General features: G+C 42.4%; 5 protein-coding genes across 16 annotated transcripts in view; all 5 read left to right on the forward strand.

Moving 5' to 3' along the window:
* The first annotated feature begins 6,082 nt into the window (after positions 1-6,082).
* Positions 6,083-35,466, forward strand: LOC110507377 (out at first protein homolog). Its single transcript, XM_021587328.2, has 4 exons — positions 6,083-6,883; positions 19,331-19,465; positions 19,934-20,114; positions 32,716-35,466. The coding sequence occupies exons 1-4, from the start codon at positions 6,653-6,655 to the stop codon at positions 32,991-32,993; spliced, it is 825 nt and encodes a 274-aa protein (XP_021443003.1). The 5' UTR covers positions 6,083-6,652; the 3' UTR covers positions 32,994-35,466.
* Positions 35,467-35,702: 236 nt separating this feature from the next.
* On the forward strand, positions 35,703-51,421 carry LOC110507378 (TLC domain-containing protein 5). 4 transcript variants are annotated; one of them, XM_021587331.2, is made up of 3 exons: positions 35,703-35,761; positions 43,337-43,539; positions 49,624-51,421. In XM_021587331.2, exons 2-3 carry the CDS (start codon positions 43,344-43,346, stop codon positions 50,178-50,180), a joined length of 753 nt encoding a protein of 250 aa, XP_021443006.1. In that variant the 5' UTR covers positions 35,703-35,761; positions 43,337-43,343; the 3' UTR covers positions 50,181-51,421. The 4 variants fall into 4 exon arrangements, with proteins under 4 accessions (XP_021443006.1, XP_021443005.1, XP_021443007.1 ...); XM_021587330.2 differs by lacking the exon at positions 35,703-35,761 and adding an exon at positions 39,143-39,246; XM_021587332.2 differs by lacking the exon at positions 35,703-35,761 and adding an exon at positions 40,324-40,461.
* On the forward strand, positions 35,711-40,386 carry LOC110507381 (TLC domain-containing protein 5). Its single transcript, XM_021587333.2, has 3 exons — positions 35,711-36,037; positions 39,289-39,491; positions 39,806-40,386. The coding sequence occupies exons 2-3, from the start codon at positions 39,296-39,298 to the stop codon at positions 40,336-40,338; spliced, it is 729 nt and encodes a 242-aa protein (XP_021443008.1). The 5' UTR covers positions 35,711-36,037; positions 39,289-39,295; the 3' UTR covers positions 40,339-40,386.
* Positions 51,422-52,578: 1,157 nt separating the features above from the next.
* Positions 52,579-120,993, forward strand: LOC110507382 (rho guanine nucleotide exchange factor 12). Of its 9 annotated transcripts, none has more exons than XM_036965124.1 (43): positions 52,579-53,675; positions 54,120-54,250; positions 89,260-89,280; positions 90,025-90,119; positions 94,123-94,182; positions 95,748-95,804; positions 96,551-96,649; positions 97,731-97,780; positions 98,622-98,679; positions 98,926-99,128; positions 99,369-99,446; positions 100,217-100,336; positions 101,474-101,590; positions 101,806-101,943; positions 102,250-102,348; positions 102,601-102,711; positions 102,944-103,042; positions 103,789-103,831; positions 104,583-104,688; positions 104,937-105,074; positions 105,289-105,321; positions 106,287-106,401; positions 106,512-106,620; positions 106,948-107,166; positions 109,346-109,490; positions 109,793-109,825; positions 110,093-110,247; positions 111,938-112,084; positions 112,259-112,344; positions 113,081-113,206; positions 113,637-113,751; positions 114,633-114,733; positions 115,099-115,176; positions 115,469-115,544; positions 115,867-116,034; positions 116,338-116,425; positions 116,684-116,761; positions 116,882-116,961; positions 117,244-117,471; positions 117,693-117,941; positions 118,556-118,782; positions 119,828-119,903; positions 120,025-120,993. In XM_036965124.1, exons 2-43 carry the CDS (start codon positions 54,219-54,221, stop codon positions 120,033-120,035), a joined length of 4,467 nt encoding a protein of 1,488 aa, XP_036821019.1. In that variant the 5' UTR covers positions 52,579-53,675; positions 54,120-54,218; the 3' UTR covers positions 120,036-120,993. The 9 variants fall into 9 exon arrangements, with proteins under 9 accessions (XP_036821019.1, XP_036821018.1, XP_036821020.1 ...); XM_036965123.1 differs by having other exon boundaries at positions 52,579-53,124; positions 53,525-54,250; XM_036965125.1 differs by having other exon boundaries at positions 52,579-53,124.
* Positions 120,994-142,332: 21,339 nt separating this feature from the next.
* LOC110507051 (glutamate receptor ionotropic, kainate 4) overlaps positions 142,333-144,179 on the forward strand; it is a 450,996-nt gene continuing 449,149 nt past the window's right edge. The window contains exon 1 of the mRNA XM_036965131.1: positions 142,333-143,278. The gene's annotated coding sequence lies outside the window, so the exon portion shown is untranslated. The remainder of the gene's footprint in view (positions 143,279-144,179) is intronic.

Below are 144,179 nucleotides of genomic sequence, written 5' to 3' on the forward strand. Positions count from 1 at the left end.
CTTATAACTTTGGGTGTCGGTAGATATAATAATTCCGAGGACTGATGGATCAAGGCCCATCTGATGTGTACACACAAGTATATGACAGGCTCTCCCTCTTCTGTAATTAGGAAGTTGTCGATGGAAGAAACTGAAGACCAAGTCTTCGTACGTACGGCAGCAGTCTAAAGATAGGCCATGAGAGGAGTCCTAGCAGATATTACATTATAACTGCTTTGACCTCGCATAATGGGGAAAGATAAATGATACCTTCACCGGCCGTGTTTAAAGTGGGATAGTCTTTCCTCATGCATTGGGGTCTGGTAGAAAAGGGCTTCCATGGGGTGTAATGCTCCCACAATGAGTCCAAACATGTTTGTTTATTTTTATCATTCTAAAGACTTTTTTCTCTCCCTTTCGACTCTGGGAAATTCCATGGAATTGTGTTTAGGATTCCTTCTGTGGAGCTGTGTGCGTGCGTGCGTATCCCTCTCTCTCTCTTTTCTCTTCTTCATTCTGTCTTTGCTTTGAGCTGTTCTCCCTGGACGAGCTGCTGCTGGAAGGATCCCATCTGGACACCACTTGTCTAGGCTGTTGGGTAAACAACAGGCAGGCAGGGGAGGAAAAATGTGGCAATTGAGTATTGCAAGAGTTGAACCATTTGATTTATCTGTAAACAACCTCTTGACAATGGAATTTCCATGCATTTAGTCAACTTTTGGCAAAGTTAATGGAGCAGACATCAAGGCTAGTATGGTTCCACTCTCTGAGTGGCCTTATTACCTTCATAACAGTCAATGAATGTCCTTGTCTGTGTCATTATCTACTGTCATCACTTAAGTCAAAAATGTGACGTTTGAAACAGGAAGTCTATTCCTTTTCTTGTAGTTTCATTTCCGAGGGGACTTTTAGAGTTTAATGCTAACATTTAGGGCTCCCGAGTGGCGCAGCGGTCTGAGGCACTGCAGCTCTGTGCTAGAGGCGTCACTACAGACCTTGGTTTGATTCCAGGCTGTATCACAACCGGCCGTAATTGGGAGTCCCATAGGGTGGTGCACAATTAGCCCAGAGTCGTTCGGGTTTGGCCGGGGTAGGTCGTCATTGTAAATAAGAATTTGTTCTTAAATGACTTGCTTAGTTAAATAAAATACAAATTATGTTGGAGTATGTGTTCTTGCTAAATAAAGGACTTTCACAATGTTGCCATTTAGCTTCCATTTACCATTCTACCAATCACCTTCTTTGCCCTGAACACATCTTAGTGAGTTCAGGAGACGTCACTTCATCATCAGAGCTGAGATGACCATCTAAACATAGGTTTTCGCCAAGATATACAAGTCAAACTGTATTCCAATTATCACTGTTTGCTGCAGACTACACTCACTTCTCCACTCTTTTCCATATACAGTATTTCTAATGCTGCTTTTGTTGCTCTTCTCCTCTCTTGTTGCTGTTCTCCTCTCCACCATGCGAGCCTGTGCTCCAGGAGGTTAGCTACTGTAGCTAAGACTACAGCTCCACCATCAGAGACATGTGTAAGAGGATATCCGCCCACAGCCCGCAGTTCCACGGCGGGCTCCAAGTATCCGAGCCAGGGACCTGGGAGACTGGAAAGCAACTTAATCTGAGCCCCTACAGTCCTTATATAAATTAGACAGTCAGTCAGCCTCAGCCTCCCACTCCTCTCACATCTGTCTGGGATAGAGATCAAGCTCTCTCAACCACCACAGGCTCTCCTTCTCCTCCTGCTCCCTCATGCTGGAGCGGAAGACGACAGACTGACTCATGGGGCCCGAGGTAAACAGTTCCTGGCCAATTGTTTTGGGAGACATGTTGGAAAAGGGTAAAGGGTTTCATGCTGTAGGGAGGTTGCATCCTGTGTTACGTGATCATGGTCTCCCAATGTTTTCTAGAGAGTGGGAGAATGTTGGCTATGAGTTGTTGGCTATATATTATAAGTACAACTGCAAAAATGTATAGGCACACTTTTTCATTAGCTTTTAACAGAGAAATAGGTTAAAGAGGGCTTGGAGAACGATCTGGGCCCCATGTGATGCTCTCAATCCCCAATGTAAATACTTGCTTATTGACTCTTGCCATGTCAGCCTGCTCTATATATACTATACTCTTCTGCAAAAATACCAATCTCTAAAAAGAGGTTGAAATATACTCACCAGATGAGCGCATGGATCACGATCATTGTCCAGTGTTCCAGAGATTGTTATTTATAGTCGTAATAACTGCTTGAAAAACAATGTAATAACTAATTGACTCAATTGTTATATGATATCCTGCTTTTAAACCCAACAGTGTCTACATTTGATAGTTATCAGTATTAAAAATGGTTGGTATTCAGCAGAGTAAAACTGAGTGGGTCAAACTTGAAGCGTACCATTTGGGCCAACAACACTTTGCAGTTTAAATCCCCAGTAAGTAGGCGTTTCTCATTCATACTTTCCCTCAGAGGAATGCAGCATTATCGCCCTGGTCTCAGCTAAACCCAAATACCTGACAAATAGGCATATTAGTTAGCCGTAATTAAACAAGAGGAAATGCTTCAAAACAATTCAAACGTGGTAATTTTGAGTAATACAATACTTAAAAAATTGTGTATAAAGAGGTATTATTAATAGTTGAAAGATTATTAGAGCTGTAAGTATACCCTGGGATGCATATGTTCTATCACAATTGAGTAGGGCTGTAAGTACGTTTTCTATCACAATTGTGTATAACGTGTAGAATTCTCTTGTAGAAGGGACAGCAACAAGTTCCCCCATTGCCGTGGATTGGCGGAGACCATTTAAAGTAAAACATTTCAACCTTGAGTCATGTTTATGTGGCACCTTGATAAAGAGCTGAGTCTCCACAAGCCCTCATTGCAAAAAGAGGAGATCCTTATGTGACTCTGTGTGTGAATGTGTATGTCAGAGTGTGTGTGCTTGCGTGCATGGAGTGAATGCGTGTGTATGTTCGTGCGTGTGCGTGTGTGCGTGTGTGTGTGTGTGTGTGTGTGTGTGTGTGTAGGGCAGATAATGTGGGGTACAATAGAACACAAACAGTCTTGGTGCTAGTTACCGCATGTTCTTCCCACTGTAATGCGCTCATATTTTTTAACTCCCAGATACCACAAAACACCCGTAGGCACTGTTTAGACTGAGAGATGCAATATGCATGTGCGTATATAGTAGAGCAGAGCAGAGAGTTGGGTGTGATCATTTCTTCTCAGAACTGGTACGGTTCAAGTGTGATGTCTAGGATAGGAAACCTCTGTAGCTGTACTGTGACAATAACAAAATGAAAAACATTGATGAGTTCACAGGCCAAGTAGACAACCATAATGTCAATTATGCAGGTCCCTACCTCAGGAATGCAAAAACATTTCCTCCATCTACATCTCTTGGCCAACCAATTCTACACAAACCTCCTCTCAACAATGTCAGAAGCAATGTTGGAATGAGACATTGCTTGTGAAAACGGTGCATTGTAGCACAAGAGACACACACATCTTGTGGCACAAATTAATTATAAACAAACTGTAGCTCTTAGTTGTCAGAACAACATGCAGATTAAACATGACAATCACAGAGCTTCATTCAGTGTCATTACCTATTACGTAGGATGCTTAAATCAACTGAGACATAATAGCTAGTGATTTCGCAACCCAATATTTGAAAGGCTGTTGTTTTGGTTCTCTCCCCAGTCATGCAGAGGAGGGAGGTTGAATGACCTGAGTGTTTTCCCACCACAGTTGGTCCCTGACATCCACTCTTTGTCTGACCACAGACTAATAATTCAACACTTTTATGGGTCTGTATATGTTTTTATTGGTCAAAGAGGTCCTTTGATGTAGAGAGGAAATTATACAAAAGGCGAACAATCATCCACACACAGACAGGCCTTTGTGCTCTTTTGATAGCCGGATCACTAAAATGCTTAGTTAATCATGAACACCTTTTGTACACGGCCGTGACTAACCTGTGTACTGTGCACTGGCAAGTCAAACAGTCCTGCACTTTGGACTGAGATGTTTGGATATACAATACGGAAATTATTAAGTAAATGGGAACAACATGCCATATAAGGCAAGGCAAGCAAACAAAGAAAGTCTGATGCTGAAAAAACAGTATAAAACTGTATCTCTCAAGCTTCTTTCAGGGGAAGTGAGGGGTTATAATTCTGGCGTGACCTTTTGTTTACTCTGTGACTTACGCAGTTGTAAGCCTTTATATTTGTATCATTGATTCATAATGGGCTATACTGGTATTATCGACACTTAGGTCAAGAGCTTGTTTCAAAACCTTGGTATTATCGACACTTAGGTCAAGAGCTTGTTACAAAACCTTTGCCTGATGTGACAGGTGTTACGCTCTTAAGCAAGTAAGAACATTAAAGCCGTAATATGTAATTTTTTGGGCGACCATACCAAATTCACATAGAAACGTGAGTTATAGATCTGTCATTATCATTGAAAGCAAGTCTAAGAAGCAGTAGATCTGTTCTATGTGCTCTAATATCCATGCTTCCCATTCTTACGTTTACTTTTTGCATCTTTTACTTTCAGTTTTATACACCAGCTTCAAACATCTGAAAATACTATATTTTTGGTTATTGAAAATACATTTCACAGCTTGTTTAGATGGTACAATGATTCTCTGAATTATCCATGCTTTTTTTGTCATATAAACTAAAATTAGGCAAACTATTAGATTTTTTGCAACCAGGAAATTGCAGAGCGATTTCTGCATGGTGCAGCTTTAACCATAGTCGCCAAAAGTAATTATCCCATGCTAAACACATACAGAGATCAGATAATAATCCATTTTAAATCAGCATGTTCAACAAGGCTCTGCGCTAAGCCCATAAATGCTTGAGGTTTGCACACACCACAAAGGATCTGTTTGCTTGACCTTCTTGGCTCTTCCAATTCACCAATTCACAAATTCATCAATGTGCCTAACCAGCTGACACTGTTTGTTCAGGTTTAGAGCCCTGGCTATTTGTTTTCCCCTTCCGTGGAGCACACCACCACTTGGTTGCAGCAGTGCGTAAGTGCTCCTCCACAGGGTCACCAATCTGGAGGCCACCCAGCAGGCAGTGCATCACCTGGAGATAAGAGATCTGATGGTGAGGTCTGGCTGTGGAACATCACTGCCTTCAGAGGTAATCTACCATTAAATGTGGCACATTGATTGAGCCACCGGTCTCCAGATGTTGCTCTCTGTGTGTAGCACTTCCTTTACACACCTCTGTATTGTCAAAGTTCCCCCTTAAGGACATCATAAAAGTATAATAACACGAGTGAGTAGGAAAGAGGAGTGACTTTTTCCAACAAGGAAATCAGTGAATACCCCATGTGGCTTGACACAACTAGTAATTATCTGAAGTTCACAAGCTATAATTCAATGGTCTCATAAACAATGGATGACATTGGGTTAGATAGTGGATGACTTTGGGGCTGCAGGTAGCCTAGTGTTTACAGCGTTGGGCCAGTAACCGAAAGGTTCTGGATTAAATCCCTGAGCTGACTAGGTATAAATCTGTAGTTCTGCTCCTGAACAAGGCAGTTAACCCACTGTTCCCTGGTAGGCCATCATTTAAAAAATTAAAAAAATTCTTAGCTGACTTGCCTAGTTAAATGAATGAAATAAAAAAAGATAGCTTTTAAGCGCAAATAAAAAACAATGCCTCTGTATTTTTTGAAATCATGAGAAGTTTTTAGCCACAACTTGTTATATAACTCCATATATAAATTCAGAAAAGAATACGGACTATTTTGATTAGGTGAATTAAAATCCATAATCATATTTACACAAAACATTTCACACAAACTATTATAGCAACTGCAGTAGGTTTATCTTCTTGTGCACTAGTGGCAACAATGCTTCATAATAACAAAAAACGGTATTATAAAAAATTACCTTCTCTTGTGGCCTATACCATACCATATGCTATAATTATTGTGCAAGCTTGGATTTTCTTGTTGGATCACAACCAAATCATCACATCCCCTTGTGCTACATTTCGAGGGTGCTGTGCCTTTAAGAGTTTGTAACGCTCGTTGAATTCACAGCGCCGTCGCTGAAAGTTTTGAGGCCATGCAAGTAGAATACTCTGCTGTAGTTTGGATACCAAAGGAAGTGACGGGACTGAATGGGAGAAAAAAAAAGAAAAAATTATATGAGGATAAAAACAGAAAGCAGAATACGAAGCAACGTGCTGTGTGTACGATCAAGAGAGAGAGAGAAAGAGGGATACTACATCTCGCATGATTCTGATATGCATTGAAGTCGTGCGGGTCAAAGTTTTTTTTTTGTTGTTACAAAGTAACGTTAGCTGTGAAATGAAAAGCAGAGATTGAATTAGTGATCGAGGTGGGTTTACCTACCTAACGTTACTGTATGCGTTTGACAATTCACCCGAGTCGCGTTAATGTTTGTACACAATCAAATCAATCACGGCATGAATTATAGCGTAAAGCATGGAAGACGAACAACTGGTTGGATTTCATATATATATATATATTTTTTTTTACAAAGAATAGATCGCAAAGGGGCTACCTGTTGAAACTGAAATGCCACTAAATAATGATCTGTTAATATTGAATAGAGACGGTTGGATTTCTCCTGGACTTTAGTATTTCTCCTCTGTCAAGTTCAGTTCTGCGTCTTCTGGAATGTTTGGGAGTTGTTTTCCACCGGTTTCAGCTCGAATAAATACATTTCTCTGGGCACTAATATTCTTAACAACGTTCGGACTTTGTTCAGAGCTGAAAGTTCGTGTTCGTTTAGCTGATGGACAAATCACAGAGGAAGTTCTAGAAGCAGACAGTGAAAAAGACTCCATCACACTTGAGTTCAAACAGCAAGATGGAACTCTTATAACGTTTGTCGCTGACTTCAAACAGGTGAGCGGTACCAAATGTGTTTTACCCCACACCCTCATTGTTTTGTGTTGGGTTATTGCCCAATGACCACCTATGTTGCCAGCCTGATCAGCGGTAACGCAGATGTTGAATGCAGACTATTATACCTCCATGTAACTCATTTAGAAAACAGTACACCATAGCCTAATCGTGTTAGTCTAGCCTGTGTCATTTCAGTGCTGATGAGTTGACTCCCTGGCCATGGGCCCTCCTCTCCTCATGCTGGTAAATTCCTCAACATGCATGAGTGGATAATGTGAGGTGGCACAACAAACTGAATATTGAATTAGACTCTCACTTGTAAGGATCGGTTTAGGAATGCTATTTTTACTCTTTTGCAAGACAACTCATCTTTTACTCTGAGCCTGCTCAGTCCTATCAACACGGAAGGGCCTAGTCGGAGAGCAAGGGCATCCACCTACTCCAGTGATTCACAAACTTTGTGCCAGGGACCGGAAAGATATGGTCCTTCTTTCTTGCAGGACCAGTTACATTAAACAAATGGCTACATTTAAAACTAGCACAAAATAAGCAACTAAGACTAAACCACTGTCCGCTAACCACAAGGGACCCGTCAGCAATATCTCCAGGACTGGTGCTGGTTCATTGGCCAGAGGTTGAGAAACACTGATCTACTCACTGCTTCAGTGTGACATGTGAACCAGCAAACATGCAGCCTGTTCCCCGGGTGCCTCTGGTCACTGTGCACTACTCTCAGACACAGACCAAAGGCATGCGTCTGTGATTGTTGCAGTCCCACAGAAACTGACAGCCTGGCAAGAAGTGAAGGGGGAGATTTTCTAGGATTAAGTGGGCATGTCTGACCTTTTTTGATCTGTGGTTTGGTTCGCAAATCAAATGAGAAATGTTGTGATTAAAAGAGGCCGGCACGTTTCCAAATCGGTGATGACACATCTGAGCACATCACACCATGGTGGTGAAGCCTGTTTAGCCAAATTAGCTACAGGCACAGGGCTCTTTCCTCTTGGTTTCCTCTCTGTTTGATCAGTTCCACTTGGAGGCCTGCCTCTCCATTCTGTTTACATGTGGTTCTCATTCAACTCTCTATCTCAAGTATTTATGGGAAGAATTTACTGCTCGGATCCGCATCTGGACAGGAAAGCTCTTAAACAGGGCATATCAAACAATGGGTAGCAGTAAATGGACAGAGTAGATCTATATGAATGGATTTGTTGCTGTAATAAGTTTGTTCACGGGACCAGCCAGCTAGGTGTGTAGATGCTGTTTTTATCAGTCATAGCCTCATGCCAAAATCCCCATGAGTTGGCATGGGTTGTGGGAACAGGAGTCCTGTAATCTATGGGATCAGTACAACTATGAGAATCGGAATGAGTCATTCCGTGATAAGAAGAGGGGGGATGAACTGAAAATTTTACACGAACATGGACGCGTGGCGAAATGATATGGCTACCTAACAAACCACACCTCAATCTGTAGGAATGGATTCTTCTTATTCCCCATTTGCATGAAAACAGCTGGAATGTGTATATTAATTTACCATGTTCAAGCAAGCACTTGACCCCAAAATGTAGCCCCTGATTCCCCAAAGTTTAATTTGACTAAAAAGGGAGATGTAATTGCCAAAGTCTCTATACTAAAATCAAAAGACCACTGTTTTACGTTGAATTCCAATGTTGTGGCACATTCAGAATTACCCAGACGTAGCAGTTATGATAACAGAACTAGAGCCATCATAACATTGCTTTTGCCAACCTGATAAGGTAATGATTACATTAAAACAAGTAGGGCAGGGTACCCCAACCGAATTTGGCCCGCTGGTGTTTTATTTTTATATATAATGATTACGTGTGTGTGTGTGTGTGTGTGTTGTTGGACTGTAAAAACACCAGCAAATCAGCATTAAAAGTTATTTTAATTTTGGAAATCTGTTCCAAAGTATTCCCACGCATAATAGAGAGAGAAACAGTATATGATCGTGTACAAATGTAAGCAAGGTTTGAAATATTGATTTAGTTCAATATTATATCAGTTTGGGCTTCTTGCGGTCAATTTGCAGCTGACAAATTATTTGTAATTATGTTCCGGCCCCCTGACCATCCTCTCAAAAAAAGTTGATGATCCCTGAAGTAGGGCATCCTATCCTAATTATTGTATTTTTTAGTCTCTAGTCTAAGACGACCTAATATGAAAACAAGTGTACTGTTACCTTGAGTGAAAAGCGAAACCTCCCCAGAGTTTCACTTCAGGGCACAAACTCACTCTCCAGCCCACGACACGGGTGGAATAAAATAGAGTTTCAGTCCTTCCTTTTCGAAGACAATCAACTGGGAATGTCTTAACATTTTTGAGGGGGAAAAATATATTGGAATGGTCACGATGATGCAGGCCAGGCCCGCACACACTCATCAGTGAGAGAATGTTTGTGGTCTTTCCCAACAGTTTGAATGTGAACCACAAAACTAGCTTGGCTGTGTCCCAAAGGGCACCTTATTCCCTAAACGCTGAGTATATATACCCTTTCCCCTCAAAACAGCTTTAATTTGTCGGGGCATGGACTCTACAAGGTGTTGAAAACGTTCCACAGGCATGCTGGCCCATGTTGACTCCAATGCTTCCCACAGTTGTCAAGTTGGCTGGATGTCCTTTTGGTGGTGGACCATTCTTGACATGGGGAAATACCCAGCAGGGTTGCAGTTCTTGACACAAACCGGTGCACCTGGCACCTACTATCATACCCCTTTCAAAGGCACTTAAATACCTTGCCCATTCGCACTCTGAATGGCACACATACGCAATCCATGTCTCGAGACTTATAAATCCTTCTTTAACCTGTCTCCTCCACTTCACCTACACTGATTGTAGTGGATTTAAGGGATCATATCTTTCACCTAGACTGACCAGGTGAACCCATCATGGAAAGAGCAGGTATTCTTAATTTTTTTGTATCCTCAGTGTATATAGGGAAAACACCAGGAGACAACAAACATACTATTTACACAAGGGAACATAATATTATTTACAGTACAGTTAAATTAGATCTTTAGATAGAGGATACAATATGTTATATCACATCCAGCTGTGATTGGGAGTCCCATAGGGTGGCGCACAATCGGCCCAGCGTCGTCCGGGTTTGGCCGGGGTAGGCCTAGGCCGTCATTGTAAATAAGAATTTGTTCTTAACTGACTTGTCTAGTTAAAGGTTACGCACACACTGACCAAAAAGTTATTTTGTTAGAGTTACGTATGTCCCCATTACCAGTAAAACATAATCAAAACCTATTTCTTTCACTTACTTGCTGTGCTGTTTCGTCATTCAGTCGTTTCATTCTCAACCAGGATTTCATCATACATGTCAAGCAGTGAAGTTTCAGCTCTCTCTGTCCGTGGCTTCTCTTCCTCGGTGCACACTGTCACTGTTTCCGTTTCCATATTGTTCAGCTGTGTATGTAACATTTCACGTAAACCCTGTTTCTTGTCTGCCTCGAGGTAGCGGTCCTTGTACATAGCATCGAGCATGGTGGCGACACAGTAAAGAGAGTGCCACCGAATCGCTTGTGCACAGCCTGTGTTGGCAGTTTTGTTGAGCAGGCGTTTCAATGCCATGACTGAGAGTATCACGTATTCTGCAGGCGCAGTTGATGAGCTTATTTCTCAAGTCAGTTGTTCGAGTGGAGCTAGCTAGCGTGTGCAAGGTTCAAACATGTTCTCAAGTGCCATTGAAATGGCATCAGCGGTATGATAACCAGCATATTCATGAGCATGCAAAACGACTTTCCTCAGTACGAAATCCTCAACGACCCACTGTGCTATCGGACTTGGCATGCTCATGGGCTGATATTTTACTGGTCCAAATGTCAGTCGTGAAGCTAATAGCAGTGATGCTATTACTGTGTGACTCCGGTAGGGCAACATTTGAAAAATAGAGCACTTGGTAGTATGTACCGGCGCTCGACCAATCAGTGAAAGCCAACATTACCCACAACCGAGAACGGTTGATTGTCAAGGGCAATGATTTCCATTATCTTGGTGTTAATGGATTTAGCCTTTTTTGAGTTCTCGCTGAAATGTTCTTACTCTTTTGAATGCCTGCTCGACTTGTTGACTGCTCGATCCACACTGCGGACATTGTGGGCTAGGTTAGGAATGCTGTGTTGCACGTGTAGTGCAACATTTTACGTGGCGTCATTACATCATGTACCTGTACACTACCATTCAAAAGTATGGGGTCACTTAGAAATGTCCTTGTTTTTGAAAGAAAAGCACTTTTGTCCATTATTAAATAACATCAAATTGACCAGAAATACAGTGTAGACATTGTTAATATGTTAAATTACTATTGCAGCTGGAAACGGCTGATTTAATGGAATATCTACATAGGCGTGCAGAGGCCCATTATCAGAAACCATCTGTTGTGTCTATGGCATCATTAAATTTTGAAGACTTATTTTATCAAATCAATTCTCTTATTATTACATGATTAAACTAATAATTTAAATGTAATTAACTAGGAAGTTGGGGGCACTAAGGAAAATCTTGAGATAATAAAGTTATAATTTTCCTAATAACTTCAGATATTTAACATCTGATCAATTAGTCTTCTAATTAATGAATTATTCTTTACCTCATGTTAGTCTCATTCCAAACATTGTAAATGGTTGGTTATCTGCACGAGCCCCAGGCTTTACTATGAGTTATCTATACATAAATTGTCTTAATCATTTATTTACTAACTAAATAATAACAAAAATGCATAAACAAACACAGTAGATATGGTTACAATGAAATGATAGGGGAGGTTCCCTAGTGGACTAAGCCGATATGACGGCTTGGCGGACAAAGGGTGTGGACTGAGAAGGGTGGGAAAGACACTCACTATACAGTTGATAATTATATTAATTGAAATGCTAATCCTTTGCACTTGAACGATCACTCATTTGGGAATAATTGCAATCAATCAATATATTTACGCACCAGTGTGTCATCGTGGTCTCTGTTGGAATCGTCAGTCCCTTCTGTTGGAAAGTTCATCCGAGCGTCTCTCTCTGCTTCCCTGAAGTCTTTCGTGGTTAGAATGGTTACTTCAGAGTACCATTCAGAAATGTTCTTATAGAATAGATGTTTCGGCGTTTGTCGGTCTTCGCATCCCAGGTTGATATAATTTCTAGCTGCAGACTAGTAATTAATATCTAAGATTTGCTCTTATTCTGTCGGGATCGATAGTCTGTGTTTAACCATTTCCAGCCGTGTAGCCAATGCTCCACGTGGTATGGTTAGGAATTCAACAACCTTCGCTTAAACTGAGGTTTTTGTGGTCTGAACTCAACTTGTGCCCCCTCGGTGTCCATTGAGGTACGCATGGTCTGAAGAGGATTTCTTCAGGAGGGTTTTTTATTCGTAACAGTAGAAAAGGGCTGTTCCATGACACTAGATCATGTCTGTGCTCACGGTGGTGGGCCTGATGACTTGGTTAACTTTAAGGAATACAATTCTTGTTTCAATTAAATGTTTCGCATCATATTACATCATTTCACAAATAGTTATATTTTTTACACATTCATTTTATACAAGAATTAGATGCAAACACCCTAATTGAGAAATGTACATATTCAGAGATAGTCATGTGTGTTTCCTGCCCTCTCTGAGGTCACCAAATGAAACACACTCGTCATACCCTTACATTTAGGAGTTTAGGAGTTCGCCATGTGAAATCGTTTGTTCTCTCTGTCTCTTTCTGCATGGCCCGGGGGAGAGGGTCTCCTCCAGGAATTTACGACCTGAGATAAGTGTGTGTGTGTGAGAGAATACCCAAAAAGGACCATCACTCCTGTGTTCCAATGGCACGTTGTAAACTATTCCAAGTTTATCATTTTAAAAGGCTAATTGATCATTAGAAAACCCTTTTGCAATTGTTAGTACAGCTGAAAACGGTTGTGCTGATTTTAAAAGAAGCAATAAAACTGGCCTTTAGACGAATTGAGTATCTGGAGTATCAGCATTTGTGGGTTTGATTACAGGCTCAAAATGGCCACCAGAAACAAATACCTTTCTTCTGAAACTCATCGGTCTATTCTTGTTCTGAGAAATGAAGGTTATTCCATGTGAGAAATTGCCAAGAAACTGAAGATCTCATACAACGCTGTGTACTACTCCCTTCACAGAACAGCGCAAACTGGCTCTAACCAGAATAAAAAGAGGAGTGGGAGGTCCCGGTGCACAACTGAGCAAGATGACAAGTACATTAGGATGTCTAGTTTGAGAAACAGACGCCTCACAAGACCTCAACTGGCAGCTTCATTAAATAGTACCTGCAAAACACCAGTCTCAACGTCAACAGTAAAGAGGCGACTCCGGGATGCTGGCCTTCTAGGCAGAGTTCCTCTGTGCAGTGTCTGTGTTCTTTTGCCCATTTTAATATTTTATTTTTATTGGCCAGTCTGAGAAATTGCTTTTTCTTTGCAACTATTTAATACATTTTAGAATAAGGCTGTAACGTAATAAAATGTAGATAAAGACGAGGGTCTGAATACATTCAAAATGCATTGTATGTGTGACCGATACTATAATTGTAGCTTATTTGTCTCACACATACACACTGGTTGAGATGAGCAACAGATGTTGGGAATATACCTGACACACTATCACTTTAAATTTACTGCCCCTGTACCAACAATGCCACGGTCGTGTGAACGGGAACATTAGCTCTCTCTTAAGTCTTTTATCGGTGTTCATAAATGTATTGTGTTTCACAACTCCCTCAGCCCTCCGGCTGTCTTATGTCTAGATATTCTCTCTGTAACAGTAAGCAACTCTTGGGATGAATTGATTTATTTCTATCACACACCCACTTGTTTGTAAAGAGCAGCGAGCACGGCGGTTAGCCTTTTATGAGCAGACTCCCATTGCGATACATACATCTCTGATCCGTATGGCGGCTGCCCATCCCTTTTATATCCTTTCATAGCCATCGCATATCTCCCAGTAACCTTGGACAAGTAGTTGGTAACTTGAACAATAACTTGGACCCCGTTGCAGTTCAATTACCCTAGCACCTTTTTTTGTTTCCAACTTTTCATTATTATCTGGGTGGCTTACACGTTATTCGGTTGCTCGTGTGGGAATTATGTGAAATTTCTCTCAGCATTTCCTCGTGAACGTTGAAGTGGGGTTCGGTGTGCATTGCGTCCGAAGTCGACTCATTTACCAGATCTTATGCTTGACTGAGGCCATCCCACTTTGTCACTTGCACAAACCTGTCAGCCTTTTTTTAACGGGCAAGCAGTGTCACCTTTTCCAGGAAATGTTGTGGTTTTAGGAGTGTATGCCACACAAGGTTAGAGCTCTTGGACCACAGGGGCCATCCAGTGAATCCATCCACTGCAGTTGTTTAAGGCCCCACTACTGCACTGCATATGGGAAGGATATGGACTCCAACTCCCACCATGTATTGATCCCTGTGTGGAAGATCTGCTCCACAGATAAGAAATGGGTAGTTGCTCAATACACAGGACCTGCAGGGCATTTCCTCAGAATATCTTTTAAGTTTAGCAGACAGTCAGCATGCACACTAAAGAGGGAGGTGTGGAGGAAGAATGGTGTCTACTTTCTTTCTCTTAAGACAAGCTGCTTTCTGACAGTAGCCTTGTTTTGGTGTTGCAAAATAATTTGGGCTACATTGTTATTCTAGGCCAAGTTTGCTGTTTTGGCGATTTTTAGCCTGCTGTTTTCAGAGCCTGTTCCCATTTTAATTTTTTTTGTTGTTGTAGCCAACTCACTCCTGTGGTTGTTGGCTACACAGCACGAACAGAGCCTTTCTCCCATACTCATTGTCCTCCACTCTGGGCTGCTCTCCCTGAGGACTGCCTCCTGGCCTCGTCCACTAGCGGATGTCTTTATTCTGCTCTGGGTCGCCAGGCAGATGTTGGGCTTTGAACACTGCTAATAATAAAAAAAGGTCTCCTGTCGTTCCCACAGTCGGAGACAGGCAGGAGGGGAAAGGGCAGGCACAGTAACGCCAAATACCTTTTGAACTTTTCGCAATCAAATGCTCCACAACACTAGACCTTTTTTGAATTAGATTTTTATGACAATGGATCTGGTTTCTGCTTGTTTTAGCCCATCTATATTGCCTTTTTGGACTGCAGCTCAACAAGGAAAGCCAGGCACCTTGTAGAATCAACACTAAGAGATACGTTCTATCGGACATGGCCAATTTTCTATGTAATTTTCTATGTATGTAAAGTTTTAACTTTCTGGCTAACTGGTTTTCAATTGAAAGGATGGCAAGGCGGTTCAACCTGTCTTGGCACATTGTAGATCTTTTAGTTATTTAAAAAAATAAATAATAATAATCAGCTTACTGAAGGAACGTTCGCCTCCAGCAACTGTTACAGGCATTGTACAGAAGAGTCGCAGTGCAGCGCACACCTCTCCAAAAATGCTCTGTGGCTGCAGCTTGTGGATGGCATTTAGGAGCTCTACAGGACGAAGACCATCTGAAAAAAGTGGCACCATATCGTCTTTAATGTCGCACTTCATTTTCAAATCCACATGTGAGGTCTTTGGTGTACTTGTTTCTCAATTTATGGCAAGATAACCACATTTTCTGTTACTTACATTTATGAAAATGACTGAATTGGTGTAAACTCCTTGCATATAGCTTCAATCGTGTGGAACCGCATGTCCAAATTACTGATTGAACTATCCAGAGCCACAAAACACTTGTGAAATCCAGTGTCTGACTTCTGTTAATTTGCTATGTCATCTTCAGTCTCATCAGGGAAACTCCTCTGCTCCTCTACACCAACTAAGTGTGCCAATCAGTGCACTGACATTTTAAAACATTAGATAACAAATGGGCTTGGACTCCTAGGAAATGAAAGGCTAATTTTCTGAATGTCAAATGAGAAGACATGTCTGTTCATTTTAGATCAATGCAATACACTCATTTTGTCAGGGATGTTTTAAGTTCCTCGGCATACACATCACAGACAAACTGAATTGGTCCACTCACACAGACAGCATCGTGAAGAAGGCGCAGCAGCGCCTCTTCAACCTCAGGAGGCTGAAGAAATTCGGCTTGTCACCAAAAGCACTCACAAACTTCTACAGATGCACAATCGAGAGCATCCTGGCGGGCTGTATCACCGCCTGGTATGGCAACTGCACCGCCCTCAACCGTAAGGCTCTCCAGAGGGTAGTGAGGTCTGCACAACGCATCACCGGGGGCAAACTACCTGCCCTCCAGGACACCTACACCACCCGATGTCACAGGAAGGCCATAAAGATCATCAAGGACATCAACCACCCGAGCCACTGCCTGTTCACCCCGCTATCATCCAGAAGGCGAGGTCAGTACAGGTGCATCAAAGCTGGGACCGAGAGACTGAAAACAGCTTCTATCTCAAGGCCATCAGACTGTTAAACAGCCACCACTAACACTGAGTGGCTGCTGCCAACACACTGACACTGACTCAACTCCAGCCACTTTAATAATGGGAATTGATGGGAAATGATGTAAATATATCACTAGCCACTTTAAACAATGCTACCTTATATAAATGTTACTTACCCTACATTATTCATCTCATATGCATACGTATATACTGTACTCTATATCATCGATGGTATCCTTATGTAATACATGTATCACTAGCCACTTTATACTATACTATGCCACTTTGTTTACATACTCATCTCATTTGTACATACTGTACCCGATACCATCTACTGTATCTTGCCTATGCTGCTCTGTACCATCACTCATTCATATATCCTTATGTACATATTCTTTATCCCCTTACACTGTGTACAAGACAGTAGTTTTGGAATTGTTAGTTAGATTACTTGTTATTACTGCATTGTCGGAACTAGAAGCACAAGCATTTCGCTACACTCGCATTAACATCTGCTAACCATGTGTATGTGACAAATAAGATTTGATTTGATGTTGCTGAATGTTGGGTAAAATGCATAATTCTATATAATTATGTGGCCATATTTCTGCTTTTAGCAGATGGGCTTATTTTATCATGTTTTCTCATAGCACTTGGAACATTTTAATTTAAAGCACAAATATGTAGTTTTGGTAAAAAGCTGAAGGATGTAAATGTAACCACTCAAATTCATAAACGGCTATGGCGGCAAGGACAGACCATACATGATGTCATTTTATAACTTTAATTTATTTTATTTTTTACAAATATTGGAGTCAATCAATCTTATATTTTGGGCTCTGATGGGGTTTCATGAGGAATAAGTCTTATTTCAATAATCAATGGGTATAGATCATTCATTCAAATGGATGTACCAATCAGATTGCATTTTTAAAACTTGTTCACAGAAACCCAGTTACTGGTTCTGATAGAACAAAGCTCCTGATTTTTTTATTTAAAATATTTTATTTCATTGTTTTACAGATTCTCCTGACTAGTGTACAAAACAAACTTCCGTTTAGGGACATATTTAAACATGAAAATGCTTGAATAAAAACGACAAGCCGTACAGTTGTTACAGTCCTATCACACAGATGTGTCAACGAGTTGAGTTATCTTTGTCATTTTAATTGTCAATCTTTTAGGTTTGGGCAGCTGTGGATACCACCAGTTGCAGTCTCTGAAGTGCAAGGGAAGTAGAGTGGGCCAACAGGAAGGGTTACACACACTCCTCACCCATTAGCATTCCTGTTTGCGTCCCAAAGGGCACCCTATTCCCTACATAGTGCCCTGTGGGCCCTGGTCGGGGTACCATTTAGGACACAGCTCCTATCGATCGATTAGCTCTTTGGCCCTAGCCCCTTAGCTGTTTGCGAATCTGGACAACTAAATCAGGTGGAGCTTCCATCATATTTTTTCCACCTTACAGATAACGTCAAAGGGTTAGGGCCAGAGGTAAATGGTAGGGAGAGAATTGGAGCCGACTATCTATGCAAATTGATTTGAGGTGGCCAGTAGCTTGTGCTCAGTCACCATCTGCTGCTAAAGAAATGTGCCTTTGCTGACAAGGTATTTGCATAATGCACTGATTAAAAAAAAACATTACCAACCCACTTTCCAGATTTTTTAAGTAGGATCTATCTAGCTTAGGTTTTAATACACTCTCTCATGGTGCGTTGCTCTTGACATGGCTTATTTGCATCCTGTCATCATATGAGCAGGGGTACTGCCTTTTAGCCATTTTCTGACACCGCCCATCATTGGTTGCACATTTTCTCACTTATCCTGTAACCTAATGTCTGTCTTCTCGAGCGCACAGTGTTGCTGTGGCAGTTAGGCCTGGGACTGGGAGGGTGCCAACCTAGTGTGGCTTGGCACGGAGCTTCTGTTGCAGCCCAAAGTTAGGACTACTCCATGATCCTACTGGTGCTGTTGTATTTATAGAACAGAGAGTGTCATCTTATTTGCTTTTAACAAATGATAGCCATTTTACCGGGTTAGTGAAACCACCCCAAAAATGCCATAAATGGTTTTAAAATAAAGTGCAAAAAAAACACTTCTGTTTTTTCCTTTTATGAAGTTCACACACAGTAGGTCTCCAACATACTTTAGAGCAGGATGTTAAATGTAACACATAGATGTCACCCAGTCTTAACACCTGCCATAACACAATGCTGGGGTTGGAGAAGCCTTGTCTGCACTACCATGTCCTCCCCTTGTAATACCCCCCCCCCCTGCTCTCTGCCTGGGTTCCCCCCCTATGATGTTGGTTTCAGAGGAGAGGAGCAGTGCTGCTTTCCTGTAATTACCCTGAGTGTGCCAGGAGCAGTCCCTCCGCGGGCTGTCTGGTTCTCCTCGGAGTGTGTGCGTGTGTGTGTGTGAGAGACACGTCAGGGAAGGGAGAGCTGATGAATGGGGGAGACAGGTCTGTGGCTTTGCTGTCCTCGGCTGGAACTTCTCTTTATGGCCTTGGGGCTGCAGCCAGATCTCTCGTTCGGTTGCCAACAGCAACAAAGTCGTGGTAAACCTTCCTTCCAACATCTTCATTTTTCTACTTTGTTCACATGAAGAGTATAATGAGATGATTCATCTTTTGAAGTTATGGGTGTTATAGTTTAAGAAGAACTCTTTGGGCACCGATTTGACTGTGTAAATAAGCAGTGTTAGTGAAAGGAGACTGAATGTGAATTTATTTCCAAATCTCTCATTCTAATGTGGTTTAGTGTGTAACAGTGCAGATGCAGAATGAAGGGTTCAGTTGCTTAACTTGCATTCCAACCTTGTTTCAAGCCTACTATACTGGTCCAAAACAGTATGGCACACCCTAGCAAAACGTTTTAAAAATGGTAAATTAAAATCTTTCTTATTGGACAAGTCCAGGAAGTCCCTCGCTGTTTCAATTGTTTGTTTGTTTGTTTGTTTTCTTCCGTATGGTGCATAATGAACACGACCCAGATCCTATGCAGTTCCACTTACCCTGCCTCACAATCGGTCTCCCTCCTTCCCTCCCCTTCAGCATGTGAAGATCTTCCGGGCGCTCATCCTTGGGGAGCTGGAGAGGGGCCAGAGCCAGTACCAGGCCCTGTGCTTCATCTCGCACCTCAACCACAATGAGTTCATCCCCAGCGAGTCCATGGCCCGACTCAGACAGGTATGTTACCCACCGGGGTTCAAACCCGGGTCTCAGGTGCTTCAAGGCTGTTAGTTGCTGAGTTAAAGGCATTAGCTCAGGGCGCTAACAGAAATATTCAGGTCTCAGGCAAGTTTAGTCAACGCATGAGTGGATCCAAACCTCCTCTGCTACATGTGCACTAGTAGTACAGAGAAATTAACTTTCTTGAGTTGCCTTGTTTGAATATGTTGAAAGTGTATCCTTCCTCTCCTTCAGGTAATCACTGATCTAACATGATACTTGCTAGCAAGTGGGTCCTATGTAGCTCCACCTATTCCTGCTATGTCAGATCAGTGATAATGCCAAAGGAAGGGTACAGGGAATAACAAATAATAAGGCCAGTGGGCATCCTTGCTGGGAGTGTGGGGGGAAGTGAATGAGCATTATCCCATTTGATAAATCAAGTGACCATGGTGACATGACTGACTTTGTCCTGCGGTCCACCAGAAAAACCCTCAATCCATTCGCACGGCAGAGGAGAGGCGGGGCCTGGACCAGCTGACCATGAACGTGGCAGTGAACCTGAGCCAGGCTTGGCAGCTCAGCAGCCACATCCACAACATGTGCAGCGAGGCCCGGGAGGCTATCTACACCCGGGAGAGGGACGTCAAACATTGGCTGGAGAGAGGTCAATAGAATGAATATGTGGGCACATCGTCACAGATTTGAATTGATTTTGGGCAACGTGACATGTACAACAAAATGCACAATGTGGATCCAGAGGATATCGCTTGAAAGTCTTAATTAAAACGCTTATTTCCAAAGTGGTCCTCAATGGTAAAAACAATAACACATAATGATTAAAATACAAGACAACATTACGAATAACCATAAATATGAATTTATATTGACATCCTAAAAAATGGCACTGTTCACTGCACTTCTCCCTAACCTTAAAGATCAACCATATTAAAACAATCATTTTTTTTATTGTTTTTTTATTTCACCAGGTAGGCAAGTTGAGCACAAGTTCTCATTTACAACTGTTGTTACGCTGTTGGCCGAGGTTGGAGTAGCCAGGAGGAAGGCATGGCCAGCCGTTGAAAAATGCTTGTTGAAGTTTTCGATTATCACGGATTTATCGGTGGTGACCGTGTTACCTAGCCTTAGTGCAGTGGGCAGCTGGGAGGAGGTGCTCTTGTTCTCCATGGACTTTAGTGTCCCAGAACTTTTTGGATGCAAATCTCTGCTTGAAAAAGGTGGCCTTTGCTTTCCTGACTGACTGAGTGTATTGGTTCCTGACTTCCCTGAACAGTTGCATATCGCAGGGACTATTCGATGCTATTGCAGTCCGCCACAGGATGTTTTTGTTCTGGTCGAAGGCAGTCAGGTCTGGAGTGAACCAAGGGCTGTATCTGTTCTTATTTCTGCATTTTTTTGAACGGAGCATGCTTGTCTAAGATGGTGAGGAAGTTACATTTAAAGAATGACCAGGCATCCTCAACTGACGGCATGAGGTCAATATCCTTCCAGGATACCCGGGCCAGGTCGATTAGAAAGGCCTGCTCGCAGAAGTGTTTTAGGGAACGTTTGACAGTGATGAGGGGTGGTCGTTTGACCGCGGACCCGTAGCGGATACAGGCAATGAGGCAGTGATCGCTGAGATCCTGATTGAAGATAGCAGAGGTGTATTTGGAGGGCAAGTTGGTCAGGATAATGTCTATTAGGGTGCCCATGTTTACGGATTTAGGGTTGTACCTGGTGGGTTCCTTAATAATTTGTGTGAGATTGAGGGCATCTAGCTTAGATTGTAGGACTGCCGGGGTGTTAAGCATATGCCAGTTTAGGTCACCTAACAGAACAAACTCTGAAGCTAGATGGGGGGTGATCAATTCACAGATTGTGTCCAGGGCCCAGCTGGGAGCTGAGGGGGATCGGTAGCAGGCGGAAACAGTGAGACTTATTTCTGGAGAGATTATTTTTTTAAATGAGAAGTTCAAACTGTTTGGGCATAGACCTGGAAAGTATGACAGAACTTTGCAACTCCTCCCCCTTTGGCAGTTCTATCTTGACGGAAAGTGTTATAGTTTGGTATGGAAAGCTCAGAATTTTTGGTGGCCTTCCTAAGCCAGGATTGAGACACGGCAAGGACATCAGGGTTGGCAGAGTGTGCTAAAGCAGTGAGTAAAACAAATTTAGGGAGGAGGCTTCTGATGTTGACATGCATGAAACCAAGGCTTTTTCGATCACAGAAGTCAACAAGAGGGTGCCTGGGGACATGCAGGGCCTGTGTTTACCTTCACATCACCCGAGGAACCGAGTAGGATGAGGGTGCGGCTAAAGGCTATCAAAACGGGTCGCCTAGAGCGTTGGGGACTAGGAATAAAAGGAGCAGATTTATGGGCGTGGTAGAATATATTCAGGGCATAATGTGCAGACGGGTATGGTGGGGTGCGGGTACAGCGGAGGTAAGCCCAGGCACTGGGTGATGATAAGAGAGGTTGTATCTCTGGACATGCTGGTTATAATGGGTGAGGTCACCGCATGTGTGGGAGGTGGGACAAAGGAGGTATGAGGAGTGGAACTAGGGGCTCCATTGTAAACTAAAACAATGATAACTAACCTAAACAACAGTATACAAGGCATATTGATATTTGAGAGAGCCATACAGCAAGGCATAAAGTAATCGCAGGTCTTGATTGGGAGAGCTAGCTAAAACGACAGGTGAGACAACAACCGCTAGTCAGCTAACACAACAACAGCAGGTAAAATGGCGATGACTAGGCAGAGAGGGTCGGATTAGCTACACACAGAGCCTGAGTTCGCGGCTGGGGTCGACAGATAAAACATAAATAAACCGAATGGAGTACCGTGATTAATGGACAGTCCAGCAGGCATCAGCTATGTAGCCAAGTGATCATAGTGTCCAGGGGGCAGCAGTAGATGGAACAGGGAAGCCGCCACTACGCTAGCACGCGGGCAACACAGCGTTTAGTAACCCGGGGTTGGTAGGGGAGTCTGCTCAAACGGAGGCCGGTTGAAGGCACAGTGGATGGAGTATTCGTCGGCAGACCAGACGTGGTGTTGTGTCGGGGTGCCGTGTCGACAGAGAATCCAAGCCAGATGGCGAAAGAGGTATTGTAGAATTTTGTTTGCTAGCCGGGAGATGTGCCTGGCTCACGGCTAACTGGTGCTAGCTTCGTGGCAGTGGCGTTAGCCACTATAGCCAATTGGTAGCAGTGGTGATCCGGTGCCAAGTTCCAGAGTTTACAGCAAGGATCCGGTGGAGTATTGGGCTCTAGCCGTGTGTGAGTGGGGTTCGGGTGAACAGCTGAGTAGGCCGGGAGCTGGGCCTCAGGGATAGCTTCGGTACTGGATGCCACGGAGGGTGCAAGCTAGCTGTGAAGATCAGAAGTAGTGAAGTGTATATACGAAAAATACAAAAGTACACGAGAGGACAAACAAAACACGTCTACACTGCTACGCCATCTTGGATGACATAAGTATTTGATACATCAGAAAAGCAGAACTTAATATTTGGTACAGAAAACTTGGTTTGCAATTACAGAGATCATAGGTTTCCTGTAGTTCTTGACCAGGTTTGCAAACACTGCAGCAAGGATTTTGGCCCAGTCCTCCATACAGACCTTCTCCAGAGCCTTCAGGTTTCGGGGCTGTCGCTGGGCAATACGGACTTTCAGCTCCCTCCAAAGATTTTCTATTGGGTTCAGGTCTGGAGACTGGCTAGGCCACACCAAGACCTTGAGATGCTTCTTACGGAGCCACTCTTTAGTTGCCCTGGCTGTGTTTCGGGTCGTTGTCATGCTGGAAGACCCAGCCACGACCCATCTTCAATGCTAAGGATCGTGGCTGAGGGAAGGAGGTTGTTGGCCAAGATCTCGCGATACATGGCCCCATCCATCCATCCTCCCCTCAATACGGTGCAGTCGTCCTGTCCCCTTTGCAGAAAAGCATCCCCAAAGAATGATGTTTCCACCTCCATGCTTCACGGTTGGGATGGTGTTCTTGGGGTTGTACTCATCCTTCTTCTTCCTCCAAACACGGCGAGTGGAGTTTAGACCAAAAAGCTCTATTTTTGTCTCATCAGACCACATGACCTTCTCCCATTCCTCCTCTGGATCATCCAGATGGCAAACTTCAGACGGGCCTGGACATGCGCTGGCTTGAGCAGGGGGACCTTGCGTGCGCTGCAGGATTTTAATCCATGACGGCGTAGTGTGTTACTAATGGTTTTCTTTGAGACTGTGGTCCCAGCTCTCTTCAGGTCATTGACCAGGTCCTGCCGGGTAATTCTGGGCTGATCCCTCACCTTCCTCATGATCATTGATGCCCCACAAGGTGAGATCTTGCATGGAGCCCCAGACCAAGGGTGATTGACCATTATCTTGAACATCCATTTTCTAATAATTGCACCAACAGTTGTTGCCTTCTCACCAAGCTGCTTGCCTATTGTCCTGTAGCCCATCCCAGCCTTGTGCAGGTCTACAATGTTATCCCTGATGTCCTTACACAGCCCCTGTTCTTGGCGATTGTGGAGAGGTTGGAGTCTGTTTGATTGAGTGTGTGGACAGGTGTCTTTTATACAGGTAACGAGTTCAAACAGATGCAGTTAGTACAGGTAATGAGTGGAGAACAGGTGGGCCTCCTAAAGAAAAACTAACAGGTCTGTGAGAGCCGAAATTCTTACTGGTTGGTAGGTGATCAAGTACTTATGTCATGCAATAAAATGCAAATTAATTACTTGAAAATCATACAATGAGATTTTTGGGATTTATGTTTTTGATTCCGTCTCTCACAGTTGAAGTGTACCTATGATAAAAATTAGACCTCTACATGCTTTGTAAGTAGGAAACTCTGCCGATTTTGCAGGATATCAAATACTTGTTCTCCCCAGTGTACCTGCTGGAACGTGTGCTACGGGTGGGTGCAGCTATGGTGACCAGCGAGCAGAGATAAGATGGGACTTGTAGATGGGACTTGTAGATGACCTGGAGCCAGTGGGTTTGGCGACGAGTATGAAGCGAGGGCCAGCCAACAAGCGTACAGGTCGCAGTGGTGGGTAGTATATGGGGCTTTGGTGACAAAACGGATGGCACTGTGATAGACCGCATCCAATTTGTTGAGTAGGGTGTTGGAGGCTATTTTGTAAATGACATCGCCAAAGTCGAGGATCGGTCAGATGGTCTAACCAGACACCTAGGTATGTAGATGTCCACATATTCTAAGTCAGAACGGTCCAGCGTAGAGGTCGACCGATTAATCAGAATGGCCGATTAATTAGGGCCGATTTCAAGTTTTCATAACAATCGGAAATCTGTATTTTTGGGCGCCGATTTGCCTATTTTTTATTTTATATATATATATTTTTAAAGACTTATTTAACTAGGCAAGTCAGTTAAGAACACATTCTCATTTTCAATGACGGCCTAGGAACGGTGGGTTAACTGCCTTGTTCAGGGGCAGAACGACCGATTTTCACCTTGTCAGCTCGGGGGATCCAATCTTGCAACCTTACTAGTCCAACGTAATAAGGACCTGCCTCTCTCTCGTTGCACTCCACAAGGAGACTGCCTGTTACGCGAATGCAGTAAGCCAAGGTAAGTTGCTAGCTAGCATTAAACTTATCTTATAAAAAACAATCATAATCACTAGTTAATTACACATGGTTGATATTACTAGATATGATCTAGCGTGTTCTGCGTTGCATATAGTCTGACTGAGCATACAAGTATCTGACTGCGCTGTTTATGACTTCAAGCCTATTAACTCCCGGGATGAGGCTAGTGTAACCGAAGTGAAATGGCTAGCTAGTTAGCGCGTGCTAATAGCGTTTCAAACGTCACTCGCTCTGAGCCTTCTAGTAGTTGTTCTACTTGCTCTGCATGGGTAACGCTGCTTTGATGGTGGCTGTTGTCGTTGTGTTGCTGGTTCGAGCCCAGGGAGGAGCGAGGAGAGGGACGGAAGCTATACTGTTACACTGGCAATACTAAAGTGCCTATAAGAACATCCAATAGTCAAAGGTTAATGAAATGCAAATGGTATAGAGGGAAATAGTCCTATAATTCCTATAATAACTACAACCTAAAACGTCTTACTTGGGAATATTGAAGACTCATGTTAAAAGGAACCACCAGCTTTCATATGTTCTCATGTTCTGAGCAAGGAACTTAAACGTTAGCTTTCTTACATAGCACATATTGCACTTTTACTTTCTTCTCCAACACTTTGTTTTTGCATTATTTAAACCAAATTGAACATGTTTCATTATCTACTTGAGGCTAAATTGATTTTATTGATGTATTATATTAAGTTAAAATAAGTGTTCATTCAGTATTGTTGCAATTATCATTATTACAAATAAATAAAAAAATCAGCCGACTCGACTTTTTTGGTCCTCCAATAATCGGTATCGGCGTTGAAAAATCTGAATCGGTCGACCTCTAGTCCAGAGTAGTGATGCTGGACGGGCAGGCAGGTGCAGGCAGCGATCAGTTGAAGAGCATGCATTTAGTTTTACTTGTATTTAAGAGCAGTTGGAGACCACGGAAGGAGAGTTGTATGGCATTGAAGCTCATCTGGAGGGTTGTTAACACAGTGTCCAAAGAAGGACCAGAAGTATACAGAATGGTGTCGTCTGCGTAGAGGTGGATCAGACTCACCAGCAGCAAGAGTGACATCATTGATATATACAGAGAAGAGAGTCGGCCCAAGAATTGAACCCTGTGGCACCCCCATAGAGACTGCCAGAGGCCCGGACAACAGGCCCTCAGATTTGTCACTGAACTCTGTCGGAGAAGTAGTTGGTGAACCAGGCGAGGCAATCATTTATGAAACCAAGGCTGTTGAGTCTGCCGATTAGGATGTTGTGATTGACAGAGTCGAAAGCCTTGGCCAGGTCAATGAATACGGCTGCACAGTATTGTCTTATCGATGGCGGTTAAGTTATTGTTTAGAACCTTGAGCGTGGCTGAGGTGCACCCATGAACAGATCTGAAACCAGATTGCATAGCGGAGAAGGTACAGTGGGATTCGAAATGGTCGGTGATCTTTTTGTTAACTTGGCTTTTGAAGACCTTAGAAAGGCAGGGTAGGATAGATATAGGTCTGTAGAAATTTGGGTCAAGAGTGTCCCCCCCCTTTGAAGAGGGGGATGACTGCAGCTGCTTTCCAATCTTTGGGAATCTCAGACGACACGAGATTGAACAGGCTAGTAATAGGGGTTGCAATAATTTCAGCAGATAATTTTAGAAAGAAAGGTGCCAGATTGTCTAGCCCGGCTGATTTTGCAGCTCTTTCAGAACATCAGCGGACTGGATTTGGGAGAAGGAGAAATGGGGAAGGCTTGGGCGAATTGCTGTGGGGGGTGCAGTGCTGTTGACTGGGGTAGGGGTGGGCCAGGTGGAAAGCATGGCCAGCTGTGGAAAAATGCTTATTGAAATTCTCAATTATAGTGGATTTATCGGTGGTGACAGAGTTTCCTATCCTCAGTGCAGTTGGGAGGAGGTGCTCTTATTCTCTATGGACTTTGCAATGTCCCAGAACTTTTTTGAGTTTGTGTTGCAGGAAATACATTTCTGCTTGAAAAAGCTAGCCTTGGCTTTTCTAACTGCCTGTGTATATTGGTTTCTAACTTCCCTAAAAAGTTGCATTTCACGGGGGCTGTTCGATGCTATTGCAGAACGCCACAGGATGTTTTTGGGTTGGTTAAGGGCAGTCAGGTCTGGAGAGAACCAAGGGATATATCTGTTCCTGGTTCTACATTTCTTGAATGGGGCATGCTTATTTAACCTGGTGAGGAAAGCACTTTTAAAGAACAACCAGGCATCTTTTACTGACGGGATAAAGTCGATATCCTTCCAGGATACCCGGGCCAGGTCGATTTAGAAAGGCCTGCTCGCTGAAGTGTTTCAGGGAGCGTTTGATAGTGATGAGTATGATAATGATTGCACATCATACCAATCCTTAAAATAAATACACCTGACCAGCAGTAGGGGGCACAAGGGTCAGTGGAGTGGTTTCCCTTACAATTACGACCTTGACCAAATTAAACTTTGCCTGCTTATTACTTTTTATTTGCTTGATCTCCAAGGGAAGTCTATTCCATAGACAAATGCCTATATGGAAAAACGTGCTCCTCGCAGTACTGTTTACTCTTTACAAGACATAACACGAGCTCTGGTATTGTGACTGTGTTGGTTATAGACCATATCAATGTGTTTCATTAAACCTGGGGTGCGATCGTTTAAGATGTCAAGCATATGATTTAAGTTGGTCCACTCTGGACTCCAAAGGCAACAAGCCCACCTTCAGGAACTCCCCTACCCCTATGTGGGTCCTAGGGGAGACATTCAGCATATACCTGAACATTATTTTGCAAGACCTGCGTTCTCTTTTTCAGCTTTTTTGATAGCCCACTATACTAAACAGAGCAGGCATAATCAACATGACACTGAATCAAGGTTGAGACGAGCAGTTTAACTTTAATGTTAAAATATCTAGTGTTATGATGTAAATTTAATTTGTTTGCCTTTTAAAAAATTTTTTTTTTAGCAGCAATCAGGTCTCCAGAAAGGGATTTCTCTAGGGACACAAAGATAAGATACTTGTTTTAGATTCGCTCTCCTTGCCTGCACAGTTTACCGTTATCTTGTCAGCCCTAAGCAATCTGTTTTGTTCCAAACAAAATCGATTCAGTTTTTACCAAATGTAGTGACAATTTTTGTCAGACAACCAATCTCTAACAAAATGCAATTCCTTAACTCAGGGTCTCTATGTAAACTGTATCCTTCCCTGATACCAGTATTGCTGAATCATCAGCATACAGTAAAGTGTAAACTCTTGCTTTATCTGGCATATCATTAACGTATATAAGAGAGGCCCTAAAATTGATCCCTGCGGTACTGCAAATGCCTCTGACAGAACATCACCAACATTACATAATTGTGTTCTGTTGGTCAGATAAGACCTAAAACATTTCACTGCTACATCATTTAGACCTGTGCATTTCAGTTTCATCAGGAGAATATTATGATCCACAGTGTCAACAGCTTCCTGCAAGTCTAACATGACCATACCTGTATAGTTCCCCTTCTCACTTTCCTGCTTAATGTGGATATGGCAAGTATCAGTGGAATGAGCTGTTCTAAAGCCAGATTGTAGTTCATAAAGAAGTTTGTGCTCAAGAAGGTATCCCTCAAGTTGATTTTAAAAACTAATCTCTCAACAACTTTGGATGAGGTTTTGAGGATTGACACAGGCCTGCAGTTTCCTACGTTTGTTTTGAGATCCTTGGGAAATGGACCACCACTAATAAAGGTTTACAATATGTTATCATTTTAGCAGTGACACGAGCACTATTCTTTGAATTGTGCAGGAAGGTTATCCAGCCCAGTTGCTTTGTTTATGCTTAATGAGCACAGCTCAAACAAATAATTTGTGATACCTTTGCTATGGTAAAAGTAGTTAATGAAAGACTGGCCATAGTGTCCAGAGCAGAAGGGTAACTTCTGAACCAGAGATGAAGCTATAGTGGTAAAACAATTTTTGAAATAATTTGCAACATTTTGCCTGGTCATAACATAAAACATCAATATCCAGGACAATACTACAGGATTTTACATAAGGGGGAGTTTTTAAGCCAATGTCCATTTCAGAAGTTCTAAAGAATACAAGGATGTAAGTTGTCATTAACGGCATCTATATAATGTTGGGATGTGGTCTTATCCATTTTGTATCTTGCCTGGTTTCTACAGTTAATTTAACCATCATAATCTTGTTGTAGATTTGTCCTTCTGAATCTGGCCAGGTAGCGATCCCTTTTCCTTATGAGGTCTAAGATCTCGGATGTGATCCATTTCCCTGACCGCTGTTTGATTTGAATTTGTTTCATCGAAGCCAGAGTCGAGTGCAGACAAACAGATCATTAAAAAGATACCAAGCTTAATCAACATCACAGTTTAGTACATGAGATCAATCCAAAATTCCCAGGACCTCTACATAACTTTTTTTTTTTTAGTATTGTTTCATAGACCGTACCTTCATGAATATATTACCAGCTCTAGTAGCATTATGGATTTCTTACGGGTACAGTAGGTTACCATATGATCACTAAAACCAATATTTAAGACTCCTGACTGGCAGATATTCTCTTGATCTGATACAATAATCAAATCCAAGTTGATTTACTGTCAATACGCACCTGGGTTGGCTCAACAATTAGTTGTTCTAGTCCAAATAGCTGATTTTAAAGTTATACAGGGCATTTACTAGTGTACGTTTCTTGGGTGATAACTGCACATTTGTATTAAAATCGCCGATAAAACACCAAGTATAGGACGACATTTAGGAAGAAGTATATCTACCCATGAAACCTCAAGACCATCCATTTTCAGATCTGAAAGAAGGTTAAAATGCACATCATTCCTAGTAAAAACACACACGCCACTATTTTATGAACGCTATATCACGGTAGTTCAACCTCGTGGTTGGATGGGTCAATTGAGGACGATGTCGCAGTAACTACTGCAGCTCGTGTGTTTAGAAGCAAGGAATTTTAGTTCCTCTAATTTCAGCAGCAGGCTCTGTGTTCACATGGATAAAATGAAGTCCTCTCTGGTTGAAACAGACAAACATGTCATTTTCTGTGCCCACTGCTGATACATCGACGATCTCATCTAGATTGCACTCATCATCCCTGCTTGTGTCCAGCATCCCAATGTTTGGCACCGCATTTAAACAGCATACATTGCAAACAAGCAAAATGTTGCTTTGAGACTCTACAGCTTCATCATATGACAAGGGGTTGATACTTCCACACTTTGTGAACAAACAAATGTCACAATCCACTGCTTTTGAATTCTTCCTTACGGTCTTACCACAGTTTGGGCATAGTTGTTTAGCTTGCTTTGTGGTGTTTGGGCCAGGACGGGTGTACAGCGTAGCAGGCTTAATGTAACACGCAGCTTGTTGGTGTTAACACCGGTCTCAGCTGTGTTTACTGTGTACCTTCCCCGAGCGGCTCAGCTGTTGCCGTAGGAAAGGTGATATCAGGTGCTGGTGCTGTGCTGGAAAATGTCCCCACTGCCAGAATCCCCCCCCCCCCCGTTCTTCATTGCTGCGACTTGCCTGCTAGTTAAGATTTCTGCTCTTCAGTTTAGCCTACATTTCACTGATCTTAGTAGCAGAAATCATTTTTTCTCTGCAGTTTTCGGTTTGGCTATTTGTTTCAAGTGTATGTGGCGGTTCTAGCTTGTATGGCGCCCCTCAGCACCCGGGGGCACCCGTGCCGCTCCCTGCAAGATGCTACGGTGGGTGGCTGCCTATTTCACCCGTACCTAAATCCGCTACTGATTTTATAATAGTCTATAAATCAATCTCTTTGCCAAAATTCGTCATCTCTCCCATGTCTTATTCAACTAGTATTTCTGAAAGTGTAAGGATAATAATTCAGCTATAATTGTTCTGAAATGTTTATTGCTTGCCAACATATTACTCCCTCTATGTTTAATATAATACGCATTTATTAATTCTGTTGCCTATCCTGACGTGAAGTTTGTTCTATGGAAAGTATTTGACTCTAGCCACAAAATTAAGGAAATTAGAAGGGGGGGGGGGAGGTTCTGCCAGGTTGGAGATTTTCGGCACAACACCTGTTCAGTTGCTCATGGCTGAAGTTCACAATATGAAAGCGAAGATTTCCATCGTCTTTCGGTGTAGGTGGAATGGGAGTTTAGGATAATCGCCATGTTTGAATTGTAGAATAAATCAGAAACGACAAAGCAAAACCTCTGGCTAAAGCCATAATAGTATTGCACGTTGAGATATACAAACAAACAATACTCAAATAGCAAAAAATAAATTTAAGAGTCTGTTAGGTGAAAATAATAAAAAGGGATCTGCAGTGGTGTAAAAATATTTTAAAGTACTACTTAAGTAGTTTTTTTGGGGTATGTATTTGACTATTTATATTTTGGACTACTTTTACTACACTACATTCCTGAAGAAAATAATGTACTTTTTACTCCATAAATTTTCCCTAAGACCCAAAAGTAGTCATTTACATTTTGAATGCTTAGCAGGACAGAAAGTGTCCAAGAGAACACCCCTGGTCATCTCTACTGCCTCTGATCAGGTGGACTCACTAAACACAAATGCTTTGTTTGTAAATTATGTCTGAGTGTTGGCATGGCTATCTGTAAATAAATACAAATGGTGCAGCCTGGTTTGCTTAATATAAGGAATTTGAAATTATTTATACTTTTACTTTTGATACTTTAAGTATATTTTAGCAATTACATAGACATTTGATCCTTAAATATATTTAAAACCAAATACTTTTTAGACTTTTACTCAAGTAGTATTTTACTGGGTGACTTTTACTTGAGTCATTTTCTATTACGGTATCTTCAGTTTTATTCAAGTATGACAATTGTGTACTATTCCCCAGTGGTGAAAAAAGTATCTTTCACAGTCAATGTTTTTGGCCTAGTGGCCTTTCTCAAGACAAGGTGCACATTAGTCCACCTTTGTGTGGACGTGGAATAAAAGATGCAGATTACCTTTTCCATTTTTGTCCTCCCAGCTTCTCTTTTTCATTTGGAGAGGTCAGCCCCTCCCTCGGTGAAGTATGATTGACTGGAGTGCTGAGCTGGAATAAAAGCCTGCACACACTATGGCCTCCAGGAATTCAGTGCCCACCCTTGGTCTAGACCTTAATCACACACTCGCTCCAAGTTAAATTCATCCAATACATTTTAGCTCTATATGTACACTACCAAACTAGCCCAGTTCTACTTCAATAACACTATTAGTATTTGACAATGTAGAAAAAGATTACGTAATTGACTGTAAACTGAAATGTTCTCTCCCTGAGAGTCTGTTTTGCTCCTATAGCTCTTGCTTAACTTTAGGCAATCACTTTTTGTGATCGTTTTTTTTTTTTTTACGAGAGCTGACTGAAGAGCCCTGTATCTTTTAGTTTATATGAAGTCAACAGTGTCTAGTCATAGATAATGTACTGTAAAAAAAATGTGGCCTAATGGTCAGTGCAGTGCACGGTGAACCATCTGTGATTGAATAGAGATAGCAGCACTCTTTTGCATGAAAAAGCTCCTTATTACTAGCCTAGTCCCAGATCTGTTTGTGCCGTCTTGCCAAATCCTATGGTCATTGTCACAGTGGGTGTTGGCAAGACCGCACAAACAGATCTGGGACCAGGCTACCTTAATTAGTGCATTGACTCACAAATATGTTGCTTGCTGCACCTGTAGGAGTGGAGGGATCCGTGTTTGAGATCCTGCCCCAGTCGGTGGACGTGGTCCCGGTCCTGCTGTCGTGCCGCTCTACGAGAGACGTATGGCAGCCCTGCTCCTGCAGCTTCAGCCTGCGTCTGGAGTGGTACCCCTGCCTGCTTAAGTACTGCCGCAACCGCGAGACCACAGGCAAAGGTAGCCCCTACAAGTGCGGCATCAAGAGCTGCAGCAAAGGCTACCAATTCACCTACTATGTCCCCCACAAACAGCTCTGTCTCTGGGATGAGGAGACTTAGCAGCACACTGGCTGTGCAGTCAGACCCCCTCACCCCCCAATGCTTTTCTTTTCCTCCCTTATTTAATTTGGATGTCACGTTGGAGTTCAGTTCATCCTGTCGTGAGATGATAGTAGTTTTATGCCTTAAATGGGACAGTTTAGGTTGAAATTGAGACCAAAGCTATATACCCTCTCAATGACTCCTTTGACATTTCCTATAGTTAGGATATGATGCTGCCGAAGTGTCCAGGTACCTACTGTGCCACCTAAAGTTACTCTCACACGTTTTTTACTCACACGTTTGTGCCCAGCTAATAAAAAAATGACTACAAGAACCTCCTCTCATAAGGACACGTTTATGCATACGGCTGGACAGAGCAGCCTTTTTTTTCTACATTTCTTGCCCAGTGGGATGATTGGTGAAGGAACAACGTTCCCATTATGTTGTCACAGGAAACCGTGGGATGCGGATCGGAACGGTCAGTCGGACAGTGACTTATGACGTCAATAACACCGCTTTAGCCAGCAATCTTCCTGGTCGACGGCAACTCAGGTTGCAATCAACAATGTTTCTCTGATTGCTGGGATTATTTATTTGGTTGCAAGGTGAAATTATTGAAGATTCTTATGTATAAAATGACTAATCTTAAGTTTTCTTTATATAAACTTCATCCCATTTTGTCTTTTGATTTGTGTAGCAAAACAGACAGATTATATACACATTGAAAAAAAAACATTAAAGAAAAACATTAGCAACACCTTTCTAATATTGAGTTGCACCATCTCTTGCCCTCAGAACAGCCTCAATTCGTCGGGGCATGGACTCTACATGGTGTCAAAAGCGTTCCACAGGGATGCTGGCCCATGTTGACTCCAATGCTTCCCACAGTTGTCAAGTTAGCTGGATGTCCTTTGGGTGGTGGACCATTCTTGATACACACGGGAAACTGTTGAGTGTGAAAAACCCAGCAGCATTGCAGTTCTTGACACGCTCAAACCAGTGTGTCTGGCACCTACTACAATACCCTGTTTTTCAAGGCATTTAAATATTTGGTGTTGCCCATTCACCCTCTGAATGGCAAACATACACAATCCATGTCTCAATTGCCTCTATGCTTAACTCCTTTGTTAACCTGTCTTCTCCCCTGCATCTACACTGATTTGAAGTGGATTTAACAGGTGACAATAAGGGATAATAGCTTTCAACTGGTCAGTCTGTCATGGAAAGAGCAGGTGTTCTTAATGTTTTGTACCCTCAGAGTATATTGTGAAAATGTCTGGGCATTGTGTTTAGTTAACAGTATAGATGCTGATGCTAATTTAAAGTACATTGTTGAAGAGCACGTTACTTCTTTCTAGCCTCAATGTTGTTTTTCTTCTGTCAATGTGATATTATTATTATTTTTTTTCTTGGGACCAAATTTCATGAATCCCAATTCACAATGGAAGATCACCTGAGTATCGGTAAACCGTCTGGGTTTGAGAGAGAATGCCACTAACTTGAACATCATTCACAGCTCAGTCACTGACGGCCATGATTGATTTTTCTTTTACACACACTATATATATATATATTTATTATTATTCATTTTGACAAAGGTCTCCAAGTTAATTTGCTTATATTTCATTATTCTTTCAAGGTTGGGGGCAAACCACAGTAAAGATTCACAAAGGAAATATTCTCCAAGGAAGGGCTGAAGTTGCAACTTATTTGATTTGTGTTCACTTTTTTTCACTTCTCATAGAATGGATCTGATAAACGTTCTAAGCAGTACAGTTAATGCAATGTGTAGCTAATGCATTCCATTCAAAGTTCAACACATGGATTATTGGGGGGGGGGGACGACGACATCTAACCATAGTCAGTGAAACCCTTTTACCATTATTACATTTCTCATGTCCGTTCATTTCATTAACATCACAATTTGTTAAATGTACGTGTAGGGCCTTCCTGATTATCACTTGGATAGGTGATTCCATTCCACACAGAACACTTTGTTCAGGTAGGACTAAAATAATCAGCAATCAGTAGGGAAAAGTCCAATTTTATTCCACAATATGATCACTTGTCTGCTATTCGATTCCTATACCTCATTACGGCATTTTACATCTCGAGTAGCTTAATGTGTTTTAATCATATTCAGTAGTAACTGGTACCTAATTGTTTTGTTTAATTCTCCTGGTTTTATTCTGTCACATTATGCTAATGTTCACTTTGTGTATGACCTCTTCCTAACTGACAAACCAAAATGTATTTTTTTGTTTGTTGTAAAAACCCTTCGAACTGTGGCCATTCTATGGTAACCTATGTGCCTTAACACTTCAAATGATATTTTTGCAATGTAAAACTAGAGTAAAGTCTCTTGTATTTTTCTATGTAAGAGTTGTGTATGTTTGCAAAGAGCAATACCACAGAAAATGAAGTCATTTACAATTCAAATGTACATTTTTGCCTGCAAGGGTTCAATAAAGGCACCTCTTTTGCACTGCACTTCTGTGGGTGGTCTTTATTCAGCAAAAATCTGACTTCAGAACAAGATTCACTGACACCTACCATGCGCCAGGTACAGTATACATTTTCGTGTAGCTTTCATGTTCCCCACCTGTACCAGAGAGCATTTCTGCAGAAGGCTTATTATACCTGCATCCCACCTTTTCACCTCCACGTACTGATGGGAAAATATCAAAATATTACCAGCGGATGGCGCCACAACCCCATTCTAGTTGACAAGTAGACACCACCCGACCACGGTAAAGCTACTCCTACATTCGGGAACCAGGCTAGCAGTAATTATATTTTGTTTTTGTCCGAGTGTTGGAAACTAATTCACTAATTTCGTTTAGGGTTGGGTAGCTATCTGCAGCACCATTTGCTGACACTGCAAGGTGAGGGAGTTGGCTATTGAGATTAGATACTCGAGACGCAATTGTTTGTTTTTGAGCCGAGTAACGTAATGGACACAAAGAACCGAAGATGAAGTGACTGTCACCCGAGGGACCATGCTGGCCACAAAGAGACTAGAGATGTCACCGACATGAACGTGCAAGCGGTGCATAAATAAGGTGATGTTATTATGTTATTTCGCTTTGCCAACATTTGATAGCTTGAGGAGCTAAGCTCTTGTCCATCTAGCTTGCTGTCTTCTAGCCTGCCTTATGAAACTTGTCTAGACAGCTAATCTGGATTCATTTTTATTCCCTTTTTAAATGTGTTTTTAGCTAAAATATTCGCATCTTTATAAATGGCTCAGTCTGGAGCTATATTGGCAGTGTTATTTTCTATCTTTGCTATAGAGCCCTACAGTGGAGCTGTCATAAAACCCCTAAAACATAGTGGTCAAACGGGGAGATGGTTCCAATCGTTTTTTCCACCATAAATGTTTCACATAGGGGATTTTAGAAACACTTATAATAAGGGCTGTGTTTCGTGTAGGCTTACCCTTGCGTGACGTTTTGGTAACCATGTAAATCTCTCTCTGACGAGTGACTTTAAAAAAATATATATCCAGCTCCATTTACTCTGATTCGAAAATGCTAGTTCGCTTCAAAGTAGACATGCAAAACTACAAGTCCCTGCAAGCTCTTAAATATCATCTTTGCAAACGGGTATTGTGTCTTTTCAAAACGTGCACAAGACAGTTCACAAAATTCTCCATTTAAAGAATGTATCCAATTTATTAATTACTACATTTAACTAACATTAGATATTTCATCCAGAGATTCTTTCCTTTGCCTCGATTTGCCAGACTCGTCAAGATCATTGCATTTGTAGTTCTTTATGATAGCCACATTAGCATTTCATTTTTGGGGGATAAATACAGGCTAATACATTGATAAAAGTCACAATGTCTTAGAGAGATTTACAAGGTTATCAAAATGTCCCGCCAGGGTAAGCCTACACGAAACACAGCCCTTAGTTTAAGTGTTTCTAAAATCGCTTATGGGAAAAATGAATGGTGGAAATATGATTGGAACCATTTCCCTGTTTGACAGCTCAGTTTTATGGGTATTATGACTCATACTGTGGTACTCTATACTAGAGGTCGACCGATTATGATTTTTCAACACCGATACCGATTATTGGAGGATCAAAAAAAGTCGGTGCCGATTAATCTACCGAGTTTCATTTTATATATTTGTAATAATGACAATTACAACAATACTGAATGAACACTTATTTTAACTTAATATCAATAAAAATCTATTTAGCCTCAAATAAATAAACATGTTCAATTTGGTTTAAATAATGCAAAAACAAAGTGTTGGAGAAGTAAAAGTGCAATATGTGCCATGTAAAAAAGCTAACGTTTGAGTTCCTTGCTCAGAACATGAGAACATATGAAAGCTGGTGGTTTTAACATGAGACTTCAATATTCCAAGGTAAGAGGTTTTAGGTTGTAGTTAATATAGGATTTATAGGACTATTTCTCTCTATACCATTTGTGTTTCATATACCTTTGACTATTGGATGTTCTTATAGGCACTTTAGTATTGCCAGTGTAACAGTATAGCTTCCGTCACTCTCCTCGCCCCTACCTGGGCTCGAACCAGGAACACATCGACAACAGCCACACTCGAAGCAGCGTTACCCATCGTTCCACAAAAGCCGTGGCCCTCGCTATTAGCGCGCACCCCGCTAACTAGCTAGCCATTTCACATCGGCTGATTAGGCTGATAGGCTTGAAGTCATAAACAGCGCTGTGCTTGCGAAGAGCTGCTGGCAAAACGCACGAAAGTGCTGTTTGAATGAATGCTTACGAGCCTTTTGTAAAATCATCCCCCAGCGTTGCATCGATTATATGCAACGCAGGACACGCTAGATAAACTAGTAATATCATCAACCATGTGTAGTTATGACTAGTGATTATGATTGATTGATTGTTTTTTATATAATGTAATTTTAATGCTAGCTAGCAACTTACCTTGGCTTCTACTGCATTCGCGTAACAGGCAGGCTCCTCGTGGAGTGCAATGAGAGGCAGGTGATTAGAGCGTTGGACTAGTTAACTGTAAGGTTGCAAGTATGGATCCCCCGAGCCGACAAGATGAAAATCTGTCGTTCTGCCCCTGAACAAGGCAGTTAACCCACCATTCCTACGCCGTCATTGAAAATAAGAATGTGTTCTTAACTGACTTGCCTAGTTAAATAAAGGTAAAAATCAGCTAAATCAGCACCCAAAAATACAGATTTCCGAATGTTATGAAAACTTAAAATCGGCCCTAATTAATCAGCCATTCCGATTAATCGGTCGACCTCTACTCTATACTAGCAAACTAGCTGCTCTCTCCCCTTCTGCACTGATGTCAAAACAACTGAACAGAGGAAATCATAGTGAGCTCTATAAATAGTACGCCAAATTCATGATATTAATAATAAACATTTACATTTGGATATTGTCTTTTTTTTTAAACATAATGTACATAATAAAGGTTCAAGTATAAATAATAAATAGGTACTCTAGCTTGCTTTATGACAGTTTGCTGGCAGATATGGCTACTGTCTGCACTGCAGCGCAACCTGGTCTCAGAGCATTTTGTGTTATTCAGTATGTAAAACCGGGACTCCATTTAGTATGGTAAGTATTAATTTGTGAATGTCCATCCTCCATTTCGTATGATATGTTACGCGATACGTACATGTTACTAATTTGCTAAACGTACAATGTTATGGATTTGCTAAACATATATGTTACAAATTCCAATTTGTTGTGCCTAACGTTAGCTAGGTTGCTAACGTTAGCTAGTCAAGCGTTTAGAGTTAAGTTTAGGAGTTAGGTTAAAGGGTTAGAGGAAGGGATAGCTAAAAGTGACAAGGTTGTCTATGATAAGATTCGAACATGCAACCTTTGGGTTGCAAGACATTTATGTTATACACCCATCCATCCCGACCTACCACCCTCTTGTTTTTTGCCTTAAATAACCTTCTGTCTTATGTAAGCATACCAAATGTAACATACAGTGTGATACTGATTTTAGTGCCCCGGATTTGAGTTTACTATGTTACGTCTTGTCTATGAGACCAGGATGTGCTGCCCCACTGCCCCAGACACAATTACTTTTGGACTAGTTTTGAAACTCCCTGAAGTGAGCTAGCATGCAATTTCCCCTCACCAACGAGGTTGTATCATGGTCTCATTTCCCAATCCTACGACATGAGACGTCCCCCTCACCAGACCTTCACTACTCAGTCTGGCCAGAGCACTACAGCTGCTCAGTTCAGATATACACTTGTTTATCAGTCTCTTTGGATTATAACAAGGGTTCATTGAAAGGTAATGTATTTCCGTATTGCAATTATGTTTTTGTATTTTTAGCTGAGGGATGACATCGCTGGCTGTCGGCGTGGTCCTCTGCCTAACAGGCTGGATCACTCTCTACACCCTACTGTGTAGCACCAGTGGCAGCCATGGCTCTGAGTGGAACTGTAGGCTGGTCACACTGCTCCATGGAATCCTTGCAGTCTGTATAACAGCATACATAGGCTATGTGGATGGACCTTGGCCCTTCACACATCCAGGTAAGATGCTCACTATCTAATCCCATGTAGTGTTGCTCCTGCACCAGCTTTCTGTAAAGTTGGTATAGGAGCTACATGTTTTTTTAATGTAGATTCTTGATCAGTATACTTCGATGTGTGTACAGTACCAGTCAAAGGTTCCATATGTGTTATTTCATCGTTTTGGTGTCTTCAATATTATTCTACAATATTCTACAAAAAAAATACAAAAAAAACACTTGAATGTGTAGGTGTGTCCAAACTTTTGACTGGTACTGTATGTATGCTACTAACCATGAATGGTGTTTACAATAATGCTGTGATCTTGATTTCAGGCACAAAGAACACCCCCCTTCAGATCACTGCTATGGTCATTAGCCTGGGCTACTTCATCTTCGATATGGGCTGGTGTGTTTACTTCAGCACAGAGGGCCCGGTGATGCTGGCTCACCACACCATGAGCATCCTGGGTATCTTGTTGACCCTGAGCTTGGGGGAATCGGGCATCGAGTCCTGCGCCGTACTCTTTGGCAGTGAGATCACCAACCCCCTTCTGCAAGCTCGCTGGTTCCTGAGACAGTTGGGATGCTATGAGAGCCTGACAGGGGAGGCGGTGGATGTTTTGTTTGTAGTGCTATTTGTATTTATGCGCATAGTGGTTGGCGGAAGGATGTTGTACTGCGAGCTCATCTCCACACGGCCCAGGTTCATTATAAAGTGTGGGGGAGTTGCCATGTATGTGCTGTCTTGGGTGTTCATGGTGGACATTGGTCATTTCGCCTACCGCAAGAGTCAATCCAAATACAGACGCTGGCGAGACCAACACAGATTGGAAACAGTTAACAGACATGATGGAAAGACAGACTGAAAGACTTCCTGATCTTTAGAAGATTAATATAAACATCCAATGTTTATACTAATACCTTTAACAAATGATTAACTAACACATGGTTGTGTGTAAGAGGAGGGTCAAAGTCAAGTCATTCTTTAAGTATGATTATTGGGGAGTCGTCTTTGGTATTCAGTTTACACTTTTTTTGTGTCCGTTCAGAAAAAACAAGTTGCTCAGTTTAGACATACACTGTTCATCAGTCACTTTGGATTATAACACAGGTTCACTGGAAGGTAATGTACAGTCCCTTCAGAAAGTATTCACGTCCTTTTTCCACATTTTGTTCAAATCCATTTCTATTTGTCATATGGTTCGTAGACAACAGGTGAAATGCTTACTTACGGTTCCATTTCCAACAATGCAGAGTTAAGATACACAATGTAATACTTTTACAAAATGTAAAAAATGTTTTAAATATTGACACAAGGAATAAATTCACAGTGAATAATTCATAAAAATAACATGGCTATATACAGGGAGTACCAGTACCAAGTTGATGTGCAGGGGTACGAGGTAAATTAGGTAGCTATGTACTGTAATTATAGGTAGAGGTAAGTGACTAGGCAACAGGATAGACCATAGACAGTAGCAGCAGTGTATGTGGTGGGTGTGTTGTGTTACAGCCTGAATAAAAAATCTATTAACCTTAGATTTTTGGTCACTGGCCTACACACAATACCCCATAATGTCAAAGTAGAATTGTTGTTTGAAATTTTGACAAATTAATTATAAATGAAAGCTGAATTGCCTTGAGCAGTGGTGGAAAAAGTACCTAATTGTCATACTTGAGTAAAAGTAAAGATACCTTCATAAAAAATGACGAAAGTGAAAGTCACCCAGTAAAATACTACTTGAGTTAAAGTAGTCTAAAAGTCTAAAAGTATTTGGTTTTAAATATAGTTAAGTATCAAAAGTAAATGTAATTGCAAAAATGTACTTAAGCATCAAAAGTAAAAAGTATATATAATTTCAAATGGCTTTTTATTAATCAAACCAGATGGCACAATTTTATGTATATATTTTTATTTATGGATAGCCAGGGGCACACTCCAACACTCAGACATAATTTACAAACAAAGCATTTGTTAAGTCCGCCAGATCAGAGGCAGTAGGGATGACCAGAGATGATTGTCTCTTGATAAGTGCGTGAATTGGACCCATTTTCCTCTCCTGCTAAGCATTCAAAATGTAGCGAGTACTTTTGGGTGTCAGGGAAATGTGTGGAGTAAAAAGTACATTGTTTTCTTTAGGAATGTAGTGAAGTAAAATTTGCTAAAAATATAAATAGTAAAGTATAGATGCCCCAAAAAACTAGTAATAGTTTACACATCGACTAGTAGTAATTTACACCACTGGTTTTGAGTCAGTAAGTATTCAACCCCTTTGATATGGCAAGCCTGAATAAGTTCAGGATTAAAAATGTGCATAACAAGTCACATAAGTTGCATGGACTCACACTTTGCAATAATTGTTTTTAACATGATTTTTTAAATGACTACCTCATTAACCCCACACATACAATTATCTGTAAGGTCCCTCAGTCGAGCAGTGAATTCCAAACACAGATTCAACCACAAAGACCAGGGAGGTTGTCCAATGCCTCGCAAAGAAGGGTGCTGTTTGGTAGATGTGTAAAAAAATAAGAAAAAAAAGCAGATATTTAACATCCCTTTGAGCATGGTGAAGTTATTAATTATACTTTGGATGGTGTATCAATACACCTAGTCACTACAAAGATACAGGTGTCCTTCCTAACTCAGTTGCCAGAGAGGAAGGAAACCGCTCAGGGATTTCACCATGAAGCCAATGGTGACTTTAAAACAGTTACAGAGTTTAATGGCTGTGATGGGAGAAAACGTTGTAGTTTACTCCACAATACTAACCTAATTGACAGAGTGAAAACAAGGAAGCCTGCACAGAATTAAAATATTCCAAAACATGCATCCTGTTTGCAACAAGGCACTAAAGTAATACTGCAAAGAATGTGGCAAAGCAATTCGCTTTTTATCCTGAATACAAAGTGTTATGTTTGGAGCAAATCCAATACAACACATTACTGAGTACATCTCTCCATATTTTCAAGCATGGTGGTGGCTGCATCATGTTATGGGTATGCTTGTAACCATTAAGGACTGGGGAGTTTTTCAGTATAAAAAAGAAACCTAATGGAAGCTAAAAACAGGCAAAATCCTAGAGGAAAACCTATTTCAGTTTGTTTTCCACCAGACACTGGGATATTAATTCACCTTTCAGCAGGACAAAAATCTAAAACACAAGGCCAAATCTAAACTGAAGTTGCTTACCAAGAAGACAGTGAATGTTTCTGAGTGAACGAGTTACAGTTTTGAATTAAATCTTCTTGAAAATCTATGGTAAGACCTGAAAATGGTTGTGTAACAATGATCAGCAGAGCTTGAAGAATTTTGGAAAGAATAATGGGCAAATGTTGCACAATCCAGATGTGGAATGCTCTTCGAGACTTAACCACAGAGACTGACAGCTGTAATTGCTGCCAAAGGTGATTCTAACATGTACAGTATTGACTCAGGGGGTTGAATACATCTAATCAAGATATATAGGTGTTTTATTTTTCATAAATGTTTTTTTTACATTTTTTATATATATACTTTTTCTTCCACTTTGACATTAGAGCATTTTGTGTAGATCATTGACACAAAAAAATCACAATTAAATCCATTTTAATCCCACGTTGTAACTAAACAAAATGTGGAAAAAGTTGAGGGGTGCGAATACCTTTTGAAGGCACTGTATTTCCATATTGCAATTATGCTGCATTTTACAGAACATTACCTGAACATAAAATGTAGGTTAATCAGACTTGCTCACACACATCTTGAGCATAGCTAATATTTTTGGTGATGGTAGAAAGTAAAGCGCATCATGCAATCTTTTAAAACTTCTATATGTGTTTGTTGGTCATTAAGTTGTTTTTGTCTTGTTTTTGTGTATTTAGCTGAGGGATGACATCACTGTCTGTTGGCGTGGTCCTCTGCCTTACAGGCTGGATCACTCTCTACACACTACTGTGTAACACCAATGGAAGCCGTGGGTCTGAGTGGAACTGTAGGCTGGTCACACTGTTCCATGGAATCCTGGCAGTCTGCATAACAGCCTACATAGGTTATGTGGAAGGACCTTGGCCCTTCACACATCCAGGTAAGATGCTCACTATTTAATTGCACGGAAACAGTGTAATCGTTTCCATGTACAGTGCTGCTTCTAGAACATCTTTTTCTAAAGGTGGTTAAGTTGGTATAGGGATCATTCCGTGCCATTCCAGCAAGCCATGACACCCACCCTCATATTGTTCACAGCATAGGTTGTGTCTGAGTTGGTAGAGACCTGTGGATGGGCATATATAGAGTTAGTGTGGACAGTCTGTGGGAGATGGAGAGCAGTAGTTGTTAGACATTTTAGAGTATTATGGCCAGGGGATAGAAGCTGTTTAGGAGTCTGCTGGACAGGAGCATGGAGAACAGTCTTTCTCAGGCACCGCTTGGACCGTCCTCAACTAACTCTGTAGGGCCTTCCTGTCACAGGCGGGGCATTTGCCGTACCAGAGAGTGGTACAACCAGTGGTGCAGCTGTACAAGTTCCTGAGGATCTGAGGGGCTATGCCTAATCGTGTCAGTCTCCTAAGGGCTTCTTCACAACTGTTCTGGTGTGAAGAGACCATATTAAGCCCTCAGTTATGTGGACACTGAGAAACTTGAATCTTTTCACCCCCACCCCCATTTCCTGTAGTCCATGATCAGCTCCTAGGACTTGCTGATATTGAGGGAGAGGTTGTTGTCCTGGCAACACACAGTTGGCAACACACAGCCCTGGCAACACACAGCCAGTTCTCTGACCTCCTTCCTGTAGGCTGTCTCATCTCCATTGGTGATCAGGCCTACCACGTCGTGTCACACAGTCATGGATAAACATGGAGTACAGGAGGGGGCTAAGCACACACCCCTGTGGGACCCTTGTGTTGATAGTCAGCGTGGCGGAGGTGTTGTAGCCTACTTGTTTCGGCCCGTTAGGAAGTCCAGGATCCAGTTGCAGAGGGAGGTGTTCAGTCTCAGGGTCAGGGCACTATGGTGTTGAATTCTGAGCTGTAGCCGATGAACAGCATTCTCAAATAGGTATTATTCTTGTCCAGGTAGGAGAGGGCAGTGTGGAGTACAATTGAGATTGCATTGTCTGTAGATCTGCTGGGGCAGTACGCAAAATGAAGTGGGTCTAGGGTGTCTGGGATGATGGAGGTAATATGTGCCATGACCAGCCTTTCAATGCATTTCATGACTACAGATGTTAGTGCTACAGAGCAGTAGTCAGTGTGGCAGGTGGCCTTAGAGTTCTTGGGAACAGGAATGATGGTGGTCAGCTTGACGTGGGGATTACAGACTGGGACAAGGAGAGTTTAAAAATGACCATGGAGATGCCTATGAGCGAATGTTGAACAGATTAAAAACCTTATTCACGTTGGCCTTGGGGACCAAGATCACCCAGTCCTCTGGGACGGCGGGGCCCTCGTGCATGGCTCTGTGTTGGTTTTGTCGAAGCGTGCATGAAATGTATTGAGTTCGCCTATATAGGCAGAGTCTCGAGCCAGGATTTCGCCACATATTTTGGCAGGAGTCTCGCCCCTTAAGCTCTACAGATCAGAGCTGATGCTTAGTGTTGCTAGCTATTCTCTCAAAGCATCCGAAGCCGACACCGAGGCAAGAGCACGCAGCAGCAAAGCAGACACTGAGGCACATCGAGACACAAAGCTATTTAGCATACATTTTTGTATTATAGCGACTTTTTCTTGGAGAACACTTCTCTTGTGTATCCAATTGTGTGACATCCGTTCCTTGCACACAGATTCAGTGCTGTACTCAGAATGTCATTCCACCCGTGTCAACAGTGTGAGAAGCGTCTCCCAGCCTCAGATGAGCACACTCATCTGCTTGGGAGCTGAACATGCTCAAGTGGCTTCACAGTGTAGCAGCTGTTGTACTCAGTGTCAGAAATTCAAACAGAGAGTATTAAAATCTCGACTTGAGAGCTTTGTGGGCAGAACCCCCGGACTGTCATCAGATTGAGTCTGCCACACAGATCATTGATCGTAGACCTTCCTCTGCAGATTATTTCAAACACTCCAGGTCAAATGACAGGTCTCACTCACCTCGTGATCCACCGCCCAATAAACACCATTTCTTATCCTCGCCTGGGCACAAATCTCGCCATACGGAGGTGCGCAAGGAGATGGGCATCCACATGGGAACCATTTGAGTCCACCCTCAAGCACATCCTGGCCAGTCTTCCTCCACCGGTACCAAACCCAACCCCTACCTCTGAACAGAGTGTGGTTGTTGAATCGGACGACACTGATGTACTGTCCACAAGAGCTTCCCAGTCTTATGCCACCGACTATGATCACTCTGATGATGATGATGGTATGCACCATGGCTCTAGCATCGTCCAGTCCCAGCCTGTCGGCCTGGCAGTAGCCGCTCTCATGCCCCGCCCACCTGAGGATGTTTATTTTTCAGCCATCAATTTACTTTGTTCGAGGGGTGCAAAATCCACTTGTCGCTTAAATTTCCCTGGATTGATTGCTTTCATTTTACTCTTGCAACTCTTTCGTACTCTTGCTTGTGCCTGACTTTTTTTCCTGTTAACGTGACGATGTGGAAATGTTTGTAAGGACCTGTCAAACACACCCCGGTGGCTGAAATGGGCTCAATGGAATACATTCTCTTTCCGTTGCATTTATAAGAACGCTAAAGCTTAATCTTGGATTTAACACATTTCAACACTTGCGTCACAAGGAATAGAAAAAAGAGAACTTTATTTTGATGGGTGTTCATTTTTTGTTGAATTGAAAAAAGTTAGAATTTTTATAATGATTAGATGCACTGAAATGAAAGCAAGTTCTGAAAATTAAGACTTATAGTGAGTGATATTATGTCTGATCTCACAAACAATGTAAAGTATGTAATATAGAGCCAAGCGTGTTGATTTTTTTTATCGGTGTATCCTGCTATTGACTCACTTGTTGAATTATGCAACCGAATGTGACAACAACAGTAATGAATGAGGCAGTCTAGACAGCACAGGTGTGTGCAAGTAGGCCTAGACATTTTTGTGGTTGCAACCTACCCCTTTATCTTAATGTATTAATATATGCCAATAAACCCGGTGTATTTATGCAAATTAGGCACTTATAGTTTTCTTTATTTTAACACAAAATATAAAATAAATACCTGATACCATTAGAAATGTAGTATATATAGTGCATTCTATGAAAACAAAAGTGAAATTTGACAAATTGAACACCTGGATTCCACACCAAAATCCCACTGCATTCATTATTTGTCTGTGCCAATAAATGTTTTATGTGCTATAATTGAGTCAATACTTGATGGATTCAAACAGATTGGAGTATCTTCATCCATTGTCCTACTGTTACATTTATTAGAATTGTTAGTAAAACCTTTTAACAATTTTGATGACCGTTGCTACTGGCAGTGACAGTCAACCAGAAAATATCCTTTGAAATCTTTGAGAGGGCAAGCAGGAACCTCAATGTGGAGCACGCCCCTTCTGCCATGGTGTCCACATTCAAGTTTGATGAATTCAGTTCTTCAAAGACTGAGATATGCCTCCTGTTGTTCAAAGACTTTGTGCGTGAGCTCCAATGCACATGAAACACGCCAAATCAAAGAACCCCTGCCATGCCAAGCAAATGCACTCGCTTAGCTACAGTTCATGATGCAGACAAGAATGGTTTTGGCCATTTCCCCCGTATGGATAAATAATTTGCTTCACTTGTTCTGCCTGCTTCTCTCTGTCACAGTTCAGACCAAGAGCTGGCTTACAAACAATGCAGGGCATTTGATTGCTTCCTACGCAGGACACATGACAGCACCTCTCTATCCGCTAGGCTTGGCAATTCAGCAACGATACTGGCTTCCTTTCAGGAGTAGCTGCAGGCACGCCTCTCCGCAATCTACGACACTAGGACCATGAAAGAACTGTTGACAGTGACAGATCTGCTCATCCAGTGCCTTCAGGGCAATGCTAAGATGGTTGGGAAAACTTTGGCCACACTGAGTGTTGCACAGCGCCATTTATGGTTAGCGCAGTCCCAAGCTACCTGACAAAGAAAGTTCCACTCTTAGATATACCCATATTACCTGGCCAGACTTTTGGCTCAGCAGCGGCCCACTTACAAGGCTCAGACATGCTGCACCTGCTCAGCAGTGGGGGAACGGACACTCTCAGCCATACCAAATAGGTGGAGGCCCTCGGAAAAAGCAGAGATGCACCACATGCAGACCGCGTACACTCTGCACAACAGCACACAGAGCCTTGGTCCTACCGCAAGTTTCTCGCTTGCCCCTTGTGCTTTCACAAATTGCAGAAGCGCAGCGTCAACACCCCTTCGCCAAGCAGGAGTCGGAGTCCTGGAGTACTTAGATGATTGGCTAGTATGTGTAGGGTCACAAAGCCTTGGCACACACATCCCTTGTCTCGCATCACCTCTCCGAGTTGGGACTAACAATGAGCTTGGAAAATAGTTATCTGGTCCCTACTCAGTGTGTGCGCTTCCTGGGTTTGAAACTGTTCTGGAGCAACTCCCTCTTCAAGCAGACCTCCTGTCACAAGCAAATGGCAAGCTTTTTCACCCCAAACCCAGCATACTGAAGTTGTGTGTGTGGCCCCTAAACGTGACCACCTTGTAGCTGTACCCTCCTTGGTAATTGATACAATACGTGCAGTAAGGGGGTCCTCTACACAAAGACTCTATCCCAACAAGTGGAACATGTTCAGAAAGTGGTGTATTGCCCATGCAGAATTGCCATCTTCCTGCCCAATTACTGACATTTTGTCTTTTCTCCAGAAGCTTATTTCTGCAGGGAAGTCCCCATCTACATTGAATGTGTATATGACAGCCTCCCCACTTCTCACAGGAGAGTCGTGAGTTGCATACACTTTGCACGGTTAGGGAATTGAGAGACCATCTTGCCACAACAAGAACTGTTCGTCAAACAGAACAGCTTTTTGTGTGTTATGGGGAGAACACCAAAGGTCGCACTCTCTCGAAGCAGAGACTGGCACATTGGATTACCAATGCAGTGTTATTCAAAATCATACATTGCAGCAGGTACACCAACTCCAGATGGCATGGTAGCACACTCCACTAGGGGTACGGCCACCTCGTGGGTTTTGTTCAGAGGGGCCTCCCTGGAATCAACACCCATTACTTTCACAAGGTATTCCAGACTCAATGTTATGTCCACACCATCAGTGGTGTCTCTGGTTCTGGACACAGCACCCTCTCTCAACCCAGATAAGTGAGCATACTGTGAACCTTGTACATACTTATCAACCATCAGTGAGATGGATGTTCTATACAGAAGCCTTTTACTCTTGGTGATGTTACACCTAATTGAAGCCTCATGTTTTAAGTTCTAGCGTTCAGCTTGTTTGTGCTTACAGTTGTATACTACAGTTGGCATTTAATCCACCCTGTTGGGTTAATATATTCTGTTGTAAATGGTTTCCCAACCATTCTCCCCCTCCCCCCCAGACATTTCACATTTTATTTTTACGCCTAAACTGGCACACCTGATTCAATTAGCCAACTAATCATCAAGCCTTTGACTAACTGAATCAGGTTTGGCAGTTTAGGGTTAAAACAAAAATGTGAAATGTCTGGGGGGGTGGGCCTGAGGACAGGTTTTGGAAACCCTGCTGTGGTACATACAAGGACTTCCCAGGGACTCATCTAGACTAAGGTTTAATGGTGAGTGAGGTATCCCACTCTGTTGCCTGAACCACCTGTTTGGTACAGCAGCCCCTTTACAAAAATGAAAGAGAACATTACGGATTTAGCCTTGGTTCTCTGCGTAGAGTAACGGATCGCCAAGCTTTTCATGTCTTTCCTCCACCTCTGTGGAATTCAAGTGAAGTAATAGACAGTGTGCCACGTCACACCGCCTTTTATATTGACAGGTCACATGGGTACAGTAAGGGAGGGGCCTAACTGTAAACATCTTTGATATTAAGCATCTCATCGCGTGAAGGGGAAGGAGTTTCCATAGGTCGTTTGGCGACCCCGTTAATCTACTCAGAGAACCAAGGCTTACATCCATAACCAAATGTTCTCATGTAGAGTTTCTTGCCTAGTATAATTTGATGTGTGTATGACAATGTTACTAACCATGAAGAGTGTTTACAATAACGTTGTGATCTTGATTTCAGGCACAAAGAACACCCCCCTTCAGATCACTGCTATGGTCATTAGCCTTGGCTACTTCATCTTTGACATGGGCTGGTGTGTGTACTTCCGCACAGAGGGCCCGGTGATGCTGATCCACCACACCATGAGCATCCTGGGTATCTTGTTGACCCTGAGCTTGGGGGAATCAGGCATTGAGTCATGCGCTGTAATTTTTGCCAGTGAGATCACCAACCCCCTTCTGCAAGCTCGCTGGTTCCTGAGACAGTTGGGTCGCTATGAGAGCCTGACAGGGGAGGCGGTGGATGTTCTGTTTGTAGTGCTATTTGTGTTTATGCGCATAGTGGTTGGCGGAAGGATGTTGTACTGCGAGCTCATCTCCCCATGGCCCAGGTTCATTATAAAGTGTGAGGGAGTTGCCATGTATGTGCTATCCTGGGTGTTCATGGTGGACATTGGTCGTTTCGCCTACCGCAAGAGTCAATCCAAATACAGACGCTGGAGAAACCAACACAGATCGGCAGCAGCTAACGGACATGACGGAAAACAGACTGAAAGACTTCCTTATCATGATGAATAAAAACATCCAATGTTTATACTAATAGACCACCTTTATACAATTGGTTGTGCATTCTGTAAACATGGGGTCAAAGTCAAGCCATTCTTTGGGCCTATATGATTATTGGGAACTATTTTTTGGTATTTAGCTAACATTTGTACATTTTTTTTGTTTGCTTTTTAAATTAAAAACAAGTGCAAGAGAATGTTGCAAAAGCATCTTAAAAAATGTACAACTGTAGCAAAAACAATTGAGACATAGTTTGTCATTGAAACCGAAGGACCTAGTGCCAATATGATGAACAGATGTATTTCACAAGCTTACTGCAATGAACTGTAACCTAATAGTATATTCTTCTAACCTTGTATCCAGCAATAAGTTGACTATTGGGAAACAGACACTTTTGATATCCATCCATTGATTCCCTCCATCCAGATGACATAACATCCCCTAACCATCATAGGTTAGGCCACACCTGTTTTGAGGCAGTGAAATTGAACCAATACTGACTGTTTCCTTACTTTTATTTTGTTATTGTATGCAGTAGTTTTCCTGCAGAAATTTAACTTTTTTGCAATTTGTTGTATAATGTTTCTAATTTCAGTCTAATTTGTCTCATTTAAATTGTGGTACTCATTATAAGCCATGGAATATCCCATGTTCCGTTCCATTTCGTTTTCAGGAAGATGTTTATAAACGCTCGCTGAGATTGCAGTGTTATAGATTGTGTATTGTATGCATATTCATATGGAGTACATGACACTGGCTTTTATATAACATAAAACTCAGTAAAAAAACAACAGCTAAAAATAACGCTTTTCACAACTGTTTTTCGTTTAAGTTCACAGCAACAACAAATCAGTAACAAATTTGGAATAAAATAATTATATGTTTAGTGGCATTCCATTGCTTGATTGGGTATATGAGTCATTAGTCATTGTAAATGAGTTGAAAATGCCAAATGGTAAACAGTGATTTGTGCTAAATGTTTTGTATTGGTTGAAATGTTCCAGTATGATGCAAGGTCACATTTCCCAATATTGTATGCATTCATATTTGAAAATCACTACTTTTATATTAAATATTTAAATCTGGTGCCTAAATAGTTAGATCTGTGGAATAATATATTAACTTTAACATTCACCATCCCTGTGTCTGTGATAAGGCAGAATCATACAAGTGTGACTTTATACATGTTCAAATGTAATGTTTACTTTTGTTGTGTGTTCAATAAATACCCTGAATACAGAACTGGTATAAAAGTATGTGCTGTAATATCAAGTAAATTAGTCCAAAAATGATTGCTTCCCAGTAGGCCTATATAGTATAAAAACGTTTTTGAACAATTTTGAAGAGTTTTTTTTTTACTCAGGGAACTACTAGTTTGCCATTTGTTGCAATGAACTTTTACATGTATTTATTTTTTATTACAACAATTTTAAAGAGATACTAGTCTACATAACAATCAGAGATGTAGTGTAACCTTGTCCCGTACTGTAGGGTAGGCTTATTGTGCAAAAGCCATCACAGAGTTCTCTGTGCTTGAAGCATTCAAATTGTCCACATGGTGGCATATGTAAATCACCAAATCCTCCATTGTACTGTAGTATAGTCCTCAACCAAAAATGTTTGAACACATTTTGCTGCTAATAACCATTTATCCCTGTAAAGTGTTATGAGTTATGATTGTCACACCAGGAAATGATTGTACTTTATTAACTGGTCATTTTAATGGGATAGTTCACCCACAAATTAAAGTTTGTCAGAAGTTGTCACACCCCAAAAGGTGAGTCCTGATGAGTCCACATCCTAACCATCTGCTGTGTAGATCCATTTATACAGTATACTTGAATCCCAAATGAATGGGTGTGGTATAGGGATCTCATTTTATTCTGGGCCTTGTTTTCATTCATTTGGGTTGGAGGCATACAACGGTTAACATGGACTCCTCTTGACATTAGACCACTTTCTGAGACCTAAAATCATCTGAAAACTTTGATTTTGGAGCGTCAGATGTTTTCAAGTTTAGGAGTGGTCTAACACAAATATATAAGTAGACACAATGAGGGGAATATAAGATGGTGTTGTAGAATACCAATGTGATAATCATTAGGCCAATAATAACAATGATAATTTTAGGTTTCACAGAAAATGTATCTACATTTTAAGTTCAAAATAGATTTGGTCTACAGTAAAATATATTTGTAATCCTATCTGCCAAGAACATCCCGTCAGACACTATAATGAAAAAGGCGAATGTATTATTATTGTTATTATTATTTATGAAAGTCTGGCAAGGTTTTTATTTGAATCCCATCTGCCAATGGCATCCAATTAGACACCATAATGAAAAAGGCAAATGTATTACTATTATTATTGTTATTATTTATGATAGTCTGGCATGTTTTTTTCGGCGGAAGTAGACAGACGCAAATTGGGAGCTGTTGGCCAGGGCGTAGTTATCCTGATATTTAGTGAAATTGTAGAAAGTCGTGTATTTTTCTCCTCAATAACACATCTGGAAACACATTCTAATAATCACATTATTCTAAAGTGATAACCGAATCAGTGTTTATTTTTTGTAAATGAGATAATTATTTTGTTAGCTAGCTATCCTTGTTAGCATAGACGTCCAAGGGAATTCTGCAGAGAAACAACTCAAATTGTCTGAATTCTGGAAACATGGAGTCAACGAAAACTGCGCTCCGTTAAGTTCTGTGGATGTTTGCAACCCGAAGGAGATCTACAAGAAACGGTTCCTTAAGTCGTGAGGACTTCATATATATTCGCCGGGACACGTTTATAATTTTTGCTACGCTTGTTTTTGTGAATTATTTTTTGGGGAATGACATTCAGAATTGTCGGAGCATACGAAGCGAAGTTTTCTAGTTACTGAAAGTGATCCCGTTTTCGTTGGTACAGTAGATAGCTAGCTAGCCATCGTTGGCCGAGACTCGGCAGCAAGGTACAGTAGTTAGCTGATGTATTCATTCGGCTGAATTTCAATGATTTACTTTGTTTCGTAGTCAACTATCACTCTTAACTTTTATGGAAAACGTATATTATTGGACACGTTTCGAGTCTACTGGAGGAAAAGCCGTTGGATTTTCCACTCCCTGGAGTTAACTAACCGCTAGCTAGCGTTCAAGCTATCTGAATTGAAGCTCCAACAAATTTAGAGGGGCACATTGGCTAGCAAGCTAAATAGTGCAATAGCTAGCTGGGGGGGGGGAAACAATGCATTTGCTATAGCTAGCTGATCAAGCTAGGAATATTACGTAGTTTGTTATTTTGATGCAATAATTACTAATGGTTATCTAGTTAATTCCCAACACGGGTTTCAACTCAGACTTGTCGGTTTTTAGAAATTCTCATGGTCACGAGGGGCTGGCTGCTCGTCTACGGATAAAGGCAAACCTGGAGGCTGGGAACACCAAATGGGACTGACTCGATTTTCAGCATCTTCATTTTTATTTATTTTTTAAGATACGCTGGCTGTTACTACACCAGGCCCAGGTAAACTGGTTGTATTTTCTATAGGGCGGAAACAGTCTAGCCTGTATCAATATTTTCCAAGGGAACAACGCATCATTGTCAATAGGAACATCATCCCCGACCCTGGTGTCTTGTGCGATAAAGTGGAGAACTGCACGACGTAAGACTAGGGCTTATTAGAGGTCCTGATTTATCTCAAGAAATTGCTACAGTAGCGAAAATAGCATTATCGTCAGTGGCTTCACTGAATACGTACCATTTCACTGCACATGATTGCAAAACTCTTACATTGAGGTATTGAATTCAGTATTAGAACATACCCAGACATTTATTTTTCACTGGCAGTCTATCACCGACAATTGAAGGTGTTTTCATGACATTGTTATTTGGAGATTCCGCTCTCAATGTGGTTGATTTTTGTTGTTGTTGATGTCATCACCTTTTTCAATCATCTCTTCAACATAGACGGATGTTAGGGGAGGGGTATTCAAAGAGTCTGTCTTATCATACTTTGGAAAATGATAATTGGATATAAATCCCAGCAAATCTAGAAACGGAAGCCCAATGAGCGACACACAGTCCAGTATCACTGATAGGTAAGTACAACCTTTTCCAGGCATTATGTAAACACACTTCACAATGTCATTGAAGGCTGCATGCCTCTTGGCTCCTGTACTTAATCATCTTTGCTTTATCAGACATGTTATGTTTGATCTCAAGTCTTGTGAAAGCCTCCAAGGATTGTTATGGCCACTATGGGAATTTTCTACCGGCTGCATGCAAGTGGCAATTCTTCTCATGTTATGTTATGGCCAATTGTTACAGTTTCTGGAGTCAGCTATATATTTTTTCTATATCCCATATGGTATAGCCTAAGCTGTATGTAAGTAATTTGTATTAAATGTCTATTAGTACTGAATGTTACTCAATATGTATTCCAACAACCCAGGCAAGTAATGTTGCCCCATTTCAAAACGACAAACCAAAAGGCGTTGTGGGGCTTTATTTTTCATTGCAGTGTTGTTTTTAAGTAGCACAATAACCCGCAATCTATTTTCTCAACCCAGCACTCTACTCAATTCTCCAATTTGTCACACCACTGAAATGGCCCTTTTTGGTAGGGGCAGACCTCTGACCATTTACCATGATTTTGGCACAAACAACCATTTTAATTTAGAAAGAGGTCTTGAGCAGGTTGTTTTTGCACCACCAAGAGTGAAAATGGAATTTGATCTGTTCCAAGAGCTTCAGCCACAATCATGGCAGTAGTAGCGTTGATGAGGCCTGACAGCCAAATGAAGGAATGGTGCAATTGTGTCCTCAGCACCTGAAATCCACTTTCCTGCAAAGAAGGAAATTAACAGACCAGATATTCCGTGTGTAGGCTAACCCTGTAGCCTGTACTGGAAGCTGTTTCATTCATCTTATCCAAAATAGAGAAATTACGTTTCCAACATGAGTAGTCTTATGGGGTGTTTTGAATGAATGGGATGCTAGTTGGTCAAACTAGGCCTATAGCTTAGTAAAAACAATTATACCTATGCAACTACATTTGTGCAGTGCAGCACTCTTCTCTCCTCTCTGTGAGCTGCATTTTGTTTATGCTTTGGCTTGTCTAAAGGCAACAATACACTAGACAATTTTGCTTTCTACGGGCTCTAACTATCGGAGAACCTCACATTTAACAATTCAGTCAGGCCAAATTGTAGTGACCTAGTAATCGGTTTAGTACATACACCTGGCCGCACCTCTGTGGCAGTACGATTTGGACAATTGGGCCAGTATCAGGCTATACTTGCTGGGCAGGTTTGCACATGTGCAGGCCTAGTAAGGAAACCATCATAGCAACTGAAGAAGCATAACAATGCGCATAGAAGGAACGCAACGTCTGTGCACGTGGATTACTGATGTCCTGTTCAGTTTGAGAGCACGAAGATGAGTACTGGAGGTAAACTTTGATAGCTTGCTGCTGCTATAATTGATTTGAATAAACACTATGTTTTGTTGCCCATGGTTAAGCTATTTATCAGAGATGTTGCCCTCACAATAAGCCAGATTCGAGTAACTTACACAACTTGCATTACATTGAAGCGGCGGCACAATCAATCAGAGATGGACAGCGCATGGGTGCTGAAATTAGGCTTCATTTTAATTTGACTTACTAAGAACTAGGGCTTAGTGTTGAAACCAATTTCTTGTTATTTAAGAAATAAGAGCTAGGGCTGTGGCGGCCATACATTTTGTCAGCTGGTTATTGTCATGCAATTGAGTAATTGTCACAGTAATTTATCTTTAATTAACATAAACACTTTTAGCATCCCCAGTCCTCCACGAATATAAGCCGCTGATGCGTGCCTTTTGGAACATCTACATTTTTTTAAAAGTATAAAAATAAATGTAATATACATCACAATAAATTCATTATTTATTTTAGGCACGTCTAAAGAAACATGATATGAAGAAAATCTATTTCAGAAGAACAGAATGAGTTACTTGGCGTAGGTTATCTGGCTATATACCATCCCATATAGGCTGTAGTTTTGTTCATTTAGCACACAATATATGCTTATAAGTCCCTTGCCATTGTTTTATGATTTTATAGTAAGAAGAATATCATTGAACTTAGCTGAATAAAAAGTAAAGGATATTTTTCCAATTTCGGAGGGAGTGCACATATGAAGTGGCTGTGTTGAGTATAAAAGTGATCATTTGAAACAGGTCCTATACGCTAGATTTAGAGTTATTTGGCAACTTCAGTTGTAAGTGATACAAACAGTCAGAATGTCTTACAAATCAACCTACACTAAATGACCAAAAGTATGTGGACATCTGCTTGTCGAACATCTCATTCCAAAATCATGACCATTAATATGGAGTTGGTCCCCCGTTTCCTGCTATAACAGCCTCCACTCTTCTGGGAAGGCTTTCCCTAATTGTTGGAACATTTCTGTTGGGCGATCAGGCCTGGCTCGCAGTTGGCGTTCTAATTCATCCCAAAGGTGTTCGATGGGATTGAGGTCAAGGCTCTGTGTTGGCCAGTCAAGTTTTTCCACACTAATCTTGACAAAACATTTCTGTATGGACCTCGCTTTGTGCACGGGGGCATTGTCATGCTGGAATAGGAAAGGGCCTTCCCTAAGCTGTTGCCACAAAGTTGGAAGCACAGAATAATTTAGAATGTCATTGTATGCTGTAGCGTTAAGATTTCCCTTCACTGGAATTAAAGGGCCTAGCCCGAAAAATCAAAAACAGCCCCAGACCATTATTCCTCCACCACCAGACTTTACAGTTGGTACTATGCATTTGGTCAGGTAGCGATCTCCTTGCACCCGCTTAACCAGATTTGTCTGTTGGACTGCCAGATGGTGAAGCGTGATTCATCACTCCAGAGAACACGTTTACACTGCTCCAGAGGACCGACAATTTTTACGCGCTACAGCACTCGGTTGGCCCGTTTTGTGAGCTTGTGTGGCCTACCACTTTGCGGCTGAGCCGTTGTTGCTCCTAGACATTTCCACTTCACAATAATAGCACTTTACCGGTGAAGCTCTAGCGTGGCAGAAATTTGACAAACTGACTTGTTGGAAAGGTGGCATCCTATGATGGTGCCACGTTGAAAGTCACTGAGCTCTTCAGTAAGGCCGTTCTACTGCCAGTGTTTGTCTATGGAGATTGCATGGCTGTGTGCTTGATTTTATACACCTGTCAGCAACGGGTGTGGCTGAAATAGACGAATCCACAAATTTGAAGGGCTGTCCACATACTTTTGAAAAATGAGTTTCGATTTAGAATGTCTCGTTATCAAATGGGCAGGGGGGAAGAAGATAGATGCCGCTTTTCCGTGTGTTTGTTTTTCAATCATGCCAGGTAGGCTACTCCAGTTATTTCATTCCATGCATAAACCACTGTGTGAGGAGCATGCACTCTCGCTGCATGACCGATGATATTCTGGCCAAACTCCATATGCCATGGCCTCCCCTACCCTGTTCCTGCAGCATCCCAGTGTTTTTAATTTGGGAAACCAAGTGAAATTTGTTCGGGAACATCGAAAGTAACATGTTTTCCCGAGGGATGCAAGATATATCGGTGAACATATCGGAATAGGACGATATTAGCTAAATATGGCAACATGTTTCGGCCGATGTCTAGTTTAACGCCAATTTGCAAAACTTATGTCAAAGCTCTTGTGCATACCCATATAACGTAATAATGCCACGTAAAATTGTATGCTATACGTGCAACACAGCATTCCTAAACTAGCCCGCCATGTCTGCTGTGTGGATTGAGCAGTCAACAAGTCGAGCAGTTATTTGAAAGAATAACAACATTTCAGCGTGACAACTAAAAGGCGAAATCCATTAAAGCCAAGATAATGGAATCCATTGCCCTTGACAATCAACCGTTCTCTGTTGTGGGTGATGTTGGCTTTCGCCGACTGGTCGAGCACCGGTAAACGCTATCATGTGCGCTATTTTTCAGATGTTTCCCTACCGGAGTTACACAGTAATAGCGTCACTGCTATTAGCTTCACAACATACATACTATGGAACTCCGTTTGGGTCTTTGCGTGTCAAAAAAGATACAGTAGCACTGTCAAGCTGTGCAAACTAGCAAACACAGAGTCTCGTCAGTGAAAACATCCGAAGATCATCAAAGGTAAACGGTTAATTTGATTGCTTTTCTGATTTTCGTGACCAAGCTTCCTGCTGCTAGCTGGACATAATGCTATGCTAGGCTATCGATAAACTTACACAAATGCTTGTCTTGCTTTGGCTGTAAAGCATAATTTCAAAATCTGAGGTGACATGGTGATTAACAAAAGGCTAAGCTGTGTTTCACTATTTCACTTGTGATTTCATGAATATGAATATTTTCGAGTAATATTTTTGACCGTTGCGCTAAGGTATATGGCCAGTATACCACGGCTAGGGGCTGTATCCAGGAACTCCGGGTTGCGTTTTGCATTAAAAACCGCTCATAGCCGGGGTATATTGGCCATATGCCACACCTCATCGGACCTTATTGCTTAATTAACATAGCTCTCATAAAACTTCTCTCAAGCACAAGCCCACGTACTAATGAGTAGCCAGATACTCTTTATATTTCAAGTTTTGCCAACTTGGATCTATTTGCTAGCTAACAAGGCAGAGCAGTTGGGTTGCTAGGAACACACCCTTCTGTCCATCTCCAGCTGTTTGAACAGCATGCTAGCCTGTCCACTTTGTTCAGATGTTGAAGTCAAGTGGCCTACCTTATTTCTCAGAATGAGGAGTTGCCAATTCCTTATATAATTGTATTTTATGCTTATTGCACATTTTATAAATCACTGACCAAACAGCTAGTATTACAGCCTTTGGCTAAAATGATGCTAGCGTTACGTGGTACCAAAGTGAGCATGAATTTCCCCATATCAATATTAATTGATACTTTAAACATAAAGGGTAACTTCACCTCTGAGACATTATTTTTCTGTAATATTGTGTTTCGGTGTCCATATGACGGATACTGTTGGACCTAAATGCAAATGGTGAGTTGTCAGAGAGGAAGAAGTGAGCTCTCATCTTTGTTGTTAGTGGTAGGGGAGGGGCTTGGTGTGTGTGTGTGTGTGTGTGTATAAACAGAGAGGAAAAGGGCGAGGCAAGAAGTTACACTTCCCAAAATCAGTCCAAAATAAGCCCAGTGTGTTTCTATTGGCTTATTTTGGACCTAACCTTGTCGCCTGCCTTTTGGACAATGACTCCCATTGTTTGGGTGGAGACATGAGAATCTCGTCATTATATACAGATCCCTGGCTTAAATGGGAGGTGCACACAGCACAGAAGAAGCGAAGAAGACGAGATTAAAAAGACATGAGAAAAAGCGGACATAAACGCTCATTAAAAATAGAAGAAATATCCTTGATTCTTGCAATAAAGACACTTCGAATATCACACAAAAACATACATTGGATATAATTGGATATATAGCCCAGCCCTAACATACACACACACACTAACAAAGAGCCACTCAGCTCAGTGAAGTTTTTTATTTATTTATTTTATTTTACCTTTATTTAACCAGGTAGGCAAGTTGAGAACAAGTTTTCATTTACAATTGCGACCTGGCCAAGATAAAGCAAAGCAGTTCGACAGATACAACGACACAGAGTTACACATGGAGTAAAACAAACATACAGTCAATAATACAGTATAAACAAGTCTATATACAATGTGAGCAAATGAGGTGAGAAGGGAGGTAAAGGCAAAAAAGGCCATGGTGGCAAAGTAAATACAATATAGCAAGTAAAACACTGGAATGGTAGTTTTGCAATGGAAGAATCTGAAAAGTAGAAATAAAAATAATGGGGTGCAAAGGAGCAAAATAAATAAATTAATTAAATACAGTTGGGAAAGAGGTAGTTGTTTGGGCTAAATTATAGGTGGGCTATGTACAGGTGCAGTAATCTGTGAGCTGCTCTGACAGTTGGTGCTTAAAGCTAGTGAGGGATATAAGTGTTTCCAGTTTCAGAGATTTTTGTAGTTCGTTCCAGTCATTGGCAGCAGAGAACTGGAAGGAGAGGTGGCCAAAGAAAGAATTGTTTTTGGGGGTGACTAGAGAGATATACCTGCTGGAGCGCGTGCTACAGGTGGGAGATGCTATGGTGACCAGCGAGCTGAGATAAGGGGGGACTTTACCTAGCAGGGTCTTGTAGATGACATGGAGCCAGTGGGTTTGGCGACGAGTATGAAGCGAGGGCCAGCCAACGAGAGCGTACAGGTCGCAATGGGGGGTAGTATATGGGGCTTTGGTGACAAAGCGGATTGCACTGTGATAGACTGCATCCAATTTGTTGAGTAGGGTTTTGGAGGCTATTTTGTAAATGACATCGCCAAAGTCGAGGATTGGTAGGATGGTCAGTTTTACAAGGGTATGTTTGGCAGCATGAGTGAAGGATGCTTTGTTGCGAAATAGGAAGCCAATTCTAGATTTAACTTTGGATTGGAGATGTTTGATATGGGTCTGGAAGGAGAGTTTACAGTCTAACCAGACACCTAAGTATTTGTAGTTGTCCACGTATTCTGAGGCAGAGCCGTCCAGAGTAGTGATGTTGGACAGGCGGGTAGGTGCAGGTAGCGATCGGTTGAAGAGCATGCATTTAGTTTTACTTGTATTTAAGAGCAATTGGAGGCCACGGAAGGAGAGTTGTATGGTATTGAAGCTTGCCTGGAGGGTTGTTAACACAGTGTCCAAAGAAGGGCCGGAAGTATACAGAATGGTGTCGTCTGCGTAGAGGTGGATCAGAGACTCACCAGCAGCAAGAGCGACCTCATTGATGTATACAGAGAAGAGAGTCGGTCCAAGAATTGAACCCTGTGGCACCCCCATAGAGACTGCCAGAGGTCCGGACAGCAGACCCTCCGATTTGACACACTGAACTCTATCAGAGAAGTAGTTGGTGAACCAGGCGAGGCAATCATTTGAGAAACCAAGTGCTCTCAGACAGATCCAGCTCAGAGGGGCCCAGCTCCTGAGTTCCCATCAGCAGCAGATATTCATTTTTAATTGGAAAATGAATGTGTTCATGCAAAATGTTTTTTTTTGTTGCATTGAAACTAATTTAATCACATCAATTAGTTCCCCGAATCGCACAGAATCGTTTCAAACTAAAATGTATTATGTATCATATCGGAGCCCATGTATCTAGATGCGTATCGATTTGTTTTTTTTTAAAGGAGAGCTAGCTGCATATCCCTATGAGAGACCCATGTGAGGTGCTTCGAAGCACGGCTATTGGCAGCCAATAATTAACTTAAGGGCACAAGGGCCACTTTTTAGGGGCCATTACAGCCACACAAGGGGGCATCGACAGCCATGGCTGGGAAATTCAAGGCCTAGTGGGATCACACTACCTCCCGGCCCTCTCCCATAGGTCTGCTTGTCTGTCAGTGTAAGGGAGGCTGGAGTGGTCTGTTCTACCTGGCTGTTGAAAGCCTAGAACACACAATCGGAGACCCTGTGAGTTGGGGTCTGACTAAGGTTCGCTCCGCCAGGTTTGTTTTTGAACTGCGTGTTAGCCTACTAGATGACAGCAAAACATGAATGTGTACATTACTCCCAGCCTGTGGTGCACTCCACTGGTCCGTGTTTATACAGAGTAAGCTCTTTTAGCAGGTGTGAACTGAGCATGCAGAGGTCAAAGTAAAAAGGGAGGTCTCGTGATGAGCTGTGACGACTCCAGCTCCATGGAGGGGGAAATGTCAATATTGAATCAATATTTCACTGGCACTATTAGCTAGAGCTTGGAATTGCCAGGGACCTCACGATCTGATATTATGACTAGAGGTCGACCGATTAATCGGAATGGCACATTAATTAGGGCCAATTTCAAGTTTTCATAACAATCGGAAATCTGTATTTTTTTTTTTAATATTTTTTTTTATACCTTTATTTAACTAGGGCAAGTCAGTTAAGAACACATTCTTATTTTCAATGACGGCCTAGAAACGGTGGGTTACCTGCCTCTTTCAGGGGCAGAAAGACCGATTTTTCACCTTGTCAGCTCGGGTGATCCAATCTTGCAACCTTACAGTTAACTAGTCCAACGCAATAATGACCTGCCTCTCTCATTGCACTCCACAAGGAGACTGCCTGTTACGCGAATGCAGTAAGCCAAGGTAAGTTGCTAGCTAGCATGAAATGTATCTTTTAAAAAACAATCCATCATCCATCACTAGTTAACTACACATGGTTGATGATATTACTAGATATTATCTAACTTGTCCTGCGTTGCATATAATCTGACTGAGCATGCAAGTATCTAAGTATCTGACTGAGCGGTGGTAGGCAGAAGCAGGCGCGTAAACATTCATTCAAACAGAACTTTAGTGCGTTTTGCCAGCAGCTCTTCGTTGTGCGTCAAGCATTGCGCTGTTTATGACTTCAAGCCTATCAACTCCCGAGATGAGGCTCGTGTAACCGAAGTAAAATGGCTGGCTAGTTAGCGCGCGCTAATTGTCGTTGTGTTGCTGGTTCGAGCCCAGGGAGGAGCAAGGAGAGGGACGGAAGCTATACTGTTATACTGGCAATACTAAAGTGCCTATAAGAACATCCAATAGTCAAAGGTTAATGAAATGCAAATGGTAGAGAGAGAAATAGTCCTATAATTCCTATAATAACTACAACCTAAAACGTCTTACCTGGGAATATTGAAGACTCATGTTAAAAGGAACCACCAGCTTTCATATGTGCTCATGTTCTGAGCAAGGAACTTAAACGTTAGCTTTCTTACATAGCACATATTGCACTTTTACTTTCTTCTCCAACACTTTGTTTTTGCATTATTTAAACCAAATTGAACATGTTTCATTATTTACTTGAGGCTAAATTGATTTCATTGAAGTTAAAAGTTAAAATGTGTTCATTCAGTATTGTTGTAATTGTCATTATTACAAATAAAATAAATTGGCCGATTTTTAAGCGGTATCGGCTTTTTTGGTCCTCCAATAATCGGTATCGGCATTGTATCGGCATTGAAAAATCATAATCGGTCCACCTCTAATTATGACGATACTTTGGTGCTGATTCGATATATATATTGCGATTCTATATGTATTGCAACTCGATACTGTGATTCGATTTTCCAAACATTTTGCTCTCTATAAGTCTCCTGCAGAGAGACATTATAATGAGTTTTGATCAGTCATGGAAATAAGTGCTGGAAACATGTTAGCTAACTATTTTTTTTAAAGAAGATGAACAAGCTTTATGATGAAAAATACCAGCGTTTTGTCGCAGGTACAGCCGACTAGCAGTAGCTAACGCTACCTAGAAAAAATGCTTTTGTCTTGAAGTCAAAGTATCGATATAATATTGTCTAAAATAACATCACGGTATATAACTGTATAGATTATTATTTTCGTCACTACTATTAGCACACACTTAAACACTACAGGCCAGAACATCTGAAACAGAAAACCTTGTTGAGCAACCGATTTCATGTAAATCAAGGTCTGTTCTAAGCTATGCAACGCTTTAGCAAGGTAGCCTAGATATTATGACTGGATACCCTTATTATGCCTGGAATAGGTGTTGAGTCAGATGGAATTACTGGACATACAGTTTGGTGGGTGCCCTCTTACTAGAGATGCCTCCTCATGTGACCTTTCACTCTCCTGATGGAATGTTATGGCGATGGCCGGTGACGCAACATGGCCGTCACAGCGGTCCCATCCTTTCACTCTCAACTCCTACGTTGTTATTTTAGTTGTAGTTTCCTATTCCCCTTCCTCTGTTTAGGTTCTCAGGGTGCCGCTAAACCTCGTAGTGATTCTACTGTTTCTTGAGTTTTAATAAAAAATCATAATAATCCAGTCTGCTCTCTCACTACCCTTCCCCAACGTTGGGTTGGGCACCTGATTTTTCCTGTGGGTTTAATTGCCTTGGAGACTCATCGTAGATCGATTCAGTCTCTCACTGGGGTGTAAATGAGGAGCTGTGGAGGGCTTGCCTAACACCTTGCTGCCACTTTGACAGGCACACATCAGCTCCCCTACCACAGCAAGCTCCCAGTCCCTATCACCAGCCCCAGCAGCTCTAGAGCGAACAAGTACATTATAAAAGATTACTGTAATGTTGAAGAATGACAGGCTAGGCGGGCCACACCTATAAATGCAATCAATGTTCCCTCAAAAAATGTAATGTCTGCTGAGCACAAACTTGTAGTTCTCGTTTACTGTGAACAGTGAGGCTGTACCCGCTTTATGTTGCAGTTTTAAGTGGTCATGTAGGCTACTTTGGCTATTTGATCATAATGTAGGCTTACCAGAGTGGCCTACCATCAAAAACAATGGAGAAAATGCATCCCATAACATTTTAACATGGAAGTACCTGTTCTATCATTCAGGTTAAATGCGGAAGATGCATTCAGTTGTACAACTGACTAGGTATCCCCCTTTCTTTTACTTGCGACCGGTCATACTGTAGCCTAAACAAATGGCACAGATCCATATATGGCGATGGCTATTTGCATATAGGCCTATTGCAGCTCTGCTTGGTTAATGACGCACAGGTCTGTGCAGAGTTTAAAATATATATATATATATATTTATTATTATTATTATTATTATTATTATTAGAATTGTTTTTTTCTCTGGTTGCACATTTGACATGCTGGTAGAAATAATATTTTGCAAAGTTAGTTTTGCATACTATGTCTTGCATAGTTTTGAAAGTGGCTAATATTGTGTTCATTCAATCACAATTCCAATAGTAGTGTGAAATATTGATTTGTGTTAACTGAAAGGGAAATCTCTAGAAAGTTGAGTAAAGTTCAATCTAGTGCTTCTCTGTGCAGGCTCATATTTCTTCTGCATGGCAATCCGAGGGGAGCTGCGCGACTACACGCAGCTTTGAGGGAATATTGAAAGCAGTATGCAGGTGTTAGTGCCGGCCCTTTCTTTGACAGTCTGAAGACGTAGCTGGTAACTCAAAAGCCGCCTGATGGAAATATGTTTTGTCAGACGGCGGTGAGTCATTCTCTTCAAGTCAGAGCCCAGGATTTTAATCCCAGCCCTGGTTGGTTGCCCATCCCTTCTCTTAGATCACTTTCTTACCTATAGTTAGGTTAGTGGAGCTAATATTTAGACTAGAAAAAATACATGCTGCCTAGAGCCTACCGCACTGCAACAACAACAAAAAACGCTTTATCCATTAACAAGTAAGTGGAACAAATGAAAGTAAGGAGTGGATAAAATAGAATACCATCTGCTCCCATTATTTTCTGTAATTATGTAGCCTAGTATTTTCTCAGCAGTGAGTGGTTGGGAGTTGTTGGGCCAGTATAGCAAGAGAGAGATATACTGGGAGATTCAGATAAATCTAGGCGATGCCCCAGGGCTGGTGGTGGAAAGGGGGCGGGGTAGGAGCCCAGGCTAAGGGGTGGGGGGGGACCACCACCGTGCATCTCGCTTTGTGATGCTGATGCTAGTGGACACATTGCAATCTCTTATTTGCAAAGAAGTGCTGCAGGGCCCAACATTACTTTCACTTCACAGAAGACAGGATCGCAACAATGGAGAGAAGGACACGGTGGAAGGCAGCGTTGCCAATGTGTCAAGTCTTCACATGTCTGTGCTGTGGTTTCAGAGACCAAGAAAAAATAGGCCCATTCAAGGCATTATACTATCTCATGACTCTGCAAGTAATTGTTGTTTTTGCCACTTAGGACTGTCAGCTCTCTGTTTTTACCCGAAGGGTTTAGGAACTTTCTCGTTTTAACTGAGAGCTGCAAGGACAGATAGTGTTGCGTTTCTTACTTCAGTGGAAGACTCATTTCCTGACTTGGATGTTCAAAATAGTGCAAATCAGAAACAAACTAAGACCAGGGAAGCAGTCTTGCCAGTTAAAGCTCAGACACACTGGTAGGTTTGTCAAATGTTTTCTTGGTGACAGTACTGACCACCTCTGAACGGTGCCGGCAGGCAATCTTATTTGTGTTCACACAGCAAAGACCTTGGAAGTTGTCAGCCACTCAGCCTTGTTAAAATACTCCAAACCAGAAGGTAGCAGTAGCATTGATTGGCAATGCATATCTGTGCGTGTTGCTTATGGTCTAGATTCCAAGCTATCTGAGCTAATGTTGCTATTTTGTAGAAAGCCCTTGTTGATACTAGCTAGATGACTTCCTAGCAAGATGACAAAGATATATAATTCACTAACCATATGGCCAGTGCCAGCTCATAGCCAAGTGATTAGCTAGCTAGCTAGCTAGCTAAAGTTAGCTAACTAGCTAGCTAAGGACACTGCACTAACACAGGCAGCTGTTTTATGGAAAGCTAGTCCATTAGCTAGTCCATTGTGGTTTAATTATGTCAATACTAGTTACAGTTAGAGGAAATATTGGTGCTCTGTGCATTGCATCTGTGCACTTAGCTTAGATACCATCCCATAGCCTACATATGAAGTGTGACAGGCTCATCTGTGGATGTACAGAGAATTTCTGTATTTTTTTGTTGGCTCCCCCACTTGGGGGTCCGTGATCTTTGATTTGCTCAAGTCAAGTTGTTGGCAACTGACGAGCATTGCGATTCTACATGAAGAATCGGTAGGTTCGTCACTACCGGGTCGGTACACAGCTTTTTTTCTAGCAAGAGAAGAAACGGCCTTCCACTATGATGTCTATCGGCAGAAAGATTCTGTGTGTTTCATGCTTCAGGCCTATATAAGTTAAATGGGCAATCTGCAGTTGCTACATACATTTTTGGATTTTTAAATGAATGATATGTACACGTTGATTCTTGAAGAATATAACTTATAAATGCCTCATGAGCTTAGTTCAACTGTTGTACTCCATCAACCCAAAATATAAGCTTGTTTTACTCCAATGTTATAAACAAAGTAAATGTAAACAAACACTATATAGCCTCAAAACATGAGTGGGTACATTTCTCAAACCCTATCCCTCAGCATTTACCGAAACAGGGGTGGGGATGACACTTTCTTATTGTTTCAACTGCTGATTGACCCTTTACCACACAACCAGCCTCCTAGTTTTTTTCCTCTATCTAGGCTTCCACTAGGTCCTATTACACTTTTACGACAATGGCATATGGGAAGGTGTTTGTGTGAGGGAGCAGGGTCTGCTTCTCTGCAGAGGCCGATTAGACATGATTTATTTTGCCCGGCTCTCTTTCCCTGCATCTTGGTGAGGATGCCCAAATTGAATGCGGTCTCAAGGGGTAGTGTGGAGCAGAGCGGAGACTATCAGTGGCTGCACTGTGATTTAATGACCGACCAGAGCCTACAATTCCTGTGGTCTTGAAGATTAACTCACCAAAGCAGAACATTAGGAAACAATACATTTCCACACACTCCGGCGGCACAGATGCTGTCATGAGCCCCCCCTACCCCAACCCACCCCCCATGCGCATCAGTTGAGGAAGTGCATTAGACTTGATGTGCAAAATACACTTAAAGGGAAATTTCACCTCTGCTCTTTGACTGTAAATGGCCATGAATATGTTAACATATAATGTGCCGTAAAAATCTAGAATTTCCTCACACAAATACAAGCGTTTCTGCATCTCACAGGTAGAAATGAGCCATCTACATTTTCCTGGTTGAAAGCAAACCACAATATCCAGAATTCATAGCAATTTCAGGATGCCTTCGAGGGTGGGGACACAGTTGGACAAGGAAGTATGGCTCCCGTCAGCTGTAGGCTTTACAAAGCCAGAGAAAATGTGTCAACCTTGATAACCTGCAGTGTCCTGGCAGATAGGTTGTTGAGAAAGTGCAACGGCTTTATTGAACAAGGACAACCATATCAACTCGCTGCTAGCGTGATCGGTGAAACACAAAGGCCACAATAATTGCCACAAAACAATGACTCCATACATTTTTAGATCAGACGGCAGGCTCAATCAACCGATGACATCATTGGTTGAACTCACCTGGCGTGGGAAAAAAATACAAATACAACTATAGTGCATAATTACATTAGCAGTCAAAAGTTTGGACACACCCACTCATTCCAGAGATTTTCTACATTGTAGAATAATAGTGAAAACCTCAACTATGAAATAACGCATATAGAATCATGTAACGAAAAAAAAGTCTTAATTAAACAAATCAAAAATATTTTAGATTCTTCAAAGTAGCCAACCTTTGCCTTGATGACAGCTTTGCACACTCTTGCCATTCTCTCAACTAGCTTCATGAGGTAGTCACCCGGAATGCATTTCAATTAACAGGTGTGCCTTAGAAGTTCACTTGTGTTGTGACATGGTAGGGGTGGTATACAGAACATAGCCCTATTTGGTAAAATACCAAGTCAATATTATGGCAAGAACAGCTCAAATAAGCAAAGAGAAACAAGTCTATCATTACATTTACTTCTTGACACTACCCATCCCTTTAGCGGGATCATTTTCGTCAGAAACCGCTGAATAGCATAGCACAACAGTCAAATAATATTACTAAAAAATATTAATATTCATGAAATCACAAGTGCAATATTGCAAAACACAGCTTAGCCTTTTGTTAATCCACCTGTCGTCTCAGATTTGGAAATTATGCTTTACAGCGAAAGCAATCCAAGCGTTTAAGTTTATCGATAGCATAACATAACATTATGTACACTAAGCAAAAATCAGAAAAGCAATCAAATTAATCGTTTACCTTTGATCTTTGGATGTTTTCACTCACGAGACTCCCAGTTAAACAACAAATGTTCCTTTTGTTCCATAAAGAGTATTTTTATACCCAAAATACCTCCATTTGTTTGTCGTGTTATGTTCAGAAATCCACAGGAAAGAGCGGCCACGACAACGCAGACATATATTCCAAATAATATCCATAATGTCCACAGAAACATGTCAAACGTTTTTTATAATCAATCCTTAGGTTGTTTTTAAAATATATATTCGATAATATATCAAACGGGTGTGTAGGTTTTTCAAATACACCGGGAGAAACAATGGCCGCTTTACTCTGTAGCACAAAACTCACTCTGAGAGCCCCCACCTATCCACTTACGCAATCTGAAACTATGTCTAAAGACTGTTGACACCTTAGGGAAGCCATAGAAAAAGGAACCTGGTTGATATCCCTTTAAATGGAGGATAGGCATGCATAGGAACAGAGAGGTTTCAAAACAAGAGGCACTTCCTGGTTGGATTTTCCTCAGGTTTTCACCTGCAATATCAGTTCTGTTATACTCACAGACAATATTTTTACAGTTTTGGAAACTTGTGTTTTCTATCCTAATATGACAATTATATGCATATTCTAGTTTCTGGGGCTGAGAAATAGGCAGTTTCAAATGTGTTCGTTTTTTAGCCAAAAACGAAAATACTACCCCTAAACGCAAAAGGTTAAGACATGAAGGTCAGTCTATCCGGAAAATGTCAAGAACTTTTAAAGTTTCTTCAAGTGCAGTTGCAAAAATCATCAAGCGCTATGATGAAACTGGCTCTCATGAGGACCGCCACAGGAAAGAAAGACCCAGAGTTACCTCTGCTGCAGAGGATAAGTTCATTAGTTAGCTGCACCTCAGATTGTAGGCCAAATAAATGCTTCACAGAGTTCAAGTATCAGACACATCTGTCACGAACCGGCTCGAAGTTCGTAAAAAAAAAAGGGAGACAACGTGGAGACAAGGAATAACAAAATATTTATTTATTTATTTATTAAATAAAGTAAACTAAGTACAAGAGAGTCTCTCCAATGAATGAGAAGAGGTGCATTTATCCTGGGACACACCTGAAGAAACCAAGAAACCAGATCAATGAACATTACCAGTGGACCAGTGGAAATCTGTACTTTGGTCCGATGAGTCCAAATTTGAGATTTTATTCCAACCGCCTTGTCTTTGTGAGACGCAGAGTAGGTGAACGGATGATCTCCTCGTGTGGTTCCTACCGTGAAGCATGGAGGAGGAGGCGGGATGGTGTGGAGGAGTTGCTGGTGACACTGTCTGATTTTTATTTAGAATTCAAGGCACACTTCACCAGCATGACTACCACAGCATTCTGCAGTGATACGCCGTTCCATCTGGTTTGGGCTTAGTGCGCTTATAATATGTTTTCTTTTCCAAAAGGACAGTGACACAAAACACACCTCCAGGCTAAGTGAGGGCTATTTGACCAAGGAGAGTGCTGCGTCAATGACCTGACCTCTGCAATCACCTGACCTCAACCCAATTGAAATGGTTTGGGATGAGTTGGACTGCAGAGTGAAGGAAAAGCAGCCAACAGGTGCTCAGCATATGTGGGAACTCCTTCAAGACGGTTGGAAAAGCATTCCTCATGAAACTGGTTGAGAGAATGCCAAGAGTGTGCAAAGCAGTCATCAAGGCAAAGGGTGGATACGTTGAAGAATCTCAAATGTAAAATATATTTAGATTTGTTTAACTTTTTTTTTGGTTACTACATGATTCCATATGTGTTATTTCTTTGTTTTGATGTCTTCACTATTATTCTGCAATGTGCTCACTACAACAATTGTTAAAATAAAGAAAACCCTTAAATGGTTAGGTGTGTCAACTTTTGACTGGTAATGTATGTCTGAAACACCTCTCATCAATCAGAATTATGTGGAGAGACTGGAAAAGCACCATTCAATTGCAAACCTCTTTAGAGCTCTATGCAAGTGCATGACAGACTGCAACACTGGACTCGATGCATGCGCTTCAACTAGCCTATATTTCCTCCAAATCGCCGCACAGCTCGTGAAGGTAAACACTTGATGTAGCCTAGTGGATTGCGCTTCCTCTGGGATATGCTTCCAGTTTTAAAGTTAAAAACCTACAACGACAGGCTGCTTTTGTTAAGCGAACACTATGCCTCCAGTGTCGCTGCACTGTGACTGACGCAAAGTCACGGTTGAGCTATGATGGTGGAAGGTGGTCCAAGATCTTATCACTGGCCCTTGCTATATGATCTGACTCCTCAAGCAAAACATAAGTGTTGTGGCTTGATCTCAAGTCCTTGTATTTTGGATTAGACTGATACTAGTGCCGTATGGAGTTTACTGTTTTCACTGCAGGTTCAACCTCTCCCTCAGACGGCACTGTCTGGGCCAAAAGGTAAAGCCAGTTTCTCACACCCTGCCTTGCAATATTAAAGGATAGTTCCAGACAGTCTAGGGTGAAAAAATGTCTGTCCCCAAGCTCTGTCAGAAATCCTTATTTGGGTTTATTGGGGCAGAAACGGTGCCTTGCCCCCTCCGGCTGTGACTGACTTTTCTTCTCACCAAGGCAATGCTTTGATTCCATAATTGGGGAGGGGCTGTGCCTGACAGTGCCTTAGCTTTGACCCTGCCATTTCAGCCTGGTAGCCAATCCACTGGCTCTCTTTTCCCTCTATCTCTCTGTCCTCAGTAATCAACATGTCTTCTGCCTGTAAGATTCCAAGGGTCACATTTTCCAAAGACACTTGACTAACAATTTCTCTTTTCGCTCGTATCGTGACTCATCTTGACTTGGATCTTGTAGCACATATCTTTTAGCTGTGCAGGACAGGTAGCCTATTATATGGCACTATATCTCTTTTGAACGTTGCACTTTGACTTCTCTGACTTCAAGTCAACCAATTGCTTTAGCCTAAATGTCCATAGGTCACATTGGTTCATTGGCTAATTGCAGGGGGTGGGGTGTCAAACTCATTACATGGAGGCCCTAAGACCTAGACAACCAGGTGAGCGGAGTGCTTTACTAATTAGTGACCTTAGTTCATCGATCAACTACAAGGGAGGAGAAAAAAACGGCAGACAGTCTGCCCTCCGTGGAGTGAGTTTGAAACGTGGCTTATTGGCTTTGTGATTATGTTCACATGAAGGTAGCATTTCTTTGCACATTATTGTATGGAATGTATATCAACCATATATAATATTGTCACCTGTCTGTCCAATCAGACATTGCATTATCAACCTGAATCCCCCAAGAGTTTTTAAATAAAAAGCTGAGTGTGTGTTTGCGGGAGGACTTCTCCTCTGTTAGTGGAAAGACAGGTGATGTCATAGTTGTGAGTGTGATGTTGATGTGTGTAGTCTGATACAAACAGCATGTGTTCTCTCTCGCCCACATTGGCTCTGCAAACATGAGTCACTTTTCTCCCAGACCCTTTGGCCAGCAGCCTTGAGATCACCCATTCGCAGCTCTCAGATCATTGAGGATGTCAGAACAGAAGGAAGGGCCCCTCTCTCTCACGACAACTCCTGTCTGTGCACTACTACACTGCTGCTGGAACCTTCCTTAAAATTACAGCAGTTGGCTCAAGTTTTAGCCCAGCTTTAAACTACACTTTGTCTTGGATGGAAAAGTAGTTCTAGGTATGTGTTGCAGTTACCTTTGCTGCTAAGCCCTAGTTGTTTGTCAGGTACCCTGGTTACGGTACAGCGGAAAATGAAATGCCAACAGTTTCTGTAGTCCAGTTTTTGTTTATTTGGTAAAAGATGCTAAATTAAAAAGCACCCTATTTGTGGCCCAGGTTAGGGATGGGCGATAGATGGACAGTTTGACAGTATTTTATGTTTCTTCATTTGCTTTGAGTAGTTCGTGATCCTAGGGTGGCAGCATACATTCTAAGTGATTTCAATGGGTCTTTCTCCATTCTGATTTGTTTATACTGTTTTAATTCAACTTCAACCTCAAATAATTTAACATTTTCATACATTTTGGCATTTCCTGCGCTCTTTTGAGATCATTTCCATACTGCCATGTAAGGCTGTGCGATATTGGCCAACAATCTAGGCCTTATTTTTAACCAAATGTTGCAGTTGTGATTTGGCTTGTGATTTAGAGCGAAACACTTGGTGAACTGTGGGAATCATGTAAATAGAATGATTATTCTAATTCTACAGTTAGAATACAATTGTGGGCACTTTGACTACAGTGTTTGACATAATAACGACGTTATTGTGACAGGATAGGAACCAAAGTGTTAAATGTTTCCTAGGGGACCCTATAATATTTGGCTACAGTTGTTTTCTCATGTAGCTAACATTCTTGCTTAATCTTGATACTAGCCATCCCGGATCCGGGATCGTAAATACAGCCTCAAGCCCATTACCATAATGCAACGTTAACTATTCATGAAAATCGCAAATTAAATGAAATAAATATGCTAGCTCTCAAGCTTAGCCTTTTGTTAACAACACTGTCATCTCAGATTTTCAAAATATGCTTTTCAACCATAGCAAAACAAGTATTTGAGTATTGATAGCTAGCGTAGCATTTAGCGTAGCATTCAGCGGGCAACATTTTCACAAAAACAAGAAAAGCATTCAAATAATTTACCTTTGAAGAACTTCGGATGTTTTCAATGAGGAGACTCTCAGTTAGATAGCAAATGTTCAGTTTTTCCAAAAATATTCTTTGTGTAGGAGAAATCGCTCCGTTTTGTTCATCGCGTTTGGCTACCAAAAAAAAACGAAAATTCAGTCATCAAAACGCCAAACCTTTTTCCAAATTAACTCCATAATATCGACTGAAACATGGCAAACATTGTTTAGAATCAATCCTCAAGGTGTTTTTCACATATCTCTTCGATGATATATCGTTCGTGGAAGTCTGGTTTCTCCTCTGAATCACATGGAAGAATACTTGCAGCTGGAGATTACGCACCAATTTCGACGCAGCACACCAGGCGGACACCTGGTAAATGTGGTCTCTTATGGTCAATCTTCCAATGATATGCCTACAAATACGTCACAATGCTGCAAACACCTTGGGGAAACGACAGAAAGTGTAGGCTCATTCCTTGCGCATTCACAGCCATATAAGGAGACAATGGAAAACAGCGCCTCAAAAATGTTGCTCACTTCCTGTTTGAAGTTTCATCTTGGTTTTGCCTGTAGCATCAGTTCTGTGGCACTCACAGATAATATCTTTGCAGTTTTGGAAACGTCAGAGTGTTTTCTTTCCAAAGCTGTCAATTATATGCATAGTCGAGCATCTTTTCGTGACAAAATATCTTGTTTAAAACGGGAACGTTTTTCATCCAAAAATGAAATACTGCCCCTAGAGTTTCAACAGGTTAATGCTTCACTCTTTTATTTAGGAGATACTGTTGCACAAGTAACATGCTGATTTAGGTCTACACCATCACTAGTATTATCAGCCTAATAATACTAGTGATGGTGTAGACCTAAATCAGCAGTATAGCTGATATCAATACACAGAAGTATATATTTTTAAACCTGCATATTTAGCTAAAAGAAATCCAGGTTAGCAGGCAATATTAACCAGGTGAAATCGTGTCACGTCTCTTGTGTTCATTGCACGCAGAGTCAGGGTATATGCAACAGTTTGGGCAGCCTGGCTCGTTGCGAACTAATTAGCTAGAATTCTACGTAATTATGACATAACATTGAAGGCTGTGCAATGTAACAGCAGTATTTAGACTTAGGGATGCCATCCGTTAGATAAAATACCAAACGGTTCCGTATTTCACTGAAATAATAAACGTTTTGTTTTCTAAATGATAGTTTCCAGATTCGGCCATATTAATGACCGAAGGCTCGTATTTCTGTGTGTTATTATGTTAAGTCTATGATTTGATATTTGATAGAGCAGTCTGCGGTGGTAGGCACCAGCTGGCTCGTAAGCATTTATTCAAACAGCACTTTCGTGCGTTTTGCCAGCAGCTCTTCGCTGTGCTTCAAGCATTGCGCTGTTTATGACTTCAAGCCTATAAACTCCTTAGATTAGGCTGGTGTAACCGATGTTAAAAGGAACCACCAGCTTTCATATGTTCTCAAGTTCTGAGCAAGGAACTTAAACGTTAGCTTTTTTACATGGCACATATTGCACTTTTACTTTCTTCTCCAACACTTTTGTTTTTGCATTATTTAAACCAAATTGAACATGTTTCATTATTTATTTGAGGCTAAATGGATTTTTATTGATGTATTATATTAAGTTAAAATAAGTGTTCATTCAGTATTGTTGTAATTGTCATTATTACAAATAAAATAAATTGGCCGATTTTAATCGGTATCGGCTTTTTTTGGTCCTCCAATAATCGGTATCGGAATTGAAAAATCATAATCAAATCAAATTTATTTATATAGCCCTTTGTACATCAGCTGATATCTCAAAGTGCTGTACAGAAACCCAGCCTAAAACTCCAAACAGCAAGCAATGCAGGTGTAGAAGCACGGTGGCTATGAAAAACTCCCTAGAAAGGCCAAAACCTAGGAAGAAACCTAGAGAGGAACCAGGCTATGAGGGGTGGCCAGTCTTCTTCTGGTTGTGCCGGGTGGAGATAATAACAGAACATGGCCAAGATGTTCAAATGTTCATAAATGACCAGCATGTAGTTGTTGTCGAGGGTGTAGCAAGTCAGCACCTCAGGAGTAAATGTCAGTTGGCTTTTCATAGCCGATCATTAAGAGTATCTCTACCGCTCCTGCTGTCTCTAGAGAGTTGAAAACAGAAGGTCTGGGACAGGTAGCACGTCCGGTGAACAGGTCAGGATTCCATAGCCGCAGGCAGAACAGTTGAAACTGGAGCAACAGCACGGCCAGGTGGACTGGGGACAGCGAGTCATCATGCCAGGTAGTCCTGAGACATGGTCCTAGGGCTCAGGTCCTCCGAGATAAAGAGAGAATTAGAGAGAGCATACTTAAATTCACACAGGACACCAGATAAGACAGGTGAAGTACTCCAGATATAACAAACTGACCCTTGCCCCCCGACACAAACTACTGCAGCATAAATACTGGAGGCTGAGACAGGAGGGGTCAGGAGACACTGTGGCCCCATCCGATGATAACCCCGGACAGGGCCAAACAGGATCGGTCGACCTCTAATCCCTACCCCAAGTCCAGTTTCTGTGACAGCATTTACGATATTCCTTGCATTGTCTGTTGTGACATGGATTGTTATGTTGGGCCTCTCGAGAGTAGCAGTGTTCATGGAACCGTTCCGAAATGGACCTGGGGCTTTCCTACCCGGACCCAATATCCATAAATATATTATTTTAAATATAGAGACCTGGTTGGACCGGGTCTGGATCCGATCTGAGTGAGGGAAGCAGCAGCCTATGGTTCTCCTAACAATGCATTTAGATTTAAGATGCTTTTGGGAAACCGGGCCCAGAGCTGATAAAGCACAAGGGAGAAACACTCTAGCAGGCGGCGGAAGGGCCTTGCAGTGTGTGTGAGTGACACGGGTAGCAAGGAGGGAGGGAGAGACCGCAACCAACCATACCACGCCGACTTGCGCCTATAGACTAACTTCTAGCTTGTCATAGCTAGGTTATTTGCAATCTATACTGAACAAAGACATAACCATAAACATGTAAAGTGTTTCATGAGCTGAAATAAAAGATTGCAGAAAAAATATTATCTCATTCTGTGCACAAATGTATTTACGTCCCTGTTTGTGAGCCTTTCTCATTTGCCAAGATAATCCATCCACCTGACAGGAGTGGCATATCAAGAAGCTGATTAAGCAGCATGATCATTACACAGGTACAGCTTGTGCTAGAGATAATATAAGGCCACTCTAAAATGTGCAGTTTGGTCACACAACACAATGCTACAGATGTCTCAAGTTTTGAGGGAGCGTGCAATTGGCATGCTGACTGCAGGAATGTCCACCAGAGCTGTTGTCAGAAAATTGAATGTTCAATTCTCTACCATAAGACTGTTGTTTTAGAGAATTTAGCAGTACGTCCATCCGGCCTCACAACTGCAGACCATGTGTAACCATGCCAGCCCAGGACCTCCGCACCCGGCTTTTTCACCTGCAGGATAGCCTGAGACCAACCACCCGGGCAGCTGAGAATTTCTGCGCAAACTGTCAGAAACCATCTCATGGTAGCGCAGCTGCATTCTCATCTTGACCTGACAGCAGTTCGGCACCGTAACTGACTTCAGTAGGCAAATCCTCACCTTCGATGGCCACTGGCACCTTGGAGAAGTGTGCTCTTCATGGATGAATCTTGGTTTCAACTGTACCGGGCAGATTAAATAAATGTGTATGGCATCGTGGGACCGAGCGGGTTGCTGCTGTCAATGTTTTGAACAGAGTGCCACATAGTGGGGGTTATGGTATTGGCAGGACTAAGCTACGGACAACGAACACAATTGCATTTTATCAAAGGCAATTTGAATGCTTAGAGATACCGTGGTGAGATCCTGAGGCCCGTTGTCGTGCCATTCATCCTCCGCCATCTCCCCATGTTTCAGCATAATAATGCACGGCCCCATGTCAAATCAAATCAAAATGTATTTATATAGCCCTTCGTACATCAGCTGATATCTCAAAGTGCTGTACAGAAACCCAGCCTAAAACCCCAAACAGCAAGCAATGCAGGTGTAGAAGCACGGTGGCTAGGAAAAACTCCCTAGAAAGGCCAAAACCTAGGAAGAAACCTAGAGAGGAACCAGGCTATGTGGGGTGGCCAGTCCTCTTCTGGCTGTGCCGGGTGGAGATTATAACAGAACATGGCCAAGATGTTCATAAATGACCAGCATGGTCGAATAAGGCAGAACAGTTGAAACTGGAGCAGCAGCACGGTCAGGTGGACTGGGGACAGCAAGGAGTCATCATGTCAGGTATTCCTGGGGCATGGTCCTAGGGCTCAGGTCCTCCGAGAGAGAGAGAGAGAGAGAGAGAGAGAGAGAGAGAAAGAAAGAGAGAATTAGAGAGAGCATATGTGGGATGGCCAGTCCTCTTCTGGCTGATTATAACAGAACATGGCCAAGATGTTCAAATGTCACAAGTATCTGTGTACAATTCCTGGATGTGGAAAATGTTCCAGTACTTCCATGGCCTGCAAACTCACATGTCACCCATTGAGCATGTTTGGGATGCTCTGGATCAAAGTGTACGACAGCGCATTCCAATTTCCGCCAATATTCAGCAACTTCGCATAGCCATTGAAGAGGAGAGGTACAACATTCCACAGGCCACAACCAACAGCCTGATCAACTCTATGTGATGGAGATGTGTCACGCTGCAAGAGGCAAATAGTGGTCACACCGGATACGGACTGGTTTTCTGATCCAAGCCCCTCCTTTTTTTATTTTAAGGTATCTGTGAACAACAGATGGATATCTGTATTCCCAGTCATGTGAAATCCATAGATTAGGGCCTAATTAATTCATTTCAATTCACTTGGGGCTACATTAGCTTTTTCCATGTCCTATAGTTACAAATAACACCTCCATTCAGATTATTAAGTAGCAGCCTACTTGTTGGCTCTTGGTCATTGTAGCATACAGTTGAAGTTGGAAGTTTACATACACCTTCACAAAATACATTTAAACTCAGTTTTTCACAATTCCTGACATTTAATCAGAGTAAAAATCCCCTGTCCTAGGTCAGTTAGGATCACCACTTTATTTTAAGAATGTAAAATGTCAGAATAATAGTAGAGAAGGATTTATTATATTTCAGCTTTTATTTCTTTCATCACATTCCCAGTGGGTCAGAAGTTTACATGCTACCAAATACTAATTGAGTGTATTGCCTTTAAATTGTTTAACTTGGGTTGAATGTTTCAGGTAGCCTTCCACAAGCTTCACACAATAAGCTCTTGACAGAGCTGGTGTAACAGAGTCAGGTTTGTAGGCCTCCTTGCTCGCACACGTTTTTTAGTTCTGCCCACAAATTTTCTACAGGATTGAGGTCGGGGCTTTGTGATGGCCACTCCGATACCTTGACTGTTGTCCTTTTCCTATGAATCAGGGTAACAGCATTGCTACTTCCTCTTACAGTTCACTGTTTTCTATCCCCCCAGCCACTACTCTCTTGTCGAAAATGACTCACAGACAAGCTCTGTTTTTCAGCGTCCTCCTCTGTTTGGGGTGTCCCTGAACCAGGCCCTCTTGGCCCATTCCGCCAGTTTCCAAGAAAACACAAAACCTCAATTGAGTATTCAAGTCTGGCCCCTCCTTTACTGCCCCTCCCATTCCCCACCTTGTTCTCTGCTGCTCCCTTTAGTTCCTCCCACTTTGTCCTCACCTCCTCTTCCTACAAACTCCCCCCTTCTCCACCGCTTCTTCCAATATGAATCCTGGTCCGGGCACCTATAGATGGGTGTTTTGTGAGGACTCTGCCCTGCTGGCATAACAGTGCAGTGAGAAACCTGGCAAAAACATCCAGGGACATTCAGGCAGAAGGCCATGAGTTCACAACAGACATTTGTCTTTGTAATATTTTTTTCCTGAACCTTTCCAGGGCTCTACACTGACTTAAAAAATATATATATATATATATATATATATATTTTTACAAAGAGCACATGTGTGTGCCTATGTTGAAAACATGTAGGAGCTCACAAAGAACTTACAAATATTTTATGCAACAGCATTTTCTTTGTAATAATGGTGCAAGCATGACGGTCATGAATCTGTTTTCAGTGTATTCTACATGGCACTCAGGGGCTGCGGTACAGGGAAGTAAATCTTTGCAAAAAGTATTATCTGGGTGATCATTTTTTTTTAATAGGTGCGCTCTGGTGCTCCTAAATTTAAAAATTCCAGGTCACACAGCTAAATATTTAGGCGCATATGCAAGTAAAATGGTCACACTGTAGAGAGCCCTGCTTTCTTGAAATACAGCCCAAAATGTTTATATAGCATTCAGGAAGTCTTCTAGCAAATGCTTTTGCTCAATGATGATAAATGTTGGTTTTGAAAGTTAACAGATACTGGTAGCGTATATTTGTTTTGCGAGCGACTGCTCTTCGTTTTCTTTCCATTTCTCCTATGATTCACTGAGGGAGAGAACAACACATCTTCAAGCTATGATTATAAGTCCCTGGGTTTAACCTCATTGAGGTTGTTTGTGCTTGCTTTTCCATTTCTCCTCTATGGCTTTTTGATGGAGTTGCAGGCAGCCGTCTCTGGAACTTATTACAGTCTGAGAACATTTCATAAATGGGCCATTCAGCTCGTCATTGCCTTGCTGAATGGGATACAGTGTCACTAGAAAATAGATTTAATATGGTTACTTGGTGAGACAAATGTCCCATACGGTCGACATTCAATTTTACAAACCACAATACAAAATTTGGTCTCACTTCAGTGTTGATGGAGAGGAACTGGAACTTTAGCCTACTAGTTCAGCTTCATGCGTAAATCAATTTGAATTCGATCACTTTTTGATGGCACACCTTTTGATTTGAACGAAACCTTCCATACATATTTTCCCATTGTAGAAATACTCAAAAAGTGAATTTCTGGGCTTGAATGCCAAAACATTCAAGAGATAAAGGTGCTCAAACCTATTTTGCATACCCCACCATACTGTGAGACATCCATGTCCTCATCACTGGAAAAGATAAACGGTTGAGATTGATATCATTTAAAAGTTTGCAAAAAGGACTATTAAATGTTTTATTTATTAAATTTAGAAAAAAGTGTTTTAATAAAAAAAGTTATACCTTAAATGTAAATGATCTAAAAACTGCCATTGCCATGGCAAACATGTATATGGAAAGTTTGGTTTTAAATCAAGGCATGCTGTCAAAAGGTTATTTACCCTTTTATATATTTGTAACCCATCACCCCTTTTATGAGACAGTACCAATGATTTAGCTTACTTAATCAGCCTAAACTCACGTATAGGTCTGATTTTCAAGAGGTAGCCTCATTATTATATTGAGTTATTATATCGAGTCATGCCTAAGAAGGCTGCAGCTTACCCAAGTCATTCCTAAGTAGCTTGTTTAGGCTTCGTGTTTGAAAACTGTAGTCATCAGAATAAGTTGTACCCACAGACTGGAGGAAACTCCCTGAATCTTAACTAGGGCCCTATAAAATCTGCGATACAGAGAACGTAGACAGAATCGCGGAATCCAGACATTAAAATGGAATTCCACAACCTGCATCCCACTGCTGGCTTGCCACTAAAGCTAAGCAGGGTCAGTCCCTGTAACTATTCCCCAGGTCATTGCTGTAAATGAGAATGTGTTCAGTCAACTTACCTGGTAAAACAAGGGCAAAAAAATACATACAGTGCACATTTTCCACATTTTGTTAGGTTACAGCTTTACTCCTCATCCTCATCAAACGACACAATACCCCATAATGACAAAGCAAAAACTGTTTTTTTAAACATGTATGAACATTTTTTTAACTGAAATTACATTTACATAAGTATTCAGACCCTTCACTCTGTACTTTGTTGAAGTACATTTGGCAGCGATTACAACCTTGAGTTTTCTTGGGTATGACACTACAAGTTTTGCACACCTGTATTTGGGCATTTTCTCCCATTCCTCTCTGCAGTTGCTGCACAGCTGTTTTCTGATCTCTCCAGAGATGTTCGATCAGATTCTGTCTGGGCACTGGCTGGGCCACTCAAGGACATTGACACCTGTCCCGAAGCTATTCCTGCGTTGTCTTGGTTGTGTGCTCCGGGTTGTTGTCCTGTTGGAAGGTAAACCTTCACCCCAGTCTGAGGTCCTGAGCGCTCTGGAGCAAGTTTTCATCAAGAATCTCTCAGTATTTTGCTTCGTTCATCTTTCCCTAGTCTCCCAGTCCCTGCCGCTGAAAAACATCCCCACAGTATGATGCTGCCACCACCATGTTTCCTCCAGACGTGACGCTTGGCATTCAGGCCATAGAGTTCAATCTTGATTTCATCAGACCAGAGAATCTTGTTTAGGGGCCTTTTGGCCAAATCCAAGTGGGCTGTCATGTGCCTTTTACTGAGGAGTGGCTTCCGTCTGGCCATTCTACCATAAAGGCCTGATTGCTGGAGTTCTTCAGAGATGGTTGTCCTCCTGGAAGGTTCGCCCATCTCCACAGAGGAACTCTGGAGCTTTATCAAAGTGACCATTGGGTCTCTCCCGATTGCTCAGTTTGGCCGGCCGGCCAGCTCGAGGAAGAGTCTTGGTAGTTCCTATCTTCTTCCATTACAGACTTATGGAGGTCACTGTGCTCTTGTGGACCTTAAATGCTGCAGAAATGTTTTCATACACTTCCCCAGATCTGTGCCTCGACACAATCCTGTCTCGGCGCTCTACGGACAAGTCATTCGACCTCATGGCTTGAGACCTCATATAGACAGGTGTGTTTCTTTCCAAATCATATCCAATCAATTGAATTTACCACAGGTGGACTCCAATCTAGTTGTAAAAAACATCTCAATGATGATCAATGGAAACAGGATGCAACTGAGCTCAATTTAAAGTCTCATAGCAAAGGATCTGAATACTTAAGTAAATAAGGTATTTCTAAAACCTGTTTTTGCTTTGTCATAAAGAGGTATTGAGTAAAACATTTCATTTAATGCATTTTAGAATAAGGCTTTAATGTAACAAAATGTGGAAAAAGCAAAAGGATCTGAACTTTCCGAATGCACTGTAAATAAAAGTTGAACTTAATTCCCTAACTAAATGTATTGAAAAGTAATTAATTTGCCCATGTTTATCATGAGACATGAATAGAATGCATCGGTGTTTTATATTTCATGCCACTTTCTGCGGAGGCAACAAGATTTTCCCGTCTGTGTATGTGTTGTGCTCGCGTCTACCACTTTAGTGTAGCAGGTAGCGATGATGCTAATGAAGAGTCTTCTGGTAGATGGAAAACCTTCCCAAATGTTCAATTTTTTTACTGGATCGTGACTCCTGTGTGCGTAAATGAGTATAATTTGCTGGTGTCCAGCCTTGAATGAAGCCATGATATGTATTTTGAAATCTGGGAAACCGCTCTTTCAAGTGATCTGACATACAATAGCACCACATCAATCAAATTGTAATCAGTCAAGAAAAAACACTTGTGAAAATGTGTATTTATATGAAAACCAATGCTTTTCTCCCCAACAACTGCCATTTGCCCAACTTTCTAATGGCGATAGAGAAAAACAGAGTCTTCCTTATTTTGTAATGTTTGATCATCTGAAATCAGAATAGAAATACCTTTTACTGTGAATGAGTAAGACATTTTTGTGACCGGTTATATTTTTCTGTGATCGGACACTTATCTTATCTGGATAGTATATTAAACACATATCTGGCCCTCAAAAAAAAAACAAATATCATTTAGTTTTACATATGATAAGGAAAGACAAACAAGTGATACAATACACTGTTCAAAAAAATCAAGGGAACACTTAAACAACACAATGTAACTAACTCCAAGTCAATCACACTTCTGTGAAATTAAACTGTCCACTTAGGAAGCAACACTGATTGACAATAAATTTCACATGCTGTTGTGCAAATGGAATAGACAACAGGTGGAAATTATAGGCAATTGGCAAGACACCCCCAATAAAGGAGTGGTTCTGCAGGTGGTGACCACAGACCACTTCTCAGTTCCTATGCTTCCTGGCTGATGTTTTGGTCACTTTTGAATGCTGGCAGTGCTTTCACTCTAGTGGTAGCATGAGACGGAGTCTACAACCCACACAAGTGGCACAGGTAGTGCAGCTCATCCAGGATGGGACATCAATGTGAGCTGTGGCAAGAAGGTTTGCTGTGTCTGTCAGCGTAGTGTCCAGAGCATGGAGGCGCTACCAGGAGACAGGCCAGTACATCAGGAGACGTGGAGGAGGCCGTAGGAGGGCAACAACCCAGCAGCAGGACCGCTACCTCCGCCTTTGTGCAAGGAGGAGCACTGCCAGAGCCCTGCAAAATGACCTCCAGCAGGCCACAAATGTGCATGTGTCTGCTCAAACGGTCAGAAACAGACTCCATGAGGGTGGTATGAGGGCCCGACGTCCACAGGTGGGGGTTGTGCTTACAGCCCAACACCGTGCAGGACATTTGGCATTTGCCAGAGAACACCAAGATTTGCAAATTCGCCACTGGAGCCCTGTGCTCTTCACAGATGAAAGCAGGTTCACACTGAGCACATGTGACAGACGTGACAGTCTGGAGACGCCGTGGAGAACGTTCTGCTGCCTGCAACATCCTCCACCATGACCGGTTTGGCGGTGGGTCAGTCATGGTGTGGGGTGGCATTTCTTTGGGGGGCCGCACAGCCCTCCATGTGCTCGCCAGAGGTAGCCTGACTGCCATTAGGTACCGAGATGAGATCCTCAGACCCCTTGTGAGACCATATGCTGGTGCAGTTGGCCCTGGGTTCCTTCTAATGCTAGACCTCATGTGACTGGAGTGTGTCAGCAGTTCCTGCAAGAGGAAGGCATTGACGCTATGGACTGGCCCGCCCATTCCCCAGATCTGAATCCAATTGAGCACATCTGGGACATCATGTCTCGCTCCATCCACCAACGCCACGTGCACCACAGACTGTCCAGGAGTTGGCGGATGCTTTAGTCCAGGTCTGGGAGGAGATCCCTCAGGAGACCATTCGCCACCTCATCAGGAGCATGCCCAGGGGTTGTAAGGAGGTCATAAAGGCACGTGGAGGCCACACACACTACTGAGCCTAATTCTGACTTGTTTTAAGGACATTACATCAAAGTTGGATCAGCCTGTAGTGTGGTTTTCCACTTTTAATTTTGAGTGTGACTCCAAATCCAGACCTCCATGGGTTGATAAATTTGATTTCCACTGATAATTTTTGTGTGATTTTGTTGTCAGCACATTCAACTATGTAAAGAAAAAACTATTTAATAAGAGTATTTCATTCATTCAGATCTAGGATGTGTTATTTTAGTGTTCCCTTTATTTTTTTGAGCAGTGTATTAATAAAACAAGAATAATATTAGAGGGAATACATTTTCTCATTCAAGCCTGAAAATGAAGACTAATTTATATCGCTATCATAACCATAATATGATACAGCATTCATTTCAGGGCTACTTTAATCAACATTTTTACTGGGATTACAATATCTGAAACAAAACAAGGCATATATCAACAATTGGCTTCTACATCTTCAATTTCTACATTCAACTAGCATATTTTCTACCACACAAAGATTCAGAACGGGAACAGTTCCAAAAGCACCGCATTACTTTACAGTCATTACATTTCCAAGTCCTTTATATCTCCAAGGCCATTAGTCATGAAGAAAGGGAGAACATGCAAGGGAGAAGGAACATACAGGAAAGGGAAACATACAAGAGAGGCAAAATTACAACTTAATATCTGAGCTACATCTGAGTCCCTTTTACTAGTGCCTTTTTCCGCAATGAGTCCGTCACTGGAATGCCACAACCGTAAACAATTTCGGTCCTCTCCGATGCAAAACCGCTTGCCCTCGTATTCAAGTGCCACACAAACAAACCGGGTCCTGTTGTCCTTTATCTTTCCTGTAACAATTTCTAGAGGGTGCCTGTAGACTAGGCACATGCTGTGTCTGAACAGTTGAGCTTACAGTTTTCACAGACAAAGGTGTGTTGAAAGATGGATACCTGTCATTAACGTCAATACCTCCTAACCGATGAGCAAAGTACTTTCGGAATGTAATCTGTCAGTAACCAGTTTGACAACTGCAATGTGAATACAGTGTAAAAAGTGTTTTCTGCAAAACATTGCAGGAGTTGATCACTTGGATCAGACTTGTCAACCCCACCCATCTGTTTATTTTAATCGTGGATTACAGCAGGCTGGCAGACCCACTTTCCTATTCCAAACATCATCCTCTAGCCTATTTACTTGAGTGGAATCCTTTGCATTTTGAAAATTGGAAAGGCAAGTGTCAGTATGTGTCTCTCTCCACTGTATGTCCAATGCATTGCCATCTAACCTACACAAATGCATATCCCCACCCTCAGTTTGATGCTCCCACTTTTGAAAGTCAACCACAACCATCCCGACTGCCGGTGTAAACATGGACATTTTAAAATGTAGCCTGTGTCAGAACAAGCAATGACCCATAATTTAAAACACTCATCTATGGCTTCATTGTGGTTTGCTGATATAGCTTTTAACAAATCTTTTTCAGGTGGTCCTGTAAGTACTGCGGTTTTCTAAGCCTAACTGCATTATCCTCAGTGGCAGGATCCACAACATGTAAAGCAGTCAACAGAGCTTTGAACCCTGGAGAGACTTTGTACCCCAGTATCGATGAAGGTCCTACTACCTAGATCCAAACCAACTGGACGTTCTGGCCTGAAAGGGATAGATTCCGGTACCTATGTATCAACATTATCATAGGACTGAAGCATGCTATTGGGCAAGACGATATGTTTACAGTTACGGGGATGTGGAGCACGAACGTAAAGACAAAGACCAGATGAGAGAAAATAGATAATTGTTAGTATACTTAATAATTTATTTAAAATAAAACATGGTCCTTGTCCAATATATCAAGGCCTGATGATACAGTTGAAGAGCTTGGCTGAGAGGCTGATTTCATTCTCTTCATCCTCGTCTTTTCCGAGTAGCTCAGCCTTAAGGTCATCTTCCTCTAAGAAGGCCATGCCTACATGGTCCTCCTCATCCTGCAGGTCATCAGCATTGACCCGCAGCTCATCTGCCGTCAGTGTCCTCCTCCTCAAGGACAGGAAGTGCATTATCCGCTAGTGCTTTTCTCTGTCCATTTCTAAAACATAAAGACAAACAATGAAAATTAACATTTTTGAAATGTAAATCAGTGACAACCCCTCCAAAGAATAGCCTAAGATTAACAAAGTTAAATTCAGAATACATTTATGTAAATAAAAAAGGAAATCTTCAATGAAAAGTGAAGTGTGTCCACAAGTTATCAATTGCATATCTGATAGTCCATAACTGAAATCATATGATCATGTAATTAGCAAAGTCACAAACCAGCTAGACCAGAATCATTTCGTTACCAAGCTGACCAACACAAAGTCATTATTAATAAGCGATTATCATAAGGCTTAGGCTATAACGTTACATTCATTCTTGCAATCAACAGCCAGAAAGCTTAATATTTTATATGAATCATATCACAGATAAACAGACAATTAATGAGATATAGCCATGTAGTCATCTAGCTAGGGGATATGACTAGCTAGTAAAATATAGCTAGCCACTCAATTTTCCTTCACAACACCCCTGTCTCTTTTGGCTGTTTCGCTAGGGACAAAATATAATCACTGGCCAGTTTGTTTTTAGGTCTAATAACAACTGTACAAAATAAAATGTATTTGTCATTAATCAAAGAAAACGTTAAAATCAAACAGATGACAGCCTACTTGAATTAGATCCTATCTTGCTTTGTTTTGGGTGACTGACTTAGCCTGTGTTGGTAGTCTAGTTATCATGACTAGCTAGCCCCTTCTAACTTGATAGCTTACATTATCTGAGATTTTTTCATCATAAAGCTTTTAATGTACTTTAAAAAATATCTATGCCATTGATCAGATAATATTAACTTTTACATCAAATGTCAACTCACTTTCAAGCTGATTCTATATATATATATATATATATATATATATATATATATATATATATATATATATATATATATATATATACATACACTTCAAGTGGCCTTAGAATAATTCCATGTAGCTTAGTCGAAACCCCCCTCCCTTGGCTAAGACATGGCTTCGACTCTGATAGGTTACAATGTCTGCATTAACCCATCAAAAGAGGGGGTTTCTGAAAATATTCTTTATTGTATTGCAGAGATATTGATGTCAAAACCACCGGAAACATGTTTCATTTTTTTTTTTTTATGAATGGGCTGGAAAGCGTTAATGTCAACTACGTTAGCCTATGCTTACCTGGTAGAATTATATCATGATTTATTTGCATCAATCTAGTGGGCATTTGTTTCGCGAACTCTACCATCACTTTCACTACAAAAACACAGCTATATACCATTTTTCCCAGACCCCTAATCGTTTTTCTATTAAAATCTTGTGATTTTTGAGCGAAAACCTGAAAAAACAGGGGGAAACGGAAACCTGGAAAAACAAAATGGAGGGAACTAAATTTGGGGAGAATCAGGCAAAAACATTCAACAGATTTTATAGGGCCCTACTTAACTGGATCATAATGGCTAATCCTTCAAGTGGTCTCTTTCACTTTCTGGACCCTGTGATAATGCGAGCTTAGCACTGTTTGCTGACAACTGAAGCAAGCTTAAAAAGTTAATAGGGAATGAGTGAGATTTTCCAAATCCTGACGGGTGCTGCTTTTTCTCCTCGGAGCCGCAGTGCTGCCTGCTACCTCTGCAGCCTGGACATTTCTAACTCAGGAAACGGGAGCTATGCCAGGAGTGCTCATTCTTTCTGGGAATCTGTCCCTGTTTTCAGCCTTGGTGCTGGGGCTGGTGAGGTTGGCTTTCCCCCCAAGTCTGGGTCAGGGCCATTGTTTAAGGAAAATAAAAAGGGGGAAAATGGCATGATATGGATTTTATTTTTTTATCCTTCATGGGATAGCCTATTTATTAATTTGGGTTATAAAAATGGATCATTCAAATTATTAGCATTGGTACTTAGTTACCAATGCTAACGTAAGCTATAATGGCTAGCTGAAGCTCCTATTCGGCCTTCTGCATGTGTGTGACCGGCTTGTTCACTGTCAATACTTCTCAGCCACATGAAATTAACTTCTAAAGAACTAGCCGAATCCACACATTGGCCAGCAAAGATCAATGACAGTTCCTCGTCTGTTGGTTCCCCATGAGAAGACTCAAACTGCTGGAACATGCCTCATTATTGATGTGATGGAGCTGAAATGAACAGCATAGAATCTGCTTTTTTTTATTTTAAAGTCATTCATTGTGATTAATGGTCTTAGCCCTTCCAATCAAGCAACCAATGCTTCTCTTGAAAAGTTCCCTATTTCAGTTGATTCCCTACTTTACCCCCTACCCCACTTATGGACACTAATCCCTGCAAGGCACTACAAGCAGCCAGCCAGTCTGCATCGCAGTCGACAGACTGAGCAGAGCATAACTCAGATTTTATGATCATGACAGTGGTCTGTTTTTGAACTGTAAAGGACACAATTGGATAAGATCTGAGAGGGGGTGGGGGGGGGGGGATTTGACCTGGCAAAGCCTTTAATCTTTTAGCTGCTGCTGTCTGTGTTAAAGAAAGCTTGGTGTAGTTTCACCAGGATTATGATGTTTACCAGCGTTGGTCTCGGGAGACGCTTCAGTAGACCTCTTGTTTTTGCTGCTCCCAAAACCCCTTGCAAAGTACCTGCAGTGTACTGTACAGGCGTACATGTTCTTGTTTGAGTCTGCTGATGTTGTCATCGCTCTGTGATGTTGCTCGAATTGGATTATGTTGATGATTGACATTCTCCCCTCTTTTGCCTTGCAGGTTTTCCAATAAAGCAAACAGGTAAGAAACCTCATTTCATACAACCAAGCGGTAAGCTGTTTTATACGTGTGTTCCTGACGTTTCTACCCAACACAGAAGTAATGTTTTAGGCCTAACCACCAACAGAACTCACAGGCCAGATGAAGGAAATGAAGCGGTCTTTAGGAGAAGCCTGCCTGCCTGCCACATACACACACACACACACACACTGGTCCTCCTCACTGAGTTCAGGGGAGGGGGACAAAGGGGTCCTTCTTTTAGCACGGCCCATCTCTGCCTAGTCCGGCGAGAAAACAGAGGCCTTTTACAGCCACATGTATGCAGAGCAGGGCCCACGCTCTGGCCTTACGACATTCCTCTGACGAGAGCCCATTCACTCGCTCCTCCAGCTCTTACAGACCCACTCAGCAGCACAGCCAGTCCAAGATCATCTGTCAAATGCAGTTATTATCATGATTCATAAGATGTCACCTCGTCGTTGATGGGGTGGCCATTGAGTGAACAATTGAGTTTCTCTGTTTTGAGCTTGTGGATATTCCCATCGGCACTGCAGTCATTGGTGGTACTCCACGACATTTAAATTGTTATGTTTCCTATAGAAAAGGACAGTTGTCAGTGTTGTACGCCTAGTAGCGGCTCACAAGTAACATATTGTGTTCTTCGATAGCACAGTGGCTGTGCTCCTTAATTCTCATCAGGTTAACTCTTATGGTTTACGTTTTTCCGATGTTTCCTTGTTTTTTTACAAAGCTCTCTCTTTTCAGAAGCAGTAGCATTCTCAGTAAAGACCACCCCCCTGACAAGAAACCCAAAAGTGATAAACCGGCAGTCTCCTCTTCACATGAGTTTGACCCTACAGGTAAACCTTCTGACACACACACACGTACAGATGAATGTTTTGCAATCGGCATGATGGGATGGTGGGAGTCGATGGTGTATGCTATGCACTATGCTTCATGTTCACTGTGTGGATATACACAGTTTATTTTTTAATCTCTGATCTGCTCCTGAATTTCTGAACCTTTAAGGCCACCATGTCTTTAATAGGTCTTGCAGAAGTTTCGCTCTATTTGATTATGCACAGATCTTTGTTGTGCACAATCACGTCTTCTGTTCAGTGTTACTGTACACAAACTGTTTGGTGTCCTTAATGCCAAGTGAAAAAACACCAGACAACTTTTTTGTTCATTCACACTATTGAAATCTGGGCGTATAAGAGAAAAGGCACGGATTATGTTTGGGTATGATGACTCGTCACTAGCTTTTATTCTCATCAAACAACCAGGGCGATTTAAAGAATTCTCATGCCCTCCAACTTATCTCAGAATGACGCAACGAACATGGACAAGACGTGTTCAGCGAGAGGTTCCCCAAGACAAGTCTCGGAGTGGTTGTTAACTTTCTTCTGATGTTTAGGCCCACGCTCTAGTCTCATTTTTGTCAGCCTAAAGCAGAGATACAGTAGAGTAGAGAAGCAGCAAGCAATTTTAGATATTTTTTTATTTTACCTTTATTTAACTAGGCAAGTCAGTTAAGAACAAATTCTTATTTTCAATGACTGCCTAGGAACAGTGGGTTAAGAATGACAGAATGAGAGATTTTTTAAATATATTTTTTTACCTTGTCAGCTCAGGGATTTGATCTTGCAACCTTTCAGTTACTAGTCCAACGCTCTAACCACGAGACTAACCGCCACCCCCAATGTCTTCCAATCTTTAGTGGAGTAATATTATCAAATGATTATTCCGGTTGAAAAATTTGAGATTGGATGAGGTTTCATTCCGATGGACTTTTCTTTACCCCTGTTTGCATGTCCATGTTTCTTACTCTGTATTTCACCTTTTGGCTTGCCTTTTTGTGTTGCATGATTCCTATTTCCTAACAATGATATCCCCAAATAGTTTAAGCTCCATCATCTTTAACGTGATCTAAATGAATTGGCTGTTTTTTGGGGTTTAAGTCAATTGTCTCAGTGCTAGTCTCAAGACATGATCTTAACAACAGAGTGTACTTGAGATTGGATTTGGGTTTGGATAGAATACTACCATTTTAACTCTATTGTCACAGACTGTCATTACAAGCAGAGGCATATATTTTTTTGTAGTGTAAAATAATTGTGCAAAGAAATTTGCGCTAAGGAGGTGATTATTTAACTAGAGTTGAGTGAACTGAGCAATACATAAATAGTCGGCTCTTTGTAACACCCATTGAAGAAAAGTTTCAAATAAAATCACGCTGCCAGCTTGAGTTGACAGCTTTGCACACTCTTGGCATTCTCTCAACCAGCTTCATGAGGTAGCCACCTGGAATGCATTTCAATTAACAGGTGTGCCTTTATTAAAAGTACATTTGTGGAATTTCTTTCCTTTTAATGCTTTTGAGCAAGTCCGTTGTGTTGTGACAAGATTGGGACTCACCATGGTGGAGTTTAGTCAGCTAGCCAACGGCACTTGCTGCACTGGTGGCCTATTTGTGGGTGCTTTTCCAAAGCCTATGCTAGATACTGAAGTGAGTGTAATTGGCTCCAATTAGTGTAATTTCCTCAATATCAGGAGTTGAGAAATAAAGTTGGCATCATTAGAAAGAATGTTATATTTTCTATACTGTAGTTTTGTAATTATTTTTTATATTTTTTCTTTGAGGACCCCCTGCAGTTGAATACCCCTGCAGCACAGTACAGTAAAGTAGATATGTACAGTACATTATACTGTACTCTACTCTAGTGGGTGAGAATGCTTATTACCGTACATTTATTTTGGCAGGGTGTCATATTGAGACAATTTTTCAAATGAGCCATGCGTGGTACAAACACACACATCAGTACAAAACAAAATAAAATACTACATTACAAAACTAGATCATAAACTAACACAATCTTCACATAGAGCGTTCCCCATTGTTTTAAATCCCCTAAAGGGCAACATGCATTCAAGCCTGAGCCTCCCCTGAAACACATTACACATCTGTGGAGCATAAAAACCAAAAGCAGCTCTCCCTAAATCAGAAGCCACCCTTGGAACCTATAGCACCATCTAATCTTGTGCTCTTGTATTGTTTTGACCTTGACGAGTGTTGTCAGATACATCCGAAGTTTCTGCCAGAGCGCTTTGTAAATAAACTAAAGGGAACGCTGCTCTCCTCTTACATAAAGAGATGCCCAACCCACCTTTTGATACAATACACAGTGGTGAGTTCTAAAATGATCACTAGAAATGAGTCTAAGGGCACAATGGAAAACAGCATCTAGAAGTTGTAAGTGTGGAAGCTGCTACGTGCATGTAGATTATATCCCCGTAATCTAAAACAGACAAAAGTGGTCTGGACAACTTCCTTACTATTATCAAAAGACAGACATGCTCTACTGCTGTAAAATAATCAAATTTTGATCTTGAATTTCTTTACCAGCTCAAACATTTAATTTCAAATGGCAATTTATCATCTAGGCAGATATCAAGATATTTACAAGAGGGAACTCGTTCAATTTGTGTTCTGTTCAGGCTAGTAAATTCAAGGTTGCTTAAGTCTAAGTTATGGGACCTAGAAAATAGCATGTATTTTGTTTGGTACTAACTAAGATCTAAGAGTGACTTCTGTAGCACTTGGAAATCAGACTGCAATTGTGAAAAGTATTGGTGTTGCAGACCAAGTCAAAAAATAATAGTTAATGTCAAGCCCTACATAATGTAAAAATGTTTTTAAAAGTGTCATGCAATGTAGGCATACAATGAACATCGCATATAGGCTACTGTATATAGAAATCCAAAGCTATTTTCATGTGAAAATGTTATGGGATTTGCTCCATTGGTTTTGTTGGTAGGCCTACATTATGCTCAAATAGCCACAATAGCCTATTGGCTACTGTCTAAAACTGTAAGGGTACAGCCTAAGTGTTCACTATAAACGCGCACCGGAAGTTGCACAGAATTCTCACAATGTTCATCTTTCCGCTCACAAGACCTAAAATTTGCTCAGTGCCCTAAAACATTTTAGGGAACATTGGTCCCCACTCTTATGGCGTGCCAGCACATAAGCTGCCTTTCATACTTTTGGAATATTTCCCGATGTTAAATTTTAAAATGTGGGTTATTGAGCCAGCAATGAGGGGTGCTGAAGGGTAGGCGGTAGGTGTTATAGTAAGTGTCAGTAAGGGCCGGGAGAGGAGAAAAAGTGGATTTTGACAGTCTTGCTTTGACTACTAGAAAGATAACAGTTATGAGCTGAACATAACAGTATGCCAGTGGAAGGGAGGACAGCAGGTGACCCAACTGTGGTTTGTAACCACTATGATTTCCCATTGTAGCTAATTCAACTGCAGTAATTCCATTACAGTTTTTTCTGTAATTCTGTTACCGATTTGGAATCAGAAATTCTGTGTTTTAACAAACTTTATCAGTAAAATCACTAACTAATTGGTAGGTCTATCTTGTTATTTTTGTGCACTTTCATTATCCTCCCCCCTCATGATGTAGTTGATTAGAAAATATCTTAAAGATATTGTGGGTTTTCCGTAATGGAATTTGAAGGCACAAGGCAATGTTTCTTAAACTTACAGAATGCAAAAACTTTCTCCAAAACTAAATTGAATTGTTGATATTAGTTGGCAGGGGTCTTCAACATTATTGTGTTTTGATGTATTTCTAATACCCTTTAAGACTTTTTATGTTAGATGTTGTCTTAGACCCCTTTTCCATCTGTTTGACCAGAAATCAAGCTTTTGCTTATTCCATTTTTAGGATGGGAAATGGTTGAAAAATGTATATATGCCTTCATTTCACAAAAATATAGAATCTTAGCTTTCATTTGACAGCCAACTTGATATGCCCCTATGAACTTCACGTGTTGGTGTTCATGGCTCCTTTTAGATGGAAATGCCCAGATGCTAGCTACATTTGTTGATGATGTAAGCATCCTTGAAATATCATGTAAGCTATTACTTTTACAAATTGTATATATGTCGTCATCAATAAAACGTCACAATAAGATGCAGAGTGTTCAATTTGCCTGCTGGGGGGGGGCAAGGAAACTCCCAGCTCTGATAAAACCATTGACAACTGCGTGCTGTTTTCAAGGGATTGTTAAAGAAATGTTAACTATTTGGTTGTACTATCATCACCTATTGAAGAGCAGAGTCAGAATAAAAAATGCCTGATTATTCCATGAAAAACTAGTTGTCACATTAGCTCTATCAGAGTTCTACAGCAAGCAACTACATGCATTTCATGATTAGTAAACATCAATTGATCATCTCATTTCAGATACGTGAGGGCAACATCACGACATCTCTCAATATTGGCCACCATTATTTGGATGTTTGAGTGATATAAAATAAAAGTGAACTATACCTGACAAGTATAAGTGGTTTAGGTTCATTTCCCATCCTTGTGGGCTCTACCTGTCAAGCAGCAGAAGGGTGCATTTTCCTATGTACTGTTAGCTGATAATGTTTACTTTGCAAGCTACCGGTAGAAACGTTGTACGGTTGGCTAAACATAGTGGTAAGTAGACCTAACGTACTTTTCTCCAACCAATGTAGGCCTACCTAGCGAATTTACTTAACATCCCTTTTTCAACATTGTTTTTAAGAGTGTTTAGTCACGCTTGCTGCTGACAGACATGATGGGCTACATTGATTGATGGACCATGTCAAGTTGGCTAGCTAGCTAATAACATCACGTCAATATGGCTAATTAAACAAGCTAACTTTCAGGAGATGAACTAGACGGTTATATCCAAATATTGTTTGATTTGCTTTCTATCTATAGTGATGATGAGAATAGTCCAACTGACAATTTTACCAGAACGAGGACTTGCCCACGACTAGCTCTTTCCAGAAGCCTAATCTCTTGATGAAGCATGCAAAATAACACATGTTGTTTGCTTAGCTAGCTAGCTACATGCCAAATGGATAGGCTACCCTCATGTAGCTGAAATTGCATGATCACGTGTTTACGGTTCATGAAAAACATGCAGTTAGTTACTGGCTATATAACTCTGATAGTTCCTACTATGCTCTTCGAGGGGTTATGATATTACAACCAAATAGTTAACAATGTAGTTGTCAATGGTTTAGTGGGGCTGGGGGTATCCTTGACCCCCAGCATCCAAATCGGACACTGCACCGTATTGTCTTTTTAAAAAATATATATATATATTGATGACAAGCTATGAAATCTATGCTGTTTTTAAATTTGGTTCCAATCCTGTGATAGGCCTACATTTCAACTGGTGTAATTAACACATGTAGGTGTAGTCAAACGTAATGTCTACCTAGCAGCTACCTATTTCATTCATACTCAGACAGCTACACTCCTGTCATTCTATCCCATTATTTATTAGCTAATGTTTTATTTAGATTTCTCCCTCCACAGTGTTTTCTCCTATAATTTTCTTTCTTTTTATTTGTCTCTTTTTTTTCCTTTTTGCGCTGGTTGTTGTTCTGTTGGGTGTTGTGTTGCTCTGCCTGCCCGCCTGCATTCTGGTGGGCCAGACGTTCTGGTGCAGAAGAGTGACTGTGTTCTAGTGGAGGGGAAGCCCGAGTCCTGTGGTAAGCTGCTCCTGGTTGGTGTCGCTAGCTGCCTGCCTCTCTGCTGGCTGTTTCTCTTGCCCTCTCTCTCTCTCTCACACTCACACTCTCTCACTCTGTCCCCCTCTGCTCCTCCCGATTCAAAACCCTCCCCCAGCCTGGAGCTTATATCTCGCCTGACCAAGCCTCTTGAATGTCATGAGCATGGCTCTCCCCTACAAGACCCAGGCAAGCACAGCCTGCCTGTTGGAAGAGCTCAGAGGGCACAGTGCTCGTTTTCCCACTCCCTGACCCTCTCCAGCCCAGTTAATTACTACCTCATTGCCCTCCAAACACCTGTCTTCCCTCATCTCACAGTACAAGAGGTCTAGGTGTGTGTGCGCATCAAGCATGCACGTGTTCATGTGTGTGTCCCTGTTTCAATGATGCTTTGTGTGGTTTTGATTGCAGTGCCTTGACATCTCAACCCTCTACATACACTGTTCTACTAACTCTCCACTCGCTAACAGCAGTGTGTACATTAGCCTACAGATTTCAAGAACTCTCTGCACTTATTTGACCCTAACCTTTACAGTGACCAATGAGTGCAGTGGTTGTCTTAATTTGAATCCTTCACCCTCGGTTCACGGTGTTGTTCTTTCGGCCTGCTACCTCTCCTTTCACAGGACACCATTGGGTGTCTGGGTTCACCTACCAAACTGGCCTTCGTCGAACTGAATCTGAGGCCCCTGTTTGTGAAATCATTGTTCTCTCTCTGTCCTGCGAAGGGCTTGTCCAGCGATGTGTGATCATTCAGAAAGATGAGAATGGCTTTGGGCTGACGGTGAGCGGAGACAACCCAGTGTTTGTGCAGCTCGTCAAGGAAGGTAAGGTCGCACACACACACACACACACACACACACACACACACACACACACACACACAATGGAAATAGCCATGGTCTTTGCCTTCACTTACTTTTCATCCTCAATAGTCTCAGGGCCAAATCTTAGCATCAGATCATCAGCCAAATACTGGTAAAAAAAAAAAATCAGGAACTAACCAGGAAGTTAGTTTGAGCCTCTGGTGTACTGCCATGTCATCTGTGTGAGAGATGGGAATTCTAACAGGCCCTGAATCCAAGGCAGCTCTTGTCTTTTCCCTTATAGAGGCTGATGTGTGCGTAGTGAGCTGCACACATTAGAGGGAGAGAAGCTTGGGGTCTCAATGTGTGTGTATTCTTATGGATGGGCTTGGTAATGTTTCTCCCAGTTGAAGTTACGAAGGCTGTTGTCTATGCTGCAGATACAAGTGGTGTAGGCTACTTTTCAGTATCCCATACACAGCCCAAAGGTGTTAACATACAGTATTGCATTTATATACAAGTTTACGCTAGATTACTCCTTTCAGTCACATTTCTGTTTCCCCACACTTTCAATGTTACATTTAAGATGGTTTAAAATACCTGTATATTCTTTGTGACAGGGCTATATTACAGTTCCCCATATAACGCAGTAGTGTGACATGGTAGGAATTTCTGCCTGCTTGCCTAAGCTGTACAAAGCCGCACTGGTGTTTATGTTGACGGCACGGGCACTCATTTCTGGTGCCACCTATGTCTCGGTTGTCTCCGGACCCTATAATATTCCTCTGAATCCTATCCCATAATGAACCCTCTCTCTGACTCCTAAAGCCCTATGTCTGGGGAGGAGCAGCCTAATGGGCTCCTTCAGCACCACACAACCACTGTGATGGTTAGGGGCCCGGAGTTCCTCCCGATTAGGTCTGGAAAAACTCAGGCCCCAAGTTATGGTGTACGATATGTTACGATATACGATGTACTTCGATAGGGCAAACAGTGGTATTGTAATGGGTATATTGGGCGTTGTTCATCTTATACACTGTTATTTTTCCCTCCTAAAGGGTTGTTCTGTGTTTTCCTGACTCTCGTCCCCTCTGTTTCCTAGATGGCGCTGCAGAGCGTGCGGGTGTACAGACAGGTGACCGGATCATCAAGGTACACTAATCTATACAGTTGCGGCCAAATATATTGGCACCCTTGCACTTTTCTTAAATAACTCCTATTCTCAAATAAGTTTGCTGTTTCAGCTCTTGCCATAGGTTACAGATGTGATTTAGATCTGGACTTTTCATTGGCTACTCCAGAATAGTCCAATGTTTCTTCCTGATCCATTCCCAGAGTGCTTTTGTGTTTGGGTTTTTTGTCTGGCTGGAAGACCCACAACCACGTTTGGACCACAGGGTTGAACATTGCACTCCAAAACACTTTGATAATCGGCTCATTTCATGACATCACAGGGTAGGATTAAAAGTAAAAAATAAATAAATAATAATAATAGATTTTCAAAAGCTGCAACGAGTTTTCAGCCCAAGGGAAGGGTATTTTCCTCCTCCTCACTTAGAAATGTGCCGTTTTCACACGTTGACACTGGTATTATGCTGCAGATAATAAAAATGAGTTAGAAAATTGGCGGAGTTGCCCTTTTTAAGTTGAAATTGGTTCTGCAATGTTGAAAATCCAATAACAAGATATTGTTATTGTTACTGATCACGACCCAGGTGCCTTGTTGCCATCTCGACATAGTCTCCAGTCACAGCTTGTTTTGTGAACCGAGGCTTCTAGCCAAAACACCAGCTCCACAATGCCACCTGCTGGTTGGATTAGATCCTATAAAAAAACACAAAAACCTAAACATTGCTGTCACTGGGGTGTGTGCGAAGAGGGGTGGATGAATGAAATACTGAATTGACATTAGGCTGGACAGGACATTAACTCATTTGATTTCCAAGCAGCGTTGAATGAATTTTCTCACTATGACTGTTTTACTTCATTCCAGGTGAACGGGACCCTAGTAACACATTCAAACCACGTGGAAGTAGTCAAGCTCATCAAATGTAAGCATTGTAAAGTTTTATTGTTCGTAATTGACACCGGAAATTCATTGCCTGGTTCCTATTTGTGCTGTATTTCCAACTAATATTTTTGTCGTGGTTGTTCCAAAGACCATGGAAGTTGCTAATACAGCACAAACAGATCTGGGACCAGGCTAGGAAAGTCATGCAATGATAATCAGATTTAGGCCTAGTATTCCGAATACACCTTTTATTAACCATATCTCCGTATCCGTCTTATTTCTTCAGCGGGCTCCTATGTGGCCCTCACAGTGTTGGGCCGACCCCCTGGGTTGCCCCAGATCCCCCTATCGGAGAGCGAGGCTAAGCTGGGGTTCCCGGGGCCCCAGGCTGGGTCGTCCCCTGTCTCCTCTCCAAGCGCTCCTGGACAGCCAACGGGGGAGCGCCCATACAGCCCCCATGACCGCATCACCTCTCCTCTACCGATATGGGTATGAGAGCGCCTCCTCCTCAACTTTTACTGTCTTCTGAGATGCATTCCTCCTTTGTGCTCCATCTTCTCCATGTCATCCCTCTTTGCCTGTCTGTCCTCAGTGTTTGTTTCCATAGTTTATGTTTGTCTGTTCACTAAAACTCTGTTGTCCTCCCTTGCTATTTCACTTCATTTCTTCTACTGTGTGTTTGGTTCCATGTCCTGATCAAGCGCTGTTTGTCTCCTTCCCATTGTGCAGGAAGAGAACAACAGCGTACACAGCCAAAAGGTGGACATCCTGCAGAAGATGTTGTCCAAGGAGCAACAAGATTTGCAGGTGAGCATTCTATCTGATGTAGGAGAAACCATCTCTTTTAGTATTTGGGCATATGCTAAATTCAGGGCCCATGTTCATGAAGTGTCTCTGAGTAGGGGTGCTGATCTAGTCTAAAGTAGGAGTGCTGATTTTAGTTTAGCCTTTTAGATTATAATGACTATGAATTCATGGAGACCTGATCCTAGATCACCACTCCTACCCGAGACAGTGAATATATACGGGTCCTAGTCTATGAATTGGTTTTGAGAGACTGCTCACTCTGGACATACGAGGTCAAATACTGTCAAGAAAAGCAATGTTTTGTAGTTGGATGAGGTTACATTTTGAAGCATGTGAAGTCATGGTCTTTGTCCTAGAATTGTATTCGAATAGGTTTTGAGACGTTCAGAACAACACTGGTGTGTGGCTTGTTGATAACTGACTATAAGAACTTTTCCTGTGGTTTTGTACTAGAACAGTCACTTTAGCAGACAGCCACTCAGAAGAGAACCAGTCAACCCCACCACCTCCCCTCCAATAATTCTCTCTTGTGCTTCACAGAGCCACATTACCCACTCCACTAATCACACTTTACTGCTGCTACGTGTGTAAACACGACAGGGCCAGGACAGTATAGCCACAGCAAGTGTGTTGAGAAACACCTTTGAAAAGGAGTGCAAGTCTATACCATTCAAAGTCCAAAATACTTTTATGGACTTGGCTACTTTGGATTCCAATGACGTCTGACTGAGTGTCTCTGCCGCCCTTCCTCCTTCTCTCCCTCCCTACAGGCAATGAAGGAGGAGTACAGCAGGAATCCGACGCCAAAACTACTGAAGGACATCCAGGAAGCCAAGAAGCACATTCCACAGCTGCAGTGGCAGCTCAGTAAGGCCACTGGAGGAGCACAGGTAACTTGCATCCCTCCCAAATATTTTTTCTTCTTCTTCATATTATACAGTGCATTCGGGAGTTGACCGTGCATGTTGACCGTGCATGTCAGAGCAAAAACCATGCCATGAGGTCGAAGGAATTGTCTGTAGAGCTCCGAGACAGGATTGTGTCGAGGCACAGATCTGGGGAAGGGTACCAAGCATTGAAGGTCCCCAAGAGCACAGTGGCCTCCGTCATTCTTAAATGGTAGAAGTTTGGAACCACAAAGACTCTTCCTAGAGCTGGCAGTCTGGCCAAACTGATCAATCAGTGGAGAAGGGCCTTGGTCCGGGAGGTGATCAATAACCTGATGGTCACTGACAGAGGTCCAGAGTTCCTCTATGGAGATGGGAGAACCTTCCAGAAGGACAACTGTGTCTGCAGCACTCTACCAATCAGGCCTTTAAGGTACAGTGGCCAGACGGAAGCCACTCCTCAGTAAAAGGCACATGACAGCCCGCTTGGAGTTTGCCAAAAGGCACCTAAAGGATTCTGACCATGAGAAACTGATGAAACTCTTTGGCCTGAATGCTAAGCGTCACGTCTGGAGGAAACCGGGCACCATCTCTACGGTGAAGAATGGTGGTGGCAGCATCATGCTGTGGGGATGTTTTTCAGCGGCAGGGACTGGGAGACTAGTCAGGATCGAGGGAAAGATGAACAGAGCAAAGTACAGAGAGATCCTTGATGAAAACCTGCTCCAGAGCGCTCACGACCTCAGACTGAGGTGAAGGGTAACCTTCCAACAGGACAACGATCCTAAGCACACAACCAAGACAACGCAGGAGTGGATTCTGGCTATTGTAATATGTAGTATTAATAACTAATAGCTAGTGTGAGAATCTGTGGTTTTCTGTGAGTGCCATAATCAGTCCAATGAGTTTTCCCGGACTATGTAACCTTACCAGGGCAAACTTCTGCCCTAAGCAATGATATTTATAGGTAGTTGATCTGTGCATGTTCTGCTCCATTTCTGTAGACTGTGTGTGTTGAAATCATGACAATATAGATGTATGCTCAATGCTTAGTCAGACAAGATACTTGTTGGTTTTCGCTTTCAATTATGGGGAATATTTATATTTTCTGCGTGTGTCTGACTGTGATATCATTCTAAGGATGCTCTGCAATTGGGTGACGGAGATGACGGTAGCATGGTGGACATGGACCACACCCCTTCCTCCAGGGGAGACAGTAGCAATGACCTCTCGTGGAGCAGCAGTACCATGTCCCCTGTAAGTGTTACTTTCAGTTTTGAACCCAGCAGACAGTACGCTACAACCCAAACCCGCAACCCACTGCTGTGTCCCAAACAAGTGTTTGTTATTGGACCGGTCCAGATAATCCCTCCCTGTTTCAGCTGAGTTTCTTCCATTTGTTTCCTAATGAACACCGCCCAGGTCTAGCTAGATGAATGTTTGATAGCTTACCAAACGTTATCCTTTTGCAGGTTCTCCGCAGTTTTGCACCTGCTTCCCCGGAGAGCCTGTGCCAAAGAGACATGTTGTCCTACCACAGCCCAAAGAGCACGCCCCGAGACAGCTTCAACTCCTGCCACTCCCCCGACCCAGAAGACACTCCAGACCTGGTGAGATCGAGACCTGGCTCATGTTCATTTGGGCATGCAACTGAAAACACTTAAATGTTTTGCCACGTAAAACCAAAATGAGCGTTTCTAATTGGACTTGTCCAGGTAGTCCCTCCCTGTTTCAGTCAATTTTCTTCCATTTGGTGTCTAATGAACATGACCCATGCCCTGCAGATGTGGAGCCAACTTCATTAAACACCCCTTTGATGGTATATGAGGTTGTTAGCTACCTCAGAGAACGGAGCAGTCAACGCTCAATGAGTGCGAGATCTAAGGGCTGTGTTCCTCCTCTCCCCACCCCTCCAGGACTCGCTGTCCCCCTCTGCTGTAAACAGCCCTTCCTCACGCTTCGTCTCCCAGATCATTGGAGCTGAGGACGACTACTTTGACTCTGATCAAGAACAGGTAGGCCCTAAATACATCCAAAATAAGGTGAAAAATAGAACTTCTTTGCATTCTGGCCTATCGACCCAAACGTTTGTTTTTTAACATTCATTACAAACACTGTGAAGCATACCAGGGTGCTGGAGTTTTTTTGTCCAGATTTCTCTCCCCCTTAAAGGGTGAAAGACTGACAAGCCTCACTGAGGATTTTCTAATGGGGTTAAGCTAGCTCGTAACACACTCTGACACACACACACACTGTGTGTATCTCAGGTCAATGGCCAGTGCAGCTGTTTCCAGAGCATGGAGCTGCTCAAGTCCAGACCTGCCCACCTGGCAGCTTTCCTGCATCACGTTGTCTCGCAGTTTGACCCTGCACCGCTGGTAAGAGTCCCTACACACACACACACACACACACACACACACACACACTCACACACTCACACACTCACCCTCACCTGACCATGTTTGTGTTGACCAGTTACAGACAACAATAGAAGTTTATAAAAAAAATATATATATATACAGGGATGTCAGTGCAGTGCTGACACAGACATGATGGTGTAGAACGTGTTTGTGTCACCTCTCATTGATCATGTGAAATGTTTCTCTCCAGCTCTGCTACCTCTTCGCTGACCTGTGCAAGCAAACTAACTCCAAAGAAACCAGACGGGTGTTCATGGACTTCCACAACTTCTTCATTGACCGGGGAGCTGTGAGTTGAGTTGAACTAACCTAGTTCCGGGCACACATTCACCAAGAGTCTCAGAGTAGAAGTGCTGATCTAAGATCATGTAACTCATATTTAGTATGCTATAAAAGGATAAATTGATCCTAGATCAGTGCTCCTATTCGGAGACTATTTATGAATACGGCGCCCTGTAGTCTCAAGTGGCTTTCATCCACAGTCACTACATGATCCCAGCTAGCTTTTATCCAAACTGCAGGCCCAAGCCAGCACAGACTTGCACAGTGCACTGTTGTTATTAAACAAACCCCACAGCGCTGTGGCAGAAGTCATGGACTCCCCCACACCAGTTGTGATTAAACACCTACATCCCCTGACAGTGTTGGTATGATATGCAACACTAGTGTTACCATAGAGCAGTGTGTTTGTTTGATTGGTTTATTCTGTCAGGAGTCCCCTCTCCCTGCAGTAATACATTTCTCCTCAGCTGGAGCCGTCATTTCTCTCATCCACTGTTCTGTTGACTCCCAATGCAATATATTGTAGTGCCTAAGACTGCAGTACTTGAGGGACCCAGAGATTTTCTTCTGTAGTTTGTTTTCTCATACACTACTAACATACACACACGGCATACATTTAGGACTTCTTCTGCACTTGTCATTTTACTCTTTTTGTTAAATGTCAAGTATTTTTACTCTAGTGATTCTGTTAGCCACATATAAACAAGTCTGGCTTTGTCAATGCCCATCTACATGTGATTTATTTTCATACAGAATTTAAAAGTAGCTGTTCCCGAGTCCATCTCCTCTGACCTTGGTGAGTATTTGTGACTTTGCTTTCATTTCCATTAGTTTCCCTGGCTGACAAATCCATGCCAAGTCACATCTGGGTATATGGAGGAATTACCATTGTTATCTAATGGAATGCCAAATAGAGCCGACTCAAGTTTCCTTACTTCAACGGTGTACTAGCAGCATTATCACAAAGCCTCAAAATGTGTGGTTGGTTGTTTAACCAATCTAACGAAAAACAAAAAAATTGTCAGACTTCAGTCACCCAAGTCATAGACTGTTCCCTCTGATACCGCGCGGCAAGCGGTACCGGAGCACCAAGTCTAGGACCAAAAGGCTCCCTAACAGCATCTACCCCCAAGCCATAAGACTGCTGAACAAGTAATCAAAAGGCCACCCAGACTATTTACAATGCTGCTACTCGCTGTTTATCATCTATGCATAGTCACTTTACAAATGACCTCAACTAACATGTACCAGTACCCCTGTATATAGCCTTGTTATTGTTATGTACATTTCTTGTTACTTTTTGTTTGATTCGATTTTTACTCTAGTTTTTGTAGTAAATATTTTATTAACTCTATTTCTTGAACTGTGTTGTTGTAAGTAAGCGTTTCACGGTGAGGTCTACACCGGTTGTATTCGGACCATGTGACAAATAAACTGTTATTTGATTTAATACTACTATCCCACATCAGTTGTTGAGAAATCAAAGCTTAAGCTGTATTTTGTGTCAACCTTCTTCCTATCTGTGTTGTTGTGCGGTGGCTGTGCAGACCGGCGGAGGACGGAGCTGATCCCCGAGGAGCAGAACAGACAGTTAGTCCAGATGATGCAGGACACCCTGCTCCCTGACATCCAGAGGAACCTGGAGGACTTCAGGTCAGTCACCTTGCTCGTGCTCTTCCAAAATGGCTGCCTTTGCCATTGGTGTGTACAGATGTGTTAGTCATATGTAAAGATAGACGCAAGTGAGTCTTGCATGTAGACAGTGTAACTGTTTGTCTTTCTAAACGTTAAGTTATTATAATCCTGTTATAAGTATGCGACGTATGAAGTATGATGTAAGCATGTTTATAAGTCAACATACTGTAAGTGGGATCTGACACCGTGGTTTGTGGGGTGTGCAGGCAGAAGCGCAGTATGGGCCTAACCCTGGCTGAGGGGGAACTGGCCCGGCTGGACACTGAGCGCGTCAGAGACCGGGTAGCACTGGAGAGAGAACGCTCCTGTGCTGAAAACATCATCACCAAGATCGAGGATGTCCTGTTAGTAGCAACACTCACAGCTTTGTTTCTTAATGTAGAAGTTCTTTAACATTCATTTTACTTGCTGACACATTTTAATTGAGGCTGATAATATATTGATTGGAAGTCTACACCTTCTGTCTAATTGTTTAAAATTCTTTTTGAACTCTGACATGTTAAAATCATTTTCTGTGTAATGTAATTTGTTCTAATGGAATTGCTTGACATATTTTAGGTTGACAACCCAATCCACAGAGGAGGAGAAATGGTGAGGGGATTCTCTTTTGTTTATCCATTGGAAAGAACAGATATGAGCCCTACATATTTCACACTATCCGTTGATTTTAGTCGGTGTGATGTCTGGGGAGTGTCAGTGTAAGTCTTTATGGTCACAGGCTGACTGGAGACCATGATCGTGTTCAGTAGGGCACAACATTTTACAGCCAGAAAAAAAAACGTGTTATTGGACAAATTCATGTAGAACCTCCTTGTTCCCACTAAACACAACCAATACTTACTTGTGGCTGTGAACACACAACATACTCAGTGCTCAATGTATTTTTTATTTGTGTTTTTTACTGCACACCCCCACAGAACACTTCATCCTCTAAAGCTAGAGTTGGGAGCACAGACTGTTGAGCTTTTTGGAAGGTTGTGGTGAAGTGCACTGCACTCCTTGAGGGGTTTAAGACACTTTGGGGCCTTGCAGACTCTTGGCCTTTCTAACCACTGTCTGTGTCATTTCTACTCAATGTCACACTGGAGACAAACCACCTAGTTTCAGTTCACTGCACAGAAAGAGGACAAGAACATCATATTAGATGATTTAGAGGTTGAGCAGTTAACATTATAACAGAAGTCACGTTGTATATGTGGAGTATCTCTTTGCCAGGGGGAAATCTAGCTACATGAGCTCTTGGCCAACCTCCTTTAATAACAAATGACATTTCTCTAGTTCATTTAGATTCATAAGGGACTATTTCCGACGTTATGCAACAACCTTATTTCAAATGCCATATGGTCCCGGCATATCCCAAATGATTAATGAATGGATGCGACATCTTGCCGCCGTCACTCGTTTTCACAGCATATGGTCAAAGCCATGCTAAAGACACGTCAACATGTAGTTCACTTCAGCTTCATCCCAATCTGTTCCATTGATATAAAACCGAGAACATGGCCATTGAGCCTGAGTCTCTAAATCCGGGAATCCTCATTGGTCTGTTGTTGCAGCACTACTATGCAGTATGTCATCCTCGCGTACATGAAGCGCCTTGGAGTGAAAGTCAAAGAGCCACGGGGCCTAGAGTTCAAAAGGGTCCGCCTGAACTTCCTCCCCAAGATCAAGGTATGAGCCTACCCTTACACTGAACCCTGCGCTAACCTAGCTCAGTTAGCCATCACCCACTCTGCTATATCTCTCTTACTGACTGATCATGGGATGTCTGTGATCAACAGAAGAGCGTCAAGACCGAGAAGGAGGGAGGGGAGGAGAAGGTGAAACGAACCAGGTTTCCCAGCATCCTCGGACCTCCGCGCCGGCCCAGCCGCGTCGACCCCACGTCCAGTGAGTCTGTCTGCGTTATAAACAACACTGGCTTTCATTTAGTCATTTAAGATGATAAACATCAGTGACCAACACTAGTATACTATAGGTCTCCCAATTTACTGAACCCCTGGAGAGGCATTTGTATTGGTAGATGGTTATCATTACCCACATATCACCCACATTCAAAACAAATCATTGTGTTACTACTGAAAAAAGGAGGAGCAACAGAAAAGTAAATAGATCCTATAGTATTGACTCCTGCTACACCTCTGTGTGTCTGTCTGTATGTGTGCTTCCTGCCTGTCTCTCCGACTGATTGTCTGCCTGTCTTGTCTGTGTGAGCAGTCGGCAAGGCCATGGATCTCAACAAGCCGCGGCCCCAGAAGCAGCTGTCCCAGCCCTGCCTGGGGGCCGTGGAGCACCTGGAGGCGGGTCGCCTGACGGCCAGTCAATCCAGCGAGGGCTCAGAGCTCACACATTCCTCCAATACTAACGCCACCTCGCCAACCAACAGCACCACCAACAGCCACGCCTCAGACGGAGGCAGCAGAGACTCTGAGTTTGGTGCGACCCTGAACTACCACATACTGTACAAGATTCTAGCTAGTACATACCTACTAAACTCTCTAGCTAGCACAATTCCCACATACTGAATTCTAAACCAAGTACCCTAGTCTCTAGACCACATACTATATCAAGCGCAAGCAACGCAAGAACAATCATGCTCCCCATAGTGTTTGAGGAGCACGGTTTGTCTGCCGCGCTCTATAAATTCCTGAATCTCGACATCTCTGTAACTTTGTATTTGATTATATGTCCTAATTGTTAGCGGTCAATATTACCTATTATTTTTAGGTCATTGTAGCTGTAGTAGAGCTGGGCGAAACAGTGCATTTGGAAAGAATTCAGACCCCTTCCCTTTTTCCAAATGTTACATTACCGCCTTATTCTAAAATTGATTCAATCATTTTTTTCTTCAATCTACACACTGTACTCCATATTGACAAAGCAGAAACAGGTTTTTAGAAATGTTTGCAAATGTATTACAAATTAAAAAAAACATTCCTTATTTATATAACTATTCAGACCATTTGCTATGAGACTCGAAATTCCGCTCAGGTGCATCCTGTTTCCATTGATCATCCTTGAGATGTTTCTTCAGCTTGATTGGCGTCTGTGGTAAATTCAATTAATTTGACATGATTTGGAAAGGCACACACCTGTCTATATAAGATCCCACAGTTGACAGTGCATGTCAGTGCAAAAACCAAGCCATGAGGTCTAAGAAATTGTCCGTGGAGCTCCGAGACAGGATTGTGTCGGCACATCTGGGGAAGTGTACCAACAAACGTCTGTAGAATTGAAGGTCCCCAAGAACACGGTGGCCCCCACCATTCTTAAATGAAAGACGTTTGGAACTACCTATACTCTTCCCAGAGCTGGCCGCCCGACCAAACTGAGCAATCTGGGGAGAACGGCCTTGGGTCAGGGAGGTGACCAAGAACCCGATGGTCACTCTGACAGAGCTCTAGAGTTCCTCTGTGGAGATGGGAGAACCTTCTAGAAGGACAACCATCTCTGCAGCACTCCACCAATCAGGCCTTTATGGTAGAGTGGCCAGGCGGAAGCCATTTTTTGGCCCGAATGCCAAGCGTCACGTCTGGAGGAAACCTGGCACCATCCCTACAGTAAAGCATGGGGGTGGCAGCATCATGCTGAAGGAATGTTTTTCAGCAGCAGGGAGACTAGTCAGGAAAGATGAACGCAGCAAAGTACAGAGAGATCATTGATGAAAACCTGCTTCAGAGCAGGAAGGAAGGTTAACCTTCCAACAGGTCAACCACCCTAAGCACACAGCCAAGACAACGCAGGAGTGGTTTGGGACACGTCTCTGAATGTCCTTGAGTGGCCCAGCCAAAACATGGACTTGAACCCAATCGAACATCTCTGGAGAAACCAGAAAATAGCTGTGCATCGACACTCCCCATCCAACCTGACAGAGCTTGAGAGGATCTACAGAGAAGAATGGGATAAACTCCCCAAAATGCAGGTGTGCCAAGCTTGTAGCATCATACCCTTGAAGACTGAAGGCTGTAATTTTGCTTTGTCATTATGGGGTATTGTGTGTAGATTGATGAGGGGGAAAAACATTAAATAATACATTTTCGAATAAGGACAAAGAATAAAGTCAAGGGGTCTGAATATTTTCCGAATGCACTGTATGTACCAAAATGGAGTTCTCGGATCCACTCCACAGCGCATCAAAACTATACTACACTACAGCCTACTCCGGTTGTAAAGTGGTGCCATGAACTGAATATTAAGAGAAATGCATAATATATTCACAGGAAGTTATGACTCTGTAACTAGAACAGTAGTTGCTTTGAAAACTGTCTTTTCCCCGCAATAGCAATTTTGCGCAACGGTCATATTCTTGTGTTTCTCAGAATGCCTCTCTACATTCTCCATGTGCTGCCTGTCCCAGCGAAACAGGGACAGGCAGATGCTTTCATATCAAGAGTCAATGCATTGGCTATTACTGTCGACCAAATAGAGGTTTTAGAACAATCTACAGAAACGTTGTGTAGCAAAATCACTGAAAATTACAGCTAAATGTTTCAATAAGAGGAAGGCAATTTTCGGTTTATCCATCCCTGCTCTAAGCTGTAGTAATGGTCTTCCCACCTGGCCTGAAAGTTGTACAATGTAACTGATCTCTCTGTCTCTCTGTCTCTCTCCTCAGTTCTGACCCCGAACTCTGCCTTCCTCAAACTGAGCGAGGGTCTTGGAGACCTGGACAGTCTACAGTACACTCCAAACACACACTTTGACTATAGCCTGAGCCCATACAGCCTGGACCAGCTGCAGGAGGAGGACAGGGAGAGCAGGTAAGATGGACCCCAAGCAGGCGAAAGCGTAGGGCTTATGGGCCCAGTCAAGAGTAGTGCACTAGAGAGGGAATAGGGTGCCATTTAGATTTTTATTTATTTATCTACCCTCCTATATATAACATGTAATTCCATCCCAGTTGATACAACTGTTTTTTCCAGTCAGCCGTTGACATATTTTTTTTTTTATCCCTATTGTGCACATTTTTTAGTTGTTGTTTCATGCAGGCGGAGAACATCTTGATGAGTATGTGAAGCGTTGTCATTCAGGCCTCGTAGTTTATAGTATCCTCTTGTTACAGGATCCTTGAAGGAACACCCAAGTCTATCAGAAGGTGAGTATTTTCTGTTTTCTTTTTGACTTGACCTACTCAAATTTCTGATAAAGACAATGGTCAGATAGTTTTTAGTTAGTCTCCTAAACCTCTTCGGTCAAAATGTGGACTACCTTTTATCAAAAGTGATGTAGGCTATGGTTAGAAACAGTATGAGTTTTTAGATATTTCCTAACATCTTTTGTTATATTTCTTGACTACATTTCTTAGTCGGTGTATTTTTCAATGTTGTAACCAGTGTCTTAACTGCTGCTGCCCATCTCCCAGGTTGGATGGCCTTGGTTCTACGGAGGTGCAGAGTGAAGACGACCAAGGAGGCACGGACTCTGAGCACGACCCTCTCAACTGGCAGCAGCTGGTGGGACGTGAGGTCCTGGCTGGACTCGGGGCCCACGAGATCAAGAGACAGGAAGTCATTAACGGTAACTTCCTGTTCGAACTGTAACCCAGTCACCGTAATATAAGTAAATAAGGCCCATGTAACCTGACCAGGAAAAACTCTGGGCCCTAATGTTTGGCTTTGCATGATTAGGAAAAACCCAAGGCCCTGCACATACTGTATGTCTGTGTTAGTTATTCATTTTTTTAGTAGGCAGTTTATTGTTCAAAAGGAATAATTACTGTTGACCCCTTACACAAGTGGGAATTGGCCTGTATGGATAGGGCTAAAATGAAACATTTCTTACAGAAGAAATATGGAAAGCATATGCTGGTATGTATGGTAGCAATCAAAAGGGAACCGTTTGGAGATCATGAAAACATTATTAGACTGAAGGTGAGGATAAAACCGATAATCTGACACAAGACTGAATCCAAACGTTACACTGTTGATTTTATGAGAATTTTATAGTTACTGTACTTTCGCCGCATTTGTTAATTAAAAAAAACGGAAAATAATCTGGATACAGTCAGTAACAAGAATATTCATGGTAAATGTGGGCTAGGTTCAACATAAGACAAAAAAATGACATGGGTTTGAGTGAGAAGTCTAACTTGGTGTCTCCAAGTGGCTACACACCTCTCCAAAGTGTGAACCGGTCCTATGTCATTTCAACTCAATGAATAGTCTTCAACTTTAAGGTGCCATTTTGAGCTTTCCTCAATGTGCCGTTGAGGAACTACAGCAAGCAGACGTGTAGTTGTTTTGTTTGGAACACAGCCCTGCGTCCCCGCCTTTACACAATTACTGTTGTTGTTTAGTCATTCCAAACACGGTCCATTATAAAATGCAATCTAGTCAGGTCGGCATCATTTGAAAGCATGTTGTATTGTCAACATGGCTAGCTAAATTACAAATTACAATCTTAGTGTTAGGCTTTCACAAGTCAATTCAGAGATGCAGATTGTCATTTTGGGACGCATAAAATAGAGTGCATTCAATTAAGTCTGAGGAAATCCACCAGAAATATAAATTTATGACGCCATGTCATCTTGTGACTGTACATCAAGCGCAGTGATCATAAATGTTGGCACTGTAATATTAAATTAGTTTTATGATATGGAAATATGAAGTGCCCATTTGGACTAACGGGTGCTTGGCTTGCTTGTATGACATCAAAGTGGTATTTATTATAATCCTCTATCTCATCTTTCAAAATATATCAAGCCCCCTTGATTTAACAGTATTTCCCTCACTCCGACGACAAAAAAATGTTTCCACGGTAGCGAGTGGGATGGGATCAACTTCTTGTCGCTATTGTGTTCAAGTTCAGAACCGCTGTCAGTAAAAAACCTGCGTTGTGATGCGGAGACCCTGAGCTCTGACGTCACGTATAGCATGTTACTGTACAGCCACTGCGTTCCAATTTTGGCGCTTATCGGTGTCCAAATCTGCTATTTTTAACCCATATATGGGTATGAGTGTAAAGAGTTAAAAAAGTGCACTGAACAGACATTCACTAACAGTGTAGGGTGTGGTAACCACTGCAAACTTTATTAATTTGTCACTTTCACAAATGCGTCTTTCCTAGTAGGAACCTGGGCCAAAACCCCCGAAGAACAAGCTGAAATAACCATTTTCGTTATCACTGTTTATCGCTTATTTGTGATTGCCTAATTGTAGTCATTTATCGGTCTACAATAGTGATGAGCGCTGTGGGTCTGTGTCTACAGAGCTGTTCTACACTGAGAGGGCCCACCTGCGGATGCTCAAAGTGCTGGACAACATCTTCTACCAGAAGCTCACCAGAGAGGCCATACTGCCTCCTGCCGACATCAAGAACATCTTCACCAACCTGGGAGACATTGTTCAACTGCATGGTACTTGCACGCGTGGACATAAGCACACACACACACACACACACACACACAAACAGGAATGTACATGCTCAACCACAAACATGTACACATACACACACATTTCCCACTTTGATACACACACACACAGAGACACAATGTCAGAATGACCCTCTTACATTCCCTTTCATTTTTCAGTTTTGATATCTGAGCAAATGGCAACAATCCGGAAGAGGAACGAGACGTCCGTAATCGACCAAATAGGAGACGACTTGCTGTCCTGGGTGAGTACAGCTCTTTTCTTTTTCTTTTCAAGCCTTTTCCCCAACGGAATAGGATTCATGTAATATTTGTGTTGTTGGTGGAGAGAAGTCTTTCTCTCTCTCTCTCACACAAACCACGAAAGCTGTGCCGTTGCCTGAAATTGCTTTTCACTGTGGAATAAACACCCACTTTCTTTTATGGGATTGCTTATCTTTTTAATTGGCAATGAACTGGAGGGTAAAGATGGTTGCTGTGTTTTGCGGAATGGAAGTAAAATTGTTAAACGATAGTGTGGCACAGATGGACTGGCAGAACCCATCCACTAACCTGGTCCCAGATCTACACGTGCTTTAGCAAAAACCCCTCTGTCTATACATGTTTAATAACAATTATTTTGGATTTATAAAGCGCTTTTCCAAATGCTCAAAGTGCTTACATAGAAAGGGGAAACTCGCCTTAACCACCGCCAGTGTGAAGCACCCGCTCAAGTGGTGCACGGCAACCAGTCGTGCCAGAACGCTCACCACACATCAGCTATCACAGGCGGAGACAACCATGAGAACCAACATAAAGCTATGACAGCAATGATAGTCAGAGGGAATTGGCTAAAGCATGTAGAGGCAGATTTAGACCCCCCCCCCCCCCCCATCGATCTGTCACTGTGCCACCACACATGCAAGGACCAAGGGCTTGGCGGCAGGGAGTTGCCATGGCGACTGACCCCGATTCGCCTGGCTCGCCTGTGTTGTTTTCCAGTTCAGCGGGGGCGAGGAGGAGAAGATCAAGCAGGCGGTGGGCACGTTCTGCAGCAACCAGCCCTTTGCTCTGGAGCTCATCAAGAGCAGGCAGAAGAAGGACTCGCGCTTCACCTCCTTCATGCAGGTAAGTGGAGGAATGGAGGAGAGAAGAGGAGGAGATATGGACAGGGGGAGGGCAGCGCAGGTACTGGAGTGCAGACACGGGGCAATTGGGCACTGCCTGTTACTTGAGGTTTAGGTCAGGTATTTGACTATGTAATCAACTTCTGCAGATTGTACAATGTATATGACAGGGAATTGGGATGTTTGAGGGAAGCTTGTGTAGTTCAATGATAGCATTTGAAAATTATTTGTTCAAATCCATTTTAAGTCAATTTAAACGTTAACGAAAGTTGTAGAAAGTAACCATTCAAGATGTAGCTCTGTCAAAGCCACAGTCACTGGTGGGCGAAGTGTGTATATATATATGAACGAAAAGGATACATCGTGCCTGTTTTGTTGCTCTTTTCATCATTCCTGCGGCCTTCTGACCTGACTTCACTGTGCGTTTGCAGGAGGCTGAGAGTAACCGACTGTGTCGAAGACTCCAACTGAAGGACATCATTCCCGTGGAGATGCAGAGGCTCACCAAGTACCCTCTCCTACTGGAAAACATCGCCAAGTACACAGGTAGACCACACACACACACTCCTATACCTCGTCCACTCTACTAAGCCAAGCTGCACTGTACTGGGCTGACTACACACCCACAATACTTGCTGGAACCGTGCTAGTACAAGAATGTGAAAATACATACAAATAAATGTATTTAACGAGGCAAGTTGGTTAAGAACAAATTCTTATTTTACAATGACGGCTTATCCTGGCCAAACCTTCCCCTAATCAGGACGACACTGGGCCGATTGTGAGCCGCCCTGTGAGCCAGCACAGTACGGGTTGGTTGTGTTTGGCATGATTAATGTAAAAAGTATACTTGACTCTGACAATGAGGTGATGGCACTGGGCTCGAAGTGGACTGGGCCATCACAGTGATGCAGGTCAGCGCGCTTACAGCAGCGTTAATGATAGCAGTGTCCTTCCACTGTGGTGCCCCAGTGACCACCCTTTCTCTCTGTGTGTGTGTGTCTCAGTGCGCCTGTGTGTCTCAGTGCGCCTGTGTGTGTATGCGCGCCTCTGTGTGTTAGGAGCTGCCAGCCCGGCTCAAATTAAATCTGTGCTCTCGGTTAAACTGAGATGATTATTTTGGCATTTTCCAAAGTCGGTAATGCACATTTTGGGAGATGTTCTCGCATTATTTGAGTCCCATCATTTTTAATCTTGGCTCTGGTTTATTTCTCCCTCGCGGAAATAAAATGCACTAAACATAAAGTAGAACCAGCTGTTAAGGAATGTTAATGACCTCTACTTGGTCTTCATTTCCGAATATGATCGGCTGCTAATGGGTGCAGGAAAATATCAATTTGCTGTGCAGTACCCCACAGAGGTGTTTTTTTTCTGTTTTTCCTCCACAGAATCTTCATCACCCTTTCTCTCTTGTAATTTCATTTCAGATGACACCATGGAGAAGGACAAGGTAAAGAAGGCAGGCGACTGCTGCAGGAAGATTCTCAACCACGTCAACCAAGCGGTGAAGGAGTCTGAAAACAAACAAGTAGGTGTGATTTTTAGCGTCATCTGGGAACGGCAGAAAGCACAGCCTATCCCCTTGGTCTCCCACATCTCCCCTGTCTCATTTCACCCCTGTTCTGCCGAGAAGGCTTCTCAGCCACTCTGAAATCTGTCCTCCCACTGTTCCTCTTAGAGCCAGCAGAGATGATGGCAGGTGATTTATTGCAGGGAGAATATGGGGTTTGTGTCTCTTGGTTAGTCTAATACTGCCTGTAGCAGCAGAGCATCCAGCTTACGGCTGTTTTTCTGTGTACCTATCTTTCTTTTTTTCTCCCTCTCTTGTTCGCTTTCTTTTGCTCTCTTTTTCTCTTTCTCTGTCTTTCTTTCTCTCTCTCTTTCTTTCCACAGAGGCTGGAGGACTACCAGAGGCGGCTAGACCTCTCGTCTCTGAAGCAGACGGAGAACCCCATGATTACAGAGCTCAAGGTGAGGCGATCTATAAAGCATTTGTCAAAGTGTATTAGTCTGTAGACTACCCACAATTGACTTGAAGCAACATTTTTGCTTCAGTTTCTGCGAGGGAGCCACTGCAGTTATTAAAAGGGGGACGTTTTTTGTTTAAATGTCAGCTGGTAGTGCTTGAAACTAGACTAGGTCATGCCGCTCCATTCTTTGGCGTGGAAGAGTACCTGTTTCCAAAGTGAAAGCTAATGGGGATCTGACTAAACAAATAAACCCAGCTAATCTGACCTTTGACCTTAACTCCGTCCACACTCAGAACCTGGACTTGACCAAGAAGAAGATGATCCACGAGGGACCACTGTCATGGAAGGTCAACAAGGACAAGACTATTGGTACGCCTACGACTTCATCAGGCGTTTATGTGGATAAGTAGGGCCAGGAGGATTTTCCTGACCAATGTGATCCAACCAGGGGAAACTCTTGGCCCTAGTTGTACACTACAACTGCAGACGGGGCCCGAACTAATTCCATGTCAGGTCATGTGGTTAGGAAAAACTCCTGGCCCCTAAGACAAACCATATGATGTAATGGGAGAAATCACAAAACAAACACGATTGTCGCCTAATGAGATATAATAGTAATATAATTGTGACGTCTATATCCATTGAAGTGTTCTATGTAATTCTGTGGCTAAATCCCCTCTTCTGGTCTCAGAGCTGTACACCCTGCTCTTGGAGGACATCCTGGTGCTGCTGCAGAAGCAGGACGAGCGGCTCGTCCTCAAGTGCCACAGCAAAAACCTGTCGGGCACCGCCGACACCAAGCACATCTTCAGCCCCATCATCAAGCTCAACGCGGTGCTGGTGCGCTCTGTGGCCACAGGTGAGTTACCATATAGATGCAATCATACTATTAGTTTCCCTGACAAAGATGGCCGCCCTGTAGTCATGCTACCATGGAATGCCAATAACCATTCTAGTGTTCTATTGAAATCTGTTTGTTAGATCCAACCTTGTTAACACAATGACACCCTATCCCCCTATATAGTCCAACTTTTACCAGAGTCTTATGTGGCAGCCCTATGTGACTGTGGTCAAAAGTAGTGGATTAAATGGGGAATAGGGTGTGATTAGAGACGCAGCCAGGAGTCTGACCCTGTTTTCCTGCTATTCCTTTTCCCAACAGACAACAAGTCGTTCTTTGTTCTCTCAATGTCGGACAACGGGGCACAGATCTACGAGCTGATGGCCCAGACCGTATCAGAGCAGAGAATGTGAGTCCTCCTGACACTGTGGTTTAGTCAATATAACCCCTACTTAAAAAAAAACATTTAATTCACCCTAGGTAGAAGTTGCCCCTAACCACTGATACAGGATCAGATGTTTTTCTCACCTGTCTTAATGGTTACGGTTAGCAATGCTGTTAGGCTTATCTGGTCCTAGGTCTGAGGTCAGGGACACTTTTTTTTATTTTTTAATCCACAGTCTACTCGCATCTGTCTGCCTGTGAATTGTTATCCTCCCTCCACCAGGTGGCAGCGGCAGATCACCCAGAGAGCGGACGCCATGAAAGTGAAGCCGCACAGCGGCATCCACTTACCTCGAACGGAGTACGTTCCTCCTCTCAGTATAAAACGTCTTTTGGTTTTATTCATCCGCAAATGTATATCATGATGACCATGACCTTGCTTCTCCTGATACTGACTCTGCGTTCTCTCCCACCGTGTCAGTGTGGAGATCATCGCTGCAGACGTAGCCCGACTCGGTAAGGACCCGGACCGCATCTCCTCTGGAAGCAGCCAGTCTATAGGTAACTGAACTAGCACCTCACCTCTCCCGTGTTCCCCCGTCTAGAGTGATCAGTGTATTTAAGAACTTTTCAGTAGCAGTTAGCGACATTGCGTTATATGCAGTGGAGGCTGATATCGCTTTAGAATCGAGGACGGGCTTATTTCAATTGTTGGAATGGAATGTATGAAACTGACTTGATGTGTTTGATACCTTTCCATGTATTCCATTCCAGCTAATACGTTCCACCCTCCACCAGTAACACGCTCCAGTAGTATCTAGATTGTCCTTGTTATCTCCCCAGATAAAGAGTGCAGCGCTGCCTCTGGTGGCGTGATGCAGACCTCTCTCCCAGATGCCAAGTCCTTTCTAGGACTCAAGCCCGAAGAGGAGGAGCCCAGCCGGGAGGAGGGGCTTTACGAGGACCCGGACCTTGCAGATAGGCTGCCCTTCCGCATGGCCGTAGACGGGTTCAGCGAATCGGACGGGCTGGGCTTCAGTCCTTCTAGGGCTGACGATGCCTTAAAGACATGTGAGTGAAAGGACATCTACCTCAATCATCAAGACTTTTCTAGCCAGGAAAACCAGTTAGTTAGAGTTATATGAACCCGGTCAGGCCGGTTGGTCAGGGATAGCGCTCCGCCCCAAAACATACATTACATATATAGATTTTATTTGGTGGGGAATCAATTAATTTAGAATCACACAGACTCCTCCATTGGTCTAACCGTATCTGTCCCCTCTCTCCTCTAGTGTCGGCGCTGAAGCAGGTCCTGGTGACCCAGCTCATGTCGCAGGAGGACGGCGAGCGTGCTGGGCGCTCCTCCTCGGGGGGTGGGCGTCTTCTCAGGACCACGTCCCTGAGGACCCCCGTGGACAGCCGTGCCCGGGTGGCTGTGCAGAAAGGCTCCGGGATGTGCACCCAGGCCAGCCACCCTGAGGACCCGGCTCAGGACCTGGTGTCAGGGGACACGGGTTTCTTTGAGTCCCCCGAGGATTATGGTGAGCTTGCGGTCGTGTATGAGTGAGCAAGAGATTAAACATTTTTGTTTTAGCTCAGCACCAACACACCTGATTCAACCAACCAATCTCCCAGTGTTAAATAAGGAGAGTGTTAGTGCCGGAGAAGAACAGAAATAGGCACCCCTGTCACCTTTGGGTTCCCCATTATTAAAGAATCCCGTGCTAGATAACTCTAGGTTTGAGGACCTCCAGTGCGTAGGTGTGCTGAAAATCAGGGACTCCGCTTGATCATGCTCATTGGGGCGGCAGGGTAGCCTAGTGGTTAGAGCGTTGGACTAGTAACCGAAAGGTTGCAAGTTCAAATCCCCGAGCTGACAAGGTACAAATCTGTCGTTCTGCCCTTGAACAGGCAGTTAAACCCAGTTAATCCTAGGCTGTCATTGAAAATAAGAATTTGTTCTTAACTGACTTGCCTAGTTAAATAAAGTTTTTATTTTATTTTAATTAGGGCACCTTGTAGCAAACGTTTTGCGACGGAAAACAAAAACAAGCGTTTTTTTATCTCGTTTTTTTCCCCCTATGGACAAGTTGTTTTAATCCGTTTTCATCCCTTTGGTGCCTATTGAGTTGGGCCCTGTTGTTGCGTTTCCCAGCAGGGTACCTGGTCCTGGAGGGCTACGGGGGCTCGGGGGAGAGCAGCACGGACGATGACCTCCAGGCCACCGGGAAGCAGCTGAGCGCCTCGCGGGGCTGCGGGGCAGGAGACTCTGGGATCAGCCTGAGGTTCTCCTCTGCCTCACAGGCAGGTAGCATCTCCAGCTTCAGCCGACAGGTCCTGTCCCACCTCCGCAATCTGCAGACCAACCTCAACCACCTCAAGGTACGCACACGTGGGTGGGTGGGATAGTTGGTTGGTTGGTTTGTGACTGACTGACTGGTTGATTGGTTGACTGACTGGATGATTTGCTTACTGAAGGGTTGGTTGGTTGACTAACTTTTGTGACTGACTGGTTGGTTTGTTGGTTGGTTGACTGGTTGGTTGGTTGGTTGGTTGGTTGACTGGTGTATTGTTTGAATGACTGCTGGGTGGGTGGGTTACTGACTAGGTGACCGGTTGGTTGACTGACTGACTGACTGACTGGCTGGTTGACTGTCTGACTGGTTGGTTGGGGGGGGGGGGGGGGGTCTAAGCTAACATGGAATTGTTTTAAGATGGTCATACCAAGGATCATTTAGCTATAAGGATAATTTGATACCCTTAAGGTATCAAAAACAAAATATGGAACATTGAATTTGGCATTACTGCTATTAGCCGTTGAAATGTATTGAATAACAGATTCACTACATGGAACAACAGATGGTGGCAAAGAAAATCTAAATTAAGTTTGTTGTAAAGTGTCTGTCCTATATCTGAGACTTCAGGAAACTATTTAAATGTTGTTTTTTTTTACATGTTATTTATCCTCTTATTTTAGACACTAAACTATCTCCATATATACTTCAATTTATTTTACTGGTACCGTGGACCTTCAGACGAGTCTGAGGCTTGTGGGCGTCCTAGAGCACCTCACCTTTCAATAGAGTGGTCATAATCATTTTATAGGCCAAACTTTTCGGATGCTGGAGACGTTTTGTGAGAACGATTTTCGGGATGTCTCACAGTCTGACAAACACCACTCTAGCTCTGCCACCTTTCGCCGCAGATGCAGAAGGGCGATATCGGCGGATGCGGTTGATTTAAGATGCAGCCCATGAAACATCTCTAGTTTAAACAGACAGATTTTTGGTGGAGATTTGTGTATTATGTTATTATGTCCACGGGACAGTGAAATTGTAGGATAAGGGTTAATTAGTAACGTTGATTTTACGCCCATGCGTATCAAATCTGATTGCCGACTGTTCCCTGCTTGTCTGTTTTCTATCAGGAGGTAGAGGCCAAGTATCACAGTCTACTACGCCAGAGGCCGGCCAGGTCATCGACGGACACGGACATCAACAAAGGTAACATGGGTCTAGTCTTTCTGTGTTTATTAGAAAACCCATGAGCATGTGAGACGTGACAGCTGAGTTATTGTTTAAGGTCTGACTGCCCTGGTCCTTTCTGTTATTATCTTGTTTCTAGATAAAAGATAGTCGTGGAACGTCAGCCCCTTCCCCTCCCAGGCCTCTGCATCAGGCCGTAAGGGAGACGGTGAAGATGGAAGGGTTGATTTCTTGCCTCCCTGCTGTCTCATTGACCTGGATGTCCTCTTAGCTTGTCCATTCAACTGCTGAGTACCCTCTTCCTCCTCCCACCGTGGTTCTCCCCGAGAGACTGAGCATGAGCGAGAGACAGTTTGAGGAAGGGGGGGTTTCCTTTGGATTTCTCCTCCCGCACCTCTCCGTCAGCACAAGGCAATCAGGGAAGAGGGACTGTCCCGAATCCAGCCCCCCCCACCACCCCCACCCCTGCGTGTCCCCACCCCAATTGCTGTGGGTCGCCCTGTCTCCCCTCCCATTTCTCTCTACTCCTTGTCATCCCTGCAAGAAGGAGAACTGCACCAAAATGTACAAAGCCATGTGTTTAGGATATATATTAAACACAAAAAGAAGCGACAACTGAAAGGAACATTTTAAGATAATGTATTATGTGTTTTTGTTTTTTTATCCCATGATGTATTTATTTTCTCTCTTGTGGTTTCCCATGTTGCTTGCATGTTTTTTTTGTGGGCTGTTTCGACCTCCTTTTAGGCTGCTCCACCCATATCACACTATCCTATCCTTAATGAACATGAATAATACGAGTGGGTATAGAGTCACATTTTGCGTGGAGCCCTCATAGGATGGTGTTTAAGCAGCATGGAAAAGTCAGGGGCTCTGTCCTGGTCCTCAGTGTATTTTTTACAACTGGTCTAAAACTCATCCCTTCTACTTCTGTTGGTAATCATGTCTGGTTTCCCCTCCCTGTGCCCGCCCATGCTACTGCTGATGTGCCAGTGATCTGACAATTCTAGCTGATAATGTCATAAAATTCACACACAAACTATCAAGTTGGAAGGTTATGCATAACTTTAATTAAAAAAAAATGCCATGACACATTTCTCAACCTAAACACGGTTTATTCATTTAGTCCTGTTCTCTTGGTGATAGACTTGAAATGTTCTCACGTTCCCTTACTTCTAACCCTGTAGATATATCACTAAAACTATTTGATTAACAAGGAGACAAGATGGGACAGAAAGAAACGCCAAGTTACTTGGACTGCAGGGCGTACTGCCCTGTGGCTGTGGGAGTTGTTTCAGCACTGTTTTCCGTCAGAGTGAGATAACAATTGGAGGACAATGGAGTTAGCCTACTCATGAAATGTAGCCATCACAGTAAGTGTACAGCCCTTTTCACTACAGTTTTGCTCAATACTGACCAATCAGGTTAGGTAGGTGAACAAAATAATGCAGCCTATGAGTTTGACCATGCAGGAACATGTCCCATACACAGTAGTTTTCTATTTCTCAGATTTCAACTTGTTTTGTTGTACTGTTACATGGAATGGATTCAGCAATACCATGACTTAATTAATCAATAACAAGGCAATTAGGTTGTCCCTTTCCTCTTATATGAAGATGCAGTCACCTGACAAATGCCAGTAGGGGGCAGGCTTTTACCATCTACCAGATAGACAGACATAAGGAGGACCCACCCTGAAACCTGCAGTGACATCAGTTGTCTCCGTCTGAAACAAGGTGTTCTTTTGCTGCTGGATGTGTATCTAGTCTATCATTATATGATTCAGCTCAAACTATCAAATTACATTTTTTTTCCTTCAGGCATCTGTCTGAAAGCTCAGTTACTGTCTGGAAGGTTGATAGCTAAATATACCGGAGAGAAATGCCATTGCTTTGCAGTAACAGGGTACAATGTAATGTCTGAAGAACTAAATCTGCTTTGTAATTTAACTTATGTAGTTAAAGGGTTGTGGGTTAAATCTAGACTACGTGACTGTGTGCACATTACTTGATGGTTTTACATCTCTTGCTGGAGAGGACAGACAGAAGCCTCTACAAAGGGTTAAGCTCTAATTAATTATCGTTTGAGTGACACATCTCCTGCCTCTGCCTATCCTCCTGAAAACATTCTGCACCGAAATGGAGACCAAGAAGAGAGGGGTGGTAATTGATTGGCACACTTTCCACATGCACCTGTCAATTACCTAATTGAAGTTCTAGACAGAGGCGTGCTCTGTCACATCTCAGTTTGAGCTACCGACAAGCCCATCGTTTTTCTCATTCTGCCAATGTATAAGATGTATCCCTTGTGCCAAATGCATAAGATGGAAATAGGATCTACGACTCTGATCAATGAGTAAAGGTGTGTTGTCTTCGAGCGCCTGTTTCTTCTAGCCAATAATATACTATTGTAATTTCCATGCACCACCTTTGCTGCATCTGTTATTTTACAAAGAGTGGAAAAAGTTTCCTGCGAGGTGTATCACAAGGAGATTTGTGTCTCCTTGAGTCATCTTGACAATATCAGGAATTTTTCTGTTACTTGAAGCTCAACTTGACGCTGTTTGTGACATGCAGGTAATTGTAGCGCTTTAAGTGTGGCTTGATTCTAAGATAAGGATGTTTGGCGATATGACTCACTTGACAGGAGACGTGTGTGTGTGTGTGTGTGCGCGCGTTTCCACCAGGAGCGAAGCAATTTTCACTTAGGCAACTGTGTGAATATTATAGATATGTACATACCCACGGAATAGACACATGCAAGTATGAACAAGTTCCACCAAGGCCGTGTGTTTTAAAAACATTGCCTCTGACCCTGGTGTGACGTTGACGTTCATTGTCACTTGACAATGACAACGCTCAATCTACTGCACACATGCAGCAGTCATCCACTAAGAACTTGTCCTAAGGAATTTACCACGGCTTTTAGCCTGTAAACAATCCAAATGTTTTTGTATTATTAGAATGACTTGACTCTGGTAGAGCAGTGCTCATCAGGGACAGTCTTTCCAACAATATTTAGTAACCATCCACAAGAGAAAGAAAGCATCTCGTGCAATTGATTTGCTGCCATAAATAAAACGTAGATTTTAAATAATTCAGGTATGTAGATGGTCATTAATGGCGCACTCCCTTTGTTTTATGAGCGGTAGGTCTTTTTTTTTGTGTGTTGTTGCCTTGTTTCTTTGCACATTTCCTTGTGTTCAGGCACCCCACATCCTATTCATTGTTAAACATGTTCACACTTTGGTAACACTTTACTTGCCTCTAGGTATAATTCTTTACAAATTTTTAAAAGCATGTACGAGCCTTTCTAAATGTCATGTAATAAGGTATGTATAATGTGTTGATGTTTATAAACGACTACCTTGTATCTAGATCTAACACCACTGACCTTTTAAGTGACCAGTAACCGAAAGGTTGCTGCTTCGAATCCCCGAGTCGACTAGGATGAAAACATGTCGAGCAAGGCACTTAACCCTAATTGCTCCTGTAAGTCGCTCTGGATAAGAGCGTCTGCTAAATGACAAAAAAATTTACTCAATACCCCAAAGATACCAATGTCAGATTGATCACACTGAGGATCAATACGCCTCCAAAGATTGATGAATCTTTCCTCTGCACACTGGAGTAATCACCCATCAATCAGTCTGTCACTGTTGCCGTGGCAGCTCAGTCAGAGGTATTTCGTCATATCCAAAATCTATGTCTCCCCTAACAATGGGATTCGTTGTTCACAGAGTGGAACGGCGGCTCCCGACTATTCCTCTTTGGATTCGTGGAAACATCTCGTTGTTTGAATACTTAAAAAAAAAAAGAATCCATGAGGAGTTTGTTGACGTCAACCGCCTGTATAATAGAGAGAAAGATGCTCTGCTAGCCTCATGAATATGCATAGATTGTCTCGAATTTCAACAGGGACAACTGATCATTTTTTCTCAGTTGCCGGGATGTGCATCACACTTACATCAGTACACTTGTTACACCTAAGCATTACGAAACTTGTATTAGATCAAATAATCAAAAACATAGCAAATAAATCGTGTTTATCTTGACTAAATTTGACACTCATTACCCTCCATACAAAAACTCACCTCTTTAAAAGTAATTAAGGATCTGCTTTTGGGCAGAAATAGGGCTCTTGCTTTGCCTCCGTCTCAGTCCCCTGAGTGGGGCGTGGCCCAGTAGATATCAGGTGGCGAATCACCATGCGTTTCCTGTGGGGTGGAGATGACATCAATGTTCTCGTCGACTGGTGAGTGGGAGGGATAATGGTGCTTTCAAGACAACTAGGACCTCGGAGGAAAAAACAGGGTCAAGTCATGACTGCAGTGGTCTTCAGGTAGGAAAGTTGGAGCCCTAGAAAGATGCCATTGTTTCCTAAATTAAATTCAGAGTTGGATGACCATTCAAAAATATAGTTTTTCCGCCAAGTTCCCAGTTGTTTTGAACGCACTGAAGTCGGAAGTCAGAGATCTCTGAGTTGCGAGTTGTTTTGAACGCTGCATGAGCCCTTAGCTCTAGCTCAATTCAGCTTTCCCCACATCCTCGCCTCCTCAGAACACATTGGACAAGAAGATCCAATGTGATGGACCTTGGATCTCCACTAAGGTGGAGGAGGATGCGAGGAATCGCAGAAAGACCAATTGAGATTGAGCCCTTGTCTTGTTACCACACCACATAGTGATGAACAGTCCAGGCGGATACCTCTTCCAGGGCTGTGGGTAGGCTGTATGCCATGAGGCCCCTCGGTTCAATCTGCTTTGACAGGAAGACTAAAGGAGATCTTAGGAGGATATAACCTTCAGGGCCTCCTTTTCAAGTGTGGCTTCTCACGCCACTGAAGCAGTATAGAAATCAATGACTGTTCCCGATGTTGGTGATTACAGTGAACAAGGAGGTGTTGAGGTGCGCACATGCCGGTGTGGGTGCAGTTGTGCAAATGTGTGCGTGCGTGTGCGCATGTATATATGTATTTGGTTATAAGAAGGAGGCTGTGTCGTCAGGCCAGCTCAGCCTTGGATACTCTTAGCTTCAAATCAATAATGTATGCGTGTGCGATCGTGTTTGGGGGTATAATTAAGCAGCCGGACATATTGGTGGAGTCAGCGTCCTCCGTGAGCGATTTCTGTTGCGTTGTTACACATTGAGTTAAACAGTGCTTTGGCTGTCTAATGAAATATTCCCATTCAATTGACTCCTCGGACATGTGACAGGGGTCAGGAGGACTCCATGGCGGTGCCCTTGGAGTTGGTGATTGATTGGCTGTTTATTAGCTACCGCACTCCGAAGGAGGGAAAGAAAACACTTGACTGTGGTCCAGTCAGGTGGACGCGTCCCTGTGTAGAGAAGAGGGCAAGCCTGTTCCCTCTCTCCCACCTCAAAGGTTCCGGGACTTAGCTGTAGATAAAGGAGCTTTAATGCATGTCTAGAATCTCAAGAATTACTGGGGAGACCTGGTCAGGTTATTTATTCTACCTGGAGCGCCTTGTTTCACTTTGCTCTGGTCCAACCGAGCTGTGATCAATACCGGTCAGATGCTAATGTCAACTTGGTCAAGAATCCATCCAGAGAAAAAGAGGCCTGGAGAATAACAAAGCCGAAACCTGACCGGAATTGTAAAAAACTCACTCTTTTGTTAGCTTGTCTGCATTCTCCGCAACACCCCTGCAGGCCAGACGTTAAACTAGTCATTTGGAACATTCAAGAGGATGTCCTGCTGACCGGTTTAGCACATCTGACAGTGTCCTGCTGGCGCCAGAAAAGGCAGCCGATCCAGCAGTGCAAATAATCCTCTCGGCTAAAGTTAGAGGTTAAAGCTGCCTCGGGCACCACCACCACCACTTACCTAAAGTTCAACTCTTTGGCTGGGGAGGAAATGATCCCAGTCAAGGGTTGTGATAATCCCACACTTACAGTTAAACCATCTCGCATGTATCGGGGAGTGAGAAGGAAAGGCCTGTAAAGAAAGGGTGGAAGGCCTACAGTGTATGTAGCCGCATTTACATTTTTCACCCATGCCAATGCACTGGTTTTTGTGTTGTTAGGGGTGAAAACATATGAACTATTCTCACACACATCCATATTATATAGGCCTATTCATCTGATTTCCTCTCATTTGTTGTACATTGAGATAGGGCCTCGTGGAGTAGGGAAGCTTTTAGCGTGGTCTTAGTCAGATTGTTTGCAGTGGTCTCTGAGTGTGCTCTCGTTGATAAATGCTTGCTTTTCAGCTTATTGTTGTGGTTGGACTCTCTCTTGTGGACATCCATCCAGTCGGCTGTACCGGCAGAAGAAGCCTATCACTCCATCTGAATTGCCTTTTGTGCCATTCTAAGTCCTGTTCTAAGTCTCTCTCCGGAAGCGGCATGTATGAGCAATTGCCAAGCGTATTTCGGTATCAGTCGAACTTAGCACAAATATTGTCCATGAAAATGCTTTCCATATTTTTCTCATGGCACCAGCATGAGATCCATCTCGGTCCTTTTTGAACATCTTATTTGGGTAGTTGCTGATCTGGAATGGAGGTTTAAATCTCCACCTGTTTGAAAGGATATGCACTGATAGCTCTTCCACTGACTGCCTGCCAGCAGCCAAGATGCGGTGGTCTGATTGCAAATACTCTCAATGTGAATTCAATCCTTGCGAGAGGGAAAAGTGCCTGTTTACTCCGGTTATCCCCTAATAAAGTCAGGGCCAAGTGATTGACACCTCCTCCAAAGGACTTATGGTGGAAATGAAGAAACAAGTGGAGGGTGGAGAGATTGAATTACCTAATCTCTCAGAGGTTTGTGTCAGTAATAAGAGGGTCACAGAACCAGTTCTCCTGTGGCGTTTTAATGATAGAGCTCACTACAGCCCGTCTGTGTTCAGGGTTCAAGAGGGATTGCAGGTACAATAACTTGATTCTAACCCATAGCCAATTTGTGAACTTCTGACACACTCATGTCAGTTTTGTTACCACCGATAAGCTTGACAAATAACATTTTAGGGTTGCACCATAAGGTGTCTTGGCATAACACTAACTTCCCCTCCCTTCCTCCCCCCACCCTCTCTTGTTGGTAAATTTGAGAGCAGGCAGATCCCCAATGCAGTAAAGGTAATTCAAACCCAGACGGCTTACTCCACCTAATGGTGTAATTGTTTTAAGCATTGTCACATATCATTTGCATCTCGATGGCGGGGCTGCGATGATAACATCCAAAACACTTTCTTTCTTTCTTTCCCTCCTCTCTCTCTCTCGACGCTGGAGGAGAGCCATTAGCCAGCTGTCTGTCTGTAGGAGGACAGGAATCTATACTGTTAGTTGATGCAAATGGAATACCACCACAGCAGCAGTGCCTTGGGACTCTGAAGACAACCCAGTGCCTGTGCGGTCGAGTCTGATTCATGCCTAATGAATATTTACCATCCGGTCCATCCTTATACCTTGCTACCCAGGCCCAGGCTCCAGTACACAGAGAGAAGGCAAGGGAGGTATTGAACCACTGGGTGACTGTATGCTTTCAGGTGAAGCCCCGAGCCTCATTCTTCCTGTGGCAGTGTGCTCTCTGATTGGTGGAGAGTGGGCGAGAGCATCACCCAAGGGTGGACTTAGTGCTAAGGAGGTTCACAGGGCTGGTGTCTGGTTGGTTGCTCGGTTACTCGTAAAGCAGGCTCCAGGTGTTTGAATGGAGAGCCCGGTTATTATGCGGTTCCATGGGCCATGGTGGTCATTGGGCTACGTGTGTGCACTGGAGCCTGCACTGACACATTGAATACGCTCTGATGCGTACAGTATGTTAAGCTCAGTCAGAATCCCCAGGTGGTGTAATCAAGTGTTTAAAATCAGCAGTGGGTTAACTGCCTTGTTCAGGGGCAGAACGACAGATTTCTACTTTGTCAGCTCAGGGATTTGATCCAGCAACCTTTTGCTTTTTGTTCCAACGTTCTAGGTAGTTCTTTTAAAGCCTTTTAGGTGACAAGGCATCGGACAGCTTTGTCACAAGGTGCATGCTGATCTGATGGAATTAAACATAATAAGCAGAGTTATGTAATTCTAGGTTAATTACGGGGTTGTACTGTTTTTAGAACTTCAGAGCAGAAACACAGGGCGATGAAGAAAAACCCTTGCTTGTCTAGACACAAAAAACAAAGGTTCAGCAGCAAGCCCACTATTTGATATTCATAAACTCACTGCGCTACCCTGATTATATCAAATGGTTTCAGATTCTGCAATCAAGTGTTGTGTAGTTCAGAGAGGCGTTGACACTAACAAGGGTACACGATGTCATGGATGCTTGTCCATTTCACAGTTAGTTGAATTGCCAATAGAATATGCTCTGAATGCAAAGGAGGCACATTGCTGACAATACATGTTCTGATATTCGCTAGTAAATTTTACCCCAATGCACCTTTCTCTTGCCAGCACTTTCAGTCAATACGTCAATGCAGACGCACCGGCTTCAGCATTAATGTGTCATCCATTATGAGTTGGTTCGCGCTCTCTTGTTCACATCACATCATTCTGAGGTGATGGCGCCTACCGACTATGGTCTTTCCCTGCAAATTCACGTCAGCACTCTTCTATTCACATCCCTACCCACACACCTCTGCCTGCCTTTCTCTCTCTCTCGCTCTCATTCTCAATTTCAGACCTTGTCTGTATTAAATTCCAATGTGTAAATTCCCATAGACAAGACACCATTTCAAATCTCAGTCTATGAAATAACACATATGGAATCATGTAGTAACCAAAAAAATGTTAAACAAATATATTTAATATTTGAGATTCTTCAATAGCCACCCTTTGCCTTGATGACAGCTTTGCACACTCTTGGCATTCTTTCAACCAGCTTCACCTGGAATGTTTTTCCAGCTGTTGTGAAGGAGTTCCCACATACGCTGAGCACTTGTTGGCTGTCCAACTCATCCCAAACCATCTTAATTTGGTTGAGGTTGGGGGATTGTGGAGGCCAGGTCATTTGATGCAGCACTCCATCACTCTCCTTCTCTGGTTAAATAGCTCTTACACAGCCTGGAGGTGTGTTGGATCATTGTCCTGTTGAAAAATAAATGATAGTCCCACTAAGCCCAAACCAGATGGGATGCGCATTGCTGCAGAATGCTGTGGTAGCCATGCTGGTTAAGTATGCCTTGAATTCTAAATAAATCACAGACAGTGTCACCAGCAAAGCACCCCCACACCATCACACCTCCTCCTCCATGCTTCACTGTGGGAAATACACATGCGAAGACACGGGATTTGGAACCAAAAAATCTCCAATTTGGACTCCAGACAAAAGGACAAATATCCACCGGTCTAATGTCCATTGCTCGTGTTTCTTGGCCCAAGCAAGTCTCCTTCTTATTGGTGTCCTTTAGTAGTGGTTTCTTTGCAGCAATTTGACCACGAAGGCCTGATTCACACAGTCTGAACAGTTGATGTTGAGATGTCTGTTACTTGAACTCTGTGAAGCATTTATTTGGGCTGCAATTTCTGAGGCTGTTAACTCTAATCAGTCAATCAATCAAATGTATTTATAAAGCCCTTTTTTTATCAGCCGATGTCACAAAGTGTTTTACAGAAACACAGCCTAAAATCCCAAACAGCAAGCATTGCAGAAGCATGGTGGCTAGGAAAAACTCCCTAGAAAGTCAGGAATCTAGGAAGAAACCTAGAGGAACCAGTCCCTGAGGGGTGGCCATGAACTTATCGTTTGTCACATCCTCTGCAGCAGAGGTAACTCTGGGTCTTCCATTCCTGTCATGACAGCCAGTTTCATCATAGTGCTTGATGGTTTTTGCGACTGCACTTGAAGAAAATGTCAAAGTTCTTGAAATGTTCCATATTGACTGAGCTTCATGTCTTAAAGTAACGATGGACTCTCGTTTATATTTACATATTTGAGCTGTTCTTGCCATAATATGGAATATGGAAATACAGCTATCTTCTGTATACCTCCTTACCTTGTCACAACACAATTGATTGGCTCAAATGCATTAACTTTTAAGAAGGGACACCTGTTAATTTAAATGCATTCCAGGTGACTACCTCATGTAATGTGTACGCTGGGAATTGGGAAGCAAGTACAGGGAGTGCAAATGTAATAAATAAACGAACATGGAACAGAAACAAGTGTGAGTAATGATGAGTAATGATGAGACAACATGCGACGTTGAGAGTCGGAGACGCCGACCAAAGGGACGGTCCCGAGGACCAGGAGCGGGCCTCTCACTTCTTGCTGAGGCGCGGGGAGCCTGACGAGCCGGCGGAGGCATCCCCAGTTGCCTCGGCAGCGGCACTTGGACCCGACGTCACCAGTAAAAACAAAAAGCAAGTACAGGGAGAACAAATGTAATAAACAAATGAACATGGTGTTACCCCACTCTTCCACCAAGGCACCTGCAAGTTCCCGGACATTTCTGGGGGGAATGGCCCTAGCCCTCACCCTCCGATCCAACAGGTCCCAGACATGCTCAATGGGATTGAGATCCGGACTCTTCGCTGGCCATGGCAGAACACTGACATTCCTGTCTTGCAGGAAATCATGCACAAAACGAGCAGTATGGCTGGTGGCATTGTCATGCTGGAGGGTCATGTCAGGATGAGCCTGAAGGAAGGGTACCACATGAGAGAGGAGGGTGTCTTCCCTGTAACGCACAGTGTTGAGATTGTCTGCAATGACAACAAGCTCAGTCCGATGATGCTGTGACACACTGCCCCAGACCATGACGGACCCTCCACCTCCAAATCGATCCCGCTCCAGAGTACAGGCCTCGGTGTAATGCATGGGAAACATGAGAAACAGTGTTTAAAACATCTCTGGGATATGTGGGACTGTAGCGTCCCACCTTGCCAACAGCCAGTGAAATTGCAGGGCGCCAAATTCAAAACAACAGAAATCCCATAATTAGAATTCCTCAAACATACAAGTATTTCAAAACCATTTTAAAGAGAAACTTGTTGTAAATCCAGCCACAGTGTCCGATTTCAAAAAGGCTTTACGACGAAAGCACACCAAACGATTATGTTAGGTCAGCACCTAGTCACAAAAACACAGCCATTTTTCCAGCCAAAGAGAGGAGTCACAAAAAGCAGAAATAACTGACCTTTGATGATCTTCATCAGATGACACTCATAGGACTTCATGTTACACAATACATGTATGTAAAGTTCATATTTATATCCAAAAATCTCAGTTTACATTGGCGCGTTATGTTCAGTAGTTCCAAAACATCCGGTGATTTTGCAGAGAGCCACATCAATTTACAGAAATACTCATAATAAACAGATACAAGTGTTATGCATGGAATTTTAGATCCACTTCTCCTTAATGCAACCGCTGTGTCAGATTTCAAAAAAACTTTACAGAAAAAGCAAACCATGCAATAATCTGAGTACGGCGCTCAGACACAAAAACAAGCCAGCAGATACCCGCCATGTTGTGGAGTCAACAGAAGTCAGAAATAGCATTATAAATATTCACTTACCTTTGATGATCTTCATCAGAATGCACTCCCAGGAATCCCCGTTCCACAATAAATGTTTGTTTTGTTCAATAAAGTCCATAATTTATGTCCAAATACCTCCTTTTTGTTTGCACGTTTAGTACATAAATCCAAACTCAGGAGGCGTGGGCAAGTCCAAGCGAAGGTTCAGACAAAAAGTCATATTACAGTTCGTAGAAACATGTCAAACGAAGTATAGAATCAATCTTTAGGATGTTTTTATCATAAATCTTCAATAATGTTTCAACCGGAGAATTCCTTTGTCTGTAGAAATGCAATGGAACGCAGCTAAATCTCACGGGAGCGCACAAGACTGAGCTCATGGCATTCTGCCAGACACCTGACTCAATCAGCTATCATTCCCCCCTCCTTCACAGTAGAAGCCTCAACCAAGGTGCTAAAGACTGTTGACATCTAGTGGAAGCCTTAGGAAGTGCAATATGACCCCATAGACACTGTATTTTGGATAGGCAATGAGTTGAAAAACTACAAACCTCAGATTTCCCACTTCCTGGTTGGATTTTTTTCTCAGGTTTTTGCCTGCCATATGAGTTCTGTTATACTCACAGACCTCATTCAAACAGTTTTAGAAACTTCAGAGTGCTTTCTATCCAAATCTACTAATACTATGCATATCTTCTGGGCCTGAGTAGCAGGCAGTTTACTCTGGGCACCTTATTCATCCAAGCTACTCAATACTGCCCCCCAGTCCCAAAGACGTTAAACCCTTTACAATGAAGGTCTGTGAAGTTAATTTGATCTTTACAAATATCTTTGAAAAACAGGGTCCTGAAAAAGAGACGTTTTTTTTTTGCTGAGTTTAAAATGCAATGTACAGGCACAGTAGTAGAAATATTGGAATGAGCTATGTCGAGAATACAGTATTTGTGAATATACTTAGTATACACTCGGTCATTTAGGTTAGTATTGTGGAGTAACTACAATGTTGTTGATCCATCCTCAGTTTTCTCCTATCACAGCCATTAAACTCAACTGTTTAACAGTTAGCATTGGCCTCATGGGGAAATGCCTGAGTGGTTTCCTTCCTCTCTGGCAACTGACTTGTAAAGGACGCCTGTATCTTTGTAGGGACTGGGTTATTGATACACCATCCAAAGTGTAATTAATAACTTTACCATGCTCACGGAGCTATTCAATGTCTGCTTTTTTATTTTTACCAAACTACCAATGGTCTTTGAGGTTTAATCTGTGTTTGAAATTCACTGCTCGACTGAGGGACCTTACAGATAATGTATGGGGTACAGAGATGAGATACTCATTCAAAAATAATGTTAAAGCCTATTATTGCACACCGAGTGAGTCCATGAAACATACTGTGTGACATGTTAAGCACATTTTTACTCTTGAACTTATTTAAGCTAGCCATAACAATGGGGTTGAATACTTGTTGACTCAAGACATTACAGCTTTTCATTCGTAATTAATAAACAAAACATTATGTCATTATGGGGTATTGTTTACAGGCCAGTAACACACAACCTCAATGTAATCAATATTAAATTCAGGCTGTAACCAAACAAAATGTAGAAAAAGCAAAGGGGTGGGAATACTTTCTGAAGGCACTGTACCTATAAAGTGTGTTAAACAGTACGTAAACATGATTAAAGTGAACAGTGTTCAATGACTCTATGTACAGTACATTTGTCAGAAGTCTCTAAAGTGCAGTGTAGAGTACCCGGTGGTAGTTTCTGTAAATGTCTTGTCAATTAGCAGACGCTCTTATCCAGAGCAATTAGGGAAGTGCCTTGCTCAAGCGCACATTTTTCACCCAGTCGGCTTGGGGATTCAAATCAGCAACCTTTCGGTTACTGGCCCAACGCTCTTCTCAGCTGGGCTACCCGCCGGTAGCTGGCTAGTGAGAGTGTCTGAAGTTCAGGGCAGGTTACTGGGCGGAGGCTGGCTAGTGATGACTATTTAACAGTCTGATGGCCTTGAGATAGAAACTGTTTAATAGTCTCGCGGTACCAGCTTTGATGCACCTGTACTGTCCCCGCCTTCTAGATGGTAGCGGGGCGAACAGGCCTTGGCTCAGGTGACAGGCCTTGATGATCTTCTTGGCATTCCTGTGACACTGAGTGCTGTGGATGTCCTGGAGGGCCGGCAATGTACCCCAGATGATGCGTTGTGCTGACCGCACCACCCTCTAGAGAGCCCTGCGGTTGCAGGCGGTGCAGTTACCACAGGTGCAGTTGCCGATCATGTAATGGACGACGTTCGGCATATTCAAACTGTGCAGCACAACAAGAAGGTAAGAAGAAACAGTGATACTGCACTTTTCAGCATGTAAGAATTTGCTTTTAGGGGGCACGTTGCTTCATCCCGCGACGAGCCATTGTGGGATGAAGCAAGGGGGCACAATGAGAGGGAAAGTTCCCCTATCAAGGGTAACTACAATAAACTTGCAGAGGTAATTGCTCGTTACAATGCTTTACTTGCTGAGCATATGGACGTTTCTACTTCTCTGGGATGTTGAAATCAATTCAGAAGGATTTGATAGTTTCCATCGCATCATCCATTAAAAGTGAGATTAACAGAGAGGTTGGCGCAGTGAATGTTTTCGCATGGCAAATGGATGAAACCACAGACATCTGCTGTCGCTCGCAGTTGTTAGTTATCGTCAGATAAGTGGATCAAGGCTTTATTCAGGATCCTTTCTTGGGCTACTTTGATGTGTTAAGTAGTCTGTGTTTGACTTTGAGTTCTGAGATGTCTGAGTTTATTAACTTCATGGAGAAACGTGTTGCCCAAACCTATGATGGTGCTGCTGTAATGGAATGTATCTGCTATTTGTATTTAGAGCTATGTCCCCTCCTGTTCACTGATTTAAGAGGGGATGACCACTCCACTACCAGTCTAAACAACCTCTCCCTTAATGTGAACAAAACAAATGAGCTGATCATGGACTACAGGAAAAGGAAGGCCAAACAGGCCCCAATTAACATCGAAGGGGCTGTAGTGGAGCGGGTTGAGAGTTTCAAGTTCCTTGGTGTCCACATCACCAACAAACTATCATGGTCCAAACACACCAAGACAGTCGTGAAGAGGGCACGACAAAACCTTTCCCCCTCAGGAGACTGAAAAGATTTGGCATGGTTCCCCAGATCCTCAAAAAGTTCTACAGCTTCACCATTGAGAGCATCCTGACCGCCTGGTATGGCAACTGCTCAACATCTTACCATAATGCGCTACAAAAGGTAGGGCGTATGGCCCAGTACGCCCTACCAGTACCTATATAATCGGCGGTGTCAGAGGAAAGCCCATAAAATTGTCAGAGACTCCAGTCACTCAAGTTATAAGCGGTACCGAAGCGCCAAGTCTAGGACCAAAAGGCTCCTTAACAGCTTCTATCCCCAAGCCATTAAACTGCTGAACAATTAATCAAATGGCCACCAGACTATTTACACTGAACACCCGCCCCATTTGTTTTGTACACTGCTGCTACTCGCTGTTTATTATCTATGCATAGTCATTTCACCCCTACTTACCCCTACCTATACGTACAAATTACCTCAACTAACCTGTACCCCCACACACTGACTCGGTAGCCTCGTTATTGTTATTTTATTGTGTTACTTTATATTATCTTTTACTTTAGTTCATTTTGGTAAATATTTTCTTAACTCTCATTGAACTACACTGTTGGTTAAGGGCTTGTAAGTAAGCATTTCAAGGTAAGGTCTGGACTTGTCGTATTCGGCGCATGTGACATAAGGTTTGATTTGATTTGGAACTCTCCTGATGTGAACTGAAGCCAGGTCTCATGTGCCCTCTCATCCACTGGCACGTTGAATGTTTCCTCTCCAAAGCACTACGATCAGCCCTGTCAATTTTCACATTATTTCACATCGATGTGATTTGAATCCTTGATTGGACTAACTCATTCTTAGCTATTTTGTGTAACTGTGTAGTGTTCTAGTTTTTTGTCTTCCCAGTCAAATTATGTCCTGCCCTCAGTGGAAGAGTTGAGCTCTTCTCCAATACCATCCATCCAAGATGAGTCTGTCCTGCACTGAAGCCTATCCTCTGAACACCTCAACTCATGCCTCATACCCTCATTCAATCACTGCTGTGATCCTTTCCCAACACCAGTAGCCCTCTCATTCCCCATAATATTTTACTATAAACGTCTTTGTTAAATGTTTTGGGTTGAAGTCATTTGTCTTTGCCATTTAAAAAAAATATATGCTTTGTCGTCTCTGTGCGGTCCACGCCTATACTGCACATTATAGTAAAACCAGCTTTAGTTTTAGAGATTTAGAACAGTAAATCATTCTATTATTGTTTCTCCTCACTGTTTGCTAGCAAACTTAGCTTGCTGGATATACCATACATGTTATTTAGATCCATTTGAAATCCTATCTTGCGTCATACATATCATTTTATAAGATTGAAATGCATCCATGTGTGTAATCATAACCACTGTCAACCCTCATCAATTATGTTACATAGCTAGCTATTAAAATTGTTCACAGTTGCTGATGTTACACGCTTGCTAACAAGTTACAAACGCGAGATGTGGTGCATAACAATTTAGCAGGCACCAGGCTAACTAGCTATTCATGTGCTAACGTTTGCTGGTAAACCTAGCTTTAGGTGGCTGGTTGTAATGTTTAGTAGCCATATCGACGACTAAAAAAAGCAGAGGTTTTACAATTGAGATATAAAAGATCTCAGATTGTAAAACCTCTTCTATTATTAGTCATGGATATGGCTGCAGGTAGTTGTTTAAACATAAAAATAGTCCGATTTCACCCAACTGCAACACAGTAGTATGTTAGCCAGCTATATGGGTTTCTGTAGATAAACTTAAGTTAGCTAGCTCGGTGGCTTGCAGGAAAAATAACTTGCTTATCCCGTCATCGTATTTGTCGTCTGCCCTCTTGGTGCTGGCATCGGCTGTAGCTGAGCTTCTAACGTTAGCTAAATCACACTTTGTTTTGAATCCTTTTTGCTATATTCCGGTTGAAATATGTATGGTTGAATTTGACCATGTAGCTAATAGAACATCAAAAAATGCTCCATCGCGAAATTCATGTTGATGAGAGGAATCACTTGAAGCCATTGCGTCTGGCCAGTTCTTTCAGTTTTGCCTAAAGGATTGTGTTGTTACTAGCCCTCTCCTTTTCAAAAACATGGGCCAGAGCACAAAGCAACGCCCAACACAAGTTGTGGTCTTTCAGAGACTGGAAAGAATGTGCCCGCTTGAATATTTAGCAATGTATCCTCCGATAGGAACATTACTAAAAGACGTGGCTCTATCGAACAAGGACAACCATATCTACACCCACAGAAACATATGGTGCGATCAGTATAACATAGAGCCTTCGCAATACACCACAATGCAAGATCACATGTATTTTTAGAGTTCATCCCCCAAGGCAATACACTGGAAGTCATCATAGGGTGTATCATTCAGCTCACGAAGACCAGACCTGCCCTCCTCCTGGGCAATTATGTGTGAAACACATCTTACTGTCCTAGAAATGCCTCGGACATGATGAAAACAAGCCTAGATTCCTCTAGGGTGAAATTCCCCTTTAAAGTCATGTTCTCATGTTGTTCCGAAAACTTTAGGAAACAACAGTGTTCAGTGGGAATTTCAGTACTTCAGCATAACATTTCCTACAGCACCTCTCTGATTCAGAGGGGTTGGGTTAAATGCGGAAGACACATTTCAGTTGAATACATTCAGTTGTACAACTGACTAGGTATCCCCCTTTCCTTTCCCTTTAAAGGTTTCCTAATGGTTATTTTTAAAGTCATGTTCTCAGAACATTAATAAACAACGTTCTTCTGTGTGAATTTCAGTACTTTTAGGCATAATGTTTCCTGCAGGTTTCCTCACGGTTCTATTTAAAGTCATGTTCTCAAATTGTTCCAAGAACGTTAAGAAACAATGTTTTCTGTGAGAATTTCAGTACTTCAGCGTAACGTTTTCTGCAAGTTTCCTCATGGTTTTACTTAATGCTAGCTCTATCCTGGTGGCATAGTGGACTAATTCCATTGATAGCGAACAGAAGATCATGGGTTTGAATGTGACTGACGTCACGACACAATAAAAAATAAATGGGGTTTGTAGGCATAAACTGTGCTTGGAGGTCAAAACAGTCAACCTAAGCTAGGTGTGTTATTAAATGTCTAATTGGATGGTGGACTGAAGATGGTGGTGAAAAAGCTTAGGTTTGTAGGCCTCCTTGCTCGCACATGCCTTTTCAGTTCAGCCCACAGATTTTCTATAGGATTGAGGTCAGGGCTTTGTGATGGCCACTCCAATACCTTGACTTTGTTGACCTTAAGCCATTTTGTCACAACTTTGGAAGTATGCTTGGGGTCATTGTCCATTTGGAAGACCCATTTGCGACCAAGCTTTAACTTCCTGGCTGATGTCTTGAGATGTTGCTTCAATATATCCACATAATTTTCCTTTCCTCATGATGCCGTCTATTTTGTGAAGTGCACCAATCCCTCCTGCAGCGAAGCATCCCCACAAAATGATGCTGCCACCCCCATGCTTTACGGTTGGGATGGTGTTTTTCGACTTGCAAGCTTCCCCCTTTTTTTCCCTCCAAACATAACGATGGTCATTATGGCCAAACAGTTATATTTTTGTTTCATCAGACCAGAGGACATTTCTCCAAAAAGTACAATCTTTGTCCACATGTGCAGTTGCAAACCGTAGTCTGGCTTTTTTATGGTAGCTTCTTCCTTGCTGAGCAGCCTATCAGGTTAATTCGTAATTATAAGACTCATTTTACTGTGGATATAGAAACTTTTGTACCTGTTTCCTCCAGCATCTTCACAAGGTCCTTTGCTGTTGTTCTGGGAATTATTTGCACTTTTCGCACCAAAGTATGTTCATCTTTAGGAGACAGAGCGCGTCTACTTCCTGAGTGGTATGACAGCTGCGTGGTCCCATGGTGTTTATACTTGCGTACTATTGTTTGTACAGATGAACGTGGTACCTTCAGGCATTTGGAAATTGCTCCCAATGATGAACCAGATTTGTGGAGGTCCACAATTATTTTTCTGAGGTCTTGGCTGATTTCTTTTGATTTTCCCATGATGTCAAAAAAAGAGGCACCGAGTTTGAAGATAGGCCTTGAAATACATCCACAGGTTCACATCCAATTGACTCAAATTATGTCAATTAGCCTATCAGAAGCTTCTAAAGCCATGACATAATTTTCTGGAATTTTCCAAGCTGTTTAAAGGCACAGTCAACTTAGTGTATATAAACTTCTGACCCACTGGAATTGTGATACAGTGAATTATAAGTGAAATAATCTGGTCTATAAACAATTGTTGGGAAAATGACTTGTGTTATGCACAAAGTAGATGTCCTAACCGACTTGCCCAAACTATAGCTTGTTAACAAGAAATTTGTGGAGTGGTTGAAAAATGAGTTTTAATGACTTCAGCCCAACCTAAGTCAAATCAAAACATCAGCTGATATCTCAAAGTGCTGTACAGAAACCCAGCCTAAAACCCCAAACAACAAGCAATGCAGGTGTAGAAGCATGGTGGCTAGGAAAAACTCCCTAGAAAGGCCAGATGTCATGTTCTTGGAAATGAGCGGACCAAGGCGCAGCAGATGTTGAGTTCCACGTATTTATTTCAAAGTGAAACTAAGCAAACCACAATAAACGACCACCGAAACGTGACTACGTGATGCACAAAACAATATCCCACAAAGCAGGTGGGAACAGGGAACCCTTAAGTATGATCCCCAATTAGAGACAATGAACGTCAGCTGCATCTAATTGGGAACCATATCAAGAGCACCAACATAGAAATAAATAACCTAGAACACCCCCTAGTCACGTTCTGACCTACTACACCATAGAGAACCAAGGGCTCTCTATTGTCAGGGCATGACACCAGAACCTAGGAAGAAACCTAGAGAGGGACCAGGCTACGAGGGGTGGCCAGTCCTCTTCTGGCTGAGCCGGGTGGAGATTATAACAGAACATGGCTGAGATGTTCATAGATGACCAACAGGGTCAAATAATAATAATCCCAGTGGTTGTTGAGGGTGCAACAGGTCAGCACCTCAGGACTAAATGTCAGTTGGCTTTACGTAGCCGATCACATTCAGAGTATCTCTACCGCTCCTGCTGTCTCTAGAGAGATGAAAACAGCAGGTCTGGGACAGGTAGCACGTCCGGTGAACAGGTCAGGGTTCCAATTCCGGAGGCAGAACAGTTGAAACTGGAGCAGCAGCACGGCCAGGTGGACTGGGGACAGCAAGGAGTCATCAGACCAGGTAGTCCTGAGGCATGGTCCTAGGGCTCAGGTTCTCCAAGAGAGAGAGAGAGAGAGAGAGAGAGAGAGAGAGAGAGAGAAAGAAAGAAAGAAAGAAAGAAAGAAAGAAAGAAAGAAAGAAAGAAAGAAAGAAAGAAAGAAAGAAAGAAAGAAAGAAAGAAAGAAAGAAAGAAAGAAAGAAAGAAAGAAAGAAAGAAAGAAAGAAAGAAAGAAAGAAAGAAAGAAAGAAAGAAAGAAAGGAAAGTGAGAGAGAATTAGAGAGAGCATACTTAAATTCACACAGGACACCGGATAAGACAGGAGAACTACTCCAGATATAACAGACTGGCCCTAGCCCCCCAACACATAAACTACTGCAGCATAAATACTGGAGGCTGAGACAGGAGGGGTCGGGAGACACTAGCCCCATCCGACGAAACCCCTGGACAGGGCCAAACAGGAAGGATATAACCCCACCCACTTTGCCAAAGCACAGCCCCCACACCACTAGAGGGATATCTTCAACCACCAACCTACCATCCTGAGACAAGGCTGAGTATAGCCCACAAAGATCTCCGCCACGGCACAACACAAGGGGGGGCGCCAACCCAGACAGGAAGAACACGTCAGTGACTCAACCCACTCAAGTGACACACCTCTCCTAGGGACGGCATGAAAGAGCACCAGTAAGCCAATGACTCCCTGTAATAGGGTTAGAGGCAGAGAATCCCAGTGGAGAGAGGGGAACCGGCCAGGCAGAGACAGCAAGGGCGGTTCGTTGCTCCAGTGCCTTTCCGTTCACCTTTACACTCCTGGGCCAGACTACACTCAATTATAGGACCCACTGAAGAGATGAGTCTTCAGTAAAGACTTAAGGGTTGAGACCGAGTCTGCGTCTCTCACATGGGTAGGCAGACCATTCCATAAAAATGGAGCTCTATAGGAGAAAGCCCTGCCTCCAGCTGTTTGCTTAGAAATTCTAGGGACAATAAGGAGGCCTGCGTCTTGTGACCATAGCGTACGTGTAGGTATGTACGGCAGGACCAAATCGGAAAGATAGGTAGGAGCAAGCCCATGTAATGCTTTGTATGTAAACTTCCGACTTCAACTGTATAGTATTTATAAATATATAAAAACTAGGACAATTTATGAAATAATAAATCCCCAAATACAAGGAACTGGAACACAAAAGTACCCAAAGACCAAAATTAGTCAGGAATAAACAAGGGGGGAATTTTGCATTGGGGTCATTCAGGGCCTACATGTGGGCATGCTTTCTCTATATATGCAGCTTAATAGGCTGTATTCGGTTATTATGATAGGTTTAAAAAAAAAAAAACAGGTGTATAAAATCAAGCACACCACCATGCAATCTCCATAGACAAACATTGACAGTGTAATGGCCTTACTGAAGAGCTCAGTGACTTTTAACGTGGCACCGTCATAGGATGCCACCTTACCAATAAGTCAGTTTGTCAAATTTCTGACCTGCTAGAGCTGCCCCGGTCAACTGTAAGTGCTGTTATTGTGAAGTGGAAACATCTAAGAGCAAACGGCTTAGAAGTGATAGGCCACACAAGAGCACAGAATGGACCGCTGAGTGCTGAAGAGCGTAGCACGTAATTTTTTTTATCTGTCCTTGGTTGCAAGACTAACTGCCGAGTTCCAAACTGCCTTTGGAAGCAACGTCAGCGCAACAACTGTTCGTCGGGAGCTTCATGAAATGGGTTTCCATGGCCAAGAATCCGCACACAAGCCTAAGATCATCATGCTTAATGCCAAGCGTCGGCTGAAGTGGTGTAAAACTCGCCACCATAATACTCTTAGCGAAGGTGTTTATCTTTAATTTACAATATGTAGAAACTATGCGAATAGAAAGGTTCAGAACCTATGTGAAAGAGCACAGCACAGTGGGAAAATATATGACAGCTAGAAATCTAAACTGGATGGTATTCAGAGATGGATGGGAGGGGTTGAGGGTAGCTGAAGGCTGGGACTAAAACAAACAATAGATAACTATTGGAAATATATACTGTCCGTGAAATTGATGTAGTATGTATAAGCTGGAAGTGGAAGCCTATGTAATTGCTATCCATTAGTCTACTCCAATAAGGGGAGTGGTGGTAGGGTTAGGGTAAAATAATAAAGAAGGAAAAAATAGATATATAAAATATATATTTAAAAAATAATTTTATATATATATATATATATATATATATATATATATATATATATATATATAAATATATATATTTAGAATAATATATTTATAACAAAAATTATATGAAGGTTGGTGGAAATGATGCAGATAATTTCATTGCTAGAAGCCACAATCTATCTGCAATATTAAAGCTGGTCTATCTAAAAATATATACAAATACATGTCTAATTTAAACATTCAGTGAAAGTTTTTAAGTTATTAAAAAACCTCAAAATAACCTTAACATTTCGTTCAAAACATTCAAAACATTTAGCTAATGTTTCCAGAAAGTTATAACATTATTTTCAGATAGCCTATAATTTCCGTTCTCAGAATGATAATAAAACCTCCCAGGAAAACTTTCAGGGAACAATAGTTAAACATTTTCAGAACCTCCCTTCTACCTAAACAGGCTACATTTTGACTGATGTTCTCAGGACGTTTAACAAACATTCAGTTTTGCCAGTCAGGAAACGCGTGGCTTCCTTCGATCCCAGAACTAATGGGAAACCAAAAACGTACGTTCTCACAACTTCCAAGGAACCAAATGTGCTCGCTGGGATAACACTCCATATGCTGTATAGTGATGCACCTGTAAACTCACTGCACAGAAACAAGTGCTGGTTCCTTTAACATTGGATGTACTGTAGTAAGGCACCAACAGCTAGTGTGAGGGGGACTTCACTTCGCAGCGGCGTCTTTCTCCAGCATCGTTCCGGATGGCACTTGATGTTCAGTTGATTCTTTAAAACGAAATTTGAGATAGTTTATTCGGTAAATGCTTGATTTAGATTTCGAGAGATTGAATTAACCATTGACATTTGGATGCATTGCGTTCCGTACCCTCCCTGAAGCTGTGGTAAAGCATTTTCAACTACGACCGGTCGGCCGCAGGAGCAAAGGGAAGGAGGGAGAACCCTATTTTTTTTTAGAATAAACTGAAATACATAGGCTGAAATAAATTCAAGCTATTTGTCCATTTCAAGGCAAGAAAGTACTCCAAGGAAACGACAATTGTTCACATTTGGAGGAATTGGACCACTGATTTTCTTAAAAGAAAAGTAGAGGATAATTTCCAACTATTTTGGATGCGGATATAAGAGAAGGAATCAATGCCCCATATAACTGGTACCGCAAGGATATACGGAAAGGGGACCGATTTTAAAATGGTTATTGAGTGAGTAGCCTGGTCGATACGCGCATATAGCAGGTTATTTCTCCCTATACCAGCGTGCAAGAGGCTACCCCATATTAAGGGCTACCCGCGGAAGCGCATTGCTATAGAAAACCGGGGCTTGCATTGCACAAACTGCTGCCGTTTTTTTCCTTACCGCTAAAGCCAACCGAGTCTACACCTGTTCCATAAGGAGAAAATACCAAAAGAGACATAAGGAGAAGCACTGCTAAAACAGAAAAAACGTCGATTGATGTTGAAGAGCCAGGTAAGAAAGTGTACAAGTCTACAATGACTGCTTGTGTACTGCTCTTTAGAGATAATAATTTTGAGCAATGGTAGGCTATTGACTTTCGTTATGTGTTGTTTACGGTTAATAGGGTTCATTGAGGATATAAGACCACATCATGTAATGTCCATAGCCTATGCAAGATGCCTTATCAGTCCCTCAAATGGGTCTGCGTTGCGTCAATGGAATAATCTGATTTATCTCCCCCCCCCCCCCCTTCATTCATTCATTCCCTATCTATTTTTTTTCTATCTCAATTATGGTGAATTAAGTTAATCAAATGTTTTCCTATAGGAATTGCCTCACACACCTATCCTCTCTGAAAAGTAAATTGTTGCATTTGTGCTTTTGTAATGTAACCTAAATGGGGTTTTAAACTGAGTTAAGCTAAGCCTATTTGAAGTTTGAGGCATGAAGGCAAATCATATATGTACTATAGTTAAAAAATAAACACCCAAGGAAAATTCCAGCCACAAAATTGGTTGGAAGACAAACTGTCTTTCTTTGGGATACAAGTGTCATTCAGGGCAGATTTTCATAGACAGGGCCACCCTAGCCTTTTTGGGGGCCCTAATCGAGATTTGGTTGTTGGCCCCACCTGGCTGGCAAAACAATTTTTGGACAGTGGAGAGCAAAAATGTTTTAAAATTAATTTCCTGCAATTCTACACCTTTTGCCATGGGGCATAGAGAAAATGTTGCAGTTTTATTATAAATAACTTATAAGAACATTGTACTAATTTTGCCATAGGGTAGAGAGAAACATTAGCAATTTTTCAAAAAATGTTCTGCAATTTACACATTTTGCCATGGGGTGGAGAGACATTTTTGCAGTTTAAAAGCTAAATCTCCTGCAATTCTGTATATTTTGCCATGACTTG

This window comes from Oncorhynchus mykiss, chromosome 27, assembly GCF_013265735.2.
Source record: "Oncorhynchus mykiss isolate Arlee chromosome 27, USDA_OmykA_1.1, whole genome shotgun sequence".
Lineage (NCBI taxonomy): Eukaryota > Metazoa > Chordata > Actinopteri > Salmoniformes > Salmonidae > Oncorhynchus > Oncorhynchus mykiss.

Excerpts from the sequence above, each read along its gene's own strand:
- LOC110507377 (XM_021587328.2), top strand. The coding sequence starts at position 6,653 with ATGTTTGGGAGTTGTTTTCCACCGGTTTCAGCTCGAATAAATACATTT. Across the intron at positions 6,884-19,330 it reads TTGTCGCTGACTTCAAACAG|CATGTGAAGATCTTCCGGGC; the intron begins GTGAGCGGTACC and ends CCTCCCCTTCAG. Across the intron at positions 19,466-19,933 it reads CCATGGCCCGACTCAGACAG|AAAAACCCTCAATCCATTCG; the intron begins GTATGTTACCCA and ends GCGGTCCACCAG.
- LOC110507381 (XM_021587333.2), top strand. The coding sequence starts at position 39,296 with ATGACATCGCTGGCTGTCGGCGTGGTCCTCTGCCTAACAGGCTGGATC. Across the intron at positions 39,492-39,805 it reads TTGGCCCTTCACACATCCAG|GCACAAAGAACACCCCCCTT; the intron begins GTAAGATGCTCA and ends TCTTGATTTCAG.
- LOC110507378 (XM_021587331.2), top strand. The coding sequence starts at position 43,344 with ATGACATCACTGTCTGTTGGCGTGGTCCTCTGCCTTACAGGCTGGATC. Across the intron at positions 43,540-49,623 it reads TTGGCCCTTCACACATCCAG|GCACAAAGAACACCCCCCTT; the intron begins GTAAGATGCTCA and ends TCTTGATTTCAG.
- LOC110507382 (XM_036965124.1), top strand. The coding sequence starts at position 54,219 with ATGAGCGACACACAGTCCAGTATCACTGATAG. Across the intron at positions 98,680-98,925 it reads AGTAGTCAAGCTCATCAAAT|CGGGCTCCTATGTGGCCCTC; the intron begins GTAAGCATTGTA and ends TTATTTCTTCAG. Across the intron at positions 107,167-109,345 it reads CAGCAGAGACTCTGAGTTTG|TTCTGACCCCGAACTCTGCC; the intron begins GTGCGACCCTGA and ends CTCTCTCCTCAG.